This window comes from Notechis scutatus, chromosome 4 (genome assembly GCF_049901735.1).
Source record: "Notechis scutatus isolate UNSWTSFEM ecotype Mainland chromosome 4, rNotScu1.2, whole genome shotgun sequence".
NCBI lineage: Eukaryota > Metazoa > Chordata > Lepidosauria > Squamata > Elapidae > Notechis > Notechis scutatus.
In genome coordinates this window covers 32825874-32970052 of record NC_142012.1, presented here as the reverse complement: position 1 = coordinate 32970052, position 144179 = coordinate 32825874, and positions in this window count along the sequence as shown.

Sequence of the window (144179 nt, the reverse complement as noted above, 5' to 3'; positions counted from 1 at the left end):
TTGTTATGGTTGAAGCTGAAGTATTCACTGACAGGTAGGACATTGCAATGTATGATTTTATATACCATGCTTAAGTCAGACCGAAGACGGCGTAATTCAAGGTTTTCTAGTTCTAGAATTTCAAGTCTGGTGGCATAAGGTATTCTACAACGAGTAGAGGAGTGGAGAACTCTTCTTGTGAAATATTTCTGGACTTTCTCAATTGTGCTAATATCAGATACGTAATGTGGGTTCCAGACTGATGAACTGTATTCGAGTATTGGTCTAGCAAATGTTTTGTATGCTCTGGTTAGTAGTGTGATATTACCAGAGAAAAAGCTACGTAGGATTAGGTTAACAACTCTTAATGCCTTTTTGGCTATGTAGTTGCAGTGGGCTCTAGCACTTAGATCATTAGAGGTGAGTATTCCAAGGTCCTTTACAGAGCTTGGGTCATCAACAAGTTCTTGACTATTCAGCTTGTATTTTATTTTCTGATTTTTTTTGCCAATATGTAAGACAGAGCATTTATTTGTTGAGATTTGAAGTTGCCATTTGTTTGACCATTCTGATACATATTGAACTCTACTTCCTGGGCTGTTCCTTAGGCTTCAGCAACAGGATGGTAGGAGATCTTGCATTGTTGTTGACAGATACTATGGTGTTTAAAAAAATTACTGTTCATAAAAGCAATGTTTCAACAATGGAGTTTTTTATTGGGAGATACAACATACTGTGTACATACATTAAATGAAACATGAGTTGAAGCATCAGGCATAAATCTGATCAGGTGGAAACATTTTTTTCTACAATATTATTGTCTATATCAGCTATATACCTAGTTCACAAAATAAGCTGCCAGCTGCACTCTTAGGGCCAACCATTGTCTTGAAGCAAAACAATTATACCCTTCTCTGTCAAAGAGACACTCCAAAGAAGACAAGCCCTGGGAGGCAAACAGAAGATCTGTTGTATTAGATTTACTTGCAATAAAAACAGGACCTGCAACAACAACAGAACACAGATCGATGACTTCCACAGAGACCTACAGACTGATTCTGCTTTTTCTGTGACTGAGGGACATTTGTTTTACAGGCAGAGGTATTATATCCGTGCCATAACAATACAACTGATAGAGAGAAGAAAGTTCAAAATGTTGCATTTTATGCTATGAGAGTTTTGGTGACCAAAGGTGACAATGGATGTCACAGGTTATATGTTATTCTGTTATATCTGATTCTGGGTATCATTGTGAAGCTGGGCTAGTTTTCTCCACTGACCTCCCTTCTTCTGGATCTTAAAATATAGTTTCAGTTATTACTGAACTTCCACCTGTACAAGGTTACACAGCCATTTTGAAGATAGTTGATTTGTTTACTAACATACTTAATTTTATTCCTTACAAGAGATTACAGTTGGTTCAGAATACTGCACAAATTGTAACGGATGACCTTTTTTTGGTACTGAGACTTAATCAATCAACTCAGATCAGAACTCTCAGCTTGCATCCAGGTTTTGGAAGTCCATTTTATATTTATTCAATAACTAGCTTGATACCCGTGCTTTGCTACAAAACTATGTGGTGGGACTTAGTTTTGGGGGAAGAAAATAGGGTGGGGGATGTGCCTCTGCCTACCAGCATCCATTGGTATTCATCTGGCTAGCATCCTGTCAGTGTGTGAGAGAGTTGAGGGCTGTTTGGAAACTGAAGCAGTATCTGCTGTGTGAGCAAGAAGGAGACAGCAAAGAGCCTGGGCATGGCTTAGCTCAACTGTTCTGTACTAAAGCTGCTTGGTGCTGTGAAACTAAAACTGAAACTCCTCTCCTCTGCTTGTGTTTTGCATTTGGAACAGATTTCTTTTCAGGTGGGGAGGGGAGTAGAACTCCTTAGCATCAGAGCATATTAATAATAATACATGAAATACTAATGCTCTGATGGTCATTTCGAAAAATCCTTTCTTAGTGAGCACCTAGAAGCCAAGAGGAACATGCCAAATTTCAAGTTTAGGCTTTACGGTTCTGGAGACTTTGTGATGATGCGTGAGTGGTATTTGTGTGTGTGTGTGTGTGTGTGTGTGTGTGTGTGTGTGTGTGTGTGTGTGAGAGAGAGAGAGAGAGAGAGAGAGAGAGAGAGAAGATTAATGCATTACTTGAAGAGTATGTTTTTTATCAACAGAAAAATTAGGCAGAATTATTGTGTCTTTCAGAATTTGCCCACATCACCTGCCTCCATTCTTCTATCACATGTTTCCCTTCAAATAGTCTGAAATTTCAACTTCCACACTCTCTCTTCCTAAAGTCCTACCTCTACTGTTCTCTAAGCCTCTGACCTTTTCCAGGAGACTCAGGTTGTATAGCAAATTTTCAATGCATAGTTCAATTTTTATTGAACTATTTTTATAGCTCAATAATTTATTATTTTTATCCTCTCTTTATTATTTACACAAATAACTCAAGATGGTGAGTATATCCAACAGACCTTTCTCCTTATATTTTCCCCCACAACAACAACCCGGTGAGATGGGTTGGTGTCAGAGAAAGTAACTGGCCCGAAGTTACCCAAGTGACTTTCATGGCTGAGGCAGGACTTGAACTCATGATCTCCCACTATCACCTGGGGTCTTAACCATTAGATCAAACTGTTAGATTTGACTAATGTGATGTACACATGTGTAAGACAACACCAAAATTCTAGTGGAGGTTTTGTTCTGGCTTTCTATGCAGTTTTGCTTTCCTTACCCATCAAAAAAGCTGGGGCACAAAGTTTGTATCATCTTTTGCTGTTACACAACAGATTAGCTCAGGCACCTTTTGCCTGTATTTGCCTACGCCAGTGAAGATTGATCTGGGATTTCAATGGTTATTTCATGCTCAATAGAAGCAACTTTTTTTCCTTGTATTCGGCACCTGTTCTACTTCCTTCCACATCAAGGTGAATCAGGTGAAGGAATATGAGATAGAATGGATTCTAGATGCAGGAGGGGCTGCTTACAGTAGAATCTATTGGAAAGGCTATCCCAAATGGACGCAAATATTACAACACATCAAGATATATCTGAAATTATGCATAAACCCATTTTTAACTGCCTTTAGTATCAACACACTTTGACATAGGGGTGGGATTCTGCTGGTTTGGACCAGTTCAGGTGAACCCCTAGCTGCGAAGATCAACCGGGAGTGAACCAGTTCACTCTGATGATATGTGGGCCTACCCACCCACCCCTGTGATGTTCTGACCTTTATTGTCTCAGCTGATCAGTGCGGAAGAGCAGATTGCCACTCCTCAGCTATGTTACTCTCCCAAAGTAACATAGAAGGTAAGGATTTTTGTATCACTGTTCACGCGTGCACAGCATGTTTCAGGTGCATGTGAGCACAAAGCCTCCATGCGTGAAGCACGTGATCACCGAATTGGTTGTTATATTGGCAGCATCTCACCCCTGCTTTGACATCTATATTGAAGGAGATTCTTTCATTCCAATTACCTTGGACTCTCTGGTTGTTATTGCCATAAAAAAGAAGTAATCTTTCAATGTCATCTAGATCTGCTACATCAGATTTGCCTAACATTGCCTTTGAGAAACTGCTGGATCCATCCTCACACGAAAGAAGGAAAGTGATTATGCATTTATTACTATTTGCCTGGGCAAATTTCCTATACAGGAATAGAACTGATTCTGACAGAGAAAGAGTGTGAATTTAGTAGACTTTGGAAAGGGAAAAGAAAATGAAATGTTAATAAGCAGGAAATATGACAAATCAGCAGTGAAAAGTGGGAAATATGAGAAAAAGATGTTAAGGTCAACTCATCTAGATTTTACTTGGTATAATATGGGAAGAGATAAATTCTGACAAGTTTTCCAGATTGAAATCTTTGAAGGGCTGACATCTCTATTTTGACTCATCTATTGAAGTCTCTTGTCCCAGAAAAGCAGGGTCTGAGCAGTTTTTCAATAGGGGTGATAGAAAACCATCTCTTTCTTAATGTAATATAGTAAACTATATTGAGTCAATTCCAATCAAACTTCTTTTAAAATAAAAAAGCATCAATTTCCTTGATCTACTTGAGCCCGAAATGCTACTTGTTTTAATCCTTTCTTTGTTATATTATTGGGGAAAAAACCAAATTCCTCCATGCCATATTGCAAATAAAAAGGCCTCCACATTTGCCAAAAATATCGCACTTTAACCTGATTTTTCTACAGCTGCATTTTAAAAAATGGCTTGTGAAAACCAGTTCGACAAATCTGAAAACACTGAATTAAACAGAGGTGGTGTCTGGAACATGTACAGATGTTAATATATTTGGCCTCTAAAAAAGAACAGATAATTTATAAAGCACCATCTGAACAAGGTTGGTAAAATTATGAGCTAAAAGCTTGTGCGTTGCATTTTAAATGTGACACATTTTTTAGCTAAATAAGAATTACTGACATATTATATGGTGCAATGTTATTCTTGTGCTTCATGAGAGTAACACATTTATTTATTTTTCTCTTAACCAGATACAGTTAAAAGTGCCAGTTATTAAATATGTTCATTCTATCATAAAGCCTAATGATAAAAAAACAGCCACATTCTATGAAGAATATAGCTGAGCCACAAGGGAAACCAATCTGTGGCAAGACATCAAATTGGTTTCAATGAAATAACTAAGGAATCAGAGCCAAAAAATACTGCTGCTGCATTGTGTTTGCATTTCTGTGATGGGATTTACATAACTCAACATGACATTTTATTGGCTAAAACACAAATCCAGTCCTTAATCCAACAAGATGCAAAATGCTCACTGTGTTGTGTCACCAAGACATTGTTTGCCAGCCTTCTGTATCTTGCCTAGCCAAATACAATCTGTATGCATATATATCCATTTAATACTAACTGCAGGTTTCCCAGGTTCTATAAAGCTGCAAAGATACAGTATTCAGGTGCGATATCCTATCTTGGAAGCATGGGTTGTTGTTTTTTTGTTGTTTTTTTTTGCTATCGATATGGAGATATTTAGGAACAGCATATACACGAAAAAGATATTCCTGCAATTCTTGAATATAAAATGCTTCTTTCCATTCTTGCTTTCAATTTTAATTCTCTTTTTCCTCCTCTCTCCAATTCATTTGTGTTTCCTGTTTCTTAATCAGTTTTATTTTGAAGAGCAGTCCAAAGAAGACATCTAAATATCCATGATAATATGTGCAATTCTGGATTTAAATGGCAAACGCCAGAACCAAAATTCCTCTTTCATTTAAATATCTAGTATTATTGCAAGCCTTGATTGATATAATAACGCAATAGTATTTGGGGAAATTACAATTCTGTCTTCAACAGTAGGTTTGATTGGGAGACAGTTTCCTTATGTCTGCCTCTGGAAACCCTTCAGATAGATAGAATAGTATAAATGTATTCTTTCTGCCCAAGCCTTCTGCTATATAATTGTTTTATTCTGTCATTAAAGAGCAGGATTGTGTTATGAACTCTACTGCAATCTGTTCAAAATTTAGCGTAGGTTATGAACATTTCCATAGTATCCAACTCTATATAAGCTCAAGAGATGGTCATGAAACCATTATCTCCTGCTTTGTAGACACTGAGCATATTTGTTAATAACACAGAGTTTTGAATTATATTATGACTACTTTTATACACTTTAATTTTATACTTTGATGGTTATCCAGTTATAGAATATTACAGTATTCCATTTGAGCATTTTTCATTGTTGAGTTGAAGCATAGATATTTTTTAACAAAAATGGGACTACCATTTAAAAGAAATAGGAACTTTCAATTGGAGTCGCAGCAAGAATGCTAAAGTGGCATTCATTTCTGGAATAAAGTGATATCTTTGTTTCAAATTATGCACTGGTTGTCAAGGCATTCTTAGACCCATCTAAGATATTGGCATTAACTGTTAAAATACGAAGAGCTTAGGGTTTGTTGCTTGTAGAACATTTATCATATCAATATCCTTCCTGATTTTTAACTCTGGATGAGGGGATTTTCTGAAATTCTTTCTGATTTCAGAGGCTATAGTCATGCTACATTCTTTAGTTGTTGCAGACCTGTATTTGTGACTTTCAAGAAAGTTAAGAAAGTTGTTTCCAATATTAGACTCTCTGACAAAAGTTTTCAGGGAATTCAAATCTGTCTGTCTGTCCGTTAATACATACTTAGGTTATCACATATCACATCAGGTGTTGGAAATGGACCCAGGGAAATGAAAGCGGTCTTGGACTGGCAACCCCCGCACACCAAGAAACAGTTGCAAAGCTTTCTGGTGTTCACAAATTTTTATCGCCAATTTATTCCCTTGTTTGCTGAGATTGCCCTTCCCATTACAGAGTTGCTAAAGACTTGGAGTGGCCCTACCAAGCCGATACTGAGGCAAGCTCAAAATTGGACTTTAGAATGCCAACAAGCTTTTGAATGCTTAAAAAGGCATTTTGCAAAAGAACCGATATTAAAGCATCCAGACCCCAAGCAACCTTGGATGCCTTCGACTTTATTTTTTGGGACATGTTTTACACACACACACACACACATACACACACACACACACACATCCTCAGATATATATAAAATAAATTTATACAGAGAAGTAAACAGGCAGAATGACCCTTGAAACAAATTATTTTCTGGTAACTCTATTACATTTCAATACATTTAAGAGAGCCCTTGAAATTACTGACTGAGTGCCATCTTTGCCTAACATGTAGAATTTTACTGATTCAAAAACATTATTTTTTAATTATTCTTTTTTTCCTCCAAGCTAGCTAGTTTCTGCTCCCCATCCCACCTCTGGGTTGTTTGTGGTATTGTTTTTAACTACATCTAAATTTTAATAATGTATACAATTTGTTTTTCTCTATGGTTGCTGGCCTGTTTTGACAAAGGTAGAACAAGGCAATGTGTTTATGTTTACACCGTAAGACAGAATAAGAGAAGGTATTCTTTCATTGTCTCAAAAGTGCTTTTTCAAAAGGAAACTGTCTTTTTTTTCTTTTTTCTTTTTTTGAGGAAAAAGAGGAAATCCTTTTGCTTCCCATCCAAGCAGCTTCATCAGTTGCAATGGTGAAGGTATGGAAGGATACATTTCTATCTTTCCATTTCCCCACCATCGCAACTGATGAAGCTTCTTGGATGAGAAGCGAAAGATCTTCTACTTCCTAAAAACAAACAAACAAAACAAACAAATAAACAAAAAACCAGTCCAGTTGCCTTTTGAAAAAGCACCTTTGAGACAAATATGACTTGTATGAGAATTTCCAGAGATGTTCTGTTTCATTTTTCCCAAGATTGGTCTCCACCTTTTTGACCTTTAGAAGAGCCATGAATTTGCAGTTCTTTTAGCAACCCATCAATTCTAAATTGTCTTAAAGATTATTTTTATTTCTGGGTTTGACATATTTGTGCCTTATATTTTAGGCTTGGGCTGCCATATTAACAAATAGATGCATAATTTTAGTCAGTTTAGATTCCACAATTTAATGTAGATCTCTGTTATACATAAAACAGCCAGAAAAATATTTTTGTTACATTCTGCAATCATCAGCAGAAGTATTTTAGTGCAGACATAAACACTGAAGTCATTATTCCCATTCAGATAGGCAAACAGAGTCCTGGATACAACTTCTATAATCTATTCCAAGTACTGTGGAATGGTTTCAGTTTATCCTCTACTAAAATTATACTGAGTAGTATACTGCAGTTCTTGATAAGTAAAATTTTATCTATAAGAAAAAAAAATGAGCCAAAATAAAGTACCCCAAACAGAAACAGTTTTGGGTGAAACAGGCACAAATCTGTTTCAAACTATTTAAAAATCTATAATATAGGCCTGTGTCATAAAGTAAAATTTAAAACTCATAAGCCACCACCACATCTCTCACCAAACAATATTCCAGTAGCTATATGTTTATAGTATTTTAGCATACCTTTCCTTCAAAACACCATCTGGTATAATCTGTAAAAACAAATATGTCATAAATGTGGTAGTGCTTTTGAATAATCAGCAAATTTATTTAAAAAAAAATTATAGTAGATTCATATTTTGAAAATCTATAGATTTTGACATCTTGCCTGTTGCCTTGCTTAAAGTATAAAAACAAAGCACAATATTCTGTGATGCTATAATTCCTATCCACATTATGGTTCCTATCTGCAGTCAGAGATGTAAAAAACATCTGGAGGTCTCCATGCTAAACTTCCAAAACTTTTTCAAAGCACTTGGATGTATAAATACAGTAACTTATATCTCAACCTGATATATTTTTTTTTAGGCAAATTTGATCATACTATTGTTGTCCTTTATTTTTTAGGCCTGATCTGAGATAAACTACTTTTGGTTCTACTTCAATTATTTCAATATAGTATTGTCGTGTGTGTGTGTGTGTGTGTGTGTGTGCATTCACCACCTTAATTAAGAACAAACAAATATTTATTTACTAGCTGGATATCTGTGCTTTGTGATGAAACTTTGTGATTGGGCTATGCAGGAGAAATTTGGTTCACAATCTGTTGGCTCAGTGGTGGCTGGTGATTGAAACACATAAGGGAATATCGTTCCCGCCTTCTTGAGTCTGGAAACAATTGGTGGAAGGCGTAAACATTTTGGTGAGGTACCGATGTTTAGTACTGTAAGGAGCCCCAGAACTGCCAATTTGAACTGACATAACGGAATGTGAGGCAACTGGCAGATGGAACAGAGTTCTTTTTAGGTAGGGAAGGGGAGAAGAATGTCTAACTCCTTAGCATCAGAGCATGTTAATTACTGTATAAGAAATATTAATGATCTGATGGTCATTTTGAAAAATCCTTTCTTAGCGAGCACCTAGAAGCCAAATTTCAAGTTTGTAGGCTTTACGGTTCTGGAGATTTCATGATGAGTGAGTGGTACGTGGTCTATCTATCTATATCTATATCTATATCTATATCTATATCTATATCTATATCTATATCTATATCTATATCTATATCTATGTACATACATACACACATATACACATACATACATACACACACACACACACACACACACACACACACACACACACACATATATATATCCTGCTTAAACAGACTCCTGTTGGTTTACATAAAATATAATTCCTATACTGATTTTGAAGTTAAGAGACTATTTATTTATTATTTAAAATTACCATATATGTACACCTAGTTTATGAATGATAATCTTAGCACTGTTCTCCGTGACCCTAAATAAAAACTCTCCAAGTGAACCACAATAACTTTGTATTATTCCACCGAGTGCCTTAATCCTAATTTGCTGAGGTAAGAAAAGAACCCAAAATTTGATCAGTTTAAATAATCTCATAAGAAGGACAAATGGAGATACAATTTTGCAGATAACTCTTGCATCTAAACAATATAACATGGGCAAAATGTGAAGCACCCAGAGCCATAGACAAAACATGAAGCATTTCTTATCATCATCATCATCATCATCATCATCATCATCATCATCATCATCATCATCATCATCATCATCATCGGCATTGTCTATTCACCACAGGATGAAGGCCTCTTCTGCATATTTCCAACCAATACAGTCCTGAGCTTTCTTTTGTCAACTGGGCCCACAATACTTGATCCAACCTGCTTTGCAATTATGGATAAAGGAAAGTAGAAAGAGGGAACAATATGTTCATCATAATGCTGCAATGCTTACTCTTTCTTGTTGCAATGTCATGATGCACATGTTTCATCATTTTATGGTTTTATGTCTAAGTTGTATTTTTTGTTATTAGTCTATGATGAACACAAAAGTTTGCAATAAGCAAATTATTAAATCTCCTTCCAAATGGACAAATTAAATTATAAGCATTTTAGGGAAATTCAGCATAAGTAAGCTTACGTTAAATTGCAATGTACCATAATATCTACCATAGTTGATATAGATGAATAGTGATAAACTTTTCATTCTCTCACCTATGTCATTATTTTTCAGTTGAATCCTCCCCCAACCTTACAACAGTGCTTTTCAACATTTAAGGCTTCAAATTTGAGGCAATATTAGGGGAGAAAGCACATAAAGCTGGATGATTTAACAAAAAGAATTTCTCTTTGCATTGAAAAAAATTGCTTAAGCATTCTTTAAGGAAATTATTACAGCAATTCATAATTTAAAATGCATATATTTAGAGAATATATATGAAACAGTAGACAATTTTTTGTGCAGTTTCCTTTTAAAATTATAAATGGATATCAAAATGAAAGAAACAAAATTCAAGCAAAAGAAACAAAACAAAATGAAAAGTAAAAAATTAAATAAAATTAAAATTGGTAGCTCTGTTCATCTTTTACAAACATCTTGACAAGTCTTCAGAATTTCAAATACTTCCTGAAAGCATCCTCTTGAACACTATTATGCTAATTCACAGCTTGCCTGAAATACAAAAGATTAAGAACTTTGATTTTGCTTTAAACCAGAAAATATATTACCAAGTGAATATCAATATTTTCTAAGCTATATGAAGAAATAAGAAGTCAAGGAGTAGTTTCTAAGCTTTATATTTAAAATAAACATGCTGAAGTTTTGGTGAGCTTGTTAATCTTGGCAAGTATATCATGATGAATTAGTTATTTTAAGAATAAATGAAAATCCCCATTCATGGAAGCTGTATAAAATACTTTAATGGATATTTGGTTCATAGCTATTATAGACTGCAACAGTATTCACAGGCAATTTAAATAACTTTTATCCAACAGAGCCAAACACTAATTGGGTGAATTGAGAAAATTCAATTCATAGAGTGTTTTCATCAGGAAGAGTAAGGGTAAAGATAGGGCCTTTTTGTGCTAACAATCCTTTAAAAACCCAAATGTGAACAGCTGCTAGAGAAAAATAGATTTCTTCATGTTACATTACAGAAAGAAAATGAATTTTTCAATCTGTGTTATAACAGAACAAAAAGCAGAATGCATTTGATTGTAGGAAAAATATTTGTACTGGAGTGCTTACAGTTATACCACAACATTAATTACATTTTTATTAATATAACTTTATATATGCAACTTTTGAACAGTTCCTAAGAATTGCTTCCATCATAATAAAATAATTAAATGATTTTCCAATACATAATAGCTAGAATAAAATATAATAGAAGAATTTTATATACACAGATTGGTAACAGACCAAAATTACTTTGGTATTTTTTTAAACTAAAGGAACATGGAAATAAATGTATCTGGAAATGATAGATACAATTTATCAACAAAGATAAGGAAAATTTATCAACAAAGATGGCTATGCAATGTAGTAAAAAAGCTCTACTACTTATTTTTGACCAGATTGATCTATTCTATTTCCTAGTGCAGGATAACAGAGATAGAAAGTCCTAAGGCAGCATTATCATGCCATGGAGATCCATAATCAGTACAAGTACACATTTTAAATGAGGATAAGAGAATAAAGATCTTCTGAGCCTTTAAAAAATCTGTAATAATTCAACCATCTTTTTATTTTGAATATCCTAAGTTGATGGAACAAAAGTCCTGTACAATTCAAAATTATGTCTGATGAACATGAGAGTACCCGGAAACAGCAAAATAGAAAAGAAAAAGTCAAAAAATAAGAAGTCCTGCAAATAGAATGTCAACTAGCAAAGCATCCCTGAACTGCTCTCGAGTTGCCATGGGCAAGGGGGATGGGAGAGCAAATTTTGCTGCTACATCAAGGAACTGGTGTCTCAGTCACAACAAGGCACATTCCAATTGATATTCCAAGGTTGTCTCCTCAGCAACCCACAGTGACCGGAGGGAGTGACTTTTACAACCCACGAAATTGTTTCATTGGAAAATGTGACTGATGACACATATTGGGGGGAGGGGGAAACAGGGTCAGAGGCAAAGCATGAATTAACTGAGGTCAGAGTTGGCTCCACCTGGTCCATGCTGGCATGAATCTTCTAATAAATAACTGGATTTCTTTTGAAGCTTGGCTTGAGGCTCATGATTTAATTAGGGCATCTGTCAGAACCCTGACAAAGAACAAAATAAGCAAAAGAAAGCAAAGATAGTATCAATTGTAATAGAACCTTTGGATGCAAATCCCAAACACCTGGAGAACCACCTGAATACACCATCAACACTGACAAAATCACTATGAGTCAATTGCAAAAGGTAGCTTTACTTGGAACAGCTCACACCCCGTAACAATACCTTTAACAGCATCAAAAAGCAATATTTGCCTTAGTAAGATTCAGTAATAGAAAAAAATACCAAATCTAGTCTAAACATCTAGCTGCCTATGTGATGAATCATAACAATAAAAAGCCAAGCCCATGCTTTACACTAGTGTAGGTTTTCACAGCGAGAGACTTTGGCTCAAATGACTCGCAGCTCAGTTGCCTCAATTTGCTATCCCACCTTTGTCACCAGTATTAAGTTGGTAGTGGGAATAATGGAGGCAATGAGTGAAACTTCAGCAAACTTTATTTAAACAGAATAAAGGGTTGCCGTGGCTGCCGCAGTCTAATAGGATGGCTGGCTGACAGACAACAGCTAATGCCGCTTGACAGCTCCCTTTTATACTCAGCTTTCAAGTGGCTCAGCCAATAGGAATGGCCCTTGTTCCTCCTGGAATCATGGACCAGAGGGAGAACTTCCGCAGAACTAAGGTGACCAACATTTTTACAATGAGAAGGAGGACACAAATAAATTGAAGAAAAAAAACAAAGCCACTTGCGCATGGCATACTCTTGCGCACGGCACACTCTTGCATATGGTGCACTCTTGCACACGGCACATTCTCTCAAAACAATTCTCCAGTGTGGAGTGCATGTATCTCATAATCGTGTCTCGCCGCACTGTACTGAGCCTTGCTGAATCATCATGTCAAATACAAACGCGTCATATCACATACAACGGATCGGCTTGGCATCAATCAAATATGGAGATTTACAGATTAGTCTTCAAATATCAAAAAGGAGGACATGTAGGAGGAGACTTTTGAGAGAGGACAGAACTTACAAAAAAAGGACTGTCCTCCCTAAAGGAGAATGGTTGGTCACCTTAGCAGAATGCAACAAAAGCCGTTAAATATAATTGGATATAAATTTAGATTACATCCCAGTTTCTTGACATAAGTATGCCTGGATGGCAAATAAGCACAATATTTTAAAAAAAATACAGATAAGCAGTGGAGTGAGGCAGCTATTATTATTTATTTATTTATTTTAATTTTTATTGGTTTTTAAAACAAACATAAACAAACAAAACATAAAAACATCAAGCCATCTTCCATATATATACATACAGTGTGCCGGTTGGTTTACAAATTGTTTTGTGCTTCCATTTCGTAGTCTTCAATTACAATTACATTGTATATACTCTCATATTTTCAATCAAATATTAAATACATTAATATCATTATTAATCAATCATTTGACTATACTTTTATTCATTCATGTTTTACGAAATAATCATATTTTACTTAATTTGTTTTATGACAGTTCATATTATCATCTCAAATCTATCCTAAAATCATTTTGTAGATATAATAAGAAAATAATACATCTTTATATATTTATTATTTTCTAAAAATCTACATATTTCATTACTATATTTTATTGTCTAACCATTGATAGGATAGATCCCAAATTTTATAAAATTGTTTATCATCTTGTTCTCTAATTTCAAATGTCAATCTACTCATTTCAGCACATTCCAATATTTTCTTAATGATTTCCTCCTGTGATGGTGTTTTCTCATTTTTCCAGTTTATAGCAAATACAATCCTAGCCGCTGTTAATACATTTACAATCAGATATTTCAAGTCTTTACTATATATTTCAGGTAAAATTCCCAATAAAAATATCTCTGGTTTCAAGTCTATATGTTTTTTTGTCATTTTTTCCAACCACATGTGGATTTTAGTCCAATATTTTTTAGCATTCGCACATGTCCACCACATATGGTAATATGAGCCAGGTGTCTGATGACATTTCCAACATTTTTCGGATTTATTCTTGAACATTCTTGCTATTCTTGTCGGGGGAAAATGCCACCTGTAAAACATCTTATACAAATTTTCTTTATATGCTCTTGACATTGTCATTTTATAATTTTCAGACCACAGTTTTTGCCATTTCTTTAGATCAATCCCATATCCAAAATTCTTCCCCCAAGCAATCATAGTTTCTTTAACTTGTTCTTCTTCTAGTTTAATTTCTAATAGATATCCATACAATTTTTAATCACCTTTTCATCAGTACCTGTCAAAATCTTATCTAAGTCAGTCAGTTTATCATAGAAACCTTCTGTTTTAGAATCTTTATCATACCTTGAATGTATTTGTGCATATGAAAACCAATTCATCTTTATACCTTGTCCCTTTAATTTTTGCATAGATTTAAGTTCACCCTTTTCATTCAATATTTCACCATATCTAACTGTTTGTTCCTTTTTGTATATCATAGGATAAGAAAATGCTTCAATAGTCGATAGCCAGACTTGAATTTTCAAATAACATTGTCTTTTAATCTTCTCCCAGTTTAACCACAGAGACTCCCATATATAATGTCTTCTAAAATAGCCCTGTGTTTTAGTTCCTTTATACCATAAAAAAGCATGCCACCCCAACAACAGATCATGTCCTTCTAATTTCAACAATCTAGTATTTCTTAATGTTATCCATTCCTTAACCCACATCAAATTTGTAGCTTGGTACAACTCCCAATTATGCAAACCAAATCCTCCTCTTATTCTAGCATCTTGCAAAAGTTTTAACTTTATTCTCGCTTTCTTACCTTGTCATATATATTTCAACACAATTTTATTTAAATCTTCAAAGTAGTCTTTTCCAAGCCTAATTGGAATTGTTTGGAACAAATATAAAATTCTGGCTAATATATTCATCTTGATTGTTGATATTCTCCCTATTAATGACAGTTGTAAATTTTCCCATTTCGCCAAATCTACTGCTATCTGCTGCTTAAGTTTAATATAATTATTCTCTTTTAGTGTACTGCATCTTGCTGTCAAATATATCCCCAGGTACTTGATCTTATTCGTGACCTGGATTTTCAATAGATCTGCCAGTTCTTCCTTTTGTCTTGATAACATATTCTTTGTCAGGATCTTTGTCTTATCTTTATTTATTTTCAAACCAGCCACCTTTCCATATGTCTCTTATCTTTGCTATCAATTTTGATGCTGTTTCTAGTGGGTCTTCTAAAATGAAAACCAGATCATCTGCAAATGTTTGCAATTTAAATTCTTCCTTTTTAATTTTCATTCCTTTTATATTCTTTTCATCTCTAATATTTCTATTTAGCACTTCCAAGGTTAACACAAACAACAGAGGTGATAGTGGGCACCCTTGTCTTGTTCCTTTTCTTATATTGATAGGTGGCGGAGCTGGCGTCGTGACGATACGGCATGCGATCTTGGAGGTCTGAGATCGCTGCCAATATCTTTGCTCCTGGACGGTCCAATCAGATCTAAACCATCCCGAAGAGATGGTGAAAGTAAAGAGTGCATCCTGTCAATCCCAGGGATACCACAAAGTCCCTGGTAGATCCAGGAGAAGCTCTTTTTGCCAGCGGCAAAGAGGCAGCCATTACAGCTGCTGAAGTTGGGACAGCTCCGAAATGAAAGAGAACAGAAAGAGAGAGTGTGCCGGTTTGGTGAGAACTTTTTCTTTATTTTAAAACTTGAAAGGACACTATAAGGGAAAGAAAGAATCTGTAAAAGTTTTGACAGAAGTGATTAAGCAGCGATTTTAAGCAGGAATGTCAAAGTAATATCTTTTTTTCTCTTTGCTGGATTTTCTACACATGATCTTATATTTTGAATCTGAACTAGTTTTTTCTCTTCTTCTTTTATCTATTCTTTTTCTCCTTTGTGATTTTATAATATTCTAGGCTAGAGACTCCCTTTTAGCTATGTTTTTTGAAATATCTTTTTCTTTTTTTAATTAATTCTTATTATATTTTGCTTGGAAAAGGAGGGGGAAAGTGAAAGCAAAAGAAACTTTGTAACACTGCCAACTAGAGGCTTGGAAATATTCTATTTCTCTTTTGACCAGACAAAGCTGAGAAAGAACTGAGACTTCTTTTCAAGGACATTGCTATTTGATAAGATAGAGGGAAAAGCATGGGAGAGTATTATTACAGGTGCTCTTCTGGGTTTCTATCAACAGCTGGAGTCTGGTGTTGAAGCTTATAGGAAAAGAAAAGGTGATAAGACTCTGGAGAAGAGAGTTATAACAAGAGCCTTGGATAATTAAACAAAGTGCAGTGTGCTCTTTTTATTTTTTCTAAGCTGTGCTACCCCTCCTCATCACTTTACTTTTTGTAATAGCTATTTGGATTTTTGGCCCTTTGGAACTTGTCTTTGTTTTTTTTTTCTTGTCTCTGGAAGTTAAATTTCTATGCTTGCTCTTTATTTTAAAGGAAAAGCTTTAGTATTAATTTTTTTCCTTTTCTTTTTAAGGGAGTAGTCCTTTTTTTTTTCCCCTCCCACTCCCTGGACTTTTTGTCTTTCCATCTACCTTCCATATTGGTTTTTTTCTTTTCTTTTTTCTTTTGTTTATTTTTCTGGCCTTCTTTTTTTTTCTTATACATCCTTTTATATTTGAGACCTGCTAATTCGATTAAGGTGTTGAAGAACCTGAAGAATTTTCCCTTTCTCTTTTTTAGCTTTTTATTTTTCACTTTTCCACCTTTTTTAGGATTTTACAACTTCTTCTTTTTTGTGTGTGTTTATGGTCTTTTCCTTCATTTTTGAATTTTTACTGCTATCTAACTAATCAATTGGATTAAGGTATACAAGAACCTGAAGAATTTTTTTTTCTTTTTTTATTATTATTATTACTATTTGGCTTCTTTTTTCCTACTATTTCTATTTGGAATTGCAATTGGTTTTCGCAATTGGATTAAGGTCTAGAAGAACCTGAAGATTTTGAATGGCTTGAAATGAGTAGGAAATTAACAGTCCCTGCTTCCTCAACTACTACTTCTTCCTCTCCACCATCTGGAGGACAACGTTCAATACAGACAATGTCACAGCAAGAAAAAGAACAAGAAAAAGTGATCCTGCAGATGATTATGCAAGGAATTCAAAATATTCAAACAAGATCAGAGAATATTGAAAAGAGAATAAAGAACATTGAACAAAGAACAGGGGAAACTGATGAAAAAGTGGAGAACATCCAACAAATGATGATGAAGTATGATGAGAGACTCCAAAAAATTGAAGAAGAAGATAAACAAAGAGACAAGAAGATTGGAGATATTGATAACAGATGAACTGTGGTTGAACAAGATAAAAGTGGTATGCTGAGATGGGAGATGGACAGATCAGAATTTTATCTTAAATTCCAAAACAGAAGAAGAAAAGGGAAAAAACCTAGCTGAGATAATGATAGAAATATTGGCTGAAGCTTTGGAAATAACTGAAGAGAAGATGATGGATGGAATAGATGAGGTCTATCGAGTCTTCACAAGATATGCAATGAGAAATAGCTTACCAAGAGAAGTTCACATTAGATTTACAAAGAAAGCCATTAAAACGCAAATATTGCAAGTGGCAAGAGAGAAAACATTGAAATACAAAGACAAGGAGATTGTGGTCTTGAAACAAGTACCCAGAAGAGTGAGAGAGATGAGAAGAGAATATCGATTCCTGACCAAAATGCTACTTTTAAAAAAGGTGAATTATAGATGGCTGATCCCAGAAGGTTTAATGTTCACATGACAAGAACAGAGATATAGAATTGACTCAATTGAGAAAGCTGAATCATTTTACACAGAATTTTTTGGAGGGAAAGAGAAAGAGGCAGAAAAAGAAATTTCACTAATTGAATTCCAAGAGGACTCCCAAATGACTGAAAAAGAAGAAGGTGCGGTAGGTGGAAAAGAGGAAGCCAAAGAACAACGTGAACCAAGATCTATGAGAGCTGTTAAACCTAACTACAAAATATAACCATGGAAGAGAAAAAATGATTACAATTAATATAAATGGACTTAACTCAGCTGTTAAAAGAAGGAAAACCTTCCATAAATTAGAGATATTAAAATTTGATATAATCTGCCTACAAGAAGTACATATTAAAAAGCAATATGAACAATTGTTGATACAGCCAAAATTAGGGAAATATTTACTTCCTTGACACAATGCAAGAAAAGAGGAGTGGATTTATACATTAAAGATATTTTCCCAGTGAAATTGATTTATACTGATGACGATGGAAGAATACTAATGGTGGAAATAATGGACAAATAATACGAAAACACTCCTGATTGCAATCTATGCCCCGAATGACAATCAAGAAGAATTTTATAAAAAAAATTACATATGAAAACAATTGAACTGGACTATGCTAATATAGTTATGATGGGAGATTTTAATGGAATTGTAGACAATAAACTGGACTATACAGCACAGAAAACAATTAAGCAAAACAGAAAGACCCTCCCTAAATCTTTTTTTAAAATGGTAGATGAAATAAACTTAAAAGATACATGGAGAGAAAGAAATGCTAAAACTAAACAATACATCTTCTACTCAAATAGACATTTATCATGGTCCAGAATAGATATGATATTGATGTCAACAGAATTGTTAACTAATATTCAAGAAATAAATATTGAAACAAGTACTTGGGTAGATCACAATCCAATGACAATTAAATGGAAAGGACAAAGAAGAAGATCTAGATGGACGTTAAATAATACTATTTTAAAGGGAAAAGACTTCACACAGTGGATGGAGAAAGAACTGGCTTTTTTCTTTAGAGAAAACAAAAAAGAAGATACATTAATCCAGAATGTATGGGATACAATGAAGGCATATGGCAAAGGCTTGATAATAGACTATACAAGGAAAAGAAATACCAACAAAAGATCCTCTAAGGCATTAGAGGATGAGTATAAAGGACTTGAAAAAGAGCTACAGAAAATGCCACAGAAAAAGGACATTAAGTTAAAAATGGATATAACTAAACATAAAATGGGCCTAATAGAAAAAGAAGAACTAGCACAGAAAATTAGAGGTGCCAAACAGAACTACTTTGAAGATGCAAATAAACCAGGTAGATGGTTAGCATATAAATTGAGAAAGGATAAAGAATCAAGGAAAATATTGCAATGAATAGATGACCAAGACCAAGTTTGCTATGGCAGTAAGGAGAAGAAGGAAATCATATGAGACTATTATGGGAAACTATACACACAAGAGAATATTGATGAGGAAAGAGTTAAACAGTATTTACAGAATGCTAATTTACCCCAGATACCTAAAGAGATTGAAACAATGTTAGAAAGCAATATAATGATGATGGAATTAACTGAAGCACTCAAGAAGCAAAATAATGGAAAGACACCAGGCCCAGATGGACTTCCAGCAAAATTTTACAAAACATTACAAGAATTGTTGAACCTTCCATTGCTAGAAGTTATGAATGAAGTTATGTTAAAGAAGAGGATACCTAAATCATGGTCAGAAGCTTATATTACTTTTATTCCAAAAGAGGAGGCTGATCCATTACAAATCAAGAACTATAGACCTATCTCCTTACTAAACGCAGATTATAAAATTTTTGCTTCAATATTGGCAGAAAGACTTAAAAAATACTTAAACAATTTTATCCATCCTGATCAATATGGATTTCTGCCAAGGAGACAAATTAAAGACAATATGAGAGTAAACTTGGACACTTTGGAATACTACGAGGCACATCCTGAAAAACAAATGGCTTTGATATTTTTAGATGCACAGAAGGCTTTTGATAATGTGAATTGGCAATTCATGTTATTACTGCTGGAACAGATGGGCTTTGCTAAAAAATTTATTCAAGCAATAGAAGCTATATATCATAAGCAGACGGCAAAGGTAATGATAGAGGGAGAACTGACAGACTCTAAGAAAAGGAGGCAGCTATTATTATTTAGTGTATGTGTTTCACAACTTCTGGTCTGTTGACTCCTGGGGGACGCATGATGTTGTCACAGGGGGTCTGCAAAGGCTTGAAGAAATATTATGATTTAAATTTTGAGTTAAGCTTTTGTGGTCCATGGCCACAAAAAGTATTTAAATGGGGTCCGTGATGTAGAAGAGGTTGAAAAGCACTGGTGTATGATATATCATACATGGACTAGCAATATATATTAAGAGATAGCTGAACACATAGGATAAATATTTGGTTTTAAACCTCATTTTCCAGATACCCATTAAGGAAACATATATTCGCCTCTCCTGTCCTGGTATAGCTGCTTAGAATTTACTTCTGTCACCACCTTAGTTGTCAGATGCTTTCCTATAATGCTGGTCTATGAAAGAGATACAACTGTAATTGCCTTCCTGCTATGCAAAAGAATTAAAGAAAAAAAACATTGTAAAAAATATTGGCCTACCTGATAGCATAGCCTTTTCTTTTTCCTTTTGGAAATACACAAAACTCTCAGTGATAAATAAAATCAGTCTTTTTTATTTATTATCACACACATACACACATACAGAAACACAATATACTTTAGATGAAACATGATTTAGAAAAACAAACACATTCCATATTTTTGGCAACCTTATCTTCTTGAGCAAGCTAGGGATGGATCTTTCCTTCCAAATTAGATTTTGGCTCATAAGAAGCTAATAAAAAGCAAAGTAAATCCTTTTGGTTATAGCCCAAACAGAATTTCCAACTTGTAAAAAATAAAAACAAGAGACAATAAGACTTAAATAGGGCACCCAAACAAAGGAATTAAAACAATGCAGCTTCTGAATAGAACATTTGTCTATTTCTTAGAGTGAATTTGATTTGAACAAAAATCCTCTGCTTGCTTTCATGAACTTTTCCAGCTTTTTGTCAATTTCTCCTTTTATTAGACAAGAGACTAGAGAGAAAATCTTCTCTTTCTTTTAGCTTCCCCAAGGTCCTGCTTTCAGTCTGATGAGTGTACGTTGGTATTTATTACAAACTCAAACTCTCTTTTATTTATTTCATATATTTCATAATGTTCTGCCAATGAAAAAGCTTTGAATTCCTTTTCCAAAAATGAATTCCTTTTCCAAAAATGAAAGCAGTTGTAAAATCAGCTTCCTGAGGACTGCTGGGTCTCTCTTGGCAGTGAGTATAGAGATGTGCTACATAACTTTACTGAAACTATTTTGGTGTAACCTGATCTATGCCATACTTCAATCATCCCATTTTTGAATATTTCCCAATACATTTATTAGCTAAGCTTTAAGAAAATAGTTACCATTGTTCTTCTTTATTGAACTTTGAGACCTGAGTGCTCTCAATTTTATTCTTTGTCTGGGGTAATGATTTATTTTAATTTCTATTATAGTAATTAAAAAATAGAAACCTAGAAACCAAGTTTATCACAAAGCCACCAACACTACACATATTCTTAGTTTTAACAGTAACCATTCACAGTCACACAACAAGAGTTGCATCACTATATGGCAGTATGATAGTACTCGGCAAGCTAAACAACTGGAGAATAGGTATCCACTTGAACAATTTAAGAGAATGGGTACTCACAAGAATTTATTACAAGATGCTTGTGCAACACTTAAGGGAAATAAAAGAAGAAAAAAAGATATAAGACGAACTATATGGCACATCCTGCCATACATCAAAAACATTTCACAAGCAGTAGAACTCAGCTTCCAAGATCTGAAAGTGGGCATCACACACCATCCAGGAGCTACTGTACGAGGACAAATCATGCATTGCAAATATTTCTAATATCTTACGTGGATTGCCCTTGTGACTATGTAGGACAGATGGGGAAGAAAGTAACCACCAAATTGCAATAAGATAAGCAAGCGGTCAGAGGAGGAGACCTGAATGAACAGAAAGGAGCATTGTAAGGAACAGAACATTATTAAAAAGATTTTTTTCCAATACTTTTTGTGACATTTATAATGAAATAATATATTTTCTCACCACCATTGGTTTTCTATTCTGATTGTGATCCATTTGCCGGAGGACATACAGTATTTAGCTTATAGGCTCAGATTTAGCAACCATCCCTTATGAATTAAGATAATGGGACATCCTGAGGAATAACCTACTGGTGAGAAATTATAAGAATAAAGCAATGGTATTATATTTCCTATTACTATCTATTTTAAATATGACTGGCAACTTAAATTGCTCGTGAAAGTATATTCTCTCCACAATAGAACAATTTGATAATGTTGTAATTTGAAGACTAGTGAAATATCTAAAAGACTGACATAATAGCTTTTTAACGTCCTTTAATTCAGTATAGACTTGCAATATAAAAGTCATTCATCAATGCATTTTAGATCTATCAAGCATCTGATTAATTACTTGTTGAATATTATGCTACCATGTACCATTAAGACCATGTTTAAAGCCATATTTTATATGCATGATTATACACACACACACACACACACACACACACACATGTATATATATATATATATATATATATATATATACATATATATATATATATATATATATATATATATATATGGCATTCGGCTTTGTTCGGGTATTTTCCCACGTCATTGTAGTTGTTCTTTTAAAGTTGTAGCAACGTTTCAGCAGAATCTCCAGAGGAGCACCACTACAAAACCTAGCTAAACACTTAGCAAAACAGCTACAGCCCCATGCTGAAACAGCAGCTTCACATACCACTTCTTGGAAATACCACTTCTTGGAAATAATCAAACCACTTCTTGGAAATAATCAAAGATCTACATGTGGAGCAAGAAGATCTGCTTGTAAGTTTCGACGTGGTTTCACTATTCACTCAAGTCCCAATAAAAGAGACCCTTGAAATCATCAAAAATAAATACCAACCAGCTAAACACCTCATGGAACTAACAGAACACTGCTTAACCAACACATATTTCATATACAAAGGACAAAGATACAAACAAATTGAAGGAGCCCCTATGGGATCACCACTGTCACCCGTCATTGCAAACCTGTTCATGAAAGAATTCGAATCCAGAGCCCTGGCCAATGCCATCCACAAACCCAAACTATGGTTAAGATACATCGATGACACATTTGTGATTTGGCCCCATGGAAAAGAAAACCTAAACAATTTCCTAACACACCTAAACAGCACACCCCAAAATCAAGTTCACCATGGAAATGGAAACAAACAAACAACTACCATTCCTAGATGTACTAATCTACAAAAAAACAGATGGCACTACCAGAAGAAAACACACACTAACCGCTACCTCAACGCCCAATCCCACCACCACCCAGCACAGATAAACTCCGTGGCTAAAACACTAATTACCAGAACCAAACGCCTGGCAGACAAGACACACATTAAGACTGAACTATGCACCCTGACTAAAGTACTGACAGCCAACGGCTTCCACAAAAGCAAAATCACCAGCTTGATCCACAAAAACACACTGAAACATAATAGAGACCCAGAAGATGAACAGACCTATGGAACAGCTGTCCTGCCCTACATAAGAGGTACTACAGACAAAATTAGTAAGGTACTACACAGACATCACATCAAGACTGACTTCAAAACAGACAGAAAAATAGCAGCCATCCTTAGCAACCCCAAAGATAAAATTGACCTGGAAAACCAAGGCATATACGAAGTCCCCTGTGCATCATGCCCAGCCACATACATTGGACAGACCAATAGAAGAATAAGTACCCGCCTGGATGAACACAAAAATGCAGTCAAAAAGCTGGAACACACTTCCTCACTAGTCCAACACATGGAAGCCACAGGTCATAGCGTCAACTTCAATGGCACCAAAACCCTAGCCACTATAGAAAACCCTAGCCACAGAATCATCAGAGAAGCCATAGAGATTGAAAAAAGATCAGAAAGCATGAATAGAAGAGATGATTCCACCAGGCTGTCAATCATTTGGAAGCCTGCACTCACAAACAAAAAAATCTCCACCCCACAAGCCAGGCAAACACCTGGGCACAAACAGATCCCCCCTGATACCTCCAGCTCAAACACACCCCAACCAGGCACCCAGATGAAACCCAGCTTCCTAACTAATGATAGCCATCCATTTACCCGAAGCCAAGCTGCACTAAAGGCCTCCAATAAAGTAACACAATGCTGCCAGCCAATCAAGATACAAAAAGAGCCAAAAAACAGACAGAAGATATTAGAGACACCAATCAAGCAGAACACAGCAAACTCCGAGACCAATAAACACAGACCAAGACTCCCAACCAATCAGGATGAAGAAAAAACCATTCTGGCACAGCAATAGGCTGCCCCAAATTTAAAACCACTGTAAAAGTCTGACTCACAGACGGACACAATACAGAAGCCTGATGATGGCAGATGAGATTCTGCTGAAACATTGCTACAACTTTAAAAGCACCACTACTATGACATGGGAAAATACCCGAACAAAGCTGAAGGCCATACATGTAAGTACCCGTGAAAACTTAAGAATATATATATATATATATATATATATATATATATATATATATATATATATATATATATATATATATATATGTTTTCTGAGGTTCTCGGTATTTGTATGTGGATCTTTGGTTATTCGGTTTTCTCCCGCGTAAGATTCAAAGTATCTAGCAACGTTCGAGGTCCCACTCGCCATCTTCAGGCTGGTGCTTTCGGCTTAGTGCCAGTGCAAGCAGTATATATATACACACACACACACACACACACACACACACACACACACACACACACACACCAATGAACAAAGCTATAAGAAGAAGGGCTTTTTGATGTTGTCATTTACTTCTTACAAGAAAAGTCCTGAGCAATAGCACTCAAAAAACAAAATGTGCTTTAAGTTACAATTCTACTTATAAAAGTTTATTCTTAGCTAACAGGTTACTATACCAACATTAAATGATATGATATGTTGCTACTTCCTAATTAATAAATTAATAATCAAAGTGGTATTAATAGTTTTACAATGGGTATTATATTTACAGTACATAGCATTGTGTGCTTTGGCTAAGAAAAGAAAGTTGTAGTCCAGTAATCATTTTACTTGGTTGTTAACATTTTATTCATTAGTACTCATTGATCAATCAACCTAAGGGTAAGACTTCATGCCAGATAAAGTTCAGTAATTAATACTTTGGTTACCACTAACATTAAGAAAAATATTCCTTTGCCACCCATGATTTTTTTAAAAAAATGGGAAAATAGTAGAGAAAATACTATTAAGTCAATATCAAACATGTTTGCACAATTAAAATGAGCATTATCAACACAGTGGTGACATTAGACCCAAAGCTGTTGATTAATTAAATAGCCAATGGGATATAAACTGCTGAAAGCTCAGCCTCGAAGGCAACCTTCACTGTTGTTAGCAGAAAATAACACAACACAGCATCAACACATGGGATGGCTTGTAATTGCTTGGTGAAAGAAACAACGTAAGAATGTTGTACTTACACAAACTTAATTGCTCCAGAAAGAAAGCCAAGCAATTATCTCTATAGTATTAATTAATCTCTGTTCTAAGTGTGAACACAAGGCTTCTTTGTGTTAGACCCCAGTATTAAGATCTTATAAGTGGGACAATCAGAATAGATATACACTTTTCTCATTGTGTTGTAAATATTGAAAATCCATCTGTAACAGTAATAATTACCAAATAATGACAAGCTTATGCTACTTTTAAAATGTATGTGATTGATAGATATTGTTGACCTATAAAAGAAAGATAATTTGGAATTCTTGGAAAGTAGTAAAACACAGAGTTTTAAAACATTGCAAATTTTTCCCCAAAGTACTGTATGAATCATTTTATTCAAGCTGCAAGTAATGTATTCAGTCTGTAAGAAAAGCAACAATTTGCTTGAAGGCTGTCAATTTATTTCAAAGAAGCCCAATAAAATATTGCTTCCAATATCAGAATGTAATAACAATATAATGAAATAGCAATAATAAAATAAAAAATAGTGTATGAGTTACTTTTATATTAACTGATTCCTTCCAATTTAAAATTGAAAGGATATTTTTATAATTTATAAAATATGACAGTTAAAATATAAAAAATTACAAAGCTACAAAAATAAAAGAATAAAAATAAAAATTAGAAACTGCAGAAAAATATAGAAAGTAAAATAAAAAATTAGAATATATCAAAGAAAAAGAAAAGAAATATATAAAGAAGTGACTTCCCTCTTCATCATAACCAGTATAAACAATTTTAATTACTCTTTAATTACTCTTTGTATCTCTTAAAATACAATGAATGGTCTCTTTGAAGTTATCCGCATTGCTTTTTTGGTTTTGCATATCTTGTGTAATTATTAAGACATCCTGTGGTTTCATTTGTATATGTGATGTAAAATTATTGCAGCTTGTTACTTTTAAATCCACTTTCAAATCAGGTTCAGACTGATGGATAAAACCTGTTCATCTTCTAAAATATATTTTAAAGAACATCTGTCTATAATGGCAGACACTTTTAACTTCTGGATCCAATGTTCACAAATATCTTCAATACATCCAATGTTAAAATATTTGGCTCCATTTTGTATTTGCAAGTCAGATTTAATTGTTCTTTTCCTCAAATTGTAATTTTTAATTGCTCCTGGTATCCTCTAGTATCCAGTGTTCAAATTTTCATCCTATCATATTATCTTTTAAGATTGCAAAACAACAGTTTTTTCCCAAGGGAAGAATTTTTATGATTAATTTCAAAACCTTTTTTCAAATCCATCTGGACCCTTAAACATTTATAACTTCCAAAAGCAAAATTCTGATCGTGTCTTTTCTGTTCATTATTTTTTAAAATGTCTATAAACTTATCTTTAAAACTTACTTTGCTAAGGATTAAAGGAAACTCACCTGCTGCAATTATAAAGCTTGTTGATTGAAAGGTTCTTAATAGTTGAAAAATAGTTAAGAAGCAATTTCCAAAACTATTAAAAATGAGATTCAGCAGGAACTTCTGTCCATTAAAGCTACACTGTGGTGGTGGACTTTATGAAAAACTCTTGGTTCTTTGATGTTGTCAACCCTGATAGAGTTGATCTGACAGAGGCCATTTTAAGGCTTAAGTGTTTGATGCTTTATTGGAGTTGAGGGTGTTGGGGATAGAGATAGCTGGGGCTTTGTAGCCCAAACAAAATACTTTCTCCTGGGAACCAAGGACATTTCCACAGGTGGTCAGAGAGAGGAGGAGTGAAGTTACCAGGCAACCGGCATGCACCTTGATGGGATTTTCTGGCTGTTTGTTGAAGGGGAAAAACTTGTACTTTTAATTAGGTGAAAACTGTGGGAACATTCAGAGTTGTTTTTCATCAGCCTGTGCCAATATGATATGTCCAATAAATCTATTCTTTGAAGAACCTACTTGCCTCAGAGTTTTATTTGCTATGGGCGTATTACTTGGAAACCTGAGCAACTGTAGAAATGTCAGTTTATGCTGTTTATGCATGAGGAGCAGCTGTTTTCAGTGCAAGTGGACAATCTGAAGTTACTGGACTCACCAGAAATTGCCATTATACTACTGATCTCACTGCAGTGCTGTCACTGCTCTTTTGGAGTCATCCAGTTCAACACGAATCCTTACCTGAAGTTCTAAAGGATAGTGAAATATTGATGTTATCAAAATCTGCCTGGAGAGAGATATTCAAAGTTTACAAATACATATTATTATTCAAAGCAGACAAATTATTATTAATAATATTAAAAGGAAAAGTGCCTCAAAAGTTTTACAATTAATTATTAGGCTTTGGTTTTTACATTTTCATGCAATCCACTTAGAGGCATTTGGGAGGCTGAGCTCTTTCAATCTGCTTTGTCATTCTTCTTTCATTCTGTAGAAAATTGAATATTTGGGACTATGCTTAGATAGGAATAAGTCATCCTTCTTCTCATAGTTAAGATAATTTTCTTTCTTTTAAATTCTTTTGAAAAGCAATTTAAAGTTTCTCAAATATGGAAATCAATTAGTTTAGAAACAAAACAATTACAGTAAAGTCTATATCATTTAATTCAAAACTAAATGCAATTAAGTTCAGAAACATCTAGGTAAATAACTATGACTGGAATAATAATCAATTTGATTTTTTAACTGTGATAATCTTTCTATTTTTAACATTTACAATAATTTGCAGGTGGTATAATTTATGATATAGTTTAAGACTAAAAAGAGATATATTCATTAGTTTGTTCAAAATTATAATTTTTATCCTTGTAATGCTTATTTACAATATATTGCAATGAAAAAAAAATCCTTAAGGGTTCATTCTATTATAGAATAGGATAGAGTAAGATATAGATTATTAATTTAAGATATGGCGGAGTTTTAAAAGATACGGAGATTCATTCATTCATCACTCTTTTTTAATTATCAGCTAAAACTTCAGATTTTTCACCTGACTCCTTTTTTCTTAAGTATCCATTAAAGCAATTATCCCAAATCATTTTGTGAAGTCTTTTTTTTTTAAACTTCAAACTAGTTCATTTTATTGGGCATTTACCTCACATCACCAAAGCTTGTTACAGACCAAATTGATTATTAAAGTAGCATCAAATATTGTTTTGAAATCAGTTCTTTAATATTCATTTAAAAATCCAGGATGGACAAGTAAAAAACAATACTGAAAATTTATCCCAATATTGTGAAATAAATTGTATAATTTGTGTTGAAAAAGAAAAGGGATCACGTAAAAATATGTGATATTGAAATAGCATATAATACACACATGTGAACACATAATTAACATTTTAAGTTTTAATAATGATTAAAAATGTTTTCTAAGTGTTGAGATAAGCAAAAAATATCTGCCCTGGGTAACTAGAACTATTGGTTTTATTATATGAAACACAGCATCTTGTTATATAATATAAAACATCTAATAAGCATATCTTAAAGTACTTTAAAAGCTTTTCCCTTTTAAAATACTGCCCCAATACAAAAGGAGTCATTTAAGGGAGTCCTTGCATGCTAAGTTGTAGCATATTAGTTTTCCTTTCAGCTCCTATTATTTTCTGCTTTATGTTTTAAAAAGAGTTCTGTATCACATGCAAGATTGCTTCTACAATAATTTAAAGTTATGATGATGGAATATACTGTCAGCCTTCAAGATTTTCTCTCTTTGCTTTGCATCTTTCGGCTGTCATAAGTAACGGGGGAGAGGAGGGGGGAATGGTTATGGGAAGTGAGCTGGAGGTGTTACAAACCAGAACTGTATAAGCTGGAGGGGGGGTAGATTCTTGCTTAGGTTTCTATCCTATGCTATGCACAGCTGCAACTCTTTATCAAAATATGTCATGGTCAACAGACAGAGGCCTCATCACTACCTGAAGATGCCCACATGATGATATACACAACTTTTAATTGGATGGGCCAATTGAGCTATTGGGGGTGGGAACGTTGCCATTACTTTGTATATGTGATTTATGTGCCCATTTTCTCACATTCAGAATTCTTTTGTTGCTACCACTTGATTTCCAGTAAAAGATATCTTTTCTCTGATTAATGGAGTCTAAGTATTTCTTTCTTGGATTTTGAATGGAGCACCAGCTGACATATACTTTCAGTAATGATGAGGTTCAGATCTTCCTTTTTCTTCACCCTTGGCAGAATGAATTACCACCAACTTTTCTTTTTATTATTATACTGCTGTCTATGGCTTCTGAAACAAGTGCTAAAAAGTCTGCCACTATAGCAATTCAAGTTACCAAATGCTTTCTTATTAACGGTTCATCTTTGTAAATTGTTATCACTGCAATCCATTAACAGCACTTTTGTCTTCTGTCCCATTCTAATGTCTGTGTGTGTGTGTGTGTGTGTGTGTGTGTGTGTTTGTACAGAGAGAGAGAGAGAGAGAATATTTTAGTATTTATTTGATTTGTCAATCGCTTAGAAGATACAGGTATAAGAATAAACATAGTTTTGAATACATGAGATAGATACTCATAAGAAAAATAAAAAGAAACAATAGGACAGGGATGGTAGGCACGATTGGTGCACTTATGCACACTCCCTACAGGCCTCTTAGGAAGGGGGTGAGGTCAATAGTAGACAGTCTAAGGTTAAAGTTTTTGGGGTTTGGGGAAGAAACCACAGAATCAGGTAGAGTATTCCAGACATCGACCACTCTGTTGCTGAAGTTGTATTTTCTACAATCAACTTTGGTGCGGTTAACCTTGAGTTTGTATCTATTGTTTGCTCTTGTGTTGTTATGGTTGAAGCTGAAGTATTCATTGGCAGGTAGGACATTGCAATGTATGATTTTATATACTATATTTAGATCATATCAGAGGCAGCGTAGTTCTAGGTTTTCTAGGTGTAGAGTTTCAACTCTGGTGGCATAAGGTATTCTGCAATGAATAGAGGAGCGGAGAACTCTTCTTGTGAAATATTTCTGGACTTTCTCAATTGTGTTAATATCAGATACATGGTATGGGTTCTAGACTGGTGAGCTGTATTCAAGTATAGGTCTAGCAAATGTTTTGTATGCTCTAGTTAGTAGTGTGATATTACCAGAGAAGAAACTACGTAGGATTAGGTTAACAACTCTTAATGCCTTTTTGGCCATGTAGTTGCAGTTGGCTCTAGCACTTAGATCATTAGAGATGAATACTCCAAGGTCCTTGACAAAGTTTGGATCCTCAACAAGGTCTTGATTATTTAGCTTGTATTTTATTTTCTGGATTTTTTTGCCAATATGTAAGACAGAGCATTTATTTGTTGAGATTTGAAGTTGCCATTTGATTGACCATTCTGATACATAGTCAAGGTCTTTTTGGAGGGTAGTAGTATTGTCTGTGGTGTTGTATACAGGCTAATTTCCTGCCTTGCTTTTTCTCCCATTGTACAGGACTTTGTGTTAATAAGGACGAGAAGCAAAGTAAATTAATGGTTAGTCCATCAAGTTTATTTCTTCACTATGATCTCCAAAAAGCACCTTTGATCTTGAATTCTCTTTGATCAACTGAAGAATGGTCTTCAGTTCAGTGAGTTAAATTGTCCAGACTATGTAAAATCTTAATGTAAAAGGATTCCTGCTGCTTTGTGTTTCTGATAATATCTATATTAATGCAATTAGCCTGCAGTTGCTACCTTGCTAATTATATCCTAAAAGAAAATACACTCACTTTCAAAATATTACCACTTTTGTTGCCCACTTCCTTCAGAAACAGTATGAAACCCATACCTAATCACCTTCACTTCTGACAGCCACAAAATGCCAACAAAGAACACTATGAACCAGTAATTGTTTCCCATGGTTGAAGAAAGAGTGAAGGAAAAAACAAGTTCAACCAGAGCTTAAGTTTGCTAGCTGCTGCAGCTGCTAGAATAACAAAAATCCCCTTACTCCCACTTCACAAATAAGCTAAAGAAAATAAATTACTAGTGTCACCTTATCCCAGTTTCCATTACACGTGCGCATTACAATAAAGTTAGAATAAAATACAGCTGCTATGAGGAGAACCTACCAGGGTGCAAAGGCACCATTCTCTATGTAATGATTTTAAAATTACAGTTGACTATGAAACTGAAAGAAAAGCAAGTTGCATTTTAAAACTGCTTTTCATAATAGTACTGGTCATGGTTATTTATTGCTGTGGTAGGGAGAATGGAGGAATGCAACTGGGATTGTTCTTGATTATTTTGGCTGTTCATAAATCTTTGCAACACTTCTCAGACAGGGGTGGGATTCAGCTGGTTCAGGTTAATTGGATGTTAATTTTACAACCAGTTCACCGAACCAGTAGTTCCTAAGACACGCCTGATTCTGGCTCCCAGGTAAGTGCAAGAGGCTTGCTAGGCCCAAAATGGGGCATGGGGGGGTACGGTTGCCCCATTTTTGCTGCCAGGAGGCTCCAGGGAGGCTTGCTAGGCCCAAAATGGGGCACAGGAGAGTGCAGTGGGCCACCCATGCCCCATTTTTGTTCCCAGAAGGCTCCAGGGAGGCTTGCTAGGCCCAAAATGGAGCACGGGGGGGGGTGCAAAGAAAGAAAGAAAGAAAGAAAGAAAGAAAGAAAGAAAGAAAGAAAGAAAGAAGGAAGGAAGGAAGGAAGGAAGGAAGGAAGGAAGGAAGGAAGGAAGGAAGGAAGGAAGGAAGGAGAGAGAGAGGGAGGGAGGGAGGGAGAAAGAGAGAGAAAGGGAAGGAAGGAAAGGAGAAAGAAGGAGGGACAGGACAAAGAAAGAGAGGGAGGGAAGGGAGAAAGAAAGGGGGAAGGGAGAAAGAGGGAAGGGAAGGGAAGGGAAAGTGAACGAGATGGATGGATGGATGAATAGAGGAAGGGAAGGAGGGAGGGAGGGAGAGAAAAAGAAAAGGAAGGAAAGACCACAAACTCTGGCACAAGACACAGCTTCAGAGGATGCTTTGAAACAGCACAGCAATCCAGGGCTGGAAGGGACCTCAGAGGTCATCTAGTCCAACCTCCTGCTCCAAGAGCATTGTTAAAGTGAGTTGCTCTCTTTTGACCCACCCAGTCACATGACCACCTAGCCACACCTACCAAGCCATGCCCACAGAACCAGTTGTTAAAAAATTTGAATCCCAGCCGTGTTCTCAGGTATACATTAGCGAGCAAAGTAAGCAGGAATGAAACTAGCAGGAATTCTACTGGCTCGCCATTCTTTAGTTAGAGAGCAGTTCACTGCAAAAGCACCATGGTGTTGCTTGGAGTTAAAGATAGATCACTAAGCCTTAAAAGGCTAATTATTCATATATGTTTTTTAATTGAGACAATATACTGTAGGTAGAGGAGAGATTAGTAGTTGTCTTCTATTCAGGAAAGTGTGATAAAAAAGCTCAAAAAATCAATGGAAAAGATGACTTTGCTACAGCATCAGCATTTTAAATAATTGCAAATAGAAATACTAGATTTGCCTCAGTTTCAAGTGAACTACAGATGAAATAAATTTGCTTAGCCCTGCAACACACTTCTAATGTATGAAATGCTTCCATGATTCCACTGGTGCAGAACTCTCAAGCACATGTACCACAATAGAAATGGAATCAAAACTCAAGAATTTTTGATGAACTATGAGAATTGCAGAAATATCTACTCAAAATAAATGGAATCTCCTTAAACATACAAAAAATATTATGCTTATTGCTCCTAAAAACTTTCAGGGAAATTATAGCTGAAATAAAGATGAGAGAGAAAAAGAACTGATCTAATGAAGTTCCTAGTAGTCTGTACTATTATCGGAAGAGTCTGTGGTTGTTTGATTGGCCTACAAAACAAAAGTATACATGTTAGGAATGGACTTCAAGAACAATCAACTGAAATTGTTAGCTCTATAACATCCAATGGACCACAGCTCACCATCATCTGAAGGTTTGAAATTCCTTAGGAAACAAAATATAAAATACTCTTATCAATCCTCACTGTAAAAAAATATGACCTTATTCACAGATAAGCTTAACTGGATCAAAGAGAAAGTCAGTCCATCGTGTAGATATGTGAACCCAACAACAGATAGGGCTAACTAGTGTTAACCTAAAATAACTCCCAGGTCATTGGGGATAAAAGTACACATCAGTTATGTCATGCAAACAGGCACAAAGGATTGAGTGTGGATTAAATTTTCCAACAAACTCTAGTATTGCCCTGTGATACATTGAGAAAAAAACTCCATTCAATTCTGTCCATATTAGTGACCCCAAGCAACTAGAACAATGTTGAAAATGACATTTATTTGCCTCACAAATAAAATGCATGAATTCCTCATCTTACGAAGCACAGCCACATTCGACATTATATTTGTCTGTGAGACATGGTTGAATTCATCTTTCCCAGACTCCATTACCATTGTAAGAGAATATCAAGTTTATCAGTCTGATCGCGAAATCCGTAGAGGAGGTGGAGTTGCTATATTCTATAAAAAGTCTCTAAATCTAAAAAAGATTCAAATTATACAAGAGCTTGCTCTTCCCGAAACCATTGTCTGTGATCTGTCCTTAAATACCTCAATCCGGTTCTTACTGGACCCTGATTATGATATAACTCATGCAAACAAGCTAATTTCATTACTGACACAGGCTGCCTCTTGCCCACACCCTCTTATTTTCCTTGGTGACCTCAACTTATCTTTTATAAATTGGACACTAAATGAATGTACATCTGAGCCCATTCATTCAACCCTATACAATGCCATTACCATGCTGGGACTGGATCAATTAGTATATAACAACATCAGACTAAACAATTGTCTTGACTTCAACTTCTGTCAACAGCTCAAACTCAATTTATGGCCTATAAATACAGGAACCCTTTTTCAAACAGTGACCATAGCATGATTGACTTTTATCTAAATTTACACCCACTAAAAGAGGATCATAATGATGGTTCTCCAAAATTTTAAAAAAGCCAATTATGAACTCATAGCTGCCGATTTATCATCTCTTGATTGGCACATTCTGTTCTCCGACTGTAACACTACAGAAGAACATTATAACACCTTCTTGCTTAAACTTGAAAGAGTCATTAAACTATATGTTCCATTAGTAAACCCCCCAAACAAACAAAAAAATCCCCAAAATAATAAGAAAATTCCAATCTAAAAAAATAATAATTATGCCGTAAAAACAAAACTAAATATGTAGCTAACTTTAAAAACTGATACAACATTTTATGCCAACAGATAAAGGCAGAATGCACCTATTACCACTGCAAGCAAGAGGAAAATCTTCTATGCACAAAATCCACCCGTGCCTTCTATAACTTTGTAAACACCAAACTTAAAGACTTAAAAACCATCCCACCTCTAAAAGGTCCTAATGGGAAAGACTATAGTGATGAAGTTGTTAAGGCAAACCTCTTCAACACATTCTTCAGTTCAGTCTTTGTTAACAGTAATGGCTCATGCCCCTCATTTCCTAATCGAACGACAACTAACTGTAACGATCTACAAATTGACTTTACTGAAGATAATGTAAAAAATGCACTACACCACCTTAAACCATCCTTATCTATTGGCCCTGATGGGTTATGTGCATTCTTCTTTAAAAAGCTCTCCACTACCACAGCTGAACCACTAACCATAATATATAAGTTATTATTCAGAACCAGCTCTTTACCAAACCTATGGTCTTTAGCAATGGTCATCCCTCTTTTCAAAAAAGGTGACCCTTGTTTGGTTGAAAACTACAGACCAATCTCATTGTGTTGTGTCACGTGCAAAATTATGGAATCAATTATTAATCAATGCATTACCTTCAGTAAGAGTCTAACAATTTACTCTCCAATAAACAATTTGGTTTCAGAAAAAAATTGTCCTGCAATTTGAAAATTCTACACTGCAAAAACATATGGACTACACTTCTCAACCAGGGTAAAGCAACAGATGTAATTTACATTGACTTCTGAAAAGCATTTGACTCAGTGGTACATGATAAACTACTATTAAAATTAAATTCTTACAACATTTCTGGATTTCTTCACAAGTGGATTACTGCCTTCCTGACAAACAGGCAATAAATAGTAAAAATAGGAAACACCCTATCAAACCCTGCACCAGTTATCAGAGGTGTCCCACAAGGGAGCGTTCTAGGATCCACACTCTTTACACTCTATATAAATGACCTTTGTGATCATCTTATTAGCAACTGCATCCTCTTCGCTGATGATGTAAAACTATTCAACACCACCGTCAATGCTACTGTCCTTCAAAAAGACCTTGATTATGTGTCTGAATGGTCTAACAATTGGCAACTCCAAATATCTACCAACAAATGCTCTGTCCTACACATTGGTAAAAAAAAAATTATATACCAAATACTATCTAGGTGGATATGACCTTGTTGATGACCCTCACTTTATCAAGGACCTTGGAATTCTCATATCAAATGATCTAAGCACCAAAGCAAAAGTATTGCCAAAAAGGCTTTAAGAGTTGTAAATTTAATTTTACGAAGCTTCTCCTCTGGTAATACTGTTTTGCTAACTAGGGCATTCAAAACCTTTGCTAGATCAATACTTGAATTCAGCTCTGCTGTCTGGAATCCACACTGTATATCTGACATAAATACAATTGAGCAAGTCCAGAAGTATTTTACCAGAAGAATACTACATTCCTCTGTTCACAACAGAATACCCTACAGCACCAGACTTGAGATTTTTGGCTTCAACAACCTTGAACTATGCCGACTAAGATTAGACTTAAGCATAGTACATAAAATCATATGTTACAACATCTTACCAGTTAATGAATATTTCAGCTTTATCAACAACACTAGAGCACACAACAGATATAAACTAAATGTAAACCACTCCAAACTCAATTGCAGGAAGTATGATTTTAGCAACAGAGTGGTCAATGTCTGGAACTCACTACCTGATTCTGTTGTCACCTGCTCAAACCCACATTCCTTTTCCCTCAAACTAACCTCTGTTGACCTCACCCCATTCCTAATTGTGCCTAGCATCCCTGTTCTATTGTCCCCAATTATTAGTTCCTATTTCTTGTATTTAAACTTATATTTATTCTTGCTTCTGTTATATTGTAAGCTTTTGATAAATAAATACATAAAAATAAATAAAATGTTTTTTTCTTTTAGAACATTGCCAACTATGCAAGAGAAAGTATAATTTTTACCCTACTTAAGTATTAATATATGAGACATCTGTAAAGATCAGTTATTTTATACAAATATGGCCTATAAGTCCTATGTATAACACAATACTGAATTACTATGTATTACTGAAATTACTATGTAATTTTATTAAAACAAATAAGCAGTAGTCTTTTTCAAATAGAAATGCTTTACATAATACCAAAAATCCTAATCTAATATGAATCTAAGACAGGGGTGGCAAACCACGACCCACGGGCCACATCCGGCCCGTTGGTCTGTCCAATCCGCCCGCCCTGAAAAAAATCGCTGGGCGTGGCATATTGCCCTGCGCTGCGTGGCCCCCAAAGCTGCAAAACAGTGCGGAGCGCTCTTGGGGTAGGAAAGAAAAGAAGAACTTTGCAAAGGCCTCGGCTGGGAGTTCAAATCACCTTCGAGTGCGACCTCTCCGAAGGTGAGTCCCTGCCGATCCCCTTTTTTTTCCGGGGCTTCAGGCTTAAACTTTGCAAAGGCAAAGTTTGCAGGCGGGAGCGTCTTCCGGCCGAGGAGCGGGAAGGGTTCTGCCCGGCGGGCGGGCGGGCTGCTTGGAGCGGGCTGCTTGGAGCCACCTAAAGCTAGATCGCTGCTGGTGGAGCCTTGCCCTGCCTTGGTGCCCTGTTTCCCGGCTCGGCGGTCCTGCTTGGGCGGCACTTTAAAGCCTGCTCCCAGCACCCGAGCAACTTCCCAGCAAATTGCGGCTTCCTTTTCCTCGCGGGCGCTTGTGCCTGGCCCCGAGCCGCGCGGCAGAGGGAAACCCGGAGCACCGCCGGTCGCCTCCTCCAAGCAGCCCGCCCGCCGCCGGGCGGAACCCTTCCTGCTCCTCGGCGGGAAGACGCTCCCGCCTGCAAACTTTGCCTGTGCAAAGTTTAAGCCTGGAAGCCCGAAAACCCGAGCAACTTCCCAGCAACTTTCGGCTTCTTTAACTCGCGGGCGCTCGCGCTGGCCCCGAGCCACGCGGCGGAGGGGGAAACCCGAGCACCGCCGGGTCACCTCCTCCAAGCAGCCCGCCCGCCCGCCCACCAAGCGGAACCCTTCCCGCTCCTCAGCGGGAAGATCTCCCGCCTGCAAACTTTGCCTGTGCAAAGTTTAAGCCTGAAGCCCGGAAACCCGAGCAACTTCCCAGCAACTTTCGGCTTCCTTTTAACTCGCGGGCACTCACGCCTGGCCCCGAGCGCGCGGCAGAGGGGAAGCCCGGCGGGTGGGCGGGCTGCTTGGAGGAGGCGACCTGGCGGTACTCCGGCAGCAGCAACAGGCAGTTCCGCCCGGCTCCGCTCAGGTGTCCGGCTGGGGCTGTCAGGAGTTGCACACCGGCGCAGCTCGTGCAGCTCAGTCCCGCGTTGCCTTGGGAAGGAAAAGGCAAAACCAGGAGCCGCTGAGCCTGAGCCTCCAGTGCCGCTGCTGCCGTTGCAAAGCACCGCCGCGGCTCTTCCTTTTTGCCTTTCCTTCCTGAGGCAACGCGGACTGGAGCCGCGTGGAGCCGCGCTGGCGGTAGCAACTCCTGACTCAGGGGCCTCCGAGGGGAGGGGAAGGAGGAGAAGAGGGGGGAGGGGGCGATTCCCAAAAATCTTGTGCTGACCCGGCCCGTCTGTCAAATTTTAAAAGTCAATGCGGCCCCCGAGCCAAAAAGTTTGCCCACCCCTGATCTAAGACAATTCCCAGATTGTGAATCAGATTGAAATGGGTATTGATATTCCATTTAAGATCAAAGATAGAAGCTCTATTTGGTCTTATAAGAATTGAGCCAAAATCAGTTCCTTTCCCCTAAATCTATGGTCTCCAGATCCTTGAACAGTAGCTTGATAACAGTACTTAGAAAGTCAAGAAGCAAGACATACAGCTGAGTATAATCAGCATATAGGAGCCTCTGTGGTGCAGTGGTTAGAGTGCAGTACTGCAATCTACTTCTGCAGCCAGATGCCTACAATTTGGCAGTTCAAATCCCACCAGGCTCAAAGTTGACTCAGCCTTCCATCCTTCTGAGGTGGGTAAAATGAGGAGCCAAATTGTTGGGGGCAATATGTTGACTCTGTAAACTGCTTAGAGAGGGCTGCAAAGCACTATAAAGCGGTATATAAGTCTAAGTGCTATTCTGTTGCTGTATTGATAATCCCAGACCCAGATTTTATGGATAATCATGAATATGCTAAACAGAAAGGAATAAAGCGAGAAGTCTGTACTGTCTTACAAATGAAGAACCATATCTATGGTTGACTATCAACCATTGAGAAAGATGGAAAAAATAGTAACAGGACTGCCTTCCACACCCAGTCCCAGGAGGATACTGTCAGCAGATCCACTGTGTGATCAAGCATCACAAGGATAGAATTGACACCTATCCTGACTCTATCAAAGGCATTTAACAAATGCAATCATGTTTGATGCAATCACATTAAGGATGTCTTAGTACGGAACCATAACCTGAAATCTGACTGGAATAATTTACTTCCTTCAGGGTCTGGTTCTGTTGTCTGACTACCATGTCAACAACCTTCCCTAAAAAGGGAAGACTGGGTGAAAATTGTTCAGAATGTTGGATCTAGGTTGGCTTCTTGGGGATAGGGAATGTTCTTCACAACTGAGGGAACTACTTTATCATTCAAAGGAGCTGATACTGCCACATGGACACAACCACAGGTTTTTAGCAGCTTCAACCATTTATGTGGTACTGGATTTCATACAGGAAGTAGGAAACCAACCTTACTGTCTGAATGACCCTATCTACTTTATTAGGACTACAGACTTTCCTAGGGAAAGTCAAAAGGTCATGCTCAAGACAACTCAACTGGCCTTGCTCTCTATGGTTCAACTTTGAGCAACTTTATTGTTGGTCATTTTGCTGCTTTTTAAAATTTTGCTATTTTTCATATTTTACTATAAAAACTTTATGATGTCACTAGGAATCATGCTGAACTTGAGAATATTTTAACAGTACATATTTGTTTGTAATTTTAATGACTGTTTTTTATTAACCCTATTGCTAAACAGTTTGAATGATGGAACAAAAATCTCTAAATAACTTTTTAAATAATATAAATAAATAGTAAGCAGAAAACAGCCTTTATAGTTAATTTAGGAGGTAGGTAGTCATATTTTTGTACATCTTTAATTTGTTTAGATCCCTGTCATTTGTTGAATTTAAAATGCTTGATAAAATATGTTGCATTATACAGATTTTATTATACATTAAAAAATATAGGGGGAGATAAGTACTTATGAATGAATGTTCAAACGTAAAGAAGATTCGTAGTATTATAGGAATTAAGTGTTGGAAAGGATCTTAAATATCACAATCAATTTTGTTTTTTAAAGAGAATTTGAATTGAATTGAACTGAATTGAATAAATTATTTGGCCAAGCATGTGTCTAGTTGTTTTGGCCTGCAATGCCCTTTAGCATCGTCCCGAGGAGAAGAGATGAAAGTTTATGTCAGGATGTGGGGTGTATGCAGGTATCTTCTCAGCCCTTCTTCTGATTCACAGAAGAAAGCGCTTTTTGTCTTTCCCTTCCCGAGGCGACGCGGGACTGGGGCCGCACCGGCAGCAGCAACTCCTGACAGCCCCAGCCGGACACCTGAATGGAGCCCGGGCGGAACTGCCTGTTGCCGCCATGGGCGCCGTTACGGGCGCCCGGCTGCCCAAGTAAAGAACAGGGCCGCGCCGGACCATCGGAGAAGCGGAGAAAAGCCGGACACCAGCAGCTGCCTCCCTCGGCGCAGAAAGCCTCCCCCAACCAGCTGACTGGTCTCCTCCTCCTCGGTCACACAGAACAAACAGGCAGAGAAGGAGGAGAGCAGCTGGCCAGCCGGGGGAGGCCTCCCGTGCTGCGAAAGAGGCAGCCAACGATCTCCGGCGCCGTCCTGCTCCACGCGCTGGCTGCTCGGACTTGCCGGGCCCGGCACATAGAACAGGGCGGTGCCGGATGTTGGAGAAGCCGAGCAGAGCCGGGGATCATTAGCCGCCTCTTTTGCAGCACAAGAAGCCTCCACAGGCAGAGAAGGAGGAGAGCAGCTGGCCAGCCGGGGGAAGCCTCCCGTGCTGCGAAAGAGGCAGCCAACGATCTCCGGCGCCGTCCTGCTCCAGGCGCTGGCTGCTCGGACTTGCCGGGCCCGGCACATAGAATAGAGCGGTGCCGGATGTTGGAGAAGCCGAGCGGAGCTGAAGCCACCTCGGCTCGCGTTGTTTTCTGAGCCCGCGAGCCTAGAGCCAGGGCGCTTTCATTGCACAGCGGAGCTTCTTGTCTCAGGAAAAACCGGGCGTCGTTGCTGCCCCCTGAGGGGAGAGCGATTCTGGGCTGCGCGATTGGGGGACTTCGTGGCTTTGGGTGGGAGCGAGGACAGACAGAGTCTGTGAAGTGGGGCTTGCCTGCCCTTGCTGGCTGTTTCTGCTTCCTTAGGGGCGGGGAAGGGGCCTCATCTGGACCAAGGGTGAGTCTCCCCCTCAGTTTCCCCTGAAGGATCTTCCATCGCTTTTGCCTTCTCCCTACATCTCCGCTCAGGTGTCCGGCTGGGGCTGTCGGGAGTTGCTGCCGCCAGTGCGGCTCCGGTCCCGTGTTGCCTTGGGAAGGGTGGGGCAAAACCAGGAGCCGCTGAGCCTGAGCCTCCAGTGCCGCTGCTGATGTTGCAAAGCGCTGCCGCGGCTCTTCCTTTTTGCCTTTCCCTTCCCGAGGCGACGCGGGACTGGGGCCGCGCCAGCAGTAGCGACTCCTGACTCAGGGGGCCTCCAAGGGAGGGGAAGAGAGTGACTCCTGCCTCCCACTGTCATCATCATCTTCTTCTTTTGGGCTAGTGAATCAATTAAACCTTTCATGATAGTGAGATCGTTTCCCAAATTAATTATTTTTATTTTTGAAATTTACCAGTAGCTGCTGCATTTCCCACCCTTGGCTTATACTCGAGTCAATAAGTTTTCCCAGTTTTTTTGTGTAAAATTAGGTGCCTCGGCTTATATTCGGGTCGACGTATATACGGTAATACTCATCATAGAAATGTTCAGATCTTAAAAGTGTTTTTACACATATTCTAGTGTATCCATAAAACTACTGAGTTGAGCTTGCAGTCCCTAAAACTCAATTTGCATGTCATATTATTAGTATTTTTGAGAATTTCTCTTGGTAATTTTGGGGATTTAATCTACTGTTGGAGAAGGCAATGAGGGCTTCCTTGGGTTTTTATTGAAGTATAGGACAAAAGGAATATTGTAGCTCACTGCATATCAATTATACAATGAAAATTAGGATATTCACTCATACCTTTAACCACTTTGCTCAGAATATGTTCAAGAACACCATACTACAGCCAAGAGTTTTTCAGGAATTCTCTTTCCAAATAAACTTTTAAAGCATATTTTCAACAGTCTGAACTGATAGGAAAATAATAATAGTTTATTATTTTGTGTCTGAATATAAAAACAGCAGGAAACAATTTCTGTTTTAACTATAGTCTCCAGATGCTTGACCATATTAAGTAACAGGGTTATTTTTTTATAGCAGTGAGTCTGCTAAGAGATCTAAAAGTCATATTTTTTCAATGTACTTTTTAAAAAATCCATAAATGTATTATTATTATTAAATGGCACAAATAAGCAGTAATTTTAGACTATGAGTTATAGCACATTAATCCTACCTCTAGAATTTTGAAAAAAAAAAATGTTAGTTATGCATCTGTACAGAGAAGTATCTGATTTTGTAACTATGATTCCTCCTTCAAACAAAAGGTTGTTTTATCTTTTTAACTGTTTTAAGTAATATTCTTATGATACAGTATTACAATAAAATGTTTTGAAATACAGAATATGAGTAGATTAAAATAAATGATTTATTAGCTAGTTTAAAGGAATACTGGGCTTAATTCAGAAATAAACTGTTCAGAAAATAATATATTTATAATTTATTAAAAGCAAAGTTTTCTCCTAGCAATGAAAATGTATATACTACATAGAGCATTTAGCATGGGAATGTACTGTTCAATTTTATAAGTCTGGGCTAGCAGCCTTTGACTTCTTTGTTAATTATATATTTTGGCACTGGATAGAGTGTCAATAGCAAAATAGTTCCTGATAACTTCACTATTTACCATCAATATGCTTCTTTCTATATCTTAACAGATTGGATATTGATTGAGTTCTACTTCCTTCACAATATCTAATATTGAAATCTGATTAATTTACCTATTCTCATTTCCATAATTGATAATTGATATTGAAAAACAATATAACATTTTGATGTTGGAATATGGATAAAGTGTAAATAAGAAATATTGAAAAAGGAGACTTTTCTGAAAAATAAAATGAGCCACTATTAAATATATTTTTGTGAAAGCAGTGAATATTTCTGCTTGTAAGAGCAATTTGATTGGGAAGTAGTTGAAATGTATAAGTTATTCTGTTGGTTTTTCTCCTTGTGATATTGACTGTTTCTCTATTGTTTTATTGTTTCGATGCTTGAAATGGCAGTGCTATGATAATAGGTTATTATGTTCTTGTTGGAACTTTGCTATAAATTTGATTAACTCAGTGAAAATATCTATTGAAAAGAATGGACAGTGTGAGAGAGAGATTCTGACTTCTTATTCTTCTTTGAGAGCCAGATTTTGAAGAAAATCACTGACTATGTCCTAATTTCTTACTGGCATTCTCCTAGAGTATCGAGACTCATTCATAAAAATAATGATCAATGATTAAAATAATTTTAAAACAAGAACTTTATGAATCTGTTTTAGTTGAATAGTCATAAAAATTCAAACCTTGAACCCAGAAACATCACTAAGCTTTTGTGTCCTTGTTCCTTTTGCCTCTCATTTCCTGCTGTTGAAATATACTGTAAATGGATGCATTAGATCACACATTCATAACAATAACATGTTAAAATCAACATTTTATTCTATATTTATTCAGTACTGTTTATGCATTCAGTTTTTTTTTCAAAAGTAACTTGTCAAATTAATAATGTATACTACTCATAGCCTAGTTTAATTAAACCATATCTGTTATCTTTTGAGATCTAACAGTAAATTTTATGCTTTTCTTGCCTGAGCACACGATTATTTTAATAATATGTTGATATACAAGGTTTTAGGAGTTTTTTTCCCTTAGCCAAGCATCAATACTTTTCAGAGGTGTGATCCAACTCCTGCTGATCCTTCAGTTAAGAAAAATTGCAAAAGAATTCAGCAGGAGCTTAATAAGGAACTGGCAACAGGAACTGAACATTATTATTGGAACAGAAGTGATGATCTGCAAATCCATGCTATCATTTTCTCTATCACTTTTTCTTTTTTACCATAAATATTACAGAATCTGTACAAAGTAGAAATATTATATTCCTTTACAGTGTCTTATTACAGTGATTTTTATGCCACATAGTCATGACATTTTCTAGCTTACTAATTTGCTACAACTTGAGAAAAATTCTTTCTGCTTAGCCAAAAGAAAGCACCACAATTGTTATAGCATTTGCTTCATAAAAATATATATAATAAAACTATTCAAAAATGTATAGTCTCTTAAATACCTGAGACTTAATGAAACTTAAAGTTTGGAGACTGATGGGATTTGTTTTTTGGTATGATATAGAAGTGATTTACCACCAGCCCATCAAGTACTTGGAAGGTAAAGGCTGGGCATTTTAATGACTTAAAAGCCAGCCATCAACACACCCCAATCAACATCTATAAAGTCACTTACAATAGGCACTATAAATACCACACAGAGAACAGCATACACTCTGCCAGAAAGAAGTTCCCCAAAGATAGGGTCCAGCACTCATCCAAAAGCTTGGAAGACAAAAACTTTGGTCCCAGTGACTCACCCAGACCGGATCCTGGTTTGCTTTTCCTTATTTACAGTCTGGTACACAACTCTGATTTTGCCTATCTTTTTTCAAGATCAGCCTATTCAGCTAGGTACTGTCATTGTCATCTATAACAATTATGAAATGAAGTATTTCTCTTGAGAAATACCCAAAGACAACTGAATTCTGATTTTTATTCAAGATATTTTGCTTCTCATCAAAGAAGCTTCTTCAGTTCTAATTAATTAATGTGAATGAAAGGAATTTATACCCTCTGCAATCAGCCAGTTGTTAACATTCTAAGGGGTATTGAAACTACCTAGAGGCAAATCTGTATCCTCAGAGTCACCTGAATAAGGATGCAAACAAGTGTGGAATCATCTTAGGACTGCTGAGAGAATTGCACTAAAAAAGGGAGATAAGTAGAATCATATCTCTTCCCCTTTGTTGAGAAAGGGCAGCTCAATTTTAGCATAGATGGCCTCTTTCAATCACTTTTTGTCCAGAATGTGAACCTTGCTGTCTTCAAAGGAGTAAACTTTTCCTTCAGGTATAGAGGGATTGCTGAATTCTGTCCTGGTGTGTTGGTTCTCTTATGTTGAACCATTCATTTATGTAGTTGTTATTTTGTTTCCCTAACGTATAAATCTGTACATGACTTGCTACATTGTACTAAATATACATAACAATAAAATAATGTGCGTAATTGCTTTTCTTGTAAAACCAGATATAGCTTCTGATTTAAATTAGAAAAAACCTTTTAATATCTGTTAAATAAGGACTATGTAGCTTTTGTACTCTACTCATCAAAGTCAGCTGAATTGAATGTTTTAGGAATAGGTCTTTCACTACTCTATTCTGGATTTTTAGTATCAGTATCGGGATGCAAATTGTTTTACTACCGGTTCTGTGGGCATGGCTTGGCGGGCATAGCAGGGGAAGGAGACTGTAAAATCTCCAGTCAGAGGTGGGATTGGCTGGTTCTCTGAACAACTCAAAATTTCCACTACCGGTTCCCCAGAACTGGTCAGAACCTGCTGAATACCACCTCTGATCAGTATCTTCAATATTCTGCTATCAATCCGATATGGATAAGAAAATTTGCAAAGAATCTCTTTTGTGTCTTCTTGTGGCTTTATAACTTGTCAGGGTGTTTTGTTTTACTTTTCAAACATCTCTATTGAATTAATGCACTAATCTTCACATATAGCAGCAGAATTTATGGTTTTGTAATTTGAATTCAGTTTGAAAAGTATAAAAATGACATTTTAAAAATGTAAATAATGCAAATATACAAGATACAGATATAGAAGTAATGTAAAAAATATGACAAACTTAAATTATCAATTATGTCTTTAGTTTCTGTTCTTGGCTTTGAATCTAATATGAGAGTGCCAAAAAATAGAAATATAATTGTAAATAATTCATAGAGTCACAGACAGATCAATGCATATATCATTCAACAAAGTCAATACACATCTTTTTTTGGATCATGGGAAGGTAACAACAGCTATACCAGTCATTTATAGCTGTCTTCATTATACAAATAACCTGTCCTGCTCAGTTAAGTAATTTATAGCTAATATAGTGTTAGCATTATTACACCTGAAGGATCTTAGTGAAGTCCTTATAATATGAGTATGTTGATTGTAGAAATAAATGAACATTTTCATAAAAGGAAGCAAAATATAACATCCAGGACTATCACAACAAGTTTGCCGCTATAGTTTCCATTTCACTAAACAGAACTAAATCAGCATGAACCAAAATCTCAATGATATCTTGAAGCAAGAACTATTTTCATACCACATTACATAATAGACTAGGTGTGAAATTAGTTTTACAGTGAACGAACACCCTGAAGATTGTTTTGTTTTTTTTAAATCTAGTATATTTTCTACAAGGCAACATTGCATATTCTGTTTATGTTAGCTATAAGCAATGGGTAGCTATATACAGCCAGAATCTTGAAATTTCTTATCCCGGAGTCACTCTGATTAGTATTTTTTACTTATAAAAATGTTATCTGATGCTATCAGAGTCCTCTAGAATACTGAAAATTTTCACTCAATATCACCATTCTCTATCCATTACCAAGATATGTTCTTATTCTTCCCATTGCATAGCAGTATTTCAAGGCAGTAGATATGAGCTCTTTATTTCTTCCTCCTACTCTCCACACTGGAAACTTAGCATAATACAAATGGATTATGGAGTGACTGAGGAATTGTTGGGAAGACCTGTGAGTAAAAAGAGAAAGATGATAAGAAAAGGGTAAAATCCTCTGAGGCTTAGAAAAACAATATGGACAAAATGTATAGGGAAATCTGTTTCAAATGAGTGTTGATTAGTCATCACTGAATCTAATTGTGTAATCTGTACATATAAAATATGTCACTTTGGAGGGTTAATAATAAATAAATAATAATAATAATAATAATAATAATAATAATAATAATAATAATAATAATAATAATAATAATAATAATAATAATAATAATAATAATAATAATAATAATAATAATAATAATAATAATAATAAAAAACATGTTCATTGGAATGTAAAGGTTGAATTTGGCACATTTACAGTTACATGTATGATCTTGATCTAGGATTATTTTTGATTTGGAATCTTGTTTCCATAATTTTGTGCTATAACTAATATCTACAAACAAGTAAAGAAGAACAAGGATAAAAGGTGAAGCATCTTGCAAGGGGAATACACAATAAACTTACTGCATTAAATTAACCTTTTAAAAGTATAACCATATGGATTTTTGCAATAATAGACAAGCAATTGAACTTAGAAATAACTGGGGGATTTAAAATGTCAGGTCACTAAACTTAGTAACGGAACTTCAAAATAAATCAGGAGGAGGAATAGCAATAATAGCAAAAAAACATTAACGTGGCTAAAATGAAAAGTAAAAGGTTTTTAAAAAAGAGATGGAAGAGTTTTCATATGTATATAAACATATGTATACGTATTTAATTCAACCATTCGTGTTATATCAAAATGTTTACTTGGTATACCTGGTTATTTTTTTATATATCATAATTAGAACTGTCTTTTGTGACAATAACTTTGTCTCATATTTCTTCAATCATGACAATCAAAAATATCTGTGCAGCTTGCAAAATCACCATTCCTTTTCTCCATTTTTTTTATTTTAAGTCTAGTGAAACTGATGTTATATTTAGGAAGTCACTCGTATATACATGTGTGCTACACTGCAGGGGAAGAAACCCCTAATTATTTCTCCTTTTACCTCACTATCTGCCTTTCTTTCCACTTACTTCAGTAAGAGAGAAAAATTCCAAGTTTGATTCCTTATTTTTTTGTCTTATTAGACTGCTTTTTAGATTAACTTTATTTTCTTAGACATGATATTGTTTTCAAATTTCAAATCTGAATTAGACAAGTGTATAAAAAAGAAGGCAGTGGCACAGTTGTTTATGATGCTGGAACTGCTGGCCAGAAATGGTTTGCATTCTGGTAGTTTGAGTCTTTCTCCATGAGATGGAGTGAGCTCCCATCACTTGATCTCTAGGTCCTGCCTACCCAGCAGTTAGAAAGCATGCAATACTGTGGGTAGATAAATGGATACCACTTTGATGGGGAAAAACTGGCTGCATTCATGTATGCGGAAAGCAAAAGCGAGGCATTGTGACATGAGGTGAGTTAAGGTGTGACTGGCAGAGAAGCCTGGAAGAGCCAGCAACCTGAGCAAACTAAGCTAGTTTGTCCCCTTCAGTGTATCAAGGATAGATGCACAAATGCCAAACAGAATGAACTAGCAATTTAGGCTGCCAGAACTGCATTGTGCATCTAGCATGTGTTGATTTTCCTGACATTGTATGCAATACACTAAATAAATCTTCTGAATTTCATTTGGCACAATCTTTACCTGTCTGGAGATCCCTGATTCAGACTCCACTCTGATCAACAGCTATCCTGTTTCCATCTATTTCCTCTGAGGATTTCCCCCCCTCATTCTTAACAATGAATAGTTGTTTTCTGCTAGCCCTTGGTTATAGAGCCTTGCAACTATGGTAGATTTTTCACATCATTACCTATTTCTGGAAAGCTCTTATCAGTTTACAGTTAACATCATCAAAACATCAGAATAAAATCTGTATTAGACTAACATTAATAAAATTATACACAAAGAAAAATATTTTATCCTCCTAAATATATAACCATGAATATATCCATATTAGTTATATTGTGCCCTAATGGTGACCTTATATGTTGTCATAATGAGATATAGCAGAATCTGGCAACAGGTAACTGGATAGGATCTCTGTCTGTTATGAAGTAACATGTAAAATTCTCCTGTTCAAGTGAGCAATTTTTAAAAGGCAATGCAAATAGGCATAGTATTTTTTTTTTTGTCTTAGTGTAACCATGTGACTGTAAGTTCTGTTTAGCTAGTTATATGTGTTTGACTTTAAGAAGGACAATCGCTTCCAAGAAATCCTATGGAAAAAAAAATCCTATGGAAGATTTTGGTTGTTTTCTTTTTCTATGTACATCAATTTACAGGAATTAAAGAAAAACTATTTACAACAGTATCCAAATTTTCCAGTTTATAACTTTTTGTCTCTCTCACAGGACTATTCCCTAGCAACAGCCCACTCTGTTGCTTAGCTACCAACTTCCTCTTTTCTTCTCCTCCTCCTCCCTCAGCATTTCAGTAAGAAAGGAATGTCAGAATAGATGTTGAATGATATATCATTTCCCCCTGGATCTTTGGCCAAGTCTTTCTGAATCTGGGACTTCTCTGAAGTCTCCAGATATCTATTTCAGGCACCATTTCTCTCTATCCTTGACTGCCATGGGTGCATCCCTCTGTCCAGATTTTCACATCCCACATTTCCCCTGAAGCCTCTGGTTGATGTCTTTTTCATGGAGTAAGGAATCGGTACCTGAACACTGAACTGAACAACCTGAACTGGATCAGCACATGCATAGTGATGTCTCTCTGTAGCCACCAACTTCCTCACAGTCTTTCCAAAGACATTTGCTGCCTTGATGCCTAAAGGAACACACATATATCTGCAACATGTCCCTTTAATTTTCTCCCTACACCTTTATCTCCTTTTATAGTTGAAATCAACAGCATGTCTTCCAGTAATTGAGAAGGTGGGTTCCCTCCAGATTTTAGTGTCCAACACCTGTATACTACACTTGGCCAATAAGAATGTTTTCTTCACCTGACTCATAATAGTCTTGACTAGCAGCTAGAGCAGTTCTTCTTCCCACACGACAGCACAGCTACACTTTAAGTCTATATCAGAGCCCTTTTCCTCCACAGTTTTTCTTCTCTCCTTCTGCTGACTCATGCCAGTACAGTAGCTAGTCTGACCATAAATCCAATATGCCATATTTCAAGTGGAAGAAAATAAAATTTATAAAATGTAACCAACAGACTAGGTATTGTCTGATCTATGCAGGCATAATCGGATTTTGCTGAATCTGCCCTGCAAAAGTGCTTGGAGGGAAAGCATCAAAGCAAGCTCTAGGGAAGATTGTTCTATTTTTAATTATAGACATGGTTTTAATAGTATAGAAGCTGTGTACAGTATAGAAAATTATAATAGGTGAAATTTACTTTACTTTCCCTAAGTAATTGATCAGTCCTTTCGGTTTTACTGATTTTATTAGATGGTTGATCAAATATCATGTTATTTCTTTGGCTCTGAAATTAGGAAAATATCAGATGCAAAGACTTCAGGGCACAGTTTATTGATAACATTTGCCAAATACCGAGGTATATAATTGCCATTGTCACCACAACTAGAAGGACTCACAAATGGCCGACAAACAGTACTCAATGAGTAGTCCTAAATGGATCTAAGTCTACATGGAGGGAAGTAAGCAGTGGGGTGCCACAAGGTTCTGTCTTGGGCCCAGTACTCTTCAATATCTTCATTAACGATTTAGATGAGGGAATAGAAGGGGAACATACCAAATTTGCAGATGATACTAAGCTGGCAGGAAGAGCTAACACCCAAGAAGATAGGTTCAAGATCCAGATGGATCTTGACAGTCTGGAACAATGGGCCGTATATAACAAAATGAAATTCAATGTAGAGAAAAGTAAAGTCCTACACTTAGGCAAGAAAAACTAAAAGTACATATACAGAATGGGTGAAACCAGGCTCAATAGCAGTAACTGTGAGAGGGATCTTGGAGTTTTAGTGGACAACCAGCTAAATATGAGCCAGTAGTGTATAGCAGCAGCCAAAAAAGCTAATGCAATCCTAAATTGTATTAACAGAGGGATACAATCAAGATCAAGGGAGGTACTAATACCACTCTATAAATCCTTAGTAAGACCACACCTAGAGTACTGTATCGAGTTTTGTTCACCACATTATAAAAAGGATGTTGAGACTCAAGAAAAAGTACAGAGAAGAGCAACCAGGATGGTTAGGGGGCTGGAGACTAAAACATACGAAGAACGGTTACAGGAACTGGGCATGGCTAGTCTAGTAAAGAGAAGGACCAGAGGAGACAAGATAGCAGTCTTCCAATATTTGAGGGGCTGCCACAGGGAGAAAGGGGTCAAGTTATTTTCTAAAGACCTGTAGGCCAGACAAGGAATAATGGATGGAAACTGAACAAGGTGAGATTTAATCTGGAAATGAGAAACTTTCTGACAGTGAGAACAATCAACCAATGGAACAGCTTGTCCTTGGAAGTTGTGGGAGCACCATCACTTGAGATTTTCAAGAAGAGATTGGATTGCCATTTGTCCGAAATGGTGTAGGGTCTCCCACTTTTATTTTTATTTTTTTTAAATTTTTATTTATTTGATTTGTCAATCGCTTACAAGATACAGGTATAAGAATAAACATAGTTTTGACTACATGAGATAGATACTTATAAGAAAAATGAAAAGAAACAATAGGACAGGAATGGTAGGCATGATTGGTGCACTTATGCACACTCCCTACAGGCCTCTTAGGAAGGGGGTGAGGTCAATAGTAGACAGTCTAAGGTTAAAGTTTTTGGGGTTTGGGGAAGAAACCACAGAGTCAGGTAGAGTATTCCAAACATTGACCACTCTGTTGCTGAAGTCGTATTTTCTGCAGTCAAGTTTGGTGTGGTTAACCTTGAGTTTGTATCTATTGTGTGCTCTTGTATTGTTATGATTGAAGCTGAAGTATTCATTTGCAGGTAGGACATTGCAATGTATGATTTTATACACTATATTTAGATCGTATCGGAGGCGGTGTAGTTCTATGTTTTCTAGGTGTAGAGTTTCAACTCTGGTGGCATAAGGTATTCTGCAATGAGTAGAGGAGCGGAGAACTCTTCTTGTGAAATATTTCTGGACTTTTTCAACTGTGTTAATATCAGATACATGATATGGGTTCCAGACTGATGAGCTGTATTCAAGTATAGGTCTAGCAAATGTTTTGTATGCTCTAGTTAGTAGTGTGATATTACCAGAGAAGAAACTATGTAGGATTAGATTAACAACTCTTTCTGGACTTTCTCAACTGTGCTAATATCAGATACGTTCCAGACTGATGAGCTGTATTTGAGTATTGGTCTAGCAAATGTTTTGTATGCTCTAGTTAGTAGTGTGATATTACCAGAGAAAAAGCTACATAGGATTAGGTTAACAACTCTTAATGCCTTTTTGGCTATGTAATTACAGTGGGCTCTAGCACTTAGATCATTAGAGATGAATATTCCAAGGTCCTTGACAAAGTTTGGATCCGCAACAAGGTCTTGATTATTTAGCTTGTATTTTATTTTCTGGATTTTTTTTACCAATATGTAAGACAGAGCATTTATTTGTTGAGATTTGAAGTTGCCAATTGATTGACCATTCTGATACATAGTCAAGGTCTTTTGGGAGGGTAGTAGTATTGTCTGTGGTGTTGAATAGCTTTATATCATCAGCGAAGAGAACACAGTTGCTCTTAATATGATCACAGAGGTCATTTATGTAGAGTATGAAGAGAGTTGGTCCTAAATACTGCCTTGGGGGGCACCACTGTTGACAGGTACAGAATTTGATAGGATGCTCCCAATTTTGACTGTTTTTTGTCTATTTAACAGGAATGCTTCTATCCAGTTATGTAGATGCCCAGAGGTGCCATATGATTTTAGTTTTACTAGTAGTTTATCATGTACCACTGAATCAAAGGCTTTACAGAAGTCTATGTAGATTGCATCTATTGCTTTGCCCTGATCAAGTTGTGTAATCCATGTTTTTGCAGTGTAAGAGTTGCAGATTACAGGATAGTTTTTTTCTGAAACCAAATTGTTTATGAGAGAGTAGGTTGTTTGTCTCTAAGTGGACGATAATGGATTGGTTCATAATTGATTCCATGACTTTACAGGTGATGCAGCATAAGGAGATTGTTCTGTAATTTTCAACTAGGCTGGGGTCCCCCTTTTTGAAGATGGGGATGACTGTGGCTTGTGACCATAGTTTTGTCAAGGAGCTGGTCCTGAAATATTTTTCAAAGATTATGCTTAGAGGTTTGGCTATGGCAATGGATAGCTTTTTTAAGAAGTACGCACATATTCCATCCAGTCCAATAGAAAGGGATGGGTTTAGATTGTGCAGTGCTTTTTCAACAATGTCTTCTGTAAAATCGATATTTATCAGATCATTGTAGTTTTCTGTGATTCGACTAGGAAGTACTGGGCTTGATCCATTGCTGTTTACAAATACTGAACCCAAAAATGTGTTAAAGAGAATTGCTTTGATGGTGTCGTCATTGCAGTTTTTGCCATTCGGTCCTTTCAGGAGTGGGATGGGCCTTGAGTCTTTTAGTTTTTTGTTTACAAAACTGTAGAAAGCATGGGTGGAATTTGTGCGTAGAAGGTTTTCCTCTTGTTTAATGTGATAATTAGTGCATTCAGTTTTTATCTGGTGGCATATATTTTTGTATCAGCTTTTGATGTTGGCAACGTGACCAGATTTGTTTTTTCACCAAAGGGATCTGTTTTTGGATTGAAGCTTCCTTATTGTTATGGGTCATCTGTTTTTTCTGGTTTTGGGAGTTGTTATTGGTACATATAGTTTGATGACTCTTTTGACTTCTAGTAAGAATAAGTTGTAATGGTCTTGAACAGTATTGCATCCAGTGAATAGAAATTGCCAATCAAGGGAAGAGAGATCGTTGTTTATAAGATCATAGTTGCCTTTTTTTAAGTTATAATTGGGGATTTGGTCATTGTGATGATTTTTTTGTGTGGGCATATATTGAGACAAAATAAATCATGTTGTGGTCACTGTTGGAAAAGGGTTCTTTAATTTGTATTCCATAAATTGAACTCAAACTATTGCAGAAGATGAGATCGAGGCAGTTGTTAAGTCTACTATTGTTGGTTACTAGTTGTTCCAGTCCCAGATTTGTTACTGCATTGTAGTAGGTTCCATGTATGAGTTCAGTTGTACATTCGTTTAGGGTCCAGTTAATATGAAGTAGATTGAAGTCACCAAGAAAGATAAAATCGTGTCAGCAGGATGCTGCCATGTTAGTAGTGTATTTAGCTTGTTTACATGGTTGATGTTATAATCAGGGGCTCTGTAACATAGTAAGAACCTAAATGTGATATTTAAGGTCAGTTTACAGATAATGGTCTCATGAGGAGCAAGCTCTTGGGTAACTTGGATGTTTTTTGGATGTAAGGACTTTTTATAGAAGATAGCAACACCACCTCCTCTACGGATTTCATGATCAGATCAGTAAACATGATAGTCTCTTACTAAGGTAATGGAGTCAGGGAGAGATGCATTGAGCCATGTTTCACAGACAAATATGATGTCGAATTTAGCCGTATTTAGTAAGAGGAGAAATTCAGGTATTTTATTTACAAGGCTTCTTGCATTGAGTAGCTTGCATTTAAGGCCAGTTGTACTGTAGTTTGAATTAAGGTAGTTGGGGGAGTGCATGCCTAGCCTTCGGTGATGGTGGATTTGGGCGGAGGGTTGGACGCGATGACCTACTAGGTCCCTTTCGACTCTGATTATCTGTTATCTGTCATTTTAATGGATGTAGATCTGTAAGGAATAAACTAAACCTCATCAAGGCAAATAAAATTCTTTGCTGACTACTGTATAATGTCTATTCTAGGCAGCGCTGTTTCCAGTCTCAAAGCAACACTTGGCATATATTTCAAGGTTAGAAACAAAAACAAAAAAAGAACGTAGTAAATACCTTTTGTTCCTTCTGCATGTTCATAAGGAACAAAACTGCAATCAACTTCCAGTTGTGTCCCATAGGGTAGTGCAGCAGATTTTTCAGTGAATAATTTGTGTGTGTTATCTTAAAATAGAAGCACTGTTAATGGATGTGAAAGATACATAATTAAATTGAACATTTGTTGTTTCTGGAGAAATAGACTACTCCACCAAAATATTTATAACATTTGCTTGCTTAGTTGTTTGAATATCTATGTTTCAATTATAAGTTTTTGAATTGTGAAAAAAAATAGCAAAACATTTGCTTTTTGCTATTTGATCATCCTGACAACACTGGACCAGAGCCGTGAGCATTTTCAAGAGGATCAAGAGGATTACGAGATAGCTTCGACAAAGTGGGATGTGCAATGCATATTTTTAAAAAGGGGGTGGATCAGATAATGCAGTCGTGGTTGTCATTGTGATTTTCTGACCATGTTTTGTTCCTTTCACCCCATTCTCCATTCCCCTCACAATGCCTGCATAAGTTTGATAGGCATTTGCCATGTTTTCCATCTTTAAAATACATATGTCTAGCTCTCTAGATATTTGATAAAAGAGATTAAATATGAATATTAAACAACAATAGTTCCTTCACTCACTTTAAAGTTGAGATTCAACCAAATGGATTCCTTGTATGGTTGCATCTCATTCTGCAACTTTTAAAAAAAATATAATTTCAACATTAATAACAAAAAAACCCATTTGTCATTAGTAGAATTTTTGAGCTTGTTCCATAAGTGTTCTTGTAAGAAAAATCAAAGAGTTCTTTGCAATAAAAAAGCTATATTTAGTTGTAAATCGGTACTTCATATGTATTGATCTGCAAATGGTACAGAATCAAATAGCAGACTATTGTAGTTCTTCCTTCCCTGAAGCCAGGTTGATCATTTGCTTCAGGGAACAGAGTGCTAAATCTAATACTTCTAAATTTTTGTCAGTATTAATTATCCCCAGATGTAAAATAAACATTTTTGTTTACATCATGCCAGAATAATAACAAAATATTATAACTTTATAAATAATAAAAGAACATGCTTGTCCACTCTAGTAAAAAACAATATGGAGAGTGTGCATTCAGTAGAAATTAGTGAGGCTGGACCAGAAATAACAACACACACAAACACTACAATTATTGCATACAGTGGAAACACCATAATAGTGAAAGTATGTAGATTTTGCTAAGGCACTTAAATTCAAATGGAGGGAATTTAACCAGCACCAAAAATGAATCATCCAGTTTTCAGATTATGGAATATGTGTGTGTGTGCGTGCGTGTGTGTGTGTGTGTGTGTGTGTGTGTATGTATGTATATGTGTGTATGAATATGAATGTGTGTGTGTGTGTGTAAATGCCAGAAGATGCTTACTGTTTTGCTTATATACCCTACCTACCGTTGCATTTTTTCCCCATCAAGTTCAAAGAGATAACTGCTTCCTAGTAGCATTCCATTGTGGAGTGGATGAAAAGTTTTGTCATAATTTGTGGAAATGAGTTCTGCTATATCCAGTAAATGCTTGCTTCTGAATAATATGAAGCAGGTTTTGGAAATGCTTTATAAACAGATGGTGAGTGAAATGACATTTGCTTTAATATAACAAGGTTGTTCCTAAGTTATAAGCATTTGACTATTTCTAGCTGGAGAATATAACTTTTTAAAAGTTTTATATCTTCTATTTTGATATAGTTTTTTTCCAAAATATGGCATGATTCACAAAACCCTTCATCACCTTCTTTCATTTATTCTCGCAACTCTGTGAAGGAGAGTATGCTCAGAGAAATGTTTCAGTATCACTGTAGGCAAAATACTACTTTGAACCACTTTTTCTCATTTTATTTCAGACTGACTTTGCCTAATGTCCTTGCAACTAGAAACTCTAATCTTATCCTTTAGCATGTTCCTCCTCCTATAAATCCCAATTATCAGTCTTTTAGGAGAAAATTCAGGCATTCCAATTATACATTAATGGACTTCCTAAAATCTTAAATCATGCTATATATTGAAATTAAGAAACATGCCCAATGCAGGAACATGTATCTCAATTGTGGATAACTACATTTATAAATATGTAGACTAATGTAAACTTATACATACAAATATATATTTGAAGCAAAACTAATATTTTATATTATCTGCATAAAGAAATTAAGATGTAATAAGCAGAAATCATGCAAAATGAATAGTAATGACAATTATCTCACATTAAACCAGCAGTTGATATTTAAGATCCTTTCACTTGATATATTTATTTATTACCCAATATGTATGTACTACTAAATTATAAAAACTCTTGATAGAAAATTATATTGCTAAAATTACAATGTATGAAATAATCCAATGAAATTTGGACAAGCCGGACACTATGAAAATGTTATGGTTTGCATTTTGTCAAGAACAAACAATCAAAATCCACATATGAAGAGTTCAATTAGCTATTGTATTTTTCATGCCTATCCTATAATACGGGAATCTTCTCACATACTACTTTACATTTGGGCCAGACTAGATAAGGTTCAACAGCATTCAAGGAGAGTTGGAATTTGCTTTTGTGTCTCCATAGAGATTTCAGATCAATTCCCTGTTTGACACTTCCTTGATTCTCTGAATGTCTCACCAGCAATAAGGACTATTTAATTCTGCTAATATTTATGTTATAGAGTATAACATTGAGTATTACTTAAAAATACTTCTTATTTCTAAATTTACATTGTGCATGTTGTTTAATACTTATAACTTTGCAAATTGTTCATTGTTGTTTTGAAAATATAAGCATGTATTACATTTCTTTTCATATACTGCATTATGTAAACTTATTTTTGAATACATTGGTATACATTTTATCAGAGATGACAAGTAAAGTTTGCTGATTAGCACCAAAGGAAAAATGGATTACATGCACCATTATTAGTGAGTATCGTTGAATTTGAAGCTCAACAGGGCAGTAAAATCAATATAAAGCTAATGACCAGATTCTGATTGACATATGTTAACAATATCACTGCAGGTTCTAAAGATACAACCGGTTTCAACATTTTTGTATGCCATGCCAATTTTGATAGTAATCATCTCTTAGATGCGTAGCTTAAGAGAAATAAATTCCATAGTTCTAAAGATGAAATTATGAAACATAGTGGATGTCCTTTTCCCAGCAAAATATCAGATTTCTCATGAGAAAAGGAAACAAAGCAAAATTAAACTCAGAATTAAAGAAAGGAAATGGAGTAAAATAGGACCAACATCTGTCTAGAACAGCGGTTGCCAACTGGTGGGCCACCGCCCACTGGTGGGCCGTGAGAAAATTTTGGTGGGCCGTAGAGAAATCTCACCACCAGAGCACTCCCACAAAGCAATTAATCCAGGCTGCTCAGGAACACAAGGCTGTACCACCCATATGGCCCGCGGGAACCCTCCCCACCCACTCACTCCTTACCCGGCAAACTTTCCTGCTAAATTTCTATTTTTCCTTTCCCCCCATCAGGTGTTCTGCTGTGCCAGGAGATTTAGATTAGATAGGAAGCAGGAAATGGTTGGATATCTTGCTTTCTAGCTAGTCTTTAGATATTTGGCTCTGCTTTTAAGTACAACCAAACCTCTCTTAGGACTGAAGGTTTGCTTGCAAGCAAATTCAATGCAGACTCATGGAAAGCAAATTTGAGAGACTGAGCTAGCCGATGGCAGATAGATAGATCACTGAATGATTCTGTGAGCAACTCAATCTGCCTGCTTTGGCTGATTTGGGGTAAAAGTTGCTCTATTTTATAAAAAAAAAATTGAATATTTACATACATGGTGTGTTGTGAGTTAATTTTGTGAGCTTGCTTGCAAGCAAATTTTATGTGACAGACTGAGCTAGTCAATGGCAGATAGATAGATTTCTGAATGAATCTGTGATTCTGTGAGCAACTCAATCTGTCTGCCAGCTTTGCCTGATTTTGGGTAAAAGTTGCTCTTTTTTAATAAAAAATTCAATATTTATATAAATATTTATAATATTTACATAGAAGCCATGCCCAGCCAGTCACATGATCACTAAGCCACACCCATAAATTAGGCCACACCCACAGAACCAGTTAGTGGTTCCTGGGATCTAAAATTATGAGTTTGGTGGTCCCTGAGGTCCAAAAGGTTGGCGACCCCTGGTCTAGAATAAAAGAAATGTAAGGGTAATGTCAAGATTCCTTTGGATCAAATGTCTGAAGCCAAAATATGTTATCTTACAATACTAAAAATGTTTTGGAGGATATGTTTTCATATTCTAATTGATCAAATTAACATTTGATTCATCTTAAGCAACCTGCAGATTTTTCCTATTTTATGTGTAGATAAATTATGTGTTAAAGATTATGAAGTGTTTCTTTTAGAGAAAAAAAGGGAAGATTTTGTAGCTATAGGAACACCAGAGTGTATGAATATAGGTGAATGTCTTTAGCTTTCGTTCATTTTTTTTAAAAGTTTATTTATTATACAAATGGCAAAGAAAAAATAAGCATATGTGATTCGTGATTGATTTTTACATTTTTTCCCCTTTATGTCTTTTTAAGTTAAATCCATAGAGATTCATACCAGAGGCTTTTAAGGCATTATATAGAAAGTTCTGAAAGATAAAACTTTAAATTGTTTTGGAATAAGAGAACCTGTCTTTCTTAACTACATTCCTGAGAAATTCTGAATGGGACAAGTAGCCTCCTGCTGCTGAGTACAGCCAATCTATACAATATCACCCGCTGAGCTTCCAATCAAACTGACACAAAACCTGTAATTTTTACAACAAAAGGAAGAACTTCAAAATGACTTCAATTTCTTAAAGAAACTAGACAGCTTCCAGTGTTGCATTAAGCAAAATCCTTCTGAAAATATTGATGTATCTCATTGCATTACCATGCTAACAGTTATTGCATATACTGTAGTCAAACTGCAAGATATTATTCTGGGACAGTACTATTGTTACATATAGCCACATCCCTTTACTAGTAATAATCCAACCAAGAACAAATAATATGATAAAGTAGAATGGTGTCAAGTGAAATAGGATATTGTGATGAATATTTGTTTGTTTTACAGTTTTCTTAAACTGATGATGCCTTCAAAAGATGATCTGAAGACTATAATGGAGAACATACTGTTTATCATAAATTAATTCTCACTCTTCCCATTTGTTCAAACATATTGCAAGTGTTATACTCAGAGTTATACTAGTGATCACTGTGGAAAAGTATGAAATATTATAAAGACATAAATAACTACATAGTATTGATTAAATATTTAGAAAACCATGGAATTTAATAGAATAAATGATATAGTGATAAATAGTAACTGTACTTATCAATGATTAATGATAATTGTTGAGGTTTGGGAAATATTGTACATGAACAAAAATGTTTTCAAGAAAGACAATACTTACCCATGGGCTTTTAAAGTGATATTTGCAATACATGCCATAATAAAAAAGAAAGCTGAATTAAAGATGGAAGACTTTATTCCACATTTTATAGTACTATGGAAATATGTTACTATGATTATTACAAACAAGGAAAAGCAATAGTATATTGGTTAAAAGCAAATATCATAGCAGAAGCTATTTATTTGTCTTAAATATTCTTTGAGTAAGTATTTTATAATAGAATGATTATTTGAACATATGTTGATTCATTTGCAAAGGAAACCAGTAACTTTATTTATTTGTGTCTGCCTTTATTAGTTTTACAAATTAGTACTTGTATCCTGCCTTTATTATTTTTACAAATAACTCAAGATGGTGGACATAAATAACATACCCCTCTTTCTATTTTTCCCACAACAATAACCCTATAAGGTGAATTGGGCTAAGAGAGACTGACTAGCCCAAAGCTACCTAGCTGGCTTTCATGGCTAAAATGAGATTAGAACTATTCTACTTTATAGTCTGCTGCCTTAACCACTAGACCAGGGGTGTCAAACTTAATTTCATCATCAGGGTTGTGTTTGAGCTCGAGGGTGGATGTGACCAGGGTGGGCATGGTCAGCTCAATATCACTCATATTGGGGGCACCTGTGGTGGCCCGGATGGGGCTGGGGTTCATTTTTTCCTGGCAGAGGCACTGCGGGGCAGTCCGCTGTTTCCAGGGTGGCTCTACAGGCCAGATCTAAGCAACCCACAGGCCAGATCCAGCCTGTGGGCCTTGTGTTTGACACCGCTATGCTAGACCAAATTGGTTTTCTGTCTGTATATTATATCTATATACTCCTAAAACTCTGATTGTAATTTACTATAACTGGATGTAACATAGGACAATATTTTTGAACCAAGGTATGTCAGAATTTGTACAAAATCTGGAACTTGTGACTTTTAAGGAAATGAAATTTGGGGAAGCTCTGTCTGTTTCAGTACTTCTGGCTGCTGCTAAGGCAACAAAAATAATCTATGTAAAGATTAAAATATGTTTACATTTTAAAATCTCAGCAGCACCAGATTTGTTGCCCTTGTAGCTGTTAAACAAAATGTGTTCACATTATGGGTAACATTGCCTTTTGGTCAAAGAGTAAAAAAAAACAGGTTACTAATCATTTTCTCTACCTGACAATTTTTTTAAATGAAACATATTAATCTCTATAAAAGATACCATATAATCAGAGGTGGTATTCAGCAGGTTCTAACCAGTTCTGGTGAACCAGTAGTGCAAATTTTGAGTAGTTCAGAGAACCGGCAAATACCACCTCTGATGGCCCCACCCTATCTATTCTCTGCCTCCTGAGTCCCAGCTGATCGGCTGGGTCTTCTTTTGTTGCCCTGTACAGGAGAAGGGAGCTGGAAAGCAGATTAGTGGGGTGGGGAGGGAATGGGATTTTGCACTATCCTTCCCCTGGAATGGGGTGGGAATTGAGATTTTACAGTATCCTTCCCCTGCCATGCCCACCAAGCCATGTCCACCAAGCTACACCAGGCCTACCACAGAACTGGTAGTAATTTTTTTTTAATCCCACCACTGAGTATAATGTAATATAGAAGGCCATGTTGCTTATCCTCTTATTCTATTGCATGAAAGTGAAACAGCAGAAATTTCATAGTAGGGAATTGTTCAATTTTTACCAAGGGTGCTTTTTCAAGAGGCAGCTGGACTTTCTGTTTTTTCTTTGAAGACGTTTTGCTTCTTGGATGAGAAGTGAAATGTCTTTAAAGAAAAAACAGAAAGTCCAGTTGCTTCTTGAAAAAGCACCTTTGAGACAGCCATGATCTGGATGACTGAGAATCTCCATAGACATTCAGTTCTGAAGACATGTCGTTACTGAATGTATTTAACAATTCATTCATATATTCAAGGCATTCCCCATGAATGCTGTTCCCTGTTGCTTATACAACACAGTTCTAATTATTTTTAAAATAAATTGACTAATTCCCCATTACGTTGATAAAGAACAGGTACTTTTTATTATATTTTAGCTCATGTATGTTTGGTTGCTTCATTATAGTTAATAATAATTTCCTCTCCTGGCTATAAGATTAGTTAAGGAATAATTAGCTCTAGGCCTTACATGCTTTTATAACACTTTATAGCAACCTGTTAGAAAATACTTCCCAAAATAATATATAAATTGCCTTTTGATGTTATTCAGGGAAATATTGACGGACCATTTGAAAACAAAGAAGCCTTCCATAAAGTATTAATTGAACTTTAGCCAATTCCATTTAGGGTTGCCTGGTTTTTAAAATTTTTTGCCCAGGACCTCAGTGTGGTCCTGTCCACCATTAAACCATCTTTCCAAGCAGTCACCATGTTTTCAGTGTCTTTCTTTCCACTTGGAACTCAGATGAACATTTCTTCCAACAGAGACAACACAAAAGTAACAAAGCAGATGCCTCTTAAATAGAAAATTGTTGCAATTGCTTTGCATAAGTGCATGGCATAAAATCAAAGCAAATTGAACAATTTCACTGAAACCACCAGTTCTGATTTTACTGTAAGGATACCAAACAATTATAATGATGAAAAGGAGCAAAAAGGATGCTATGCATTTATGAAGAAACACCTTTGCAACATTTCACACTGTTCTTGGAGAAGTCAGAAATTTTCCCTCCTTCTTTTACTCTCTCTCTCATTCCTCTCTCTCTCTCTCTCTTTTCTTTTTCTTTCTCTCTCACACACACTTCTCCCACACAACAATTTCATATATAATATACCCTGACATCTTTGACATGTCTTTTTAATAATTTTTAAAAATGCATTAGATAAATTCTGGAGTGCTTCATAATAAATTTTACAAATTAGTTTATAAAATAATTGCTTTAATGCTCAGTCAAGGTTCAGTTCTTAGATCAGATTAATACACTATTACTAGTATTATTTGAGTTTAAAATTTACTAATTTTTATAGCTTTTTATTGAGCAAAATAAATATCAGCTTTAAACATTAGTGAAGCATTTTTATTGCATGTGTGGATTTTATTGCATGTGGATTTCTATGTGGCATTTTTAAGATGTTAAAATATATTTTTATTCTAAGCATTCTTAAGAGACATATTTTAGAGTAAGAATATCAGATTACTCATGATATTCTAGTAACTAGATTGTTTTCACCAATTGTTCAAACTCTGACATTTCAATATAGGGGCAAATGATATAGTGTTGCTAGAATTTCCTTTCCACCCATATCAATCCTTGGACTTATTCATATTACTCTGTTAATACAATGAAAAATAGGCTACCAAATGCTATTTTCAGGAGAAATTTAACAGGGTTGTCCTGCATTCACCATCTATTCAGTGTAAATGTGACTTTTCCTGTGTGTTTTCCTAATGTAATTTTCACATTATTTATTCCTTATGACAGTTCAAGTGTTTCTGTCTGTTTTGCTGGGCCAATTTTCTTACATATCAGGTAATACAAACAGTACTTATTTCTAGAGAAAGGAAAGCCTCTTCAATGAAGTAAACAGTTTCCTTATTCCTAATGTTTTTAGAGCATCACTTTAACAGCAGTGCTGAAAGAGCTTAATGGTTATGATCATTGCCTATCATGCAGAAGGCAACAGAAACATTCTTAGAAACAATTATTTCTAAGAACTAGCTGGCCTTTTCACTGGAATTTCCCATCCCATCCTCCAAAATAAGTAAATATGGTAGAGAAAGCAGGAGCCATGGAAAGTTGTGGCCTTGATGCATTGCTGGGAAAGAATATTTAGGCTGCTTTCTACATAGATTTGGATTTGACTGTCTTCAGTTTCTATTGCCAGAAGATAGGCCCATGTTTGTTTTGCAGTATCTTATAGATTGTATGTTTTGCCTGTCCCTGGTTTCTTTCTGTTGTCTTTGGCCAAGATGACATTTTCATGGCCAGGAAAGGCAGGATATTGAATGTTTTCAATCTCAGTACAGTGGTGGTACTGATGGGTGAAGCCCAGTCACAAGTTTATGAAATATACACTGCTCAAAAAAATAAAGGGAACACAAAAATAAAACATCCTAGATCTGAATGAATGAAATATTCTTATTAAATACTTTGTTCATTACATAGTTGAATGTGCTGACAATAAAATCACATAAAAATTATCAATGGAAATCAAATTTAGCAAATTTGTGTGGGTTGTAGACTCCGTCTCATGCTACCACTAGAGTGAAAGCACCTCCAGCATTCAAAAGTGACCAAACCATCAGCCAGAAAGCATAGGAACTGAGAAGTGGTCTGTGGTCACCACCTGCAGAACCACTCCTTTATTGGGGATGTCTTGCTAACTGCCTATGCTTTCTACCTGTTGTCTATTCCATTTGCACAACAGCATGTGAAATTGATTGTCAATCAGTGTTGCTACCTAAGTGGACAGTTTGATTTCATAGAAGTGTGATTGACTTGGAGTTACACTGTGTTGTTTAAGTGTTCCCTTTATTTTTTTGAGCAGTGTATTTCAGTTGCTTCAATAATGTGTGGCCCTGTTGGCTAGAGTTGGAATTGCATCTCTTGCAGTTCTCAACTTTCAACTGAAGGCTCTACCAGGATTTTGGAGATTCTAGCTCAGGGCTGTAAAACTCCCAGCTGAAGCACAATTCTTAGTTAGCCTCTTATAATGTATGTATTATACACAGCCACAAACACAATATTACCAACCCACAGAAATGACAACTTTTTTTAAATAAAAGTTTTATTTAAGTTTTCACAAAACATACAAATACAAATAAAATATCTTTTTTTGAGAACAGCGTGGCACTGGGTTATCACTTCTCCATACAGACATAAACTCAATACATATTTATCTTATACATTCTAATCCATATCTTATAACTATTTTCACATTATTTTCAATAGCTTTTCCCTTTCTTTACTTCCTATAGCCTTATTTTAAATTATCTCATTCCTTTCTTAATTCAATTACATATCTTTTTCTAATTTTTAAAATCTTTCTAATCAATGTTTTTATACTTTCATCTGTCCTGTTTGCAATTTCATATTATCTTTTCAAATAAAACAAATTTTCTCCTGTAATTACTAGACTGGAGTGTGACCCCTTTGTATCTTTTTTCAAATCTTATTTAAAAATTTAAGTTACATCTTTACAGTTTTAATATTCATTTTCTAACCTCTATTTTATAACACATACCTATTTTCAATCAAATTCTGCTTGGTACATTTCCTTAAAATACACATTAATTCTTAAAAGAAAGAAGTATATATGTATATATATCTGTGTATATATGTATAACAATAGTAAATTGAATAATTATTCTATTCAAGTACAGCTCTGCCATTAATATTAATAACAATCTTTTACATTTCTATTTCTTTGAACAAACATTACCTAGTAATATCAGTTGTCTTTCACTTTAATCATCTATATTTCATATTTTACTTGTTACTGTCTTTAAATAAAAAAACCAAACAATAGTTATTAACAGTAGTCCATAAAGTTATTATTCTTATTCACGTTCATCTTGTCAACTGACAAAAATCTTCCATGTTTCTTTTCAGGTTTTTTTAAACGTTCTTTTTAAATCATTGAGAGCCTTATTCTCTTTACAAACAAATATTCCACTACACATCATCTAACATATTTTCTAACCCTTTTCTATTTCTAATATAACAATGCTATCCCATGCACCCTTGCAGAATCCTCTCCTTAAGTTAAATTTTAACCATTGTCTCTGTGTCTTTTAAATAGGTTTATACCTTTATACCTTTATTGTACATTTTTCCTGTACCTCTATATCTTGTTTCTGTCTTTTGTAGCTTCTTTTCCTTTCCCTCTTCCCTCTCTTCTTCTCCCTCCCCTTTTTATTCCGTTTTCTATCTGATTCTCCCTTCTGTGATCCTCCCTTCTGCTTCTTCCTGATATTATGATTACTTTTCAAATTACTCTTTTTTTTTGGTTGTTGCTTCAGTGCTTAAGTTTTTAATTCCCTTTCCCCTCTTTCCCTTTTGTACCCCACTCAAAATTGCTTGGTCATTAAAGATGGCTTCTTCGTTGTCCCGCCCTTCTTGTTCTGCCAACGTTTCTTGTTGTTTTTCGTAGTTCAAGATCTCCATTTCTAAAAATTGAAATACAAAGCCAAAAGAGCCTCTTCCGTCCTGTGCTTCTTTTTGTTTTTTAAATCTCATTTTTAACTCTTCAAGGAGCGCTGCCATTTTAAAAAACTTTAAACAACCCCCAATTGATATTATTTTATTTCATTAGGATCCTCCATCCAAAGTTCCAGGAATCATCCAATAATTCAAAACTGTTTCTTGCTTCTTTTTCTCACTTTCTCTTTCCAGGGGCTTTGTTATCTTATAACAAAGTTTCAGCTACAATGTATCTTTTGCAAGCCTTGCTAAAATTTCACTATCTTTATTTTTTAAGTTCCAGGTGGTCTCCTCCATTTTCCAGATTCCACTGTCTTTTTTCCTTTTTCCCTCCGCTGCTTTCTTTCTTTTTTTTAAGAAAGTTTTTAAATTATCCAAGAATCTTTATCCCTTTGACACTTTATTTTCAGCTAGGAATAGCCTATTAATGTCAAAGTGGATTAGTATCAATTTCTTATTCAAATCTCTTCTTCTTAATGTTCCACATCAGTTAAAACTGTCAATGTTAGAGGAAAAAAGGCCAATTCCGTTTCCTTTCCCTTTCTATTTTGCAGCTTAAAATCTTTTTTAGGAATAGTATTAGTTTTTAAAATTCAGGTTCCAGGTACCTTAAATAGATGTTCTCCATTCAATCCGGTCAGTCAAACTTTCTCCTTTAAACTTCCTCCTGCACAATCTTGTCCGGTCAGGTTCTTCTTTGAGGTGGCCATTTCTGACCACCTCTGCAATCGCCTTTGGGAAAGGGAGTAATGGCTAGCCGAGGAGGAGAGATGCGGCTCTCCTCAACCCTGCTGACAGCTCCCCCTTCTTCACCACCTCTACGGGGTGGCTTCAGCCCTGAATCTGGGCGGCTCAGGGTGCTCCAGCAGTGAGCACGGATCAAAACCACGGACGATCGCGATTTCGTCCATCACTGAAGAAGCCCAAACCAGAAGTCCAGAAATGAAAACTTTTTAATTAATAATTTCTTTTTTGAAACAGACAGGTGAGAAGACACAATAGATAATAAATGTTCCAGTATGAGGATGTGATTTTCTGCTGTTTGGACTGTCTAACTTGCAGGCCATTGCCAAAGTGCCTCAATCTGTGCTGGATTTCCTCAAGCTTACAAGAATCATAAAATTGGAAAATTGAAAAAGATCACAGGGATCATCTTATCTATCTCTTTTTAATTTGCAGAAAAGCCTTTTAAACTATCTATGAAATTTGACTCTCCATGACAGGAGCAGTTTAAGGACGCACTGCAGATATGTCCCTGATCTCACTTTGCATTCAAGTAGGCACAAAAATAGTTTATTTCACACTTCTTTCTTTCTTATCTCCCTTTGAACTTTCGCTTTGTTTTGTGGTATGATTTGATTGCTTATTGTACTCTACGACTATTATTAAGTGTTGTACCTTATTATTCTTGACTCTTGATGAATGTATCTTTTCTTTTATGTATACTGAGAGCATATGCACCAAGATAAATTCCTTGTGTGTCCAATCACACTTGGCCAATAAAGAATTCTTTGCTATTCTTAAAAGCTAGATCATTTATGCTCCAAAATCCAACTTTAGTTTTGTCTGAATTGCAGTCAGCCACTCCTAAATTGATAATGTTATCTAAATTGAAGTGGAAAAAAGTTTTTTAAGAAAAGGAAGTATGGATTGCATACATACGTTTATACTAATATCTGTGTGATTTATTGAGCAGGGCAGGGATTTATCAAATTGCAGATGATGAAAAGTCCATCTTCAACAGGATATTTTGGGAAAGGTTAATTAAAACTATTTTGTTTTCTTCCACCATTTCTATATACTCTGAGACTTCTTAGATCACTGCATTTATTAAAATTTAATTAATGAGCTAATTAAATATCATCAAAGAGTCTGGGTTAAGAGACAAAATTAATTATACACAGATCTCTGCACAATTTTCTTTTCTTTTCTTCTTTTAATATAAGTGACAGTTTATATCACTGTCAAACACACCATCATGTAAAGTAATGGTAGGTTCATATCTTTATATAGGCAGCCACCAGTATGATTCTTTTGATAACTCAGAATGTGCCACTTTATTGTTTCATTGTATTGAAATACCTTAACAAGGTCATTTTTAAACATCCACTGAGTTATCATTACATTTATGTATTATGAAATATGGGTTATAACCTCCTCTCCTATGGTTTTTAATTTTTGTAATGTGATGGTAAGGTAAAGTTAAAGGTTCCCTTCGCACACACGTGCTAGTCATTTCTGGCTCTAAGGGGCGGTGCTCATCTCTGTTACAAAGCCAAAGAGCCAGCATTGTCTGAAGACATCTCCATGGTCATGTGGCCAGCATGACTAAATGCCAAAGGGCACAGATCGCTATTACCTTCCCACCAAAGTAGTCCCTATTTTTCTACTTGCATTTTTACATGCCTTCGAACTGCTAGGTTGGCAGAAGCTGGTACAAGTAACAGGAGCTCACTTCATTATGCAGTGCTAGGGATTCAAACCACCAAACTGCCGACCTTTCTGATCAACAAGCTCAGCATTTTAGCCACTGAGCTACAGCATCCCTAAGATGGTAATTAGTACAGCATCCCTAAGATGGTAATTAGGTTGTAATCTAATTTTGTTCCAGTATTATTTTATCCTTTAATATGGGTTATTTACCATTCATGCATGCAATTCTTTATAGCCACCCATCTCACTACAAACGACTCTGGACGGTGTACAATCAGGAAGCAAATTAAAACAAATTATTGTAATGGTAATTTGTTTTAATTTGCTTCATGATTGTACATCATCCAGAGTCATTTGTAGTGAGATGGGTGGCTATAACAAATTGCATGAATGAATGAATGAATGAATGGATGGATGGATGGATGGTAAATAATCCATATTAAAGGATAAAATAATACAGGCACAAAATTAGATTACAACCTTCCAATTATATTTTATATATTTTATATATTTGAATTTTCTTCTAGCCCTCTATTTACTTTCAAAATAAAATCTTCATGTAGTAAGTCAACAAATTAAATTCAGTGACTTGATAAATATATGGTGTGCAAGAGTTTTTCTATTTACATGCGTTTTGCCACTGAAAGAAAAAAAATGATTGATTTATTATGTGTTATCAAAATGTGGTTGACTCTTTAGCAATGACATTGATTTTCTCCATCATGATCTGTCTATAACCTGGTCTTTCAAGTCTTCCAAGAATACTTATTGCCATTGTAACTGTCATTCTTTCAAGGTAGACAAGACTAATTAGGTGACTGGAGACTAAAACATATGAAGAACGGTTACAGGAACTGGGCATGGCTAGTCTAGTGAAGAAAAGGACCAGGGGAGACATGATAGCGGTCTTCCAATATTTGAGGGGCTGACACAGAGGAAGGGGGGGCCAAGCTATTCTCCAAGGCATCCGAAGGCCAGACAAGGAATAATGGATGGAAACTGAACAAGGAGAGATTTAACCTGGAAATAAGGAGAAACTTTCTGACAGTGAGAACAATCAACCAATGGAACAGCTTGCCCTCAGAAGTTATGGGAGCTTCATCACTTGAGACTTTCAGGAAGAGATTGGACTGCCATTTGTCAGAAATGGTTTAGGGTCTCCCACTTGGGCAGGGGGTTGGACTAGATGACCTACAAGGTCCCTTCAAACTCTGTTATCTGCTAACTGTGAAACCAAAATTATAACACTAATACTACTTTTATTATTAGCACTTCCCCACTCTCTCCCTTTATCTTCATGTGTTGTGGTTAGCTGGCAGCAGGTTAGCTGGCAGCAGGTGCAGATGGCTGAGGAGAGCAATGAGGGGCCAGGACCATCAGGGAGCAGACTGCTGCCTTCAGGGATTGTGGGGGCAGTGATGAGGAGGTTCCTGAGGAGCCTGTGCCAAGTGCGCGTGAATGCAGGATGATTTGTAGAAGAGAAAAGCTGGAGCAGCACAGGCGATTCGGGAGCAAGGATGCAACATAATGGCCCTTCCCTCCAGGGAATATAAGCCTGCTTTCAAAAGGTTTTTGCTTTTGCAGAAAGCAAAAACGTTCTAAGGATCCAGCATTGTGTGTAGAGACTCTGGCTTATCTGAAGAATTTTGTCAAGGCTTTTCTGGATGGACTAATTCAGGGGTCCCCAACCACCGGGCCGCGGACCGGTGCCGGGCCGTGGAGCACTCTCTACCGGGCCGCAAAGAATTTTTTTAAAAAATGGCGGCTTTCTTCACCTTTGGTGAATGCTGCTGGGATCGGGATCAAGGACACAAATGAAAGAAGGGGAGGGAGGAAGCAACCGAAGCCTGTCCTTCTCTCTGGGTCAGCTCTCTCAGTCGCTCTCTCGCTCCTCCACCAGCCCAGGAAGAAACTGCTTCAAAGAAGCGGGGGGCTTTTCCTGTCGCCATGCAGCGCCTCCAAGTGCCCGTTTCTCCCCACCCCCACCCCGTCCGCCCGCCCGCCAGCAGCGCGTGCTGCGGTTCAACCCAGTGCTCTGTTCTGCCTGCCTGCCTGCCTTCGTTAATGGTTGAATCGGAACAGCTTCGGCTGAGTAAAAGAGGCGAATAGTTATTATTCTCAGCCAAAGCTGCTCCCAAACAACCAGAAACTAAGGCAGGGGGGGGCAGGCAGGCAGGCAGAACGGGACACTGTGGATTGAAGCGGCGCGCGGGCGGGCGAGCAGGGGTGGGGGGTGAAACGGCGCTTGGAATAGCTGCAGTGACAGGAAAAGCCCCCGCTTCTTTGAAGCAGTTTCTTCCTGGGCTGGTGGAGCAGCGAGAGAGCGGAAGCCTCCTTCTCTTCTCTCTCCCCCGGTCCTTGCAAAAATTTTCTGCTTGAAACCGGTCCCTGGTACAAAAAAGGTTGGGGACCACTGGACTAATTGGCTTCAAGCCATCTTTTATCTACAAAGAAGTTTATTTGTAGATTAAAGCTGTGAAAGTTTGTTTGTTTGACATTTTCTTGCTAGTAACAGGGTTGGGTCAGAACAGTTTGCTTTCTGCCACAAATGAAACTTATTTTACTGCGAGATGGAACAGCTTCAAGCAGAGGATGCTCTGTTGCAACAACAGCTGGCTTTCCTATCTAAGCAGGGAGGTCAGCTCCAGGCTCTTGCTGTTCCACCTCCTCCTCCCCCTCCTCAAAGAAGATGCCTGGTTGCTGTGCTGGACAAGTTTCATGTCAACCAAGCTATGTTCCCAGCATTTTTGGGACAGTGCCAGCTATTCATTAGCTGACAGCAGAGGACTTCCCCACTGACTGGGATAAGGTGGGTTTTGTAATTAGCCTGCTCTCTGGCTCTGCAGTACGCTTGGCCACACCCTTGCTGATGCAAGAGAGTGCTCTGTTGAATGACTTTTGGGGTTTTTGTGAACATCTGAGGGTAATGTATGAGGACCCTATTAAGACCCAGACTGCTGCTCGTCATTTGAAAGACTTGCAGCAGATATAGCAATCTTTGCAGGAGTACATCAGTGAGTTCCGGGTGCTTAGCCAGGATTTGGCCTGGAATGAGGCAGCACTTATGGACACAATCCAAGACAGGCTGGCAGATGAGTTGCAGGATGAGCTGGCGCAAGTGGATTCTCCTGTGACCCTCAATGAATTGATTCACCTGTGCCTGAGGATTGATGCCTGCCTGCAGAGGCGGAACCATTGCCATGCTTCCTGAGCACCTCCTGTGGCCCCTGTTGTGCGTGAGACCACAGGAGGAGCCCATGGATCTAGGCACCGCCAGACCCTGCTTGTCTGTGATGGAGCACAACAGACAGCATGTCGAGGGGTTGTGTCTCTACTGCAGGGAGCCTGGACATCTGGCTGCTTCATGCCCCAAGAAGCAACAAGGGGTGTCAGTCCCAGAGCCTGCTCCCTGAACCCAGAAATCCTTGTCAGGAAATTGGCAGAGCCTGATCTAGGGGAGATCCTGAGTTGGGCATGCACAGGACTTGAATCATATCCTGCAGACGTGGATTCCGGACTCCCTTGGCATTTGATCCTGGCAACCCAAGTGTACCTTGGCCCATTCCCTATAGAGGCAGTGATCAACCCAGTTGCCTATCATCTGAAGTTACTCACTATGGGTTCATCGCTCCCTTTTGGTTCCTGAACGGCCGGCCTCTCCGCCAACCTGACCCTTCCCTGCCAGCACCACGTGATGGAGACAGTTCGTCAGAGTACGAGGTCACCAGTATTTGAGACTCTTGGAGATTGAAAGGGCGATTTCAGTACCTGATTGAATGGAAGGGGTACAGACCGGAGACATTTATGTGGAAGGATGGGACTTCCATCCGTGCTCCAGATTTGGTGAAAGCTTTTCACACTAAATTTCCATCTCAGCCACATCCAGACTGTCAGACCCGGGGGAAGGGCCCTGCAGTGAGGGATAGTGTTGTGGTTAGCTGGCAGCAGGTACAGATGGCTGAGGAGAGCGATGACTCTGATGAGGGGCCAGGACCATCAGGGAGTGGACTGCTGCCTTCAGGGATTGTGGGGACTGGCAGCAGTGATGAGGAGGTTCCCGAGGAGCCTGTGCTAAGTGCGTATGAGCGCAGGATGATTCGTAGAAAAGAACAGCTGGAGCAGCACAGGTGACTTGGGAGTAAGGATGCAACATAATGGCCCCTCCCTCCAGGGAATATAAGCCTGGTTTCAAAAGGTTTTTGCTTTTGCAGAAAGCAAAAATGTTCTAAGGATCCAGCATTGTGTGTAGAGACTCCGGCTTATCTGAAGAATTTTGTCAAGGCTTTTCTGGTTGGACTAATTGGCTGCAAGCCATCTTTTATCTACAAAGAAGTATATTTGTAGATTAAAGCTGTGAAGGTTTGAGTTGCTACGTTTGTTTGAGATTTTCTTGCTGGTAACAGGGTTGGGTCAGAACATCATGAGAAAAATGAATGGAATGGAATGGAATGGAATGGAATGGAATGGAATGGAGTGGAATGGAATGGAATGGAATGGAATAGAATAGAATAGAATAGAATAGAATAGAATAGAATAGAATAGAATAGAATAGAATAGAATAGAACAGAACTTGGAGATCCAAAGTCCATCTCCCTGGAGACCCTGTACCATTTCAGACAAGTGGCACTCTAGTGTCTTCTTACAATTTCCCTTGATGAAGCAGCCACAGCCTTCCAAAAGCAAGCTGTTCCACTGGGTAATTGTTCTCACTGTTAGAAAGTTTGTCCTTAATTCCAGGTTGCTTCTCTCCTTGATTAGTTTCCATCCATTGTTTCTTGTCTTGTGCTCTGGTGCTTTGGAAAATGTTGACCACCTCTTCTTTGTGGCAGCCTCTCAAATACTAGAATGCTGCTCTCATGTTGCTTCCTAGTCCTTCTTTTCTCTAAAATGACCATGCCCAGTTCCTGCAACCATTCTTTTTTTTGTTTTGTTTATTTTTCTTTTCTTTTTTTTAAATTTTTATTGGTTTCTTAAAAAAACATAAACAAACAAAACATAAAAACATCAAGCCATTTTTCATATATGTACATACAGTGTGCCGGTTGGTTTATAATTGTTTTGTGCTTCCATTTCATAGTCTTCAATTACAATTACATTGTATATGATCTCGTATTTTCAATCTAATATTAAATACATTGGTATCATTATTAATCAATCATTTGACTATACTTTTATTCATTCATGCTTTAGGAAATAATCATATTTTACGTAATTTGTTTTGTGACAATTCATATTATCATCCCAAATCTATCCTAAAATCATTTTGTAGATATAATAAGGAAATAATACATCTTTATATATTTAGTATTTTCTAAAAGTCTACATATTTCTACATATTTCGTTACTATACTTTATTGTCTAACCATTGATAGAATAGATCCCAAATTTTATAAAATTGTTTATCATCCTGTTCTCTAATTTCAAATGTCAGTCTGCTCATTTCAACACATTCCAATATTTTCTTAATGATTTCCTCCTGTGATGGTATTTTCTCATTTTTCCAGTTTTTAGCAAATACAATCCTAGCCGCTGTTAATACATTTACAATCAGGTATTTCAAGTGTTTACTATATATTTCAGGTAAAATTCCAAATAAAAATATCTCTGGTTTCAAATCTATATGGTTTTTTTTTGTCATTTTTTCCAACCACGTGTGGATTTCAGTCCAGTATTTTTTAGCATCCGCACAAGCCCACCACATATGGTAATATGAGCCAGGTGTCTGATGACATTTCCAACATTTTTCGGATTTATTCTTGAACATTCTTGCTATTCTTGTCAGGGGAAAATGCTAACTGTAAAACAATTTATTCAAATTTTCTTTATATGCTGTTGCCATTGTCATTTTATAATTTTGAGACCACAATTTTTGCCATTTCTCTAGATCAATCCCATATCCAAAATTCTTTCCCCAATCAATCATAGTTTCTTTAACTTGTTCTTCTTCTAGTTTAATTTCTAATAAATATCCATACAATTTTTTTAATCACTTTTTCATCAGTACCTATCAAAATCTTATCTAAATCAGCCAGTTTATCATAGAAACCTTCTGTTTTAAAATCTTTGTCATACCTTGAATGTATTTGCGCATATGAAAAGCAATTCATCTTTATACCTTGTTCCTCTAGTTTTTGTATAGATTTAAGTTCACCCTTTTCATTCAATATTTCACCATATCTAACTGTTGTTCCTTTTTGTATATTATAGGATAAGAAAATGCTTCAATAGTCGATAGCCAGACTGGAATTTTCAAATAACATGGTCTTTTAATCTTTTCCCAGTTTAACCACCGAGACTCCCGTATATAATGCTTCTAAAATACCCCTGTGTTTTAGTTTATACCATAAAAAAGCATGCCACCCCAACAACAGATCAAGTCCTTCAAATGTTAACAATCTAGTATTTCTTAATGTTATCCATTCCTTGACCCACATCAAATTTTTAGCTTGGTAATACAACTCCCAATTAGGCAAACCAAATCCTCCTCTTATTCTACCATCTTGCAAAAGTTTTAACTTTATTCTCGCTTTCTTACCTTGCCATATATATTTCAACACAATTTTATTTAAATCTTCAAAATAGTCTTTTCCAAGCCTAATTGGAATTGTTTGAAACAAGTATAAAATTCTGGGTAATATATTCATTTTGATTGTTGATATTCTCCTGATTAATGACAATTGTAAATTTTCCCATTTCGCCAAATCTAGCGCTATCTGCTGTTTCAGTTTGATATAATTATTCTCTTTTAGTGTACTGCATGTTGCTGTCAAGTATATCCCCAAGTACTTAATCTTATTCGTGACCTGAATTTTCAATAGGTCTGCAACCATTCTTCATATGTTTTTGTCTCAAATCTTTAATCATCTTCGTTGCTCTTCTCTACACTTTTCCCAAAGTTTCAACATCAATTTTTTTTAAATGGTGAACAAAACTGGATGCAGTATTTCAAGTGTGGTCTTACAAAGGTTTTATAAAATGGTACCCATACTTCACTTAATTTTGTGCCTATGCTACTGTTTATGCAACCAAAGATTTATTACATTTTTTGGCTCTTGCCACATACTGCTGGCTCATATTTAAGTGATCATCCACTAGGGAACTAGCGAAGATCTGCCTGAGACTTTCAAATTACATTCCTATCCCAGAATCAAATTTATTTCATCTGGCTATTGTCTTGGTTGCAGCTCTTCTTCAAGGTTATTCCTTCTGCTCATCACAGTAACTGAGTTAACCACTTTGTTGTTGCATATCTTCTTCTTGTCTTTCCTTCCATGAAGAGAAAATGCAGTACAGCAATAAATTTCTTTCTATAAAAATACATTTTATTTAAGAAAGTAATCATTTTTATTATACGCAAACCAAAATTGCTGACATCAACTGCACAGAAACCATGTGTCAGTGGAAAACAAATGCTAACTTAATTAACCTATGTTTCAGAATCATTCCATTGTTTAGCTGCATTTGTTAAAAATAAGGCAGATACTCATTTGAAATGAGGATAATAAATCTCTATAGAAGTTGTAACTCATTTCATTTTTCTGTAAAATGTCCAAAGATCATAAAGCATTCACTATTTTTTATCATAGTAGTGATTAATTGCAAATGACTTTAAAGAGAATTCTATCTGTTATTAAATTAAGTGCTTTGCGGAGGTTATCATTTCAATTTCAGAGCATCCGTTAATATAATTATAAGATGTTGAGATTCAAAAAGCCAAGCTGTAAGTGAAATAAGAAACAATGCAATCATTATCAGAAACATACATGTGTGAAAGATGAGAAAAAACCCACCAGATATCATTTTAGTAACATTGTAAAAAATAACAAGTATTTCAGACATTGGTTTGGCACATAGCAAGTGCAGGATTTTTAGAATTGACAGGAATAAGGATTGTTAACAATATAGAAGAAAATTACAACACTGCTAATTATCCTTAATGCCTTTATCAGCAATTATACTAAAAGTTTAACTAGTGAAACTATTCATAGAATACATGGAGGCTTTGGTTTTATATATTACTGGATAATTTTGAGATTTTCTACAATTACTTTGTCCATGTCTGAAAGAAGTGATTGCTCACCCTGTTCTTAAAAAGCTCTTGCTAGACCCAACAGTTCAGGAAAGCTATTGCACTATCTCCAACTTTCTTTTTTTAGGGAAGGTTATTGAGAAAGTAATCAGACAGGACTAACAGATGCTAATGCTATCCTGCCACTTTTCAGAAGAAATGCTTCTCTTGACCTTCTTTTTCCTCTTCTTTTATCACCTAGATGTACTCTGATGCAACCAAGATGCAAAATACTAATGCAGAGTTGCTCTTTAGCAGACCTAACTCACTAAACAAAATGTAATACAGCTGCTTGGTAAAGAGCTGAAAGACCAATCCAAAAAAAAAAAAAAAAAAAAGCAAGAGAAACTAAAGTGGCAGATAAGAACATGGAGATGCTGAAAGAAAATGTCAGGAGAGAAATTTTAGACCTACATTTGTTTTACCACTTAAAATGTATCTAGCCAATGATATATCTGTCCTATAACACTGTCACAAATATATGATCAGAAGAGTAAGAGTATGATCACCAAGTGTATTTGTGTAGAACAGATGGCTCCATAGAGCTAACCATTGCATGCAAATCTGTATTTATAAAGGCTGTTTGCAAACAGATGTTCTTTTTCAATACTGGAATGCAAGCAACATGGAAAGTATTGTTCAAGTATCTGAAAGATAATACTACAGGGTGAAAAAGAAGCATGTCAATGAAAATGGAACAGATGTAAGTAGCAAAAGTGATTAAATGGAACTTTCTAGGTATACAGTTTCAGCAATCCCAAATTTATGCACTGACATTTACATGAACATAAGTTTAAGAAACGAGGACTCAGAAAGGGCATCTGGCTAGTAAATAATCAGCTCCATTCAGTTGCCTCAATTCCACCTCGATAGAAGGGATTACAGGGTCACTAAAAGAAAAAGAAAAGTTTAAGAAACTAGAAATTCATCTCACCAGAAATATAGTATTTGTAATGATGCTTGATTAATTAATAAATAAAATACAGATAAAGCATGAAATCTTGAACTAGAATTTGTCCATTATATTTACATAATTAAGGGAGTCCCCTTGGGAAACAGGCAGATTGTACGCAGATGTCTGAGCAAGTATCAGCTAACAGGTAAATACTTGTAACCAATATATATTATGCAAGTAATGTAAAGATGCTTGAAATATCTTTGTGTGTGTGTGGGTATGTGTGTGTGTGTGTGTGAGTGTAATTCTACTTACATATCAAAATATGATATTTCATCAGCTATTATTTAATATATTTACATTAAACTAACTGAAGCAGCATAGAAGTTAAAAATTGTTTTATTTTTATAGTGGAGGTTTTCAAGCTATTGGCTTCCATAACTCTAAATCTATTCCTACACTGTGAAGTGCAAACATGGGATTGCTAAACTTTGAATATAACCTTTGTAAACAGTGAGATGTGAATGCCTTATATCACCAGTTCAACACCACTGACTGATCAGGACGACACCCTAAAATGTGAGACTATCATGGTCTCAATGGTTTGTCATTATTTTTGTAAATAACTTAAATAGAAATTGTCTACATTATAGGTCTAATTCAAACTAGGTAACATTACAAACTAGGTAACATTAAATTCAAAACTCTTAGTTCAAATGTCTGCACATAGTTATTATTTTAAAGTATATAGTAATAGTATTGTATGTACTGTATAGCTAAATGTGTAGGAATTTATCTATATGAATAAATGGATAAAGTAACGGGAAGAGATCAGGCTAAAATAAATAAATAAATAAATGATTAATTTGTCCTCAACGGAAAATTATGAATCTGTGGCCATCCAAATATTGATGAACTGCACCCAACATTTTTTTTTTCTCACAAGCCAGGCTAGATAAACCGGCTGCTGGCAATTCCAATTTTGCAATATTTTGGAGTTTAGAAGTCCATTTTATCTTATGTTAGCTGTTCTGTACAAGTCAATTTACATACTCGTAGCCCCGCGTCGCGATTGGTTAAAGCGCGCGGCAACCGGATTGGTCGAGCGAGCCGCACTGATTGGCCCGTTGCGAATCCCCCGCGATTGGAGGAAACTAATCGCGGGAGATTCGAAGCGGTGTCATTGGCCGCGGCCGCCGCGGCTAGGGAATAAAAGCCGCGGTTTTTCCCCTTCAAGCCCAAGCTGTTTCAGGAGCCAATAAAGAGCTGAAACCAAGTCACTGACTCCGAGCTTCCTTTCTCGACGGACACAACACTGGCGACGAGGGTGGGATCCAGCGAATAACCACCGAGCACGTGTCCCGAGGAAGACAAAGACCGACGAGATGGCCAGCATGACCCCACCAGCACCCTTCAACCCCGCTACCGAGGACTGGGAATCGTACACGGATAGATTCCTGATGTTCCTCGAAAGTAGCAATTTGAAGGATGCGAACGGGCAGAAGAAAAGGGCCGTCTTCCTCACACACTGCGGGCCCGCAGTGTTTAAGATGGCCAAAGCCCTCGCGAAGCCCGAGGACGTGAAGGCGATGGACTGGGCCGATCTCGAGCCACTCCTTCGGAACCACTACGCCCCCGCGGTGCCCATCCTCATCCGGCGGGATGAGTTCTATCGGCGAAACCAGCGGCAGGACGAGAGCATTAGCGACTTTATAGCCACCTTGAGAGACCTAGGGGGGATGTGCGAGTTCAGGGACCTGGACGATATCCTCCGAGACCGCGTGGTCCTAGGCCTCAGGGATCAGGCACTAAAAAGTCGACTGATGGCGAAAGGCAACATCGACCTCGGGACGCCCTGGCCGAAGCTTCCGCAGCCGAAGCCACCCGGAAGTCAGCAGCCAGACTTCGGAGGGCAGACAACGGGGACCACACTGAAAACCCCGAGACAAGCCGACGAGAAACCACCACACACCACGGGGACCTGGACTCCGCCTCCGAGACCACGGACGAGGAGGAAGTCGTCCACCGACTACAAACAGGACGGGACCGGCGAGATCAACGAGGTCGTAAGTCGGGGAACCAGTGCGCCGGGTGCGGGGGAAATCACCTTCGATCAGAGTGCCGTTTTATCGACGCGATCTGCCGGCACTGCAACAAGAAGGGCCACATCGCCCGAGTCTGCCGACTCAAAAAGACACACAGCCCCCGCCGGCGAGAACCAAGCAACCGGGGACGAGACGACACCCCCCCGAGGACCAGAGATCGCCAAGCCGACTATCGCTGGAACCGAGACAACCGAGGACGGCGGAGCGGGGAAGGCCGCCAGAGAGAAGAAACCCACCAGACGGTCACCATCGGCCATGCCGAAACCACGGATGCCCGGAAGGTCTACGTGGAGGTGAGCATCGAGGGCGAGCCATGCCGGATGGAGGTAGACTCCGGATCCTACCTCTCCATGGTCGCCTGGAAAGAACTCAAGCGCCTGGTGCCGAACATCCAGAAAAGAGGACTGGAGAACCAGAAGCTGATCATCAAGGACTATCAGGGGAACCGCATCCCCGTCATTGGGACCGGACAGTTCGAGGTAACTTTCAAAAACCGCACCGCGAAACTTCCCCTGACTATAGTGGACCGGAACCGACCCAGCCTCTTAGGACTCCAATGGTTCGCGCCACTCGGGATCGAGGTCACGGGAATAAACCACACCACAGAGGCCGACTGGGAGCAGCAGCTGGCGAGGGATTTCCAAGAAGTATTCGACGGCACCCTAGGCAAGTACAAAGGGCCCCCTATCTCTTTCAGCCTAGACCCAAATGTCGCCCCCATACGACTAAAACCCAGACGGGTGCCTTTTGCACTCCGGAAGAAAATAGACGAGCAAATTGACAAGCTCGTCAAACAGGGGGTTTTGCAGCCAATCGACCACGCCCGGTGGGAGACCCCTATAGTCACCCCAGTCAAGCCAGATGGGTCAGTAAGGATCTGCGGGGACTATAAGGCCACCCTCAATTGCGCCCTGCAACAAAGCGCCTACCCCGTCCCAGTAGTGCAACACCTATTACACTCGCTGGGGGGGGGCAAGGTTTTTGCGAAGCTCGACCTGGCGCAAGCCTATCAGCAACTGCCGGTCGATGAAGAGACCGCCGAGGCGCAAACAATAGTCACCCACCGGGAGCGTTCGTTGTAACCGACTCCAGTTTGGAGTCAGCGTAGCCCCAGGAATTTTTCAGAGCCTCATGGAGAGACTGCTGCGAGGAATCAAAGGGGTGGTTCCCTATTTTGACGATGTATTAGTGTCGGCAGCCAACCAGGAGGAACTAGAGGGTCGCCTAAGGGAGGTACTAGAAAAATTCAAAGGGGCCGGGCTAAAGGTGAAGAAAGAGAAATGCCAGCTATGCACAGAGCAAGTCGAGTTCCTGGGGTACCTCCTAGACCGACATGGCATCCACCCAACCGGAAGCAAGGTCAAAGCCATAAAGGAAGCCCCCACACCCAAGAACAAAACAGAGCTGCAGGCGTTTCTGGGACTGCTAAATTTTTACAATGTGTTCTTGCCCCAAAAGGCGACCGCGGCGGAGCCTTTGCATAGGCTCCTGGACAGGACGGCCAAATGGACCTGGGGGGAAACGGGAGGACACCGCATTCAAGAATACCAAAGACCTGCTCACCTCGGATGCCGTTCTCATTCAGTATAATGAGACCCTACCCATCGCCGTCACATGCGACGCCTCACCATTTGGCGTCGGCGCTGTCCTCAGCCATACACTCCCAGACGGAAAAGAAGCACCCATCGCTTTCTTTTCAAGAACACTCAGCAAACCCGAAAGAAACTACAGCCAATTAGATAAGGAGGCACTGGCCATCGTCGCAGCAGTAAAGAAGTTCCACGAGTACCTCTACGGCCGCCGATTCACCCTCATCACGGACCACAAGCCGCTGCTGGGCATCCTGGCGGGGAACAAGGCCACCCCGAACATTCTATCCCCCAGGATGACAAGGTGGTCTGAGTTCCTCGCCGCCTACGACTACTGGCTCACACACAGACCCGGTAAGACGATTTCCCATGCAGACGCGTTGAGCCGCTCGCCGCTTCCCGACCTAGACGACGATCCAGCTCCCACGACGACCACCCTCAGCATAGAGACATTGCCGGACCTACCCATAACCGCGTCAGACATTGCCCGAGAGACTAATAAAGACAAGCGTCTGGCGCGGGTATTACATTGGGTAGAAAAGGGATGGCCAGAGAAAGACAACGATGAAGCATTCAGGACATTCCGAAACCGGCAAACAGAACTGTCACTACAGAAAGGTTGTTTGTTATGGGGGGACAGGGTGGTCATACCGGAAAAACTGCAAGGGAAGGTATTAAAATTATTACACGAAGGGCACCCGGGATTGTGAGGACTAAAGCTTTAGCCAGAAGCTATGCTTGGTGGCCAGGTATGGACAAGGAGATCGAGGCCTGGGTAGCCAAGTGCTCGCGCTGCCAGGAAACCAGACCAAATCCCCCCGCAGCACCAATATTAGAATGGGAAACGCCCAGGGGACCATGGTCGAGACTCCATATAGATTTTGCCGGGCCCACAAAAGGGAACACATTCCTCATCACGGTGGATGCTTACTCCAACTGGCTGGAGGTAAGCAACATGAAGACCACCACAACAGATGCGGTAACCAAGGTCTTAAACAAACTTTTCGCAACCCACGGTCTCCCGGATGTTATCGTGTCAGACAACGGACCCCAGTTCACCTTGCTGGAATTCAAAGATTCCTAGCGGAACGAGGCATACGACACGCACTGACAGCGACGGCGCATCCGGCGGCCAATGGTAGGGCAGAACGGATGGTTCAATTTACAAAAAGAACCCTCCAAAAGATCGAACACGGGGACATACAAGAAAAAAATAAATAAAATGCTCCTAATACAACATATCACCCCAAACACAACGACAAACAAAAGCCCGGCAGAATTACTAATGGGAAGAAAACTAAGGTCACCACTCGACAGACTACACCCCACATACAACCCGGAAAAACCCCGGACTCATCTAGCAAGCACCGGGTTTTTGCACCAGGCGACGCAGTCTATGCAAAAAACCTTACCGGAGACCCACTATGGGTACCGGCAACTATAACCCAACTGACAGGACCCCACTCCTACCGGCTACAGACAACCGACGGACAAACATGGAAACGCCACATCGATCAAATAAGATCAAGAACAAAGAACACAACCGACACGCAACCAAACACAGACGACCCCGATAACACAAACCAAGAGGGGAGGGAAGATACAGGGGATCAAATAGGAAATAACCAGCAATACTCACCAGTCAACAGCCAGCCCGAAGTCTCACCAGGAAGGAACAGCCAGGCCAGCTCAACCAGCCCGGAAAGACCAGGCAGGAGCGGCGAAAGTCGCAGCTCGACCAACCCGGGAAGACCGGGAGGGAGCTGCAACAAGAGGCCCAGCAACACCTTCCAGGGAGTTCCATCGACAGGGCCAAGAGAAACAGAAGTCCCGACCGAACCGGCCGGGAGCCAAACAACAACTAAGCTGCGCAAGTCAAGTAGACAAGTACGAAGCCCCGCCTACCTACGGGACTACGTTACGTAGGACCGAACCAAGAGGGGAGGGGTGTTCTGTACAAGTCAATTTACATACTCGTAGCCCCGCGTCGCGATTGGTTAAAGCGCGCGGCAACCGGATTGGTCGAGCGAGCCGCACTGATTGGCCCGTTGCGAATCCCCCGCGATTGGAGGAAACTAATCGCGGGAGATTCGAAGCGGTGTCATTGGCCGCGGCCGCCGCGGCTAGGGAATAAAAGCCGCGGTTTTTCCCCTTCAAGCCCAAGCTGTTTCAGGAGCCAATAAAGAGCTGAAACCAAGTCACTGACTCCGAGCTTCCTTTCTCGACGGACACAACATTAGCGAACCTTGCAGCCTAGCAAACTACTGGAAATGCAAGCCATCAAAAAGTGAAAACAAAAATGATGGACTGACTTTCTGTATTATTCCCACTGCTTCAGTTTACTAAGTGCTGATTGGGGAGACAGGAAGAATAATACAACACTAGCATTGCCACTTATAATGTAAATAAATAAGTTGTCAAGCCTGCCCCATCTTTTACTAAAAGATTCTGACTGCAGTAAGGCTAGAACTAAATTTCCTGTACTAAAAGAAGGTTTCCCTCATCCCAGCCTTCCCCTATGAACAGTTCATTTTTGGCCAATGAAGATTTGTCTAGGTGTTTTGCGAATGCTTGGGGTAATGTTGAGATGTTTGGGGTAATTCACATTATTTCTCAGGGTGCATAGCCTTGAGTGATTCTGAGCTTCTCTGTCAAGCTGTTTTTGTCAAGCTGTCATTCACCCCCCCTCTATTTCCCATCACATACTGACACAGATTTATTGCCCATTTGTTCATCCTCCTATACCCTTAGCCTTTGATGGCAGGATGCCAATGAGACACCAAGCTGAAGATGGCAGACCTGGTATTGATATACACACAGATAAGTTCTCCCCTCCCCCCCCCCAATACAAATCCATGGGAAGAAAATAATTGGAGACTGCACCAAATAGTTGACTATTTTAAGAGTCTAGTGAGAATACTGGGGAAAGTTTTAGAAGGAGGAATTGTATGTATATGTATGTGCATACATGTGTGTGATCAGACACTGAATTTCACAAATCAGGAATTACTTTTGGTGCCAATATAATGACTGCTGTGCATGATATTGCCTAGCAACCAGGCAGAACTAAGCTAGGATACTTACTAGAAAGAAGTCAAGGTACTCTTCTAGGATATTGTGCATTGATTTCATTCTGGAAAAAGTATTTTCCTGACTTCTGTTACTTTTCATTTTGAATTTATCAAACCTGTTTTTATTTTTGAAATAAAGCAAGAGAAGTTTTTCAAGTTCTTGATTTACTGGGTTCAGTATACTTAATTAGATATTCTGCTACCATTGAGGGCTCCCTAAAGATATTCAAATTAATAAATATAGATTAGGAACAGAAACTGAAGCTTCTGTTCCAGTTAGGGCATTTATTAAAATATATGAATGGAGTCAGCAAATGGAAAGTTCTGAAAAGAAAAAAGAAAAACAGTGTCCTTTGTATTTATAATCCTTTCTCTTTTAAGTTCTGTGAATAGATGAAATCTAAACAAATGATAGTACCTTTCAGTTCCCTGAAAAAAAAAAGATATTTTATATCCTATTCATAAGGTTTAAATTTGCCTGGAGATTTGTTCAAATTAGGATTTTGATACCAGAATAATATATAAAGTTTCAATAGTACATGGAATAGGATAAGTCTGAGTAAAGTTCTTAGTTACAAATGAAGAACCAGATCATAATAATTAAGATAGGGTCATAAATAATTCCTATCTGAGAAGGGACTAAAAGTTAGCAGATGAATTATTCACTATGAATAGTTTGCTTAAAACTAATTACAGCAATCAGTCACTAGAGAACTATTCAGATGTGTCTGTGTCTCTGTGTGTGCGTGCGTGTATGTGTCAACCCAGAAACTGGCTAGATGGTGGCCATCTTTCTGTTCTACTGGGGTTTTTCTTTTCTTCAAAGCATCAATGCTGACCCAGAGTGGAGATGAGGGATGGGGAGGGTGTAGAGATAGGTGGAGTGCTATAACAAAACAATATTCTTTCCCTTGGGAACCAAGGTCATGTGTGCAGGTGTTTGGGAGGTGGAGACTGAAGTCACCCCACATCTGGATTGTGTGCTAATTGGACCATGTGACTCTGGGAAGTGACAAACTTTTACTTTTAATTGTGGGGAAAACTGGAAAGAACTTGGATCTGGTTTTCATCAGCATCGTGCCAATTTGACATTCCCTAATGAAATGTTCTTTGAGGAGACATTGTGCCTCAGAGTTCTTTCATTTGGAGTTGTGTTACTTGGGACCCTGACAGTGTGTCTGTGTTTGTGTACTATATCAGGATATACAGCCTGGAAATTTGATTTCCAATAGTAAATTTCTTCCTTCCCATTTCCACAGTAATCTACATAACAGCCCATAATACATTTCTCCCATATGCACATTTCCATACACAGTTCTTTTAGCCCTTTTGCTTACATTTTTTTAAAATTACTTTACTGTTTTCAACTTTTCATTAAATTATCTTTCATATACATATTCTGGACACACACACACACACACACACACACACACACACACACACTTTGAAGAAGTGAGAATTTCTGTGGATAAGTGGTAATGAGAATTCCCAGAAGATAGTTTTGTAAAAATTCAAAATGAATGTTAATCTTATTTTTTCTAGCATTAACATTGCTAACACGCAATCCGATCTGTTCCATCTATAGGGATAACAGTTTCTATACATCTTTAACATCAGGGAAGAGTTTACAGTATATAGAACTGTCTGCATGAGGAACTCTCCAACAGACTGAGAAACAAAAAAGATGAGTTTTAAAAATATGGAATCATAACTACATAACTAGAAGAATAACCAATAAATAGCCTGACTCTTCAAGAATGGTATCAGGAATCAGAAAAGCTAAGGCGCAGAATGAGCTAACGAATGCCATAATTAACAACAACAACAAAAGTTATTTCAATATATAAGGAACAAGGAAAAAAGTAAAGGATTGTTGGTCCACTAGCATAATAATTATTGGTCTACTAATGGAAGAAGAAGGCAAGAAGGTGACAGTCAGCAGGGAGAACGTGGAACTGCACTGTGTCTGCACAAAAAGGTGTGTGTGTGGAGGGGGTGGTGGAAATAGTCTAACCGCAGAGTGTCATGAAGAGAAAAAGGCTGACTTAATCTTCAAAGCTTCTGTGGATAGTATGAGCAGAAATGGGTGGAAGCTTGTTAAAGAGAAATCCAACCTGGAACTAGAGAAATTTCCTGGCAGTGAGAACAATTAACCAGGAGTGAACTTCAAATTTTTTTGCAAAAGGTTCTGTGCCCGGTTGCTGGGTGGGTGTGGCCATGGTGGGCATGGCCTAGTCAGCCTCTGGCACCACAGTGGGGAGGACATTTTTGCCTTCCCTGGGCTCCGGAGACTTTCCTCGAGCCTCTGGGAGACCATAAATGGCTTCGTCCGGCTCCAGAGGCTCTCTGGAAGCCAGAAATGGGTCCATTTTCAACCTTCCTGACTTCTGGGAGTCCCATTTTTTTGTGTTCCCTGAACCTCCGCATGCGCCCTGCACTTTCCTGCATCCAAAATGGGCCGTATGGGGACTCGTGGGAGGGAAGGGGCAGGATGGGTGGGACCACCCAGGAGTGGGATTTGGGGGATTCTCCGAATTGCATAGAATTTTAGCTAGGGGACTCTCCCAAACTCCTGCGAACCCCCAGCAGTCCACCCCTGCAATTAACCAATAGAACAACTTGCCTCCCAGACTTGTGGGTGCTCTATCCTCTATCACTGCAGATTTTCAAGGAAAGATAGGGCAACGATTTGTCTGAGATGACATAAGGTGCCCTGCCATGAACTAGAGGTTGGACTAGAACACCTCCAAGGCCCTTTCCAGCCCTATAATTCTATTCGGTTCTAGATAGCATATACATATTTCCAGATTATGGTAATTCAGAAAAAAAACATTGCATTTTCACGTTGAATAGTAAATACAGTAAATGATAATAAGATTGAAAGAGCTCAGATGTTTAAATAACTAAGTATTTTGGACAGCATAAGACTGGGTATAATCAGGAATATCTCATAGAGGAAGACAACAGCATTTCTTCTTTTAGAATTCACCGAGGGAATACTATTGCAACCAATTTAAAAGCCTGTCATACCAATATATTATTCCCAAAGCAGTCTTTTTTTTCAATGTTTTTTATTATTATTATTTTCAAAATAGTAAAAGGTAACATAAACTAAAAGAAAAGTAGAAATAAAAAACAAGTGTAGAGAAAAAAAGAAAGAGAGAAAGAAAGAGAGAGAGAGAGAGAGAGAAAGAAAGAAAGAAAGAAAGAAAGAAAGAAAGAAAGAAAGAAAGAAAGAAAGAAAGAAAGAAAGAAAGAAATTTTAATCTTCTTTACAACAAGTGGAAACAAACTTGATAACTTCTTACCCACTTTAAAGTTAATTGTATAGTTCACTTCTTCAAATATTCCAACCCTTATCCCCTCGGAAATCCCAAAAAATCATTAGTATTTTTGTCCAATGTCAGCATGGACAATTTTATAAAAATATTCCTTATTATAATTTTCATCAAACAAGTCAAAATTATATTCTTTATTTTTTTTGCTCAATATTGTAACATTTTTCATCCTTTAATTTTTTTAAGTGCACACTATACACACTCACTGTGCACATATATACACAATATGTGTGTGTGTGTATTTATTCAAGCACACACACACATTTATATAACTATAATTTTAATCTATTATATATTGTAAAATGAGTCCCATATTTCCCTATTTTTGCCCATTTAAAGTCTATGTCTACAGGCAATCCACTCAAAGGTAGCAAGTGCAATAAGGTCCCTTGATCCTTAATTTAACATTAAGATACTATCAGAGAAATTGATCTCAATCTCAATCTTCTTTTCCTTAGCTCAAAAACTTTTCCAAGACTTCTGCAGCCCTCTTTTGTAAATTCAGTAATAGGTCATTTACCAGGTCATTTTTCATCTCTTGGCTTAATATTTGTATTTCCACTCTAATTTTCATCTCTGTCTTCCAGACCATATCTTCTGTTTTATTTTCCAGTATTTCTGCATGAGATATAATTTGTTTTACTTCTTCATCCTGTCATTTTGCAGATGCTTCCCAATTATTTGTTTTCATATCTGTTATTTCTTCTTTAAGATGTCTCTTGAATAATGCATTCACATAAGCACATTTTTAAAATATTTCTGGGTATAAAGACAGCTAAAGTATCTTTAAACAAAGGATGTGGCAGTTTTCATTCTGGTGATTGCTTTTAGCATTTTGTTAAGTGAAAAGGAGTTCTGCACACAAAGCAGAGCTATTTAGTTTGTTATGCTGGCTTGGCTCATCTTAATGCTTTGTTGATGCTTCTTGCAAATGGTAAATATATAAAACTTGCAACACAGAATTGCAATGTCCATGTAGTGTGAGGAAAATCAATATAGTTAGAGACATGTTTTTCTTCATGGAGAACTTTTGAGTTCTACAGAATTCCAATTTCAAAATAAAGGAATAGAAAAGCTCAAAAAACAGATTGTAACTTATTTTCTTTTATATAAAGATGAAAGTGTAAAAATGTGTTGCTAGATTCTTTGCCTCTCTAATTATCTCCCAATAACATATAACCAAGATATCTAAAGGAATAATAGTGATTGTTCTGTTGATTGATTGCTATTCCTTTATTTTGAAATAGAATTATGATTGTACTAAAAAATAGTTACCTTGATAGATAGTATTATTGTTTTTTTCCCCTGTAACATATATCCAGAGATCGCAGGATGTCTGTTTCCTTTTTTACAAGTATACATAGGTACATAGATACATAAATACATAGATATGTTCTGTCTCGCCTTTCCTCTTTCCGAAAAGTTGAAAGAGTACACACATACACACACACACAAACACAGGCAGGCAAGCTGGCTCGGACTTCACAGAGTTAATTCTTTGGAACTGATAATATTCTTGGCATTCCACCACATCCTGCCTGCCAAGTCTGAACTGATAGCAAATAAAATTTTACTCACAGAAAATCACAAGGCAGTCCACAAAGAAAATCTGAAGTAAGGTTAAACTTTGTCCTGTACAAAGTTTCAGGAGAAAACAAACATACTTTTATCCCCTGTGGGGTGTGGCTCAATGACTCAGCTCACTCTCTGACCCTCCCACACCTCCTACGTTGCTGTTCACGTTTCTCCCTACGACGCTGCTTCGGATTGAGCCAACACTCTTCCTCTTTACTCCCTGTCAGGGGCTGCTCTGATATGCCTTCCTCCTGATTAATCTCAGGCTGTTCCTCTAGGTTGTCTGATGGAACCTAAGGCATTACCAAGGAGGAAGGTCTTGGGGAGGAAGGCATTGCCAGAGAGGAAGGTCCTGGGGAGGAAGACATTCCCAGTTCCTCCTCCCCATCTTCCAGGTCCTCTGACAGCATAGGCTCAGGAATCGGGGCCACAACATAGATAGATACATAGATACATAGATACATAGATACATATACATACATACATACATACATACATACATACATACATACATACATTAATCTTTTTTATCATATGGAATGTTATATGCGATCTTATTATCTCAAAGAGCCAGTGTAGGTTATGTCAACAGCAATCATAGAAACTATTTTTTTTTTAAATAAAAACATATTGCAATAGCAGTTTGTTATATGGTAGACAAGCATGCTTATGAAAAGTAAGGGGCATTTAAACATCCACCAGATAATTTAATTGTCAGATTATTCCTAATCATGTTTACTCAGAAGTAAGTTGCACTTTACTTCTACTAAAGATGAACTCTGGAAATTATTGATAGTTTCCTGCGGAGTTCACTTTGAAATATTTATCATTTCTTCTTCATCACCTTACCATTTCCATTTTTAGAATCATCCAATTCTAAGTATTAAAATTGGAAATTCAGAGGTAGTAAAATCAGAATTTAGAGGTAGTATTTTGTATGGAATTTGTTTTCCCATAACAGGATAAAAATGGTGTAATATAACTCAGTAGTACTTCTCCTTTTGCATTATTTTCCACATTATTTTCTCATTTTGATATTGCGGTCAGAAACCAGCTCATTTGGGGTTTGTGGATATATTGCTCTATAGAAATAAATATGAACTTTTATGCTCTGGAGTATCACGAAAAGAATCCTATCTGATTTAACAGGTCTTGAGTGACAGTATTTAAGTTATTTTAGGCTTATATTTATTTTTGAAGCTTTTCATAGTGATATCTCTGTCTGTCTGTCTGTCTATCTATCTATCTATCTATCTATCTATCTATCTATCTATCTATCTATCTATCTATCTATCTATCTATCTATCTATGATAGATAGATAGATAGATAGATAGATAGATAGATAGATAGATAGATAGATAGATAGATAGATAGATAGATAGATAGATAGATAGATAGATATAGATATAGATATAGATATAGATATAGATATAGATATAGATATAGATATAGATATAGATATATATGATATAGATATAGATATAGATATAGATATATGGATATATGGATATATGGATATATTGATATATATGGTATTCAGCTTTGTTTGGGTATTTTCCCACGTCATTACAGTTGTGCTTTTAAAGTTGTAGTGACATTTTGGCAGAATCTCATCTGCCATCATCAGGCTTGTGTACTGTGTTTGTCTGTAAGTCAGGCTTTCACAGCCATTTCTGTTTTAAATTTGGTGCTAGCCTACTGCTGTGCCAGAATGTTTTTTTCTTCATCCTGATTGGTTGGGAGTCTTGGTCTGTGTTTATACATCTCGGAGTTTGCTGTGTTCTGCTTGATAGGTGTTTCTAATATCTTCTGTATGTTTTGTAGCATTTTTTTGGTCTTGATTGGCTGGCAACATTGTGTTTCTTGTATTGGAGGCTTTTAGTGTGGCTTGGCTTTGGGTAAACAGACTGCTATCATTTATTAGGAAGCTAGGTTTCATCTGGGTGGCTGGTTGGGATGTGTTTGAGCTGGAGGTATCAGACCTAGAAGATGAACAGACCTATGGAACAGCTGTTCTGCCCTACATAAGAGGTACTACAGACAAAATCAGTAAGATACTACACACGCATCACATCAAGACTGCCTTCAAAACAGACAGAAAAATAGCAGCCATCCTTAGAAACCCCAAAGATAAAATTGACCTGGAAAACCAAGGCATATACGAAGTCCCCTGTGCATCATGCCCGGCCACATACATTGGACAGACCAATAGAAGAATAAGTACCCACCTGGATGAACACAAACATGCAGTAAAACAGCTGGAACACACTTCTTCACTAGTCCAACACATGAAAGCAACAGGTCATAGCATCGACTTCAATGGCACCAAAACCCTAGCCACTATAGAAAACCCCAGCCACAGAATCATCAGAGAAGCCATAGAGATTGAAAAAAGACCTGAAAGCATGAATAGAATGAAAGCATGAATGTATGTATACCTGCCCAGGAGCCATTTCTTTATTTGGAAGCCATTTCTTTATTTGTCTTTTCATGCTTTCTGTTCTTTTATTGATGTTTATTTTATATCCTATTTTTGTCTATTTTCTCTTTCTTTTCTTTTCTTTCCTTTCACATTTATTATGTCTTTTTTCTATGAATGTACTGATTATATATGCAATTTTTTAAATCATTTGTTAAAAATAAAGTGCTAAAAAGTTTATCCACCATATTTTTATGTAGAGATTAAACATTAAATAACCTAAAATATACACAGTTTGACATCACTGTAGGTTATCACCATACCAGTAACCTAGTCAAGTCTTCTTTGAATATGCAGTATTTTAACAAATGCTATAGCAAGTGACTTTCAATAGATGAAGGCTCCAATTTGCTCTCCAATTTCTCTCTAGAAACAGATGAAAGACTGTTTTAAAGTTAATAAAGTCCACATTCAATGTATAGAGACCACAATAGAACTACTGAAGCATGATGGAAACAGCATGAAACAGGAACTAATGAGGCTGTTCAACAAATTGTAGAGTGTATCCCAGATGAATCAAGAAAAGGACTGATTATCAAATTGCCCAAAAGGGGTAATACAAATTGTAACAACTGAAGTGGCATTGCTTTCAGTCTTCAGCAAAGTTTATTGGATGCAGTGGGGAGCAGAAGATAGGTTCCACTGTATTAAACACTGAATTAAATTTTATACTGTACGTAAGGGTTTCCTAGTCATGGAACTAAATGGGGTGCTCCAGCTGCCACCTTCAGGTCATAAGCACTAGGGCTGGGCTTCTCTGTGGCAGTCTACTGGAGAGCTGAACAGCTGCCATACTACCATAGTAAGACTCCAGACTCAATGATAACATGAGGATTATAAACAGATGAATTAAAACCATTTTGACTTGTTGACTTACTGTTCGGAGCCATATAGTATCACCAGATTTACAAAGGTAAAACCCTGTATTGGAGAATACAGAAAAGTTATGAACAACTCACTACTACCAGTGCATGCCGACCTCCCTCATTTATCATCCAGAAGACTTGAATCCAGAAAGTCCCCACTGGCACTTGCATAACCTCTATCCAACAACTTCAACATCAATTCCCAATTCCACAGGTACTTTTTCAAAAGGCAACTGGACTTTCTTTGTTTTCTTTGAAGATATTTCACTTCTCATCTGGGTTTGATGCAAAAGGCAGAGTACCCGCATTTTGTTTCATTTTTGTAAAAAGTTTGCTAAAGTGTTAGAAATCACTGATTAGTATTCATTTGTACTGTGACAATGATACGCATATTAGTAAATAGTGTTGTCTTATTTACATTCAGAAAATTAAGGCAATCTGTGTATGCATGTCTCTACGTATTTCTGTGTGTGTGTGTGTTGTCTGTACGTATGAGTATATAAATATTGTATATATGTGTGCGTATATACAATATTTATATACACATACAGACACACACAGAAACACACACAGATACATATACATATATACATATCACACACACACACACAGAGAGAGACACTGATATAAGTGCGTTTGTGTGTATGTGTGTACACACACACACACACACACTATTCTTTCAACTCATGATAGACCCTCAAGATTTGCCACAGAAGATTGGAATCTTTCCATGATAGGTGTGAAGTACTGACATGGTAGGAGAAGAATTTTCTTTTTTTCCTGATCATGGGAAAACAGTTGCACTGAAAATCCTGTTGCAGTGATGCAGGGGAAAAAGAAAATTATCCAACCATGTCAACATTTCACACCTATCATGGGAAGATTCTGATTTTCTGTGGCAAATTTTGAGGGTCTCCCTTGAGTGGGAGAAATGTTGGAGAGGAGAAAATTCTCTTCTGAGTCTCTTTCTCTCTTAGCCAAATCCATTAAAGCTTTTTTTTAAAAAAAAGATAACTGAAAACTTTTCCACTGATTCATTTAAATACATTAGCTCCAGAGGTGGTATTCAGCAGGTTCTGACCAGTTCTGGAGAACTGGTAGCAGAAATTTTGAGTAGTTCGGAGAACCAGCAAATACCACCTCTGACTGGAGATTTTACAGTATCCTTCCCCTCCCATGCCCACCAAGCCATACCCGCAGAACTGGTAGTAAAAATATTGGAATCCCACCACTGATTAGCTCCCATCTTGTTTACTCCTTAGTTTTGATGTCAGTCATATTTTAAACTTTATCAATTACATTACAAATTTATAATGTAAAGAGCTTCTGGGGATTTTGTCTGGGCCCAAAAACAATTCAGAAATCATTTCACAAACAAATTAGTTTTTCCTCTGTAAAATTCATTTCTTCTTCACATCTTCCCTTTCATTTAGTTCATTTCATAAATTTATATAAAAGATTTTCTATTTCCTCATCTTCATACCCTTATCAAACATTCTCTTCTTTAAGGACATATGTACAGATATACAACCAGAAACATGCAATATAAACAAGATGCAATTAGATATCATCAATATGTTGGATGGACATAACAAAACAGACAAAAATGATATATCTAATGATTATGGATGATAATCTAGATTAAACAAATAAACAAGCAGTAAACAATGCCCTAGACAAGGAACTGCCGACTCAAACAAACAAGCAAAAACACAATTTGATCAATGAATAATGAGGAGAACAGAATACCCCCACCAACAGAGCAAGCTACTGTATCCGCTTCTTTCCAGTAGAGAAGATACTATCTAGTAATGCCTGCAAGTAAGCAACCAAGGTCAGAGAGTACCAAAGACTCCACAGTTCAGCCTGGAACTATGTATATTGGTTTTTACTGATAACACACATGGGCATCAAACATTTCAGAAAGTACCATGGCCAGAGAGTACCAAAGACTCCACAGTTCAGCCTGGAACTATGTATATTGGTTTTTACTGATAACACACATGGGCATCAAACATTTCAGAAAGCACACAAATGGGAGAAATGTAAATGTAGACAAATATTCACCAACTTATTGAATATTTCTGCAAGAGAGCTAGTTTGGTCTAGTGGTCAAGAAGCTTTTAGTCCCCTCTTAACTGTTAAAGCCGTCTGGGTTACCATGTGCCAGTCACTTTCTCTCAGCCCAACTCATCTCAAGGGTTGTTGTGAGAGAATAGTAGGAGGAAGGTGTCTTAGATATTTAGACACCTTGAGTTATTTGTACATTCTTTATTTATTAAATTTATTTGCCACCCATCTCATTTTGAAACAGCTCTCAGAGGCTTATGCCCTGTTCTAGGTGAACTGGTCCCTTCTTGGACATGGGAACTTGGATGAACTTCTACAGGCTGCACAGGGAAAATTATTCAACACCCGTCAGACAAAGTTACTTGGATTCATTCCTAGTTGGATCCCATATGTGGGATAGGTCTATGAGGCTTTTCTTGACTGATTGTTCCTGACTGTTCCCATGGTTCACAGAGAAATTGCAGTTCTTGAAAAGGATTGTTTTTAGTTGGCTAGAAATACACTGGGGAAAACAAAGGATGACTCTGACCAGGTGTTGATAATTGTAAGTCATGCCTGGTCAGAGTCATCCTTTGTTTTTCTCTAGTGGCTTTCTAGCCAACTAAAAATAATCCTTTTCAAGATTCACAATTCCTCTGTGGCCCATGGAGAGAGTCAAGAGTTAATCAGTCAAGAAAAGCCACATAGATGCAATCCTGTCCAGAGTCCTCGCTGACTTTTGATTCCAGGACATTCCCAAGGCTTCAGGAGAGCTATGTAGCAAAACCTCCAACATATTTCCAACATATCTTTGGATGCCTCAAAGCAACGAAGAGGTGCAGATTAGCAGCAGCTCTGTGAAGTCCCGCCAATTTCTTCAAGCCCTGAGGCTCTTAGGAGCCGAAACTCACCCTGGATAGGTGATAAAGGCAGAGGGGATGCTTCGGTGGTCATGAGGAGAGGAGAGTTTCCTCAACTGACCTGAAGAAAACCCCTCCATCTGAACTAAAAAGAGAACCGTCAGCATGGCTGAATCGAAGCCGGGAAGGCAGCTAGACAGAAGTGAAAAAGAAAGGAAAGATCTTGTAACAGCGTGCTTAGTCTTGGTAAGAATCACTCCAATTTCTGTGGTGGAATTTTCCTTGGAAAGTGGGATTCAAAGGAGGAAATTAATTGCAATTAACAATCGGGAGTGACTGTCAGATTTAGTAAAGAAAGAAAAGATATTGCAGCTAGAAGTAACTTTAAAAGTAAAGGACATATTGGATTGGTTAACCCAAATTTCTGAACTGTATTTTTACTACTACTCAACTTGAAGAACTTTTGGAAAACAATCTTATTCAGAGACATATTGATTGTAGTTGAAGTGTTTTAATTCAGCGAGTTTTGCTCTTTTTCAATAATCCAGTGTGCTTTTGAACATCCTGTTACAGCCTATTGTTTACAACACAATAGCAGCAGCCATCGGAGCAATAAATTCATCCCACCCAGTAAATAACAGCTGCTAGTAAAAATATTAACCCTTTCCTTGCAGACTGTCAATACTACCTCATTACTTTAATCAAACACTGATTAATTCATTACCTCAAAACTTACAACTTTTCTACCTCATTACCTATATCAATGATTAGATAATCAATTTCTATAAAATAATTTATTAATGGTTTAATTGATTTATTGTTTTAATTGATTAGTGTGATTAGAGTATTTAGTGCAAATGGTGTGATTACTGATTGGTTTAAAAGATCAAGATTCATGTAATTTAATTGATTAGTAAAATTAGTGATTTAGTGAATTTAATTGAACAGTGTGATTAATGATTAGTGTAATTAATTGATTAGCAATTAGTGTAATTAATTGATTAGGCTGATTGTTGCTTAGCAAAATTATTTGACTAGAGAAATTATTGTGATTGATTGATTGGTGTGATATTGGCTATATTGATTACCCAAAATTGTTTCATTAAGTAATTTAATCATCGTACCATCTTAACAAACCTACCATGCCAAGAAAAAAATCCAATGCCAAACCACAACCTAAATAGAAAGTAATCCCCACCAATGAACCACAAGACTCCTGCACATGCCTTAAATGCTATAAAACTCTAAAGGATAATGAAAATTCCATCAAATGTTCTCTATATAACAAATACTCTCATCATGACTGCTTGGGATTACCCGAGCAAATAATTCAATACCTAGAATCATCCAATGAGTTTCCATATCTCTGCAAATCATACAGACCCAAACTGGATCTGTTTGAAAGAGTTGACACCATAGAAACAGGAATAACATCCCTTGACACCATAGTAGCATCCCTGGATGCTTTAAAAGAAAAATTATCCAACCTTGAAAAAAAAAAGACACAACGCAAAAACCTGTACATCCAATAGCTACAAACCACATCTCTACCCAAAAACTGCAACCCAATCTACAACCCAATTCACACAAAAAAATAATAATCAGACAAATAATGATATCCCAATCCTCATCAGAGAAGCTGTTGAGTGTGAACAGAAACATCCAAACACCATCTTATTTGGTCTAGAGGACATGAATGACAATGATGACATCACAACTGTCCGCAACATCATCAGTGATTATCAAGAATCAACCATCTCCCCTGATGAAATACTTAACATTTCCCGCATTGGGGTTTCCCACATCGGCCCACAGTTCAAAAATAGAGATGGCTCTGTGGCCCCATGCTTCTGCAGGGTCATTTGCAAAAATGAATCAAGCAAACGTAAATTCATTTATACTATAAATTCACTTGCCAAAAGCAACACCAACCATAAGAACCTCCATTCTTGCCCTGACCTAACCATACATCAATGTGCCCACTCCCGTGTACTCCGCACAGAACTCAAAAAACGTCTAGACAATGGAGAGAAGGATCTGTACATTGACTACCTTGCTGACTGTATCAAAAGTAAGTCACACAACCCGCAACTCAGCTTTAACCTTCAACCATAGCCCTACTTCAACCAATCCAATATCACCCAAGACTAGGCATGCATGCCCCTAACTACCTCAATTCCAACTACAGCTGGCCTTAAATTCAAGCTACTCAATGCAAGAAGCCTTGTGAATAAAATACCTGAATTTCTCCTCTTACTAAATATGGCTAAATTCGACATCATATTTGTCTGTGAAACATGGCTCAATGCATCTCTTCCTGACTCCATTACCTCAGTAAGAGACTATCATGTTTACCGATCTGATCATGAAATCCATAGAGGAGGTGGTGTTGCTATCTTCTATAAAAAGTCCTTACATCCAAAAAACATCCAAGTTACCCAAAAGCTTGCTCTTCCTGAGACCGTCTGTGAACTGTCCTTAAATATCACATTTTGATTCTTACTATGTTACAGAGCCCCTGATTATGACATTGAACATGCAAACAAGTTAAATTCACTACTAACATGGACAACATCCTGCCCACATGATTTTATCTTTCTTGGTGACTTCAATCTACCTCATATTAACTGGACCCTAAACGAATGTACAACTGAACCCATACATGCAACCTTCTACAATGCTGTTACAAATCTGGGACTGGAACAACTAGTAACCAACAATACTAGACTTAACAACTGCCTCAATCTCATCTTCTGCAATAGTTTGAATTTAATTTATGGGATACAAACTAAAGAACCCTTTTCCAACAGTGACCACAATATGATTGACTTTTGTCTCAACATACGCCCACACAAAAATCATCACAATGACGTCATCCCCAATTATAAGTTCAAAAATGGCAACTATGATCTTATAGACAACAATCTCTCATCCCTTGATTGGCAATCTCTATTCACTGGATGCAATACTGTTGAAGACCATTACAACATATTTTTACTTGAAGTCAAAAGAGTCATCAAACTCTATGTACCAATAACAACTCCCAAAACAAACAAAAAAAAAAAAACCAGATTACCCATAACAATAAGGAAACTTCAATCCAAAAAGAGATCACTCTGGCGGAAAAACAAATCTGGTCACGTTGCCAGCTTCAAAAGCTGATACAAAAAATTATGCCACCAGATAAAGACTGAATGCACCAATTATCACATTAAACAAGAAGAAAACTTCTACACACCAATTCCACCCGGACTTTTTACAATTTTGCAAACAACAAACTAAAAGACTCAAGGTCCATCCCACCCCTGAAAGGACATAATGGTAAAGACTGCAACGACAACACCATTAAAGTCAACATCTTTAACACATTCTTTGGCTCAGTATTTGTAAACAGCAATGGATCATGCCCAATATTTCCTAGCTGAACCATACAAAACTACAATGATCTAATACATATTGATTTTACAGAAGACAATGTTGAAAAAGCACTACGCAATCTAAAACCATCTCTATCTATTGGACCAGACAGAATATGTGGCTACTTCTTAAAAAAGCTACTCACTGCCATAGCCAAACCTCTAAGCTTAATCTTTGAAAAATCTTTCAGGACCAGCTCCTTGTCTAACCTATGGTCACAAGCCACAGTCATCCCCATCTTCAAAAAGGGAGACCTGAGCCTAGTTGAAAATTACAGACCAATCTCGTTATGCTGCATCACCTGTAAAGTCATGGAATCAATTATTAACCAATCCATTATCCTCCACTTAGAGACAAACAACCTACTCTTTAATAAACAATTTGGTTTCAGAAAAAAAACTATCCTGTAATCTGCAACTCTTACACTGCAAAAACATATGGACTACACAACTCGATCAGGGCAAAACAATAGACGCAATCTACATAGACTTCTGTAAAGCCTTTGATTCAGTGGTACATAACAAACTACTTCTAAAACTAAAATCTTATGGTATCTCTGGACAACTGCATAACTGGATAGAAGCATTCCTGTCAAACAGACAACAAATGGTCAAAATTGGGAGTGTCCTATCAAATTCTGTACCTGTCAGTGGTGTCCCCCAAGGCAGTGTTCTAGGACCAACCCTCTTCATACTCTACATAAATGACCTCTGTGATCATATTAAGAGCAACTGCGTTCTCTTCGCTGATGATATAAAGCTATTCAACACCACAGACAATACTGGTACCCTTCAAAAAAATCTTGATTATATATCAGAATGGTCAAACAAATGGCCACTTCAAATCTCAACAAATAAATGCTCTGCCTTACATATTGGCAAAAAAAATATATCAGAAAATAAAATACAAGCTGAATAGTCAAGACCTTGTTGATGATCCAAGCTCTGTAAAGGACCTTGGAATACTCATCTCTAATGATCTAAGTGCTAGAGTCCATTGTAACTACATCGCCAAAAAGGCATTAAGAGTTGTTAACCTAATCCTATGTAGCCTTTTCTCTGGTAATATCACACTACTAACTAGAGCATACAAAATATTTGCTAGACCAATACTCGAATACAACTCATCAGTCTGGAACCCACATTACATATCTGATATTAGCACAGTTGAGAAAGTCCAGAAATATTTCACAAGAAGAGTTCTCTACTGCTCTACTCCTTGTAGAATATCTTATGCCACCAGACTTGAAATTCTAGACCTAGAAAACTTTGAATTACGCCGTCTTCGGTCTGATCTAATTATGGTATATAAAATCATACATTGCAATGACTTACCTGTCAATGAATACTTCAGTTTCAACCATAACAACACAAGAGCACACAATAGATACAAACTCAAGGTTAATCGCACCAAACTTGATTGCAGGAAATAAGACTTCAGCAACAGAGTGGTCAATGTCTGGAATACTCTACCTGACTCTGTGGTTTCTTCCCCAAACCCCAAAAACTTTAACCTTAGACTGTCTACTATTGACCTCACCCCTTTCCTAAGAGGCCTGTAGGGGTTTCATGCATAAAAGCACACTAACGTGCCTACCATCCCTGTTCTATTGTTTCTTTTATTTTTCTTATATGTACCCATTTCATGTATTCATAACTATGTATATACTTATACCTATTATCTTGTAAGCGATTGACAAATCTAAATAAATAAATAAATAAATAAATAAATAAATAAATAAATAAATAAATAAATAAATAAATCTCCAATATCCTTCTGAAATCCAACTGGGCCCTTCAGTCACCAGGGGAAGAACATTAGAATTGGTCTGGCCCTTCCGCAGAAGGAGGCAGTATAAAAGAATCTCATGGACACCAGGGCATGACCTGACAAGTTTGGGGGATAATATCACACTCCCAACTAGATCATATAATAAAGTCAGGGTACAAATAAATAAAATGAATGCCTACAACAGCTTACGTTGTCCATCAGTGTCAGATAGCAGTGAAAATGGTACAGCTAATGATCATGGATGGAAGCAAACAAGCAATTCACAAAGCAGAAGGGTTTCCACATATCTCAATTTCTGGTTGATTGAGCAAAGTTACTGAGTGTCATTATTAAAGTCTGGATGGCAATATCTGATTATTGTCCTACTGATTGATTAAAATGCCTGATTCTGATTTTTTTTCTTCAAATAAACAGGTAAATGATAAAGGTTCATATAATTTTGCTATATTTAATGTATAGCTTTGTATCATTTTCTTTAATAAATAAATGAATAATTAGAAAGAGTTTTACTAATTTAATTGAGGTCTCTTTATCTAGTTTTTGGAACTTGTGTGAAGAACAGATAATGTTTTATGCCATATTTATGCAAGAATGTTGACAATTCAAAAAGGTTCACAAACTTTTAAGCACCACTATAGATCAATCTGACACACTATTTGTTCAACGAATCATGTAGTTTGCCCAAACTATGGATTGAATATACCTCAGTATGTTTTACTTCTTTGAAACTGTTCCAAGTAGAGAAAACCCAAAATACTAAGTAGCAGAGACTTTTAGTTTACTCGGGGAGTCCAGAAATTAACTAACCCCCTTTTTCCTAGGTAAATTTTCAGATGAAAAAGTTAGTGATGAAAATAATAAGACAAAACAGTAAGAAAATAATGAGATCAGTGTAGGAGGAGAGTGAAGAAATGGTAAACAATGGAAAAAAAGTAGTAAAATTGAGCTTAATTTTTTTATACAACAAAATATTATGTAACTTAAAATGAATAAATGGAGTATTTTAATTAACCTGCAATGGTTTTTAAAGGAACAAACTTGCCCTTACTTGCAAATTACTCTGTTAATTCAGCAAATAAACAGAAATACATTTCAAATCCAAATTGCTTCTTCCTACAGAATATAATGAAAATGTTAATGGAAAATGTCTTGTTATGTTCTAATCCTTTTTAATTTTACAATACTCAAGAAACTTCTGAGAGTTACTCTGATAATGATTTGTAAGAATGTTCTGAAGTACAAAGACAAAAAATAATAATTTAATGAGATTATGTTATAACTCTGTAAAAGGAAACCTTAAAATTTTTAAAGAATACTTTAGAAATCCTTGGTTGCCTACAATATAAATGTAAAGAAATGAAATGACATATCATAATGTCAAAATGACTATTTTCTTTTTCTTTCTTAAGAGTTACTGTATTTTTGGTTACCAGGTCCTCTTTTTCAGAACCGAATGCTAAATTTTGAAATGCTGTAGTGCCCTTCTTAGATGCTGATGCCTCCTGAAAACTTCCATTGCTTTTCTCTTTACATCAGGATGTACAATATGGAGAAGGAAAAATGAAACTGACACATGATTCAAAATACATGATTGCTTTATTTGTTTTATTTGTTTATTTACTTATATCCTGCTTTTATTGTTTGTATAAATAAGGCAGTGTGATGACTTGGAGAGTACCACAAATGTAACAAAAACCAAAACGTAAATAAATGTTCTTTAATGCTTTCAACTTGGCTTCACTGTTCAATTGTTCACAGTTGGAGATTAAACTCTTTCCAAAATATCATTCCAAACAAAAAAATACAGTCCAAACTCAAAGAGTAGATAATGAAGCAATAAAAAACCAAAAACAAACCGCACTGAAGAAAGTTCCATGACAGACCAGGATAATTAATTACAAACTTCAAGAAGATAACCAGGTGTAGTCCATTGGAAGAGTGCCAACCAAGATAAACCTCATCCAGAAATAAAACACTCTTTGTTTCCAGCATTTGCTAGCACACAGGTCTAAACTCTTATGCAGTTCTCTCACCTGCATCCCATGAAGAGGATCAAGGCCTTCTCCTCCCGAGTAGACCATGTCTTTATCTCTTATCCTCTCCTCCCTGCATGCCCTAGGATGGATAGGGGTGAGCCTGGGTCCTCCTCTGCCTGCTTAGCCAGCCTCTGCCCTTCCCCAGCCCCCTCGACAACCTCTGGAGCCACCCTTCCACTCCTTGTTGGCTGTTCCTCCTCTCCCTCAGAGTCAGTCTCCACCAGGGGCATGACACTTTTTCCTACAACAACAACCCTGTGAGGTGAATTGGACTGAGAGAGAATGAGTAGCCCAAGGTTATCCAACCAGCTTTATGCCTAGAGCATGAACATTTCTCCAATTATTTCTTTAGAATAGGATTTATTCTCAGCAGTGTTGCTAGGAAGGTATTGCAATTAAGAGTACTGAGACAAGCTTCATTATAAAAATTTCATTTTCTTATTATAGTGAAAGTTTTAAAGCAAGGGAGGATTTAATTCACTTGGAACAGAATGAAAAGCAAGGCATTTTTATCTTGAAAACCTCTTATTTAAATAAGTGTATAATAACTATGAGAACTGGTTTGGTGTAAGAATTAAGGCATGAGCAGTTATCATCATCATCAGTTGTCATTATCATCTGCCATTGAATCATGTCTGACCCACAGCCACTCTATGGACCAGCACTGTCCATGCTGCTCTGTCTGCCTCCTTCAGGTGAGCCATAGTTATCTCAGTGTCAGCTTTTATAGTGTCCAGCCAGTGGATGCAATGGCACCCATTTCTTTCTTTTTTTCTTGATATCACTCCCAGCATTATTGATTATTTGAGTTAGTTGGCTCTCATGACTTGACCAGAGAATGACATCCTCGGTTTGGTGATCTTGCCTTCAACTGATATTTCTGGTGAGGTTCAGTCTAGGACTTCTTTGTTAGAAATCATGAATTCTAGTCATGCCTTAGGCACAAAGACAGCTGGATGACCTTAGGTGAATCACTTTCTCTCAGGCATAGAAAGGAAGCAACGGCAAACCACTTCTGAAAAACTTCATCAGAAATTGTCCAGCAGTCTCCAAGATCTGGGCATGATTTTGGGCATGGATATGAAAAGAAACTCACTACACTACACTACCCCATAACTTTATCTGAAATTATTCTCTGCCCAGTATTATATGGTTGACATATATGTCTCTGAAATGAACCTTTTCCAAATATTTCAGTGAGAAAAAGGAAGCATTATTTTCCTAACAAATATAGATATAAAAAACCCCGTACTATAAAAACACCCTAATTCGTTAACTCCTTGATCTTCTTACACACTGCATTTTTAAATTAAATAAATACCAGCTGTGTTTTGTTTAGTATGGATATATATGCATTGCACTCTAACCTTCATCTGCTGATCTGCAACAACTGTGTGACAATGTTTAAGTATGCAAAGCTGTTTTGTATGCTCTCTGGAGAGTAAGATTCTGGTATATTTTCAGTCTCTATTGACTCAAAAGAGTAAAGAACATGCTCAGATGAGGGAACGAATGTGATGTGTATCATTTTACATTCACACAGAAAAATTATAGAAGCTTTTGGCAAAAATAAAAGAGAAAAGGGTTTTTTCCCAAGTAGGACATTTATTTTGAATAAATGATTGAATCATATGCATATGAATTTCTTCTAGAGTGGAAGCCATCATCATCACTTATTACCTTTTCATTCAAAAACAAAAGTTTTTCTAGATTTATAAAACAACATCTTATATAATTATAAACATTCGCAATGACATTTTGAACCATTCTGACTTCAAAAACCACATTGCTAACAATCCTAATATAACAGAGAAGTTAAGTAATTAAGCACCCTCTCCGATATCTTACTTGCCTTGGCATGAGAAGAGCTCCTCATCAAAAATATCTTGTGACATGTGATCCCTCTTTTCATTATATGCAATGCTTCCACAGCAACAGATAAGTTTGGTGGTGGACATGCCCTCTCTTTCTCTCCCTCTCTCCCTTTCCCTCTCTCTCTCTCCCTCTTTCTCCATCCCTCCATCCCTCCCTCCCTCCCCTTGAAGTGGGGGAAGGAACTCCTGAACTGGTGCTGGATGATGGGAATCTGATGTCTCTGAAGGTAACGAGCCCACAAGCAGTGCGCTGTAGCTCAACTGGCTGGCAGGGAGGCAGGGCATCCCAACACAGGCAGCTCCACAGGAAAAGCAACTGACATCCAGGAGGCCAGAGTGAGCCGAGACAATGCAGGGTCGCATTGTGGCTCTGCATTAAATTTCACTGTGCTGCACAAGGCTCTGTGAGAATAGAGGGCAGGCCATGGATGCAGCAACAGCAAAGGTACTGCAACGACGGTGGAATGTTGTTTCACACATTTTTTTTAGTCTCTCAAACTTTTGTTTCCCTGTAAACGATAGCAAGAAATGCAATGGAAAAATGTGAAGGAGCTGGGCTGTGGCAATGGCACATGTGCCCACAGAGAGGGCTCTGTGTGCCACCTCTGGTGTTCACTATCATGGCACTAGCCAAAAGCTTTTGTTAGGCATGACAGAGGGAAGTAGGCAAGATGTGGAAATGCCTTATATCACATGCCCATGCTAATTATTCCAGGGAAAAGTAAAAGGACTAAATAGTAGATAATATTTTGCTGTATTGTCCAGGCAGAATCTTTGGGCTGTGGGTAGCGAATAGAGGCAAAGCCTCCTACTGATGTAATGGATAAATTGCTTGCCTTTTTTGCACCAGTGCATTAGATTTCTTCCAAACTTTCCAGTTTTGTCAAATACTCTGAGTTTGCCTGCAGGAAACATACAGAATCTGGCCAGCCAAGAATGCCTTTGGTAGTATCAATATGCTTCCGTGTTGGCCCCTTCAGTGCAGACAATCCAGCACTGGTTGCCTAAGCCAGCCAGTCTTGAAAATCTCTAGTACATCGTATGAATTTGCTGATGTTCTTCCAGACAGGCAAATCAACAAATTAGCACCTCTAAATGTCTTACAAAATAAGTCAATGAAATGGAAATGTTTTAAGTCACTTTGCCATAGCACTCAATTTAATTCTCTTGTTTCTGGCTTTGAACAACATATTTGAGTCAATGAATACTGAGTATTTTTAAAATACTCAGTTAAACAGATAAACAGATAATCAGCGTTGGAAGGGACCTTATAGGTCATCCAGTACAACCCCTTCTCCAAGAAAGACACCCTACATCATTTCTGACAAATGGGAGCCCGATCTCTTTTTGAAAGTCTCAAGTGATGGCGCTCCCACAACTTTCGAGGGCAAGCTATTCCATTGGTTGATTGTTCTCACTGTCGGAAAGTTTCTCCTTATTTCCAGGTTAAATCTCTCCTTCTTCAGTTTCCATCCATTATTCCTTGTCTGGTCTATAGGAGCTTTAGAAAATAGCTTGACCCTTTCCTCTCTGTGGCAGCCCCTCAAATATTTGAATACTGCTATCGTGTCTGCCCTGGTCCTTTTATTCGCTAGACTAGCCATGCCCAGTTCCTGTAACCATTCTTCATATGTTTTAGTCTCCAGTCCCCAAATCATCCTGGTTGCTCTTCTCTATAGTTTTTATAGAGTCTCAACATATTTTTATAGTGTGGTGACCAAAACTGGATGCAGTACTCTAGGTGTGGTCTTACTAAGGCTTTATAGAGTGGTATTAATACCTCACTTGATCTTGATTGTATTCCTCTGTTAATGAAATTTAGGATTGCATTAGATTTTTTTGGTTGCTGCTGCACACTGCTGGCTCATATTTAGTTGGTTGTCCACTAAGATCCAAGATCCCTCTCACAGTTACTGCTAAGCCTGGTTTCACCCAGTCTATATGTGTACTTTTGGTTTTTCTTGTCTAAGTGTAGGACTTTACTCTTCTCTACATTGAATTTCATTTTGTTAAATATGGCCCAGTGTTCTAGTCTGTAAAGATCCATCTGGACCTTGAGCCTGTCTTCTTGGGTGTTAGCTATTCCTGCCAGCTTAGTATCATCTGCAAATTTGGTAAATTCCCCTTCTATTCCCTCATCTAAGTCATTAATGAAGTACTGGGCCTAAGACGGAACCTTGTGGCAGCCCACTGCCTCCCTCCCTCCATGTAGACTTAGACCCATTAAGGACTACTCGTTGAGTAAGGTTTGTCAGCCAGTTGCTAATCTAACCTATTGTTCCCATTTATTCATACTCATTTATTATGTATATACTTACACCTGTTTATACTTACATGTTTATATGTTATGTTCATACTTGTTTTCTCATACATGCTTGATAAGCTAAACTAAATAAAATAAATATAAAATTTCAATTGTTTTCAGAAATGCTGTAAGCCACCCCATAGAGGTGGTGAAGAGGGGGGAGACTGCCTGCAAAGTTGAGGAGAGCCGCATCTCTCCTCCCCAGCTGGCCATTACTCCCTTTCCTGAAGGCGGTTGCAGCGGTGGTCAGAAATGGCCACCACAAAGAAGAACTCGACCGGAAAAGAATGTGCAGGAGGAAGATATGAGGAGAAAGTTTTGGTTGACTGGGTCAAACAGCAAAAGCAACAAATAAGGTACCCTGGAATTGAAACTTGTAAAAAACAATAACATTGTTCCCTAAGAAGATTTTTAAGCTGCAAAGGAGAGAGAAAAGGGAAGGGATTTTTTTTTCTCCTTTTCCTATACTGACAGCTAAGAGACTTAAGTAAAAAATTGGAAAAAAATCCACTTTGACATCAATAGGCATTAAATGCTGAAAATAAAAAGTCAAAGGGATAATAAAGATTTCTGGATAATTAAAAGCTTTTGAAAACAGGAAAAGAGAGAGGAAGAATAAAAGGGCAGGATCTGGAAGGGAGGAGACTGCCTGGAATTAAAAAAGAACTTATAGCAAAATCTCAACAAGACTTCCAAAAGGTACATTCTTGCTGAAATATCGCAACAAAAACCCCAGGAAGAGAAAGTCGAGAAAGAAATAAGAAGATATAACTTGGGACTATCTGGATTACTTGATGATTTCTGGATTCTTGGTTATTGTTTTGAATGACTAAAATCAATCGGGTGGTTGTTTAAAACTGTTCAAAATGGCTCCACTTTTAGAAGAACTGAAAATGGAACTTAAAAAGTACAAAGAAGATACACAAGAAGGGAGAGGTTCTTTTGGTTTCGTATTTCAGTTCTTAGAAATGGAGATTTGGAACTATGAGAAACAACAAGAAATGCCTGCAGAACAAGAAGATTGCGACAAAAAAGAAGCCATCTTTAATGAACAAGTAATCTTAGATGGGGGAAAAAAAGGATAGGGGGGAAAGAGAATGGAAAGTTTAAGACTGGGAAAAACAACTAAAAAAAGAGTAAAAAATAAGTATAAAATCAGAAAGCAACAGAAGAGGCAAATGCAGAAGAGAGAATTAGAAATAGAGAGACAAGGGGGTAAAAAGGGGAGGGAGAAGATGAGAGGGAAGAAAGAAAGGAAAAGAAGTTATAAAGGACAGAAACAAAATACAGAGAAACAGGGGCTATTTAGAGATAATGGGTGAAAATTTAATGGAAAAGGGGATTCTGCAAAGGTACATAAGATAGTATGGTTATATTAAAAACAGAAATAATTTCAAAAAATATGAAACAATGTATGATTAAAATGTCTGATAAAATAGCTATCGTAATTCAGTGGAATGCTTGTCAATAAATAAATGTGATAAAAGGTATATTTAATGATTTATAAAACATATGTGAAGAGAAATAAGGGAAAAATTAATTATGGAGATTATATGTGTTTTTAAGGAAGTATGATATTTAATTGAAAAAAAGTGTTAAAGATGTTAAGATTTTAATGAATATTAATGATAGAACTGAATTGGAATGGAATGAGGGTTTTAATTACATATATTTATAATCCTTTTTTTTAAGAATATAGTGTGTATTATAAGAATGTACCAAGCAGAATCCGAATGGAAGTTATGTATTATATTGAATGTTATAACTTTAAGGTATATATTGAAGCCTAAATAAGAGTTAAATGGATAAACTTAAAAGATATAAAGGTGTCATACTCCAATCAGCAACTACAGGAGAAACTTTGTTTAATGAGAAAAGATAATATGAAATTGAAACAGGACAGATAAAAAGTATAAATATAATGATTTGAATTGAGACGAGATAATTAAAATAAAATTGAGAAAATTAAAAGAGGGGAGAAGCTATATGTAAAACAGTAATAAGATATGGAATAGAACATAAAAATGAGCATGAAATTGAATTTGTGTCTGTATGAAAAAATGTAACCTGGGATTACGCTACTTTTTTTAAAAAAATGTTTTATTAATGATAGAACTGAACTGGAACGGAATGAGGGTTTATAATTACATATATTTACAATCTTTTTTTTAAAGAATATAGTGTGTATTATAAGAATGTACCAAGCAGAATTCGATTGGAAGTTATGTATTATGTTGAAGGTCATAACCTTAAGGTATATATTGAAGTTTAAATAAGAGTTGAATGGATGTAATTAAAAGATATAAAGGTGTCATATTCCAATTAGTAACTACAGGAGAAAACTTGTTTAATGAGAAAAGATAATATGAAATTGAAATAGAACAGACAAAAGTATAAATATAATGATTTGAATTGAGATGCGATAATCAAAATAAAATTGAGAAAATTAAGAGGGGAAAAACTATATAGAAAATGTAGAATAGTATAAGATATAGAATAGAATACAAAAAGGAGCATGAAATTGAGTTTTGTGTCTGTATAAAGAAGTTCAACCCAGACCATGCTATTTTCAAAAAAGATGTTTTACTTGTATTTTGTATGTGTGAAAACCCAAATAAAACTTTATTAAAAAAAAAAAAAAGAAATGCTGTAAAATTATTTTAAATGTTCTAGGTCATCTGAATCTACAATTTCAGTTATTTATGCATATAACACAGCAGAAAAAAATGAATAAAAAGGGTTCAGTTACCAAAACCTGAAATAAGATAAATAAAAATGTATTGCTTCATGAGGTTTGCTGAAACAATGAAAATATATATATAGAAAGAACAAATATATGTGTTAATGAAAAGAATGTAAAAAGATTTGCTGTGATCAACAGATTTCCAAATTGATAAATTTTACATCAGAGTGCAGATTAAGACATAAAGGTAAAGCCTGGGGAAAATCATTTCCTAAAGTGAAACTAGCAGAGCTGAACTCATTTTTCATGATTCATGTGACGTGTCATTAGATAGTCCTCTATTTTATGAATTAGTCCTTAGCATTTTAAAGTTATGTTACAATTGCCAATGACTGCTGCATTGCAGTATAACAGAAATAAGATCCTCAAAATTTATGCTTTTGTAAAAAAAATTAGTAATGAACATTAACTGTGGCATTATTGTCAATACTACTGCTAAAATCATGCTACCAAATGGAAGAAACAGCAAATTTAACTATTTCTATCAGTTATTTATCAAATGCAAGCCATTCACTTTCATGTAAGGATAATAATTTGGAAATCTGGCCTATAATGTGGAAATGCCCAACAAAGTAACAACATGGACGAAAAACTGCACCATAAGTCAAGGACGTAATTGTTTTTACCTGGATTCAAATTTACCATGGATTAATATATTATTCTTGATCTTCACTTAAACAATATCAAATTTCAGTCTGCCAAAAGTCTGCAATTATTAAAAAGAAAATCTAACATTTTTTTTCTTATTCTTACCTCCACAATGAATCTTATGTACTATATTACATCCATCTTTTACTCTGCTTCCCATTGTCCAGATAAAACCATGCTATAATTTGATGTAGAAATAAATACTGATATTAGGAATACATCCAATTGAATTCACTCCCAGTTGACAAAAATAGGATCTTTTATAGCTCAACTCTATATATGGGAACCACTTCTTCAAATTTTTCCTGGCTTCTTTATTCTCTGTGTTCTTGCTTCAAAATGTTTTCATGGAATTATATTTGGTACTCTTTAAATTCCTTACCTTTTTCTCATTGAATTGAATTTATGAAATTTGCCATGTTACTTATTACTTATTGCCTTATTAGCTTCAAATATTCTTTGCGCTACAGTTACTTTGTCAACTTTATTGAACTGCCAATTGTGATTTGACTCATTTGTAAACCAGTAGTCTTAAATACTATTTATGTGTTTTATTGATAATCATGGATTCATTTCTGAACTTTCAGAACATATAAATCTGTTTAATAACATCTGAAACATAAGGTCCTGACAGAAATGGAGCTATGGGAGCTCTCAGTTCATAATAAAAGGTTCATTCATTAAAAAGAAAATTAAAATTTTTGAACTACTGGGAAGAAATGGAAAATGGTTCAGCTGAAAGTAGAATTGGTGACTGGAAGTGATTGAAGAATTGACAAATAGACCATTCCTTTATGGCAACGGATAAATATTGACATTGCCCATAGACATTCCATATAGTTGCTCCTCATATGGAGATTACAAAACAGTGATCTCCAGTGAATTTAGATCCCTGGGAAACAAAGGAATAGCCAATTTTGACATTTATGAGGCATTTCAAGGCAAACAGAAGTGGATTGGATTTCTGATTAAATTGGGCCTTTATTGTATTATTAAGTTATGTATATCTTTATTTATTTTATTTATTTATTTGATTTGCCAATTGTTTACAAGATAATAAGTATAAGTGTATACATAGTTGTGAATACATGAAATGGGTACATATAAGAAAGATAAAAGAAGAATAAGAGAAACAATAGGACAGGGACGGTAGGCACGTTGGTGCGCTTATGCACGCCCCCTACAGACCTCTTAGGAAAGGGGTGAGGTCAATAGTAGACAGTCTAAGGTTAAAGTTTTTGGGGTTTGGGGAAGAGACTACAGAGTCGGGTAGAGTATTCCAGACATTGACCACTCTATTGCTGAAGTCGTATTTCCTGCAATCAAGTTTGGTGCGGTTTACTTTGAGTTTGTATCTATTGTGTGCTCTTGTGTTGTTATGGTAGCATATTCACTTTTAGTAAGAATGGTTTTGTTGTTATTTACCTCAGTTCAGTTAGATATTGTCTTTGAATCAATATACTTTTAAAATGAATGATTTACCTAATAAACATGCAAAATTTAAGATACAAATAACCTAATATGAATAATTAATGACTTGTACATTAGCCAACAAGTTCAGCAGAATGACATAACTTTCATAAACATGTATGACTAATTAATAAGCATATTTTTAAAAAATGGTAAATGGGTCAGATAACAGAAATAAACTCTCTTTAAGTAATATTAGATCACATGTTTCCTGGCACTGCTCATTCTGTTGCAACCTTATCACTTGGTTCTATTTTGTTCCAGGCATTTACAATGAACAATCAATATGAGCCTGTTAGAAATCTGGTAATACACAATTCTGCGCTACATGAATTTACACACATAGTAAATGCATCTGTATATCTTTCTCTGAAAACTTAAGGGAAAGTGAACTGACAGCTTGTAAATATCATTTCCTGAAATGAGTGAGCATCAAGAGATAGCTTATAAAATTAATGCACAGTGTATAATAATCTAAATCTTAAGTCCATGAGTTCAATTCCAGTTAAAGGGTTTGAACCCCATAGAACAAAATTCTCAGGACTTTGTCTCTGAGAAGTTCCAATATTGATGAAACCATTTATGCCATACATCCAGGCAATCAATGTGGTAGGAAACCACCATATAAGATATGATCTCAGTAAAACAGAGAAATTATCCCTTAGATAAATCATGACAAACTCCCTATATTGGGACATGACTTAATATAACATCTGTATTTCTTCATTCTATATCCTTAATGGAAGAGTGATCATATGTATTATTCTGATACCAAAGGTAAAGTAAAGGCTTTCTCCAGCCAAATTAAGCTTAATGGCTTTGGAGACACAACTCAGAAGTATATATATATATTTAACTTCAGGCATACCACATTCTGCTATGTAACGGTTAATGAGATTGTGGGTAAATGTTAGCCTGAGAGCTACAGAAATCAACAGCACACCAATGTATTTTGGTGGCAAAATGATTGAATTTTGGATGGTGCAATTACTGGAAGATTCTTTTTTTTTTTATTTATTTATTTATTTATTTATTTATTTATTTATTTATTTATTTATTTATTTATTTATTTATTTATTTATTTATTTATTTATTTATTTATTTATTTATTTGATTTGCCAATTGTTTACAAGATAATAAGTATAAGTGTATACATAGTTGTGAATACATGAAATGGGTACATATAAGAAAGATAAAAGAAGAATAAGAGAAACAATAGGACAGGGACGGTAGGCACGTTGGTGCGCTTATGCACGCCCCCTACAGACCTCTTAGGAAAGGGGTGAGGTCAATAGTAGACAGTCTAAGGTTAAAGTTTTTGGGGTTTGGGGAAGAAACTACAGAGTCGGGTAGAGTATTCCAGACATTGACCACTCTGTTGCTGAAGTCGTATTTCCTGCAATCAAGTTTGGTGCGGTTAACCTTGAGTTTGAATCTATTGTGTGCTGTTGTGTTGTTATGGTTGAAGCTGAAGTATTCATTGACAGGTAAGTCATTGCAATGTATGATTTTATATACCATGCTTAAATCAGACCGAAGACGGCGTAATTCAAGGTTTTCTAGTTCTAGAATTTCAAGTCTGGTGGCATAAGGTATTCTACAACGAGGAGTGGAGAACTCTTCTTGTGAAATATTTCTGGACTTTCTCAATTGTGCTAATATCAGATACGTAATGTGGGTTCCAGACTGATGAACTGTATTCGAGTATTGGTCTAGCAAATGTTTTGTATGCTCTGGTTAGTAGTGTGATATTACCAGAGAAAAAGCTACGTAGGATTAGGTTAACAACTCTTAATGCCTTTTTGGCTATGTAGTTGCAGTGGGTTCTAGCACTTAGATCATTAGAGGTGAGTATTCCAAGGTCCTTTACAGAGCATGGGTCATCAACAAGATCTTGACTATTCAGCTTGTATTTTATTTTCTGATTTTTTTTTGCCAATATGTAAGACAGAGCATTTATTTGTTGAGATTTGAAGTTGCCATTTGTTTGACCATTCTGATACATAGTCAAGATCTTTTTGTAGGGTAGCAGTATTGTCTGTGGTATTGAACAACTTTACATCATCAGCGAAAAGAACGCAATTGCTCTTAATATGATCACAGAGGTCAATTATGTAGAGTATGAAGAGACTTGGTCCTAGAACACTGCCTTGGGGGACACCACTATTGACAGGTACAGAATTTGATAGGACGCTCCCAATTTTGACCATTTGTTGTCTGTTTGCCAGGAATGCTTCTATCCAGTTATTCAGTTGTCCAGAGATACCATAGGATTTTATTTTTAGGAGTAGTTTGTCGTGTACCACTGAATCAAAGGCTTTACAGAAGTCTATGTACATTGCGTTTTAAAAGAAAGAAGCAGGCCAGCTTTGGAAAACTTTTTTTAAAACTCTTCTAATACTAAAACATGATCCCAAATTGGTTCAAAAACCATTGATAGAAAAAGTCAGAATCAAAGGAGCAAGTTTCCTAGGTCAAGGATAATGCCTTGCTTGCTTCTATGGAGAGAAAGCACTAATTTTAATGCGTCTGGGCAACTGAAGGATGATAAATATAAACCTAGATTTGGACAGGGTAGGAAAAAACAGGAAAAGTGGTAGAATGGTTTTATTTTTTATCTTATTTTCAGGAGTGAAATATAACTATCTTCAGTGATTGCGCAGTAAAAAGACAGAAAAAGACTGTATGGTGTTTTTTTTAAAAAAAATAAGTAGTGAACTTTTTCTAAAAAGAAAAAAGAAAAGAAAAATATGATCCATACAATATCAATGTAAAATTTATTTAAATCTTAAAGTTTTTAAGGATACTTATAATATTGCTCCAAGTTATCTACAGACATTTCAAAATTTGTTAACAAACACATATCTTCAGTAGTGAGAAAATTAGTTTATTTTAAACTGCATAACATTAATTCTTTGCCAAGCTCCAGGCTTGATAAAGTCAAAGACCTTCATAAAATATAAAATTCCATCTTTTAGGAGTATGATTTAATACCACATTTGCATCTTTAGCTATTAATTTTTCCCAGGATTAGATTAACATATGCTTTGGTTGACAAGACTAAATAATGTAAGTCAGCCTTCAAAGAGCCAGGACAAGAAATTACATTTTCATCATTTTCAATCTATTTTCATATTGAAAGTTTTAACTGTCAAAGTTTATCAGTTATCTTACTTGACTACTGATTTTCTTGATAGAAAATTTACTTCTTAGCTCAATTAAGCAATAGCTATACATTTCCTAAAGTAAGGGAGCTGTATTTTGGGACAAACACTTCAAAGTTGCCCATCCAGATACAACAGAATATTTTGATCTTAGCAGATTTAGATTCCAGAAAAAAACCCTACATCAAACAAGAACCACATACTTAAAATGAATCACTTTATTTTGAATCAGTGTGCATATATATGACTGTGGTTGTATTTCTATAGCAATTTAGGTATAAAGACTCAGCTTTTGGTGATGGCATGGCTATGTCCGTATACTTTTATTTACAACAAGAAAGTCTGTAATTCCATTTTTTAGGATGCATTTTCAGCTTGCAAGCATTTCTTAAGGGTTTTAAATCCAAATGTGTATAGGACATGTCCAACTGCTCAGTAGCAATATGATCAGAGGTGGTATTCAGCAGGTTCTGACCAGTTCTGGAGGACTGGTAGCGAAAATTTTGAGTAGTTTGGAGAACCAGCAAATACCACCTCTGCCTGGCCCAGCCACCATCTATTCTCTGCCTCCCAAGTCCCAGATGATTGGTTGGGTCTTCTTTTGTTGCCCTGCACAGGAGAACGGAGCTGGAAAGCAGGTTAGTGGGATGGCGAGGGACTGGAATTTTGCAGTAACCTTCCCCCAGGAGTGGGGAGGGAATGTGGATTTTGCAGTATCCTTTTCCTGCCATGGCCACCAAGCCATGGCCACCAAGCCACACCATGGCCACCAAGCCACGCCGACAGAGCCAGTAGTAAAAAAAAATTGAATCCCACCACTGAATATGATCTAAGATATGTGAAAGAAAGAGAAAAAAAAACAAAGTGATAAAATAAAACATCAAAATAAAATAAAAGCAATATAAGAAAAAATATGGATTTGCTGTTGGAAAATGTGCAGGAAGGTATGATATTTTATATGCTGTTGGAAAGATACGTAGGAACAAGAACCCATTTTTTCCATTTGGATCAGAAGATTATGCAATCTTTGTTGTTGATATAAATTTTTATGATTGGAATGTAGTATTTACCTGAGGCATCATGAGTTGTTGTAACTACTTGGGTTTTAGTCATTGTATACTACACAGAGTTGCTACTGTATAAACTAATTAAATAAACTACAAACAAGACAGCTCATCCTTCATAAGAGGAATGAGAAAGGAGAAAAGGTACTGTACTTGGCTTCAGGACCAAATATTTTTTTCAGGATTCATTTGCAACATCAAAGCACAGACCTAAGAAATATAATTAAATATAATTGGTTAAAGAAGGATTACCAATGGAGCTGAAGGGAACAGATCTAAGGAAAGCACAATCTGAAATCAGAGATCCTTGATGCTCGCTGAGCTTGGTTGTTGTTGTTTTTTCCATTACCCAAACTAGAAAACATCATCAGTGTTTCAGTCCCGAGCTACAAATATTTATACTCTATTGGTATTATCTGAAATAAATTGTTTGGGAGACAGTGTGAAAATCATGCTGGTAGTTGGGGTAGTTGAGTTGCTATTTTGTCATGAAGTTCTACTCATGTTCTAGCCAAGCAGAATTGGATAGTTTAAGCACAATTTGACAAAACAGCTGCACAATTCAAGAATCCAAGAAACAAGAAGAAAAGCATGAGGCATTTGTTTCTGGCTATAAGGAGTTAGAATAAAAGTTAGAGAGAAATAATGTAATTGAATAATGGCTTATTTGAATAGCTGAGATTATTTTGCTGGGATTTATTTTCTAGGCTCATTGAATGCAACTTCAGCTTTACAATTTTTAAAGATTTCATGTCTATAGTTCTATTTTCTTTTTGTTAATTTTTTAAAAATAACATAATACTTTCTCCATTACTACTTTTTTATTCTTATCATCCCCATACAAATATATAAAATACATATTCCAGCATTTGTTCTCTTCAGTTTTCTCCCATATTTTTCATTCAATTCATTGCTAGAGATGCATTGTTAGCCATTTCCCCCCTTTCCTTACTATTTTTGTTTCAATTTGAGCTAATTTAATTTGCTTTTGTGTCAGCTTCAGCTTCTTTCACTTTATAATTTTTCATTAATACCAGTGTATATTCCCATGTTTCAGTAGCATTCTATAAAATAATTCTTTCATTCTTTTCCAATGAGGGATTCTTTCATTATCTGGTTTTCAAAAATATATGTTTTGAAATGTTAACATTATGGCCATGTGAATAAGATTGCATAAACTGTTAAGGTCTCCAGCTTTATTGCCACCAGGTCATTTTGCCTCTAGTCTCTGCTTCCATACATTAGGCATATGTCTGAGGATTTAGCTAGACTGCATCTATCGAGCTTGCTTACAAAATTTGCAACATGTTGTCAATTTATGCCCATCTGTATAGGGCATTTGATATCGGCAACTGTTTTATATCTAAGCATTTCATTCAGTTGGAACTCTGATTGCATGATTGTGCTAACAGCATGGAAAGCCTATAGGAGAGCTGGAACTTAACATTTGGATGACACTCTCCTGGCCTCATAATCAAACAATTTTGTCTGAAGTGGAGTGACAGAAAATATATAAGGATTATCTCAAATTCAGTCCACATTCTATTCACATACAAGCAGACTCATCACCAAGAACAAAGTAGGTAAAAAAAATAGAGAATACTTCTCAATCAATATAGGAAAGTTTTATGAATAGATAGTGCTGAAGACCTTTATGGACTAAACACCACAGCTTTTGATTTGATTCAACCAGGACAACTGGCTCCGATATAGCTTGGCATTTTTCAGCAGGTTTTTCATGGATAGCAGGTGTTAGAGTAAGCTGTCTCTGAACTTAGCTGAGTACTCTTATACTTTCTTGCCATGATTTTTATTTTGGATGCCAGTATTCTATGTGACTGATTAGAAGAATTTCTGTGGTTTTTGTTGAGGGTAAGGATATGAAGAATGAACCTGATTGTTGTTGCTGCATTATTAACGCTGGAGCATGGCAGTACACTGTCTAATTCTTGAGGTGTTTCCTGTTCTTATTTCAATCTTTTTCCTCATCTAAAGATGGTTCCTGAAGCAAAAAATAATATTTGATATATGTTCTAGCAATCCCTTTTCATTGATTATTTGTGTGCATGTGTGTGTGGAATCACCTTTTGTCCATTAGGAAAGAAAAAACTTAAAAATCATGCAACCAAACATTAACACAAATTTCAGGCTTGGGAGTATGCAATCAACAACTGCCTATACCTAATGTGCCATATTTCAGGGGCTAATATCTTGGTTTTAAATTATACCATGCTATCTACAGTATTGAAAGGTCTTCTATAGAAGGCAGGAAAGAGGAAGTATTCCTACTTGGTGTTCATTGATCTATTTTTTCACAACTGAAAAGTTCAAAGAAATCCTCCAGGAGTAATCAAGTCAAGTTATGAAGATACATTGAAGAGAACTCCGGAGAAACTGAAAGGAACAGCTATTTGATCCTATTATGAATCTTCATAATGAATCCATACAGACATACTGTATTCTGTGAGCTATATTGCAAATGGAAAGGGAAATAAAAAGCTATCTAAAGAACCAAAAAAAAAAAAATAGAAAACTAATTTTGATGTGCTAATCAGACCGGAAAAGAGCAAAACTCCTGTGACAGCATGGATAGTTGATTTCTAAATGTTGGTTTCACTGGATATCATTATAATTCCTTCTTTGGGGTATTAAAGGAACAGAAAACATGATAATTGTAATAAACATGTATAAAATCATTAGATGCTTAATGACAGCACAGAACAAATACTGACAATGAACAGCATTAATGTTAAGTTTCACCCAGCAAATTTCCTTCTAAATAATATTGGGTATGAATTGCATTCAATGTTATAATGTTCCATGATGGAAAAATTGCATGTAAAGAGATTATTCCACATGTTAAACAAAAATATGTATTGCTCATTATCTGGAATTGCAGCAGGTGGCAAGACCTGACCAACCTTGCCTAAGCTTGAAAACTAAGCAGGGTCAGGTTTAGTATTTGGATAGAAAACCAACTGAGAATTCAAGGGTTGTAGGCTAGAGAAAGAAGTTGAAAAAAAAAAATCCCAGAAGAAGTCAGCAGCAAATTGTTTCTGTGCTGTTGCCAGGAAAACTGCATGCAAGTGTCAATGTAATCACCAGGAGTCAAGTTCAATTTGAAGGCATCTTTACTTTTTATCAATAGTTGAAAAGTTACTATTATCCAGTTTTAATTACTTGCAGTTCATAGACTCTGGAAAACCTTTGTGTTGAATATATAAAATGTACATAAAAGAAGCTTGTCTATATATAAAAAATAGCTGTAATTGTATAAAAATTGTAATTCTTAGATAAATAGATAATAAATTAATCACATTAATTTAACTTTATAGTTAAGGTAAATGAAATCATGTTTTTATTCTAAATTCACCCAGTACTTTCCTCTTTGATCTGACCACGTATTAAAAATGTTGCCCAGCCACATCAATAGTCTGGTGTGATGCTTATCCACAAAATGTGCTTACCATTGAGTTATAAGAACTAAACTTATATATTTTCATGTCCATAAAGCTTATATACAGAAAAGAAAAATCTGCTATTGGTCCAATACATTGTTTAAATGTAAAAACTCCATAGGTTCACAATGAAAAATAACTCTATCCTCTATAAATTGGACTAATTCCTATGAAAATCACAAATTGTCCAAGTTACTTCTATATCCTATGGTAAAATTTTATTTGCTTGTTCTGAATAATTTATGAATAGATCCATTAATATGCTCTTTTATTGTAATTTCATTAAAATTTAACAAAACCCTTGTTCACTTTGGAGCTTAAACATTTGCTTTTGAAATTAAAATGCTTAGTGCTCTTTATACACCCGCATTCCTTCATCTGCAAGAAATATTTTTATAAGGCATAGTCACAGTTGTACTTCTGCTGGATGTTACAAATATAAGTAGAAGAAATATTAAGATCAGGCTTTAAGATGGTCAAATGAATTTGTGGTCATTACTTTCAAAGGAATGAGCAAAACAAAATTTTATAAATTTCTGCCTAACTTTAAAACATTCTGTTTTATCACATTGCCAATAATGTTCATATTTGATTTTTTTTATTGATATGGATATTGTTATTTAAGAAAGTTAAGATACTTAAGAGAAAATGATATAGAGATATTCACTATGGATTAATTTCCTTAACAAATTAATCATGCATGGTCACTTAGAAATGAATTCAAATGAATCAGTCTTAATACAGTATACATAGTATATTATAGTTTATATATAACCCATGTTGTTTTTAGCAATATCATAGTTCATGCATGTTATTGTCATAGACTTTTACTACCAATATTTGGCACTGTAGACTTGCATATGCTACTGTAAATGTTTGCAGCTATTTGTGGTTAACTGGGCTACTGTGTTTTTGTGATTGTCTTAAAAGCGAGAAAGCTGAAGCATTAACTTGGTTCTTTTTTCTGAAGTATGGTCATCCATTGGGAAAATATGTCTGAGGCCAATGAGGTATGTAACTTGCTTTCATAGATGACAAGCCTGCAGCCAGCACTCACTTTCCTTTTGTATCAGCCAACCGCTGTCCTAGTTTGACTCAATCCAACCTGATAAAACAATATTTGTGATAATTAAAATAATGGCAGTTAAACAAAGCAGGTTATGTCTATCTTGTTCATAAAATTATCTCTTTCAGAAGGTTAACAGGATTAAATTAATGATTTTGAATCTTTGGTTCCCTGGCAACTGAATAAATATCTCCATTTTAATACCAGTCTATATCAAAATTCCTGTTGAATAGACTGTTCTGTAATATATTAATGACGCAGAACTAAAAATAAAAGGAAATCCAGGCATGGTGGTGGGGAAAGCACATTATCTCCTCTTAACTACTATCTAGGAATGAAGTGATTCAATGAATTGAATCACTCTAAACCCATTTTCAAACATTTTTGAAATGTCAAGAAAACAATTATTTGCTTTTACATATCCTCAGAGTAGAATATTGGGATGTTCCTTATAGGTTGTTTAAATGCAGCCTGGTGTTTTTATTCATGCTAGAAGTTAACCCTGAGAAAATATTTACTGGCATAACTGAATAGTACTTAAAGCAAATATTAAAACAGTCTCAAATGTATTGCAAGCTCATGTATTTAATACGATCTCATTGAGTTAAAGTAAAATGGTTATTGCTTCCTGTAAACCTATATCCACTTTTTCTTCTCTGTCCAAAGTATCAGCTATAAAGCAGGCAGTTGGAAGTAGGTTGGTAATAGAAAGAATATCAAACATTCATTACTACTAATAGAAATATGAAAAAGGGGCCATTTCTATATCACTAATATTCTTGCAAACAAATACATAATCATAAGGCTCTGTGATTGGGCTTGCATTTGTATTTAAGACAATGTTGCCCTCGTCAGCTCAAAGTAATGTAGTTTAAAATGGGAAGTACATTTGCTAAGATATAGAGAAAGATTTTTAATTATTCTTTTTTTCCTAAGAGTGGAAATAACTAAAATTCAGGGGTTCCTCACTCACTTTCAAGCTATCCCATCTATAATCAAAGACAAAGTATCATCCAGGCCAGAGCTACCCAAAACCCAGAGCCATTCTATCTTGCCAGGTGCTGCATCTTACAGAAGTCTTCACTCCAGTCCACTCTTTGAGCAGGAGCCGGAGCTTTCCCTGATTGGCTGATTTCGTTTGACAGCTGATTATAAAAGGAGCTGTCAAATGGAATCAGCTGTCTCTGTCAGCCGGCTGCCTTGTTAGCTTACCGCAAGCTGCGGCTGCTTTACTTTGTTTCAATGAAAGTTGTTAGCTTTCATTCTCACCTCTGCCTCTTCATTCCTGCATGCCAATTACAAAACCAGGGTTGAGTTGAAACTATTTCTTCTACATCCAGACACTTGAAGCTTCCAGGCACTCACCCAGTATTGCCACAACATCACCTATCTGGTGGGGATGAAGTTATACAATTGGGACACATACAATTGGACAATACCTGATGCTATACCAATGGATGATCTCCCCCAGTACATTTTTTGTGTAATTTTTCATGTAAATTTTCAAAAGGAGAAGTGAAGGGCTAGAACCCTGATGCACCCTACATTGCATGACCCTAGGACTCTACATTAACAAACCAGGAGGAACATGGGTCCAGAACCCACGTGGTTCTTGTATACTTCCTTAAAAGCAACTTATTCAAGAACTTCTCAGAAATTAGGGCTAGCCTATCACTTCTGAAGGGTCTGACCAGCCAGGGTCCAGTTAAGCAGATGCTGGTCATCATCCTCACAACTTCTCTGCAAGAGTTCTCCCAGATCCTCCTTCTTTAGGAAAAATCTGGTTACCCAAATAGAGCAGCTAGTCAGCTACCTGAATGTACAAGTGTGCAGGTCCAGTTACTTTTATCATCGCAGAGTAAGTCTTAATATAGGCTTTCATCTCTACCAGATATCGGTCACCCACAGTCTTGGTATTTCTCATGTCACTACATTTCTCTGATCCACTCAGAAAACCATGGGGCTTTATGAAATCCATGTACACAGACAGTCAACATAGGTAGGATTCAAGACCTGTCACCTGGTCATTCCAAGCTGTGATAAGACCCTGTGATGACCCACTGAATTATGAAACAGAGTTTTTGGGAAAATCCCAAACTCTCTCAGAAATAACACCAGGCCTATCTGGGCTGTGAAGATCAACTAGGCTCCACTTCCCTGTGGCAGGCAGTTACTGTAAAGAACTCTAGAGCCAAGATAGAGGATAGATACCTCAGGTCCATGGTAGAGGACCAATGTCCCCCAAAGCCAGATCACTGTCACCACTGTTCAAAGGCAAACATCAGATATAATGTGTGATGTAACCTTATGTAAAGGATAATTCAAGAACAGTAAATGCAAAAATAAGAGGAAGATTGTTTCTTAGATATGCTGTGACAGTGTATATCTAAGAACTCACTAGTAGCAAGATTTTGGAAGTGCATTGTGACTTTATATACATCAGGGTGTTTGCAGACCACATTTTTTCCATTTTCTCTTTAGTAGATTATTGAGAAATGTATAAATATGAAAAAAGATTATGGGATATTTTGTGTGATTGTGGAATTAAAGGTTGATCAATGAATATGAAAAAATATAGTATAAGTAAAGCAGATATAATAATAAAATAAATGCTTGGTGAATGGTCCAGCAATAAGCAATTGTTTTCTCCAAAAGCAGATGTCTGGTCCTTTGTTTTATGACAGAAATTTTCCCCTTCATTCTATTTTAAGTAACTGTAAAGAGCTGAACATTTTTCATAAACATAACTGTGATTCTCATTAATGACATCTCATTGTCCAGAAATGATAAACAGGCTTTCCTTTTATATTTTTTATCATAGCACTGCTAATTTGTCCTTTTCACAGCTCTTTTTGTATTTAATATTTTACAGGGGGGGACTCATTCACCTCCAGGAATAACAGAAATAGATTTGTTTTGGTTTCTCCATGAAAACAAAATAAATGCTAAGTAGGTAATTTGTTTTCATATACTCAGTTTTTAAAAAGTTGGCCTTCTCTACTTTGTCCCATTTAGACAAACATGTGTTTTTGTGTGTGGTGTGTAATTTACAATAAAATGTAACCAAGTACATAAAACTTAAACAAAAAATGTCAGTAGATACAGTTAGTAGATTTATTTTGCATGTACTACAAATGTCATGACTTACAACAGGGGTCGCCAACCTTTTGGACCTCAGGAACCACCAAACTCATAATTTTAAATCCTGTGGACCACTAATATGAATTTTGATTGACAGTGGCTTGCTGACATTTTCCCAGGGTCTCTGCAGAAAGCAGAAGAGACCCTGGGAAAATCCCCAAAAAAGTCTGCAGGAAAATTCCCCACCCTGTTTTCCTACCGATCGATCATTCTTTATTTGGGATCACAGGATACTGTCTCCAGCTACATTCTCAGGGGGGGAGAGAGAGAGAGAGAGAGAGAGAGACTTTTGGCTTTGTGCAATGAAAGCAGCAGAAGCAGCAGAAGTCTTTCTTTCTGTCCCCCAAACTCTGCCAGAAATGAGTCTTTGTAAGACTTGTCGTGCTGGCGCAGCTTCTTGGAGCAGGATGCCTTGCAGGGTCCCAAAGACTCATTTCTGGCAGAGTTTGGGGGAGAGAAAGAAAGGCTTTTGCTGCTTTCCTTGCATGCAGCCAAAAGCAGAAGAAGAAAGAAGCGGAAAGAAGCAGCCCAGTGGCCAAGCAAAATGCATGGAGTGAGTGGGGCAAGTCGCCCCCCCTCCACCCTTTCCTCCTTCCCTCACTACCTTGTGTTGTTCGCAATGCAAGTGATGCAAGCCTTGTGTTCCTGCAGCTAGGTGGTGGCGCAGCCTTGTGTTCCCGTGCAGCCTGGATTAATTGCTTTGGGGGATGCTTTGGGGGTGACATTTCTCTGTGGAACACCAAAATTTTCTCGCAGAACACCAGTGGTCCCCAGCCCACTGGTTGGTGACCACTGACTTATAACACTTCCCTAAAATAGACAACCCCCCGCCCCCGGATTTCAATAGAAATTTGTTTCATAATAGAACTGTATTTATATGTTGTTACCATGCAACAAAAACAATTTGATGTATTTATTTTTTGTTGTTGTTGCAACATTTTTACTACAAGTCACTTCTTATACAATACCTAACTTGCTGGATTTTTATGGTTCTGAATTACATGTTTACCATGAACCTTAAAAGATGGTTGATGGTGAAAGAAATAGTTGTCATAAACCAGGGGTGTCAAACACATTTCAGCATGGCTGCATCATATGACATATTGGGACATTTTCCCTGTTCACTAAACTGGGCATGAGCATGGCCAGCACGTAATGCATCCAGTCCGGGAGTTTGACAGCCTTGTCATAAACCATTAAGATGAACTGCATGGAGTAAGAGTTCTAAGTGAGAGATCACATGGCTGGAACAATAATGAAATTACACACACACACACACACACACACACACACACACGCACACACCTGTGTGTGTGTGTGTGTGTGTGTGTGTGTGAGTGTGTGTTATAGAAGATAAGCAAGCATCTTGATAAGGGAAAATATCTTTCCATGCTTATGACAGAAATGCCCAGCAGGCTAGAAAAACATTTGGAGGATGATAACATTTTGAGTGCTGTTTATGCAGTTTGAATAAACTTCATAATGACAACCACCTGTTCTGGGGAAGGAGCAGGCATTTTTTTGGCTGAGCATCTTTAATTGGAAGCCTTATACACTTTTCAAAATCTTATTCACAGCATCCAGAATTACAAAAATACTTTACACATTCATAGGGCTCCAAATCCTATTGTGTTTCCACATTAACGCATAGCTTGGCTTATCATGCATTTAATTACTTCACAATAAACTGCACTAAAAATATCAAAACGTCTATTTTTTCTTGTTTTTTTTATTATTGTCAGAATGATGTTCTCTTTGGAAAACTAACAGTAAATAACTGAAAATTAAATTCCAACAAAGGGAATCATGGTATGCAAATTTACCTCCTACTGAAAATAATATCAAAGGGCCCATTGGAGCTTATATAGTTGGGTTTCACCCAGGGTTTTCAAATATGTGTATTAAATAACAGTTTAAATACAAATAGACATATAAAATCATTTGTAGAGGAGGACCAATGATACTGCTTAAACAATACCAGCTGCATAACTAGTTATGATAGCAACACATTATTTAAAAGGGGGAAAAAATCAGGAATTGTGAAAATGAACTTTAAACGAGGTAAAACTCATGAACAGATGGAACAACAGATAATTAAGAAATAAAGTTCAAGCAGGTCTAGCAGTACAAATTAGGAAAAATATTAGGACATTCTAATTAAGTTACACATATATAAAATATTTCTAGTAATGACTGAAACTTGCAGAAACCCTACCTACATTAATCATGAAGATTTTTGGCACACAATTTATGCTTTTGCTCCTCAGCAATGGATGAACTGATAAAAATAAACTGCATATGGAAATAAGCAGCTGTTCTTTACGTCACTTTTTTGTATTGAACGGTATGATACAGTACTTTTCCTCATTTGATACTCATAGTAGCTTCCCTGCATCGTAGTATAAAAACATTTAATCAGATGCTTTAATTAGCTAGGACTGAATAGGAAAAATCTGAAATTTATATTTCAGCAAAAATATCACAGTATTTTGTTTGTATTACTGTGCCAAAATTGGACTCACTATTATTGGACTCACAAAATAAATATTGGTTACTTGTTCTTTATTGTTGTTGTTGGAGGAACATGTTGAGACAAATCTGCGTTGAAATTATAATAATTTAAGTTCAATTGTAATAGCTGTAATGCTATTGCAAATTGGTATTAATGACAAAACAAACATGTCAACTTGATAAGATAAGAGTGAGACAATTTGTTGCTACTAACTGCATGCATGCATTCATGCCTGTCATTTTTTTTTGTCCTCCTCTGCATATAAATTAAAGTTTTATTTAAAGTTTATTAGTATTCTAGAGAGCAGGGTCCCTTTGCATGATAAAGTTCCTGACTCTTTTCCTCCTGTTTCAACCCCACAAAACCTCATGACTAATGACTGATTACAATAATGCTGTCAGCCTTGAATCTATATGCCTAATGCTGCAGTAACCTTCATTTTAAATTCTCTCAGTAACATCTTAGCTTCTATTAGACCAGTAAAACTTTTTCATAAGTTAGATATGTTTGCCCATACTCTTATGTTTTCATTGAACATACTTTTTTCCCAACAGATTTACCTCCCCTATTGAGTCTGAACTCAATAGAATTCCAACTAAATCAAAATAGAGATATGTCTACTACTTCAGACTGAAAAAATGGCTAGTAGAAAAAGAACATTCTCAGTAACATTCTTCTGACTCGAATGGTAATAGTATCAGGATAAACTTTTTTCTCCAACCCAAATTATACTTCTGCTGATTGTCATTTTTAATGTTTCTGTTTGGAAATGTGTTTAATCTTATATTTATTAAAATGAATTATTGTAAGCTAATATTATTGCTTAAAAACTGGGCAGACCCCAACCTTTCTGGCTATGTGGACCAGCAGTGGGGCCAGCAGTGGCGGGGAATCACACAAGCTCACCACTTATGAAAATGGAGTTTTACATGCTCATTCACCACTTTCCTGATACCAGAGATAGCTAAACCAGCCTCAAGTGAGCTATTTTTAAAAAATGTGAACTATTGCTAAAATTATTTTACTATTTAAGAGATGCCACAGAATAGAAATCTATAATGTCACTAAAAAAAATCCTGTTTTTATTGTCCTGTCAATTTCTTTTGAATTTGAAGAAGGCAAACTGGTTTTTGAAATCTATTTCAAAATCAGAATAACATTTTAGTCAAGTTAAAATTCTTTTTGTTCCTAGTTAAAAACTACCTAGTAAGGAAGGATATCTGTATGAATTATCTAATATTTACTACAATGACCTTTTCAACATCCAGCAGCACTCCTGGTTTCCAACAGTTAAACTTAATGGACATTATGAGGAAACTCTTCTACTGGTCTTATTCAGATTAGAAAAGTATGACCAGCAAAACCACCCATCCATTCATCTATCCATCCCAAAATACTATTAATAGCTATTCATGTATTAGCAGGCAGAAGAAGTATTTCTGCCCAAATAATGACTCTTATCCAAAATGTGACATGATCTAAAAAAAAAATGATATGGAGCACAGTCCAATATACTGTAAAGTGCAAAATCAGGGGCTTATAGTCTCTGTCTGTCTGTCTGTCTGTCTATCTATCTATCTATCTATCTATCTATCTATCTATCTATCTATCTATCTATCATCTATCTATCTTATATAAAGAATGATATTTATATTAAAAGAATAGTCTTGTAAATATGATTAAAATAATTTTGAGGGATTTTACCTTTTACAATCCCAAAGTTGCAGTACAATAGAAAATCATGGAAAAGAAGAAATCATGTAATGAATTGTATATGGTGTTCATATTTTGGAATGTTTTAGTTCACATAAAGCAATTTCTTCAGAAATGACACTGGCACACACCATATAGATACATAAAATTGTGCCTACTGTCCCTGTCCTATTGTCCCCAATTATTCGTAGCCATTTCCTGTATTTATACTTATGTTTATTATCTTGTAAGCTATTGACAAATAAATAAATAAATAAGTATAGTAATACAGACAACTAAAATATTTAACAGAGAGCTAAAAAGAAAGTTTACAGATTTATTTTGCTTAACTTTCTTTTGCAGTGTTTTGTTGCTCAGTTAAAATGCATTCCTAATATTCCTTGCAACAAAATTTGAAGATGTTTTATATGAATGTTTACTATAGATTATAAATACAGCAAGAGTTAGTTGTCTTTATTTTTCTTGATTGTTTTCTTTCATTGCAACATTACTTTTTATGCCAATAGTATATTTATAAGTTATTTAAACTTATACAGGTAAGTTTTATAGGTAAGATTACTTGTAGATCTTGTTTTACAGTAATAAAGGAATCCTTTGTTTTACTTCTTTGGTAGAATTCTCATACCATAATATTATAATGGAGAGGAGTAATAAAAATATTTATCTATTCCAACTTTGTAACCATTCAAGCATGAAAATTCAAAAGCGGTAGGGCTTCCGGTTGGCAGGACAGCGACGTGCAGAGGTGGAGAAGACTGCTGCGGTTTTCGGTTACCTTCTCTAGCGTCTGGAGCGATCCCCAGGGGATACACGAACCCCGGAGAGGTTTGTGTCAGCAGAGGAGAATCTCGAGTTACAGGGTGGGGGTAGGCAACCCCCTGGTAACGAAGAGAAGAGCTCCTGAGCCCAGCGCGGAAGAGCTAGCTGCCAGTTTATGGCGGCTCCAAAGTCCGGTCTGCCACTGAGGTGACTAAGCAAGATAGTGACAGCCTACAAGATCGGAGCAGTAAAAGGTGTTGAAAGATCATAATACAATATTGAAGATTGAAGATTGAAGAATGACAGTGGTATGAGAGATTTCTCTTCCTGGTTGTGAGCAGCACTTTGTGGAAGCAGGAGAGAAAAGCGGCCAGAAAAGCAGCTTGAAAAGCGAAAGTATGACAATTGCGAGCAGAAAGGCATGATCGTTAGAGCGAAAGTGTGGATTACAGCTTTTGAAAGGAAAACCCCTGGGGAGAGAGGAAGAACATCGGAAACCAGGAGATTGGAGACTTGAATTTGTGAGTGATTTGGTATTTGGGACTAACTTTTTGACAATATTTGAGAAGAAGGAGGTGACAAGAGGAGGAAGAACTGTGGCACTGAAAGTAACTTATTAACTCTCTGAGAGCTCAATAGGATTACTGGCTTTATTTAATACTGTTGGGAAGACAGATTGTTAAGCGATCAAGAAGAGATGACTATTGGATTTTGGAGGGAATAATAAGTGAAGGAGATTTGTACATTGAACTCAAAACCGGGAAAGGGAAAGAAGGAAAAGGAGGAAGGAGGAAGAGACCAACGGAAGGCTGGGAAGGATTGACTCCTTATTGTGATTAGTCAGCACATTATACCACTCGCTCCCCGGAGTGCTGGGAAGAAACTCAAAACTTAAACCTTTAGCTTGAAGATTGACTATAAAGCTTTTTTTCTTATCACATTCCTTTATTTGTTGGAATTTCTATTTGGTAATACTTTAATATTACTATTTGGGCACTATTTTTACAATTTGAACCTCTAGCCCCTTGCTTATTGACTTCCTGAAATTAAGGTAAACTTTTCTCTCTTCTCTTTCCCTATTTTTTCAGCCTTTCTCCTTCCTATCTTAACCCCTTAAAAAGTCTGATAAATTTACCTACTCAAAGGGGGAAAAAAAAGGTATATTGTCCTTATAGATTTCAGTGACAATTGATTTGATTGTCTTAAATAGTAACAACAAAGAGTGAAAAATAGTGTTGATTTAGATTACTTAGAATGCTTAAGATTAATTCTTAAAGTAATAATTGGGTTGGATTTGATGTATTATTGGTGATTAATATTGATATTCAGTATATAAATTAATTATAAAGATTATTATATATTATTAGATAACCTTTTATAATATAGGTGTACAGACTGCCTATCTATATATTTGATTGAAGTATTAGAATAGAATTTTTATTTTAGGAGTTAAACGCTGAATGGTGATCTGGGACAATATATCCAATATAGTGCAACAGCAAAAACAAATATTAAGAGAGATGACCTCCACGACAACTATGGCTTTGAAATCGGGAAGGAAGATCACCCCGACCCTAACGACTACTTTAACTTCTGCTTCACCAACAATCCAAAAAACCATTGAAGAATCTCTAATAGGGGAAAAACAGTCTAATGTCTCTAACATTAATATACAAGCTACCCTACTATCCTTGCAAGAAGCAAAGTCTAAGATGCAAGAAATAATGATTAAGAATCATAACGAAACCAGAGCAGACATTAGCGAATTAAAAGATGAGATGGGAAAGCTTAAAGTGGAAATGAAAGCAGATTTACTTAAGGTGGAGAATAAGATAGGGTCCTTGCAACAGGCTATGGAGAAAAACGAAGTTAAGATAAGAGAAATAGAGAATAGGACAGAACGGATGGAGACAAATTTTGAAAGGATAGAGGAGGAATTTAGAAATGTAACTAGAGAAACCGAAGACTCCCTGGTCCACCTCGAAATGGATAAAGCAGCGGCATATTTAAGGTTTCAAAATGTGGCAGAAGCGAAAAATGAAGAACTAGAAAAATTAACGGCAGAACTACTGGCTGAATGGTTAGGGGAAAAAAAAGACGATCTAATCAAAGAATTTGACGAGGTGTATAGGGTCAGCACAAGTTATGCTAGATGCCATAACTGCCCGAGAGAAATTCATATTCGTTTCACAAGGAGGTGTGTGAGAGACCTAATTCTTAAAATGTCCAGAAAAGAAACAATAACATATAGAGGTAAAAATCCCAAGGAAAGTGAGGGTCATAAGACAGGATTATAAATTTCTGGCCAATTATTTAAATAAAAAAGAAATTCCTTTTAAATGGTTAATCCTGGAAGGGATGTTAATAACTTGGAAAGAGAGAAAAATCAAAATAAACTCTATAGAACAGGCCCAAGACTTTCATGATCAGCTAATAGGCACGGATGACCAATACACCAAGAGGGAAACTAAAAGGAAACCACAGGATGATCGTAATCGCCATAGAAACCAAAAAGAAGGACTTCCTCAAAATTTAGGGAACGATAAACCACAACCAGGGAGAGAAGAACCAATCTCACAACAACAGCAAGAAGAAAACTGAATTATCACTAGACAAAAAACTAAACAGACCTAGATAAATGGAGATAGGAAAGAAACTCCTCTCCATTAATATAAATGGTTTAAATTCAACATCTAAAAGGAAAAGGATATTAACTAAATTAATTAGACAAAACGCCGACATAATATGCCTACAAGAAACACACATTAGGAAAAAGGATGAAAGATATTTAATTTGCCCGAAACTTGGAAAACTCTTTATAGCACCAGCAGACAAACATAAAAAGAAAGGAATTACAATATTTGTAAAAGATGGTGTAAAAGCAGAACTAATCTGGTTGGATCCGGAAGGAAAAACTCTGGTTATACAAATTTGGATTAATCATATTACATTTTTATTGGTAGCAATCTACGCGCCAAATGAAGAACAAGGGAATTTTTTTAAAGATCTTCATCAGAAAATAATAGGTTTCGAAAAAAGGAATATCTGCATGATAGGCGACTTCAACTCCATTGCTGATCATCAAAAAGACCATAGTAATGTGAATAAGAACAAGAAAGGGAAAAGAGAATTTTCTATGCCCTGTAAGGACATGATGAAAGAATTAAACTTAATAGACTTATGGAGAAAACTAAACCCAGAAGAGAAACAGTTCACATATTATTCAAATCCACACAAAATCTGGACCAGAATAGACATGGCCTGGATGGATGGGGAATTGGCCAATGAAATAAAAGAAATTAAAATCCTACCAAATGAATGGGCCGACCACAACCCAATACAATTAATTTGGAGAGATAGGACGAACACAATACAGAAGCCTGATGATGGCAGATGAGATTCTGCCGAAACGTTGCTACAACTTTAAAAGCACAACTATAACGATGTGGGAAAATACCCGAACAAAGCTGAATACCATATGTATGTATGTATGTATGTATGTATGTATGTATGTATGTATGTATGTGTATATATATATATATATATATATATATATATATATATATATATATATTCTATTTGCTTTTGTAAATGCCTTTGTAAAATAGTAGAAAGGAAACTGACATTAAAATAATTCTTAGTTGCTGCAATCCAAATAGTTTAAAGCTCACCAGGAGAAAATATGCTCATTCTGTGCTTATCTGCATTCAACTCAAAGCTGAGTTTAGCATCTCCTTTAAGTTAACTGATACAGTTTGTATTAAATTTAACATAGATCAGTAAGTAGTGATTGTGAGCCTATTCCAAAATAGCTCATTTTCCAAAGCAGATTTTTTCACCTCATTTATCCTTCATATTTAAAAAATTAAATTACAGAAAAAAGTTTTTAAAAAATCAAAGTGATTTAAAGCAATGCTTTGAATTACATTTGGTAGCTGAAAAGCAATAATTCAGTAACAGAATTCAGTTAACTGGCATACTTAATTAAAAGAGATATGGAAGGAAAAAATAGTTGCCAAAAATCTCAGAGATAACTGGCTGTTAGATCAGCCAGTGTACATAGAACATATATTCTAGATAGATGGATAGTGGCTTGATAGCACTTGAGTTAGTAAAAATGAAGTGTATGTTTAAATATTTAAATAGTTCAAAAATATTTTGAGGTGTCACCTTAAAAATCATTACTCCCAGAAACTGTTCACGCAATTAGACAGTTTTATCCATGAATGTGGTATAAAGCCTAAGTAAGTAATAAATGAACATAAAAATATTTACACATTATCTAGAAATCATAAAAGGTATGTGATCAACTTATATTTGACTGCATATCATTCAAACCATCTGCCTTTCTGTCTGCCTTTCTGCTCTCACCTTCAATTTTCTGCCAAAGCACTCTCACAATTAGTCTGTAATATTTATAACTATACCATCTAGATCAAGGGTCGCCAACATTTTGGACCTCAGGGACTACCAATTTCATAATTTCAAATATGAATTTTGACTGTCAGTGGCTTGCTGATGTTGGTGGGGGAGAGAGAGAAAGAGAGAGAGAGAGAGTTCTGATCTAACTTCTCTCCCTCCCTCCCGCTCTCTCTCTCTCTCTCACACACACACACATACAAACACACAGAGGCAGGGGTGGGATTCAAATTTCTTAACAACCAGTTCTATGGACGTGGCCTAATTTTTTGGGTGTGCATTGGCGGTCATGTGACTGGCTGGGCATGGCTTGTATGGAAATATTATAAACATTTATGTAAATATTGAATTTCTTATTTAAAAAAGAGCAACTTTTACCCAAAATCAGGCAAAGCAGGCAGACAGATTGAGTTGCTCACAGAATTATTCAGAGATCTATCTATCTGCCATTGGCTACCTGAGTCTGTCACATAAAATGTGCTTGCAAGCAACTCATAAAATTAACTCACAACACACCATGTATGTAACTTTAATTTTTTATTTTAAAAAAGAGCAACTTTTACCCAAAATCAGGCAAAGCAGGCAGGCAGATTAAGTTGCTGTCAGAATCATTCAGAAATCTATCTATCTGCCATTGGCTACCTGAGTCTGTCACATAAAATTTTCTAGCACTGAATAATAAAAGCTTCAGTCCTAAGGAAGATTCGGCTCTGCTTAAAAGCAGAACTGAAGATCTAAAGACTAGCTAGAAAGCAAGAAATGCAACGATTTCCTGTTTTCTGGCTAATCTAAATTTTCTGGCATAGCAGAACAGCTGATGGTTGGGCAAAAAAAGGAAAAATAACAACTTAGCAGGCAAGTTTGGCAGGTAAGGAATGAGTGGGCCAAGAGGGTTCCCGTGGGCCATGTGGGCGGTGCAGCTTTGTGTTCCCACACAGCCTGGATTAATTGCTTTGGGGAGGTGCTCTGGGGGTGACATTTCTCTGCGGACCACCAAAATTTTCTCATGGACCACCAGTGGGCCATGGACCACCAGTTGGCAACTGCTGATCTAGATATGTATGGAGATTCTCAGTCATCCAGGTCATGGTTGTCCCAAAGGTGCTTTGGGACAACCATGATCTAAATGACTGAGAATCTCCGTAGACATTTAGCTAAGCACTTTGAGATGAACACCCTTCGAATGGTGCAGGAGTATGAACAGAACCAGAAAGCCCTATCAAACCCTGCACCAGTTAACAGCGGTGTTCCCCAAGGCAGCGTTCTAGGACCCACACTCTTTATACTTTACATAAATTACCTTTGCGATCACCTTATAAGCAACTGCGTCCTCTTTGCCGACAAACTAAAACTATTCAACACCACCGATAATGCTATCGTCATTCAAAGGGCCCTTGATTATGTGTCTGAATAGTCAAACTATTGGCAACTCCAAATCTCAACCAACAAATGATCTGTCCTACACATTGGTAAAAAAAAAAATCAGCACACCAAATACAAACTAGGTGGATATGACCTCATTGATGACCCTCACTCTGTCAAGGACCTTGGAGTACTCATATCAAATTACCTAAGCACCAGGACCCACTGCAACAGCATTTCCAAAAAGGAATTAAGAGTTGTAAATCTAATCTTATGAAGCTTCTCCTCCAGCAATATTGAATTGCTAACTAGGTCATACAAAACCTTTGTTAGACCAATGCTTGAATACAGCTCATCTGTCTAAAATCTGCACTGTATATCATACAATTGAGCAAGTACAGAAGTATTTCATGAGAAGAGTACTATACTCCTCTTCTCGCAACAGAATACCCTATACCACCAGACTTGAAATTTTGGGCTTGAACAACCTAGAACTACATCGCCTACAGTTAGACCTAAGTGTAATACACAAAATTATCTGCTATAATGTCCTACCAGTCAATGACTACTTCAGCTTCAACCTCAACAATACAAGAGCACACAACAGATACAAACTCAATGTAAACTTGATTTACAAACTTGATTGCAGCAAGTACGACTTCAGCAACAGAGTGGTCAATGCCTGGAATGTACTACCTGACTCTGTTGTTACATCCTCAAACCCCCACTCCTTTAACCCTAAATTATCTACTATTGACTTCACCCCATTCTTAAGAGGTCTGTAAGGGGCGTGCATAAGTGCACAATCATGGCTACTGTCCCTGTCCTATTGTCTCCATTTATTCATACCTATTTCTTGTATTCATACTCATGTTTCTTCTTATACCTATTATCTTGTAAGCAATTGACAAATAAAATAAATAAAATAAATAAATAAAATAAAGTCCAGCTGCTTTTTGAAAAAGCACTTTGGGGAACTAGTCTAGGTTTATGTATTTATGTATATTTATGTATAAATCTAATTTATTATGCTATACCTCTGTTTTTGTTTTTTACCTATTTAAAGAAGTAGAGTGGTATATTAATTAGGGTGTTGGATGGGGAGTAGGAACCTGATGTTCAGCTACATCCTCAGCTATTAATGCTCACTCTTTCCCATACCAAACTATCTTGCAGAATTGTTACAATGGGCAAAAGTGAAGAAAATACTACAATGTGTACCACTTTGAACTCCTGAAGGTAATAGATATTGTAGATTTGTAAATATAACATATCAAATTACATAAAGAAATAAATCATTCATGTATTCCTGTAATTAGTTTCATATGTTTACTTTCTGTAGTAATAATAAAACAACTCTGCCTTTTTTTAAAAAAACTGCATCTATCTTATAGGCATGCATAGAATGTTTATATATATATTTGTCATGTGACAAACTGAAAAATTAGTAGTGGATAAAATGAATATTTATATATTGTTTCCCAATGTGTAACCGTTTAGCACTTCAGGTTTATACATTTTATTGATCCATCATCCAGATTCAATAAATGTCACAAATATGTTGTATTTATTTCACAAAAAAGTTACATGTATTTTATTAATATACTGAAACATCTTGCATCCACAAGCAATAGATTTAGGAAAACAAGTGTAACTTTTTCTAGCAAGTTACTTCTAGTTAACTTCTAGTTGTGGAAAGTCCTGATTAATTTTCTTTAAAAATCAAAAATTGCATATAGCTATTTCATTTCAGTAGACAATATAAAATGTTCTGTTCTTTCAAAAAATTCTGCTGTATTCCAAAATTACGGTCATATTTATTTTGTGTATATTATTGATACTTTTGATGACTGAACAAATACTGTATTGATCAGTATCATTCTTCTGAGCATGACAGCAGGAAACAGGAAATAAATATATTTATCTTTCATACAGATGCATCGTGGATGGTTTTTTTCATCATTTAATCTGATAGTAGGAAGTCTTATGCACATTGCTTGATAACATTTGCTTTGTGGATTCTGATGGGAATTCTTTATGGTGGAAACTTTGTTTAGTGTTTGCTTCTACATAGTAAGAGCCTTATGTTGTACCAATTGTAAATATAATAATTGCAAACTTTATTACTAGAATAGCTACTTACAACTGTAGTTCTAAATAAAACTACTGAAACTCAAGATGCTTTCTTAGGTCACCATCTTTGTTCATCTTTAGTGTATATTATGATCATTGCATTTGGTATTTCAGGCTGATGTTTTTCCCATTCTGTGGTTCTTGATCTTATTTCTATTGACACAGAGCAAAAGTTCTTATTGGAATTGGCAAGTATGTTCAAAAATGCTTGCCAATACTCTATATTTAGTAGAAAATTAAAAGTTCTGTTAAATTCAACATGGTTTGCAATAAGACTATAGCTTAATGAGTTTCATGCAGGTGGGTTATGGTTAAAGAAGCCCATTCTGCACTCATCATAAAAAATCATCATCTCTTCCTACTCAAAAGTCAAAAGACACCTATCAATATCTCTACCTAACAACTTTTCCCATAAGCTAGCTCTATTTATCAGTTCAGAGGCAGAAGAAATATCAACAAATGATATATAAAGATTCCTGGACAGCTTTGTATTTCAAGTCATGCATAAAAGAAAACATGTCATTCTCAATACCTTTGTTTGTTGCAAATCACATGCTGGCTCCACTATGGGCATTTAAATCCTTAGATCAAATATGTATTAGGATGGTAATGTCTGCTACAGTTCCAGTCTCTAACTTCATCCCCATCTCCCAAAACTGAACAATTACTTGGAGGTGGGGAGGTTATGCATTTTCACACAAACCAATTTGCATGCTTTCCTATTTGGCTCTCAAGCCAGAATGTTTTTGTATTATGTTATATATACTTGTTGTAGTTTGCTGGAGGCCTGCAGAGCTGGAAGAAGAGTCGCACAGTGGGGAGGAACATGGACCAGTCTTGGAGTCTGGGGAAGACTCAGACGAGGGATCTACATCCGACACAGAGATGGGGCCAGGTCCATCTGAGAGTTATGTGCTGACTCTGGAGCCTACAGAATCTGACATCAGTGAGGCAGAGGAACGGGGGGCTGTTCTTAGTGTGTGCTTGTGCAGAGCTGCCAGAAGGCAAGTACAGTTAAGACAAAAGGGGCAACTCAGGAGTAAGGCTTGAAGATGATTGGCCCCTCCTATAAGACATAAAGGAGGAACAAAGGGACATGAGCCTTTGCAGGAAGCAACTTTGTTCGTTCTGATTGGTTTAAACTCTGAAGCTCCATGTTGACTTTGTGCTCTGTTTGGCCTTGTACAGCTAATTGGCAATTTAGTCATTGGCAGCATTTCAAGGGAGATAAAGGTGGGTGCTTCTCAGCCTTATCATGAAAAAACTGTGACAGACTTCTGTTGGACTATTCACAAACTGTTTGGGACTCATTATGGGCTGTGAATGAGTATAATTCACAGTTGAAATAAAAAGAGGGTTTTTGGGACTAAGCGTGTGATTGTTACTGTCTCAGAAAACCTTAGTCAGAACAATACTACATTATACTTTTTGTATATACTGTACTTTACTGTACTATACTGTACTGTACTATACTATACAAATACTATACAAATACTATACTATACTATACTATACTATACTATACTATACTATACTATACTATACTATACTATACATATAATTTATAATATAAAGTATATTAAGAATTGAAAGAGAATAATTATATTAAACTTAAACAGCAGATAGCATCTGACTTGAAAAAATGGGAAAATCTACAATTATCTTTGATAGGTAGAATCTCAACAATTAAAATGAATATTTTACCCAGAATTTTATATTTGTTTCAAACAATACCAATTAGGCTTGGTAAAGACTATTTTGATGAATTAAATAAAATGGTGTTGAAGTATATATGGCAAGGTAAGAAAGCGAGAATAAAACTAAAACTTTTACAGGATGCTAGAATTAGAGGAGGATTTGGCCTTCCTAATTGGGAGTTGTATTATCAAGCTGCAAATTTAATGTGGGTTAAAGAATGGATAACGTTAAGAAAGTCTAGATTACTGGCATTGGAAGGACATGATTTATTATTGGGTTGGCATGCTTTTTTATGGTATAAGGGAACTAAATCGCAGGGTTATTTCAGAAGGCACTATATACGGGGAATCGTTATGGTTGAATTGGGAGAAAATTAAGAAACAATGTTATTTGAAAATTCCAGTTTGGTTATCAACTATTGAAGCTTTTTCCTATCCCATAATTTATAAGAAGGAACAAACAGTTAGATATGGGGAAATACTGGATGAAAAGGGTGAACTTAAAACGATGCAAAAGCTAGAAGAACAAGATATAAAGATGAATTGGTTTTCATATGCGCAAATACACTCAAGGTATCTTAAAGATTCTAAAACAGAAGGATTCTATGATAAATTGACTGATTTAGATGGGATTTTGACAGGTGCTGATGAAAAAGTGATTAAAAAACTATATAGTTATTTGTTGGAAATTAAATTAGAGGAAGAACAAGTCAAAGAAACAATGATTGTTTGGGGAAAGAACTTTGGATATGGGATTGATTTAGAAAAATGGCAAAAATTGTGGTCTCAAAATTATAAAATGACAATGTCAGTAGCATATAAAGAAAATTTGTATAAGATGTTTTACAGGTGGCATTTTCCCCCGACAAGAATAGCAAGAATGTTCAAGAATAAATCCGAAAAGTGTTGGAAATGTCATCAGATCCCTGGCTCATATTACCATATGTGGTGGACTTGTGAGGAGGCCAGGAAATACTGGACTAGAATTCGCATATGGTTGGAAGAAATGACAAAAAAACATATAGATTTGAAACCAGAGATTTTTCTATTGGGAATCTTACCTGATACATTTAATAAAAACTTAAAGTATTTGATTGTAAATGTGTTAACAGCGGCTAGGATTGTATTTGCTAGAAATTGGAAGAGTGAGAAAATACCATTAGAGGAAGAAATTATTAAGAAAATATTGGAATGTGCTGAAATGAGTAGATTGACATTTGAAATTAGAGAACAAGAAGATAAACAATTCTATGAAGTTTGGGATCTTTTTTATCAATGGTTAGATAAAACAATATAATAATAGAATATATATATATTTTGGTTTTGATAATATTTTTAGAATATTATATTAAGATAGATTTGGTATGATTTTACGATTTGTTATAAATTAACTAAATTATAGTTATCTCGCTTAAGCATGAATTAGTTAAATTATAGTCAAATGATTGTTTAATAAGGATATTAGGATATATAATTGTTGATTGATAATATGAGTTATTATGTAATATAATTATTATGATGACTATGAAATAGATGCACAAAAAGAAGTGATAAACCAACCGATACACTGTCTGTAAATTTATGAAGAATGATGATGTTCTTATGTTATGTTTTATGTTTTATGTGTTTTTATTTGTTGTTAAAATCAATAAAACTTTAAAAAAAAAAAAAAAAAGAATTGTAGACTGCCAGCAATTCAGCAGTTCAATTCTCACTAGGTCAAGATTGACTCAGTTCCTCTGAGGCTGACAAAATGAGGACCCAGATTGTTCAGGGCAATAAACTGACTCTGTAAACTACTTAGAGAGGACTGTAAAGCACTGTGAAGAGGTATATAAATATAAGTGTTATTGCCATATTATACTAATGTAAATATATATTATACTTGGTATAGTATATTATACTTGCTGTGTGCCTAACAAGAACCTTGGTATATATAACAATAAACCTTGGTTTACAGATAAGATCACGCAGCTTTATCATACTAAAGAGGAGGTGTACAGGAAAGAAGACAGGACCTTGTACAATCAGTCCAGGGATATATTAACAAGGGGGTAGCAAAGAGACACTATTCCCAAAAGCTGAGAAATCAATTCTCAGCTAATGAACATGCAACTATGTGGAGAAGCCTGGAGGATATTATTGGCTACAGCAGAACTCCCTCCCTTACTGAGAATTATCAACTGTAGATGACCTGAATGAGTTATACTGTAGGTTTAAGAGGATATCATTTCCATCTAACACTACTTACACCAACTCATATACATTAACAGTAGCCAATCTTCCTACACCTATCTCCAATCTTGTCTAGGCCCCCACCTCTGGTGATCTTAGAAAAAGATATGCAATGGCAGGTCCGATCCGTTCCGCATTCCCTTCCTGACAATGTATTGATGGCTCAGTGTTCTGTTCCTTCTGGACGCCGCTCTATTCTGCTATGTTACTTCCTGATGGTGCTGCATTCCAGCTCACATTCTGCTCCTTCATGGCATGGCATGGCGGTAGCATTTTAGCTGGGAATGCAGCCGCCGTGTTTCTCTTTCATGATGGGGGTTTGCTGTATAGGGGGTGATGACGTATTGACTGTTTGTTTGGCAGCAGCATGCCCTCCTGTCAGCTGATGGGAGGGGAGATGGTTACAGCTGCACCAGCTACTGTGGGTGGTTCGGAATGAGGATTTTGTGTATCTCTTTAAGGCAGGGCTGAGGAATGGAGGGTGGGGGTGGACTAAAGCAGGGGTCTCCAACCTTGGCAACTTTAAGACTTGTGGACTTCAACTCCTAGAAAGCTGAGAAATTCTGGGAGTTGAAGTCCACAAGTCTTAAAGTTGCTAAGGTTGGAGAACTCTGGACTAAAGAATTTAGGCACGGGGTGGAGGCGTGTGGGCGTACTTACAGGGCGCGGTACTATTATTATGGGTTAATTGGGTTAATTGCATTAATTGAGGGGAGGGAATAAAGTCAGCATTGAGGGGCGGTTTCTCTCAACACTGACTTTTAACAGATCATTGATCATTGTTACTGTTACTACTGGAGACTGGAGATCCTACATTAAAACATTGTGTGTCACTACGTGTGAGTAACATAGTTCATAGACAAAAGATCTGAAAAGTCCCAGGCTGTTATTCCCCTATTAGCTTGTTATCCATCCTGTAATGTTCCAAGAAATACATTTGATGGAATCTGTATTACCTTTTCTTTTAACTTAATGTAGGATAGCTGCAACATCTGCTATCTTGTTGATCACCAGAGTTCATTCAGCTCATCTGGTTGTCTAAGATGGTGACCTGATTTCTCTCATCATGCGAATCCTTCCCAAAGTTATGCAGTCAGTGAAAGATTGACAGCCCAGGCATAATGATTAAAAGGAGTTACTTTGGCTTTGTTTCTTATCCCTCACACCAAAAAGTGAAAGGAATTATTCATTTATTTTTAGCTTAAATTTCTGATTGGGCTGCTGCTTACTATAATGCTGAACATATTTGGGGAAATGTTTATGGCTAGCAGAACACAAACTAATTTAAAGTGCTAATAGAACAGCAAAACTAATTCCTTTATCCATTGGTATACAGCCTTTTTTACACAAGCCTTAGCAAATTAATAGTTATCTTTATGTCCATTATGAACTAATGATTCTATTAATGCTGTATTCTTCTGAAATTCAACATAGACCTTTTTTTGAGGAAAAAATGGATTACTTAAATGCTTATTAAACATTTTAGGAAAAGAATGCCAGCAATGACTCAGTATTGTTCCAGAAGATTGATTATAAACAAATAGCTGAAACTAATTAGGGAAAGGCGCTATCTAGCCAGGTTAGTCAGGTTAGAATGAATATATATATTCATTCATTGTTTGACAGAGTGCCTTTCTATTTGACTTGTAGCAGAATGTGGCAGTTAGGTTAGAAAGTTGAATAGCAGTATGTACACAAGTAGACTTCAGCTGCAGAGAATAGACTGAGGTGGTACAAAAAAGTATTGTGGAATATCCCAAGAGTATTTAACAGGACAAGTTTATTGTTCTAAGTAAAAGCTAAAATACAAGAATCAACATTGCCAAGTTTTCTTCTAATCACAGCACAAATTTTTGAAACTATTTCTCATTAAATCCAATTATGTGTCCTGACTACATACCTGATTTTATTTCTGATTTGCAGAAATTACTATAATTACTTTTATAATTTCATATAAACAGTAAATCTTGCCGTTGAGAATATTGAAATATTTTTCCAGCCTGGTTTCAGGTTATTCTATCCATGCAAGACAAGAAAGGAAAAAAAACAAAGACTGAAAGATATAATCAACTAAGTAGCATGCTATGATGGACTAGGAAATTTTGAGGAAGCATTTAGAAGGATTAGTTCTTTGTTAAAGTTGTCAGGGAAAAGAGGGAAAAGATGCTGTGAGGAGTCACTTTTCAGTTCATTCTGTGGCAGGCATAGCTGCAAATGAATGCTAGCTAGCTAGTTCACTCAGGAGGAGTCTTTGTTGTAATTTACCTTATAACCACAAGATCTGGAATTACCCTATACATAGCAGCTTGTGAGACAGAAATTTATTGATCATTTTACCCAAAACTGATAAGCTAAAAAATTGCAGTTGCAAGAAAAAAAAGCCTATAGGGATATGTGTGTGTCAGTTTAGCTATTTGGAAAATTACAGTATAAATAGAGTTGAGAAATTTGAGAATTCAATTTACATTTAGTGAGAAGTTTCATAAAATTTTCAAGAAAAAAATAGCACAATCTCCTCTAATGTGGGGTGTTAGAATAATTTACTGTTTTCTTAGTAAATGAAGCATTAAAAATTGGTACTGGAGAATCCTCATTTTTTCCTTCTGCTAATGAATATTTTTATATTAGTTCTTTTTAGAATACCATGTTTTAAAGCAGGAACTATTTATTTAAGTCATCTGACAATTGGATGAAAAATAGGAAACTCATTCTATAAATAAATACATGTTGGGGAGATTGTACAGTGTGAATATAGACAGGAGTTACCTTGGATTCAATTCAGTATCATTTAAGATAGTAAGTATATCATTAAAAAATCAGTTTTGAATTATACATCACTTCACCCCATTCCCAGGCAATTTTTGGAGGGGGACAACTCAACAGCAAGAAATCTATGAAAATCAATATCCTCTATTAGTTTCTGTTGCAATGAGAGCAACAGGGTCTACTGCTTGAGCAGGTGGTTGGAGTAGAAGATTTCCAAAATTTGTTCCAACACTGTTATTCTTTGGTGTTTTTTTTCCTCCATAGGACCTAACATAAAATAATGATAAAGGGGATATTTACAGTATGTCACATTATCTGTTTTGTGGCCCTAGGTTATGTTGTTATGTTTCCTCTCTGATACAACCAACAATAGGAATTATTTACCAAATTACCATAGAATAATTTCATAAACAACTACCAGTAAGCATTCACTGATCATATTCTTTTCAGAAAGTTAGTATATAATCTTTATTTGGAAAATAATATTGCTTTCTTTATTTTCTTTGGGAAGGTGTTCCCTTTCTATATTTAGAAATATTAATTTGCTTCAATCAGTTGCTATGCGGGCATGAATATATGCATGCGACATCATGTATTAATTGTTGTTTTTTCATCTGTGTAGTTATAAATATACCAATCTACCAATCCAATCTACCAACATCTGGAAAAAAACTTATTTTATCACTATGTGTATCAGCTTAACAGTATTTTTTCTTCAGTACAAATGTCTTTCTTTTTCACTTCTACTGTTGTTCATTTCATATTCGATAACACCATGTGAAGAGTAGTGTTCTATTTAGGCTACTATTTGGTTTTCATTATTTATGTTGTATTTCTTCTTTTGTTCCCTTCAAACTAGAGTTATAGTTATAAATATGTCACTTTTCTTTCTTCCGTTGAGTACAGCTTTATGTTAAACTATTTTGCAAATAATGAGTTTCTATTAATATTATCATGGCATTTTTGAGTTTTCCAGGACAATTGAATTATTGGAAAAAAGGAAGGAAATTATTTGTCAATTAAATTATTTTATACTGCTACAT